This window comes from Aulonocara sp. 'chitande type north' Nkhata Bay, linkage group LG20 (genome assembly GCF_057382095.1).
Source record: "Aulonocara sp. 'chitande type north' Nkhata Bay isolate Kocher_YH1m ecotype deep benthic linkage group LG20, A_spYH_male_GT1.1, whole genome shotgun sequence".
Classification (NCBI taxonomy): domain Eukaryota; kingdom Metazoa; phylum Chordata; class Actinopteri; order Cichliformes; family Cichlidae; genus Aulonocara; species Aulonocara sp. 'chitande type north' Nkhata Bay.
In genome coordinates, this window is record NC_141363.1 from 16,774,623 (window position 1) to 16,897,255 (window position 122,633).

Sequence of the window (122,633 nt, forward strand, 5' to 3'; positions counted from 1 at the left end):
AACTCATCACTTTGCTAGAAAATTGTGTATATAATATCAAAAGTAAAAATAAGAAGAAAAACATTCCTCCACAGCAGGGGGTGGGAGGGTTAAGCTTTAGCTTTCAGCTATTGTTAAAACTCTGATCAATTTTATTTAACTTGGGCAGTTTAGTGGTTTGAGTAAATTTGAACATGTCATAATTAAATTGAGATACTTGAATCTCAATTTAATTAGGACATGGGGATATGCAGTAACATCATGCTAAATTACAAAGCAGCACTAACAAAAAGGATGGGATGAGAATTCTGAAAACAAACAGTTGTTGATTTGCTGTCCTTAGATTAAGTTCTCTCCACATGTAACAGTAACAGAAATGATGCATTTACAGGTAAGAATGCAGCTAGGAAAGATTAGATGGTAATCTGTAGGGTGATTTTGAAAAAGGAAGCACATGAAGGTAGATTCAATGATTAAATGGTGGGAAATGAAGAAGGAAGAATGTTGCACAGAGTACAGGGAGGACTTGAAACACGCTCTGGGTTGTATAAAAAGTATAACTGGGAGAGCACAAATGAAGTGCTGAGGGAAACTACCAAGGAGGAAAGAGGACAAGGAGATTTGGTGGTGCAATAAGGAAGTACAGGAGAGTATTCAAATGAAGAGGTTAGCAAAGAAAAAAGTGGAATAGTCACTAGATGAAGAAAGTAGACAGGAGTACTGGGTGGCTTGTCCTTGTCCTTGAAAACACAACAAGTTTCGATCACGAAAGTTAATGAATTTCCAGCGCAGTACAATGCTCCCTCTCTCTCTCTTTCTTTTGCTTGTTTTGTAATACTAGCTGAGTTCTTTTATAGACTCAAAGTTGGCACCTTAATCTGAGTGCAACTGTTCTGGACATCCAGTTGGCTGAATAATTTGTTTCAACAACATCTTAGCTTTAGTTGAAGCAGTCTGATCCCTGATATTGCCTAAGCATATTTAGTAAACATATCAGTATCAACCAAAATATACTGATATGAGTCTACAGGTCTACTTAATATAAGGAAGTCTTATAGATCTTCCTTATAGGTCAACTAAATATAATGTCTACTTAATATAAGGAAATATAAGGAAGTGGGTAGGGATAGCACAGTAGGTAAAGTGTAGAAAATAGAGAAAAAAAGAAAAGAAAGAAAAAGAAGAGAATAAAATAAAAAAGAAAGAAAAGAATAGAGGAAAAAAAAGAAGAAAAAAAGAAAAGAAAAAAAAGAAAAGAATGAGGCTTAATCTAACACATGAGATCAAACAGCAGCCAGTGTTGCTGTTGCTAAATGGCAAAAGCTAGAGCCTTTAAGGACAATAATGTCTGTCTTTAATTTATTGAATATTAATGGCATTATTTAAATAGAAGCTTCACCTGTAGTTGTTGATCACAGCATTTGCGGAGGTAGCATCTCTGTGGGCACAGCGGCATACCTATTCACTTGCTTTTTTGGTTGAATTTAAATTTCTTGATTTCTTTTCAACACAATACATTTCCTTTTTTTGATGTGAAGACAACAATTTCTATTACTATTGGCTGATTGGTTGATTTCATTTTTTTATAATTCTGATCTGGTATGGCTCCCCTACAGGCTAACTGATTTGAGGTGAGAAGGTGGACTAAGAATGATACGGCAGGAGGGAATACAGAAGTTAAACCTTACGCGATGATGCAAGGCTGAGTAAAACAGAGAAACTAGTGGAGGATTTCATGAGAGCACGTTGACAAGAGACAGGAACTGGCAACACCCGACCCTGTTGAAGGGTGTTTTTTAATGTCTTGATTTCAGAATCACACACACACACATATGTCTACTGAGCAAAAAGCATGAAGGAGACAGAGGAAGCAGTTTTTTCTCTAAAATCTTCCCTAACTTTGCATCTGCAAACCCACTATGATTACCCTGTCAGCTAAACATGTAAATATAATACAACAATAATTATTATTTCAACTTATAAACACCCCTAAAAATCAGAAAATTTATATTCTTCAACGTAAACGTTGGTTATATTTTATTTTACAAAGTGAGGGAATGTTTTCAAGCGGAGTTTGATGTTTCCTTATACATGAAAGAATGAGTTCCAGTCACTTCCTTAAAGTAAGGAATACAGATTATTAATTTAACACTGGTATAAGATTGGTAGTCAGTATTGGCAGAAACCCACAGCCAAGGTATCTGCAAAAATGGAAATACTAGTTGAACCAGTGTCATCCACAGAGAGTTCTTCCTTCCTACCATCCCCAAGCGCATCCTCCTTCCTAGGTGATATTCAGTCTTGTAGTTCTCTCTCTCATGTATATGTTGCATCCTTACACTACAATGTCATTAAAAATGTCTGTAACAAATACACACAGCAGCAAGAACAAACCAAGCTGCTGTAACAGACAATCAAAAAGCCAGATGAGAAAAATGTGAAATGTTTTTCCTGCCAATTTGAACTTCATTGTGTGTCTCTCTGTTGGCAAACTCAAGCAAAATTGCCTCAGCATCAATTCCAATATCAGGATAGCTGTTCATCACTCCAATTCCACTCAGTGCTTTTGTGAGTCATCATATTTCTGAGATATGTATTACAAATATCATAAAACAGCTGAGCATTGCTTGAATGCCAGATGTCACTAATGTCACTCTGCATTGTTCAAGCTCCATAGCAGCATTAATGTTTGCAGACTCTGAATCTTCACTTCACAGAACAGTTTGTGTCTCATCTTCCGTTTTCAAAAGCTTTAAATTTTTGTTATTTATTCATTTCTGTCCTGCTCCTTTGCTAGATAGGTGAGCGAAATCCAACAATGCTAAAGTGGTAATTCATCCCAGAAACATTGACTGTGTAATGATACAGTGAAATAGTCTTTGTGTGTGTTCCTGAACACAAACTGGTTCATATACTATAAAATGGCTTTACAAGTGTATTCTTCACCCCTCCATTTGGCATCTGTCTGTTTTTCTTTTTTTTTTCTATCAACATCTTCAATTTATGTTATGTCGTTTAGTGTCTCATGTAAAGTGAGAAAATGCAAGCACAGATTTGATATTGACTGGGTGTCAGATTACCAAAAGATATGGTGACAGCTTTGATTTCTACTGTGTTAAAAACAAAATTCAATCCCACTGACGTCATGACTCTCTACATTGACAGGCAATGACTGATTGGATTGCAAATAATTAGCCCTACTTGTGCTGATGGATTGGACCTGCCTTGATAACTACTGTGGCAGCCTCAGTTCTGGTCTCCTACACTTCCCTTTCTCTTTTTATTATTAAACTTGATTAATTTAGACAATGGATTTCAGAAGATGCTGCTTTGTTAATTAAAAGTTTTATGAGAAGCAGCCAGTGATGTCCAAATGTCCTGTTGGGAATATTGTTTCACTGCCATTACCATATAATTAGTTCTTACTAAATGTGTAATCACTACAGCCCACACTCTGTTCCTTTCTGCCTCTCTTTCTCTCTGACTCTTTAGTTGTTTTGGTACCCATTTGATTTTAAGTAGTGTTTTGGTGTGCAAGCTGCACTCCAGAGAAAAATAACATCTGTTTTTTGTTAATGATTCCTTCAGCCTAAATAACAAGTGGTCCAAATATATCTGATAAATTTGTAACTTTTGAGGACTGCTAAAATAGATAATAATAATACATAGTACAAATATTATGACTTATAGCATGATAATATAATGCCAAAATGTAAGAACAGATGAGAAACAAATTCACTGACATAATCAGTTTGAAAAGGATTGCAAATCCTTTTTTTTTGGGATCATAATAAGAAATAGATGGGGCAAAAATGGCATCCAAGGAAGAGTTCCAAGGTGATGAGACAAAAATTTGAAGGGTTTGTGTGCCCTGAAGCTCAAGCACATTCGGGTTATGTAGCAGGACAATGATTTGAACCCCACCCACAAACACACAAACAAATAAACAAACAAATGTAGGTTTGGGAGTGGCCTAGTCCAGACTTAAATCAGACTGAGTTGCTTTGTGTGTATTAGATGCCATTCCTTCAAGACTGCTTTAACAAGTCCTACCATTAATTAATGCTTCAATCTTAAATATGGTCAGTATATCTCTATTAATGGGCTACGTACCACAGTTCTTTAAGTGGGCAGTAATTAAACTATTACTTAAAAAGCCATCACTTGTCTTAGCTCATTATAGGCCAGTATCAAACCTTCACTGTATCGCAAAAATTCTTGAACGAGTAGATGTAAAACAGTTAACTGATCATCTGCAGACGATTGTGCTAGGACCAATTCTTTTTACATTATATGTGGTTCCCTGAGGCAGTATCATTCAAAATATCAAATGGGTATTATATGATACCCAGCTCAATCTGTCAATGTCACACACACCAGGACTATCTTAAAGGTAAAGACCTGGATGACCTCTGTCCTACTTCTAAATTTAGATCAAACTGAGGTTGGTTTAAAAATCTTAGAAACCGGTGTCTAACCAGATACTTACTCCGGACAGCATTACTTTGGCCTCCGCTGAGAGGACTCTTTGAGTTGTTTGACCAGGATATGTCAACAAACATGTAGGACTGCTTTCTTGCATTAAACTCTAAAATGAGTTTAGTGATGCTGAAAAATGAGTTGATGGATTTAATACTTCTAGGCTCAACTATGGTAATTTATGATTATCTGGCTGTCCTAAAGTTGATAAGTGAGGGTACTGACAGGGACTAGAAAGAGAGCATATTTGTCTGATATTGGCATCCTTTAATTGGCTCCCTGTTAAATCCAGAATAGAATTTAAAACCCTTCTTCTCCAGTGTTGGTCAAGTTACTTGAAAAAAGTAATCAGTAACTAATTACTGATTACTTCCCCAAAAAAGTAATCCCGTTACTTTACTGATTACTTATTTTCAAAAGTAATTAATTAGTTACTTAGTTACTTTTTAAAAACACGATTTACAACCTGAAGAGGTGATAAAGCGATAGATCTTTCAGCCCAGTTCTACTTTTTCTGCATAATCCATCATACAAAATGTAATCAAATGAAAAAGTCTCTTTTTAAAACTTGTTTTATTAGTTTTAATCTTTTAACTTTATGCATCAAGCAAAAAATTAATTATATGCAACATTCTCTGAGTTGAATAAATTAGTTTAACATTTAAACCTATTTTCTGCACATTCCAGCACATAAAATAAAATATTTTTTGTGTTTACACTCACTCTTTCAAATAGATGCAAGTAAAACACAGCAGAAAACAAATAAAGTCAAAGACTCAGCGGTCCTGTTGCTCTATTTTCACCTGTAAAGCAGGACTGGGGGTAGGCGGAGGTTTACCCTGGTGCAGGTGTGCCGCAGCGGTCAGTGGAAGAATCCGCGAGTTTCTCTGTGAATTTCCCATTACGTCGTTGCGCACTCGGTGCTTGCTCGGAAGTTTAGGGGTTTTTTTCGCTGTAAAAAGTTTTCTTCCCACGCACAACGGACGCTAATGTTTTTGTCACTTTTTATGGAATCAAACTCAAAGTAAGGTCAGTACTTCCACGCTTTAAACGCTGCACACTCATACTCTCTCCCACAATCGATATGTGATCCATTGTTGATCTGCACACAGCTGTTGTCATCAACGGCGCACTTGCTTACATCACTGTCATGAGACATTCTTGCAAAAAAAATCACGGTTTCAGTAACGCAGCGTTCCTATGGGAAAGTAACGGTAATCTAATTACCGATTTTGCAATAGTAATCCCTTACTTTACTCGTTACTTGAAAAAAGTAATCAGATTACAGTAACACGTTACAAGTAACTCGTTACTGCCCATCTCTGTTCTTCTCACATACAAGGTCTTGAATAATCAGGCTCCATCTTATCTGAAAGACCTCATAGTAACATATCAATATAGCACTTAATTGCTGGTTCCCAGTTCCTAGGATATTTAAAAGTTGACAGCTTTCAGGGCTCTTTTCTGTGGAAACAACTCCCAGTTTGGATGTGGGAGACAAACACCCTCTCTACTACCAAGATTAAGCTTAAAACTTTCCTTTTTGACAAAGCTATAGTTAAGGCTAGATCAGGTAAACCTGGATCCTCCCTTAGTTATGCCTCAGTCCAATAGGCTTAGGTTGCTGGGGTCTGATTCGTGTTCACTCACCTTTTTCACTCACTATTTGTATATACACACACTCACCACTCTGCGTTTAAGCATTAGTTATTATTAAATGTGTGTTTTATCTTTTCGTCTTCTTATAAACATCAACCAGATGACAGATGGCCGCCCTTCCCTTAGCTGGGTTCTGCTGGAGGTTTCTTCCTGTTAAAAATGAGTTTTTTCCTTCCAATTGTAGCCAAATGTTTGCTCAAAGGGGGTTATTTTGTAACACACACAAAAAGATTCTAGGTCTGACCAACCATCTCAGCTGTGGGCAAAAAGATGACAATCAATAAAATTCTAAAAGGTAATTTATTAACACAATAATCAAAAGGTAAAAGCTAAAACAGTCCAGTGTCCCATTTGTGGATTAAGTAAAAACACACAGTCCAAGGCCAGAGCCAGCTATGCCACAACGCCAGTTGCACTCAATATGTTGACTTCAGCAGGGTTAGTGGTTGTCCTCTGAGACCCACCACCCTGTCACTAGATAGCCAGTGGTCACTCCAGCCTCTGCAACTCAGCTGCCTTTAGGATGTGGCATATAATAGGCCCTGGCCTGCACAGAGAGACGAAATAACACCTTCACTATACAATTTACAGCGCACAACCCAGCCATCCCAAACATATCAGGTTTCACCTGTACAGAGAGACAAAATAACATAGCAGTGTTTGTAGTGTGGGCTATAAGTAGACTAGCGTTTCACTGAAATCAATTACACCTGCCTCTAATTAGTCCAACCCCATTACAGCCAATGGCTCACCAGAAATGGGACACACACACACACGACCACTCCCAACCCAGTGCAACTTCACACAATAATATGGCGATGAACTAATACAGGCAATTTGATTGTTCAGGACTTCACTCTATTATTGCAAGTATCTTTAATGTACAATACAAAGGACCTTGAGGTGACTGTTGTTGTGATTTTGTGCTATATAAATAAAACTGAACTGATTTGAATTGAATCTGTTTATGTTCAACCCCCCACCCTCTAAATAGCATTCATAAAAAGAATTTCAGTTTGCCACTGTGTTATTGTCTTCAGGCGATATTGATGAAAAAATTACCATCTAATCCTCTGATACACAGACACTGTGAAGGTAAGATTCTGAACAGTAAACCTAAACACAATCTCCCCTGAATTGCCCTCTGCAACATTTTCAGCAAGATTAGGTAGAGGGGTGTCATTAGACACACTACACTGAGCTACTGCACAATTACAGGAATGCTTGTGCTTTTACAGTGTAGGAAGCCTCCATTTGAATATTTGTTTGTGTGTGTGTTATATCAAGTTCTTACTGAGCAGTGTGAGCAGTGTTTAACATGTGTAGCAGAAATATCAAGGAAAAAACACCACCATTAGTCCTCACTGATGAGCTTCCTGTATCTTGGATTGTTGCGCCTTGATTTCCTGAAGCCTCCAGGCAATATAATGGCCTCTTGCTAAGACTCTCTCCTTAGTGACATTCATTTACAGTACACATATTAATTATTGTAGGTCCTTTACCCTACAATATACGGTGACTCTTGTTGTAAATTGGCACTATACAAATAAAACTAAATTGAACTGAACTGCTAATATTGTTCTGTTATAACTGCAGAGAAATGACATTTCAGCACCCTGTTGGTTTATGTTCACTGATGTATTGTTTGTCCTAAACTAAATGTCCTGTGCCAAATGGTTTGAAAGTAATACATATAGCATTATAACTCAGCCTAAGGCAAATATGCTGTGGGGCCTTTGTTGGTTCATTGTGTTCCAACAAAACAACTCTTGCCTGCTGAGATTTGGACTCTGCGAGACCTCTCAAGGTGTATTGTTGTATTTGTCACTAATACAATTTTTGTACTCAGCACATCCTCTACATCTGCTTCATGGTTTGTTGTTTCCTGGGTTTATGTCACAGTTGTCCAAAAGGTCTTAACACCTTCAACTTCTCCAGGTTTCAGGAAAACAAGAACTGAATGTGCACTCTTTTTATAAAAGCGTCTCTATTTCAGCTGGTGTGACTGGAGAAACACCACTGTAAAAGAGTAAACGAATGTCTTACTTTCTGATTCAGAGAAAGTCACATTTTATGAACTGCTGTAGTTCACCAAGGTTATTCCCTACTCTTCTCAGCTGACTGTCTCCAGCTAACTCTTTGACGATAAACTTCATCTGTCAGCTTATAGTGTAAAGACCATGCTACATCTGCACTGTATCCATACTATCAAAAAATGTTTTATGCTGTAGTAATATTTCTAGGTTTCATTTCAGTTTTATATATTTTAATGTTATATATTTTGGAGAATATTTTGCTTTTTGTCTTTAGAAAGATACTTTTAAATTTGGAATTGGTGCAAAAGGAGCATATTAATATTGCTTTCTAGGGATTAAACTTTGCTTCAGAAGTGCATTTGTGAGGTCAGACATGATGCCTGGCAGTATCTACTCTAATTCCACATCAAACTCACTCATCCATGTTTATCCACTTAATATCCACTGTATATTCCACTTAATGTATATAATGTTCTCTCTTTTTGCACAGTCCGGGAGCGTGTCAGGATACATTTCACTGTGTGTTCTACTCATATAACTATTCATGTGACAAATAAAGTATCTTGAATCTTGTGTGATGTAGTCACCCCGTCATGGTCCCTGTGCCTCACCAGCTGATCCTGTATTAGGCAACATGTTTTTTTCTCTCTTTCTCTCTCTCTCTCACCTGCCGGGGCGGTGCTCATTATGGGCTCCCGCCCCTGGCCCACGCACCTGCTGCCCATCGGGATGATCACAAGGCCGATTTAAGACAGCAGCACTGTGTCACTCGTCGCTGGATCGTTGAGCTATCAGCGTCAGTCGCTCAGTAGTTTGAGAATCAGAATCTGTGAGTTCTTTCCGTCTGTTCGCCTCTAACTAAAGTTTCTGTGTACAGATCTTTCCTGGACCTTTCCCTGCCTGCCTGTCATCCCGTGGACGAGTGAGTGGATTTGTGTTTCCCCAGTGTGGGGAGTGAAGAGAGAGAGCCTTTGGAGTGCGTCTGATTCCCGTCTTTCCCCTCACATACCCCGGAACCCTGGACCCCCCTCCCCTCCCTCCAGCACGTTGTAAATAGCATCACCTGGTGTCGTTGTGTCAATAAACTGATTGTTAACTCTGTAAAGATTCCCGGTCTGCGCCTGAGTCCGTTAACTAAAACGTGACAGACCCCAGTGGTTTGTGGTATACTGTCCCGTTCAATGACAGGACTGAATGACTATTGGCCTGTAGCCCTCACCCTGATAGTTATGAAGTGCTTTCTAAGGCTGGTTATGGTCCACATAAAGGACTCTATTGATGTCACAACAATGAAAAAAATGGGACCAATAAGACAGTAGTAAACAGGAGTCTGTGAATCACCCTGTCACACAGGTTGAGGGATTGGAAATATCATTCAAGCAGGAGATTTTATAGATTGTTCCATGAATATAAGTAACTGCATATAGGGTATAATGTAATATGCTGCGAGCACAAATTACGAATATATCATACAAGAATTACAAAAACAAGATGTAGGAGAGAGTTTTATGTGTGTGTGTGTGTGTGTGTGTGTGTGTGTATGTGTGTGTGTGTGTGTGTGTGTGTGTGTGTGTGTGTATGTGTGTGTGTGTGTGTGTGTGTGTGTGAGAGAGACAGAGAGAGAGGGAGAGAGAGACAGAGACAGAGGTCACTTTGGTGGATTTATTAAAGTGCAAAAAGAAAAAAAGACTGAATGAAGAAAAAAAAGTCAAACTTCAGACGATAGTACTGATTAATTGTACCTTCCAGTAATATAATTTTCTTTGCACTTTTATGTTTGACATTCTTAATTTTAACAAGGCATTAGGCAGGGACTGAGTGGTTTGCTTGTAATGGAACCATGATCCAAGTGAGGATGTTGCAGTGTGGTGTTTTTGTCGTAGTCTCAGTAGAATTTAGGCTCTTTAAAGAGTGACTTGACCAACAGGGCTACAGCAACCTGTGCCAATCCAACACAGATGTACTCCAGGCTACAGATCTTCAAAGAAGTTGCTTCCAGAGCAGACTCCCAGGTTAAAATCAAAAAAGAAAATGTTTGCAAGTAAGTTTAATACCTGGTTTAAGTTGTCACATGTTGCTCAGTCAGTAATACCAATAAACACTGGGTATGTGACAGTTAGATTTAGATGCAATAGTATTGTTTTTGCTGCTCTCATAGCCTTTTGACAATATAACAAGGAATCTCATAGTATGTCAGAAGAAAACTAAAGTTTATCCTTTTTCAATAGTCTTTCAGCTCACCTACAGACCTGAGTGCCTGGGTAGCATTACTTAGCCAAGGCTAGATTCAAGAATACTTGAACAGTTGGAATTAAACAGAGAGACTAAGGTTATGTTCACACTACAGGCGAAAGCGCATCAAATCCGACTTTTTTGACCCTATGCGACCCATATCTGATAATGGGCTCTCTTTTTCCTCAGTGTCCTTCTTTCTCTAATTAATTTGTCAAAATTCTGTTGGTTACGACTGTACAGAAATTGATAGACTGCTGCAACAACACCTACTAGCTCTGTAGCCACCATTTTTAGTTCTGTAAACAGAGCGTGTGTGTGACATCTTCTTTTACGCATGCGGGCCGCTTTGAGGGCCGTGAACAGTTCACACTAGAGCGCGTTTGCTGTCACATTTTATTTGTAGTGTGAACAACCAGACAAAAAAATTGGATTTGATCAAAAATCGGAATTGAGCATTAAGACCTGCAGTGTGGACGTAGCCTTAGTGGTCAGCAGCCAAATGAGGAGAAGACCTGTGAAAAATGAGGGCATGATTACTATTTTGATAAGCAGAAAAACATCCAGCAGTACTCAAGATAATCATGCACAATTGATTTACAGGCAATGAGGTTTGACAGGCTGACATGAAAGAGATTTTGCAAATATCACAGTGTTGTGACTGAAAATTTGCCATCACAAATTTAAGTTTCAGACAGGGACCGGCCACTGGACAACAGTAAGTCCACGTCTAGGTTCATGTAAGTACACACAGCACAAGAGTAGACAAGTTGATTTAAAACACTTGCAGTTGAAAGCTGACGGAAACATCAGATGTTAGCTGCTGGCAGTTGAAAATGTCTTTAAAGACTAACCCTCTGCCTAAGCTGGTGTTCTGTAACAATAATTACAGTCTGAAGGGGCAAGTTCAGAAAAAGGGGTCAACTTATCCATGTTTAGCCAAGTTTCTGTCAAAGGAAGCCAATCCAGCATTAACAGGCCCTAAATCTGATTAAAAGCAAGTTGCTGATTGACCGGGATGCATGACCCAGTTGGTGAAGTAAAACTCTTCCACCTCTGCGAAGAGGAGGCAAGTGATGCATTGGAAGCTAAACAGGGAGATGTGGAGCCACATGTAGGATCTACTGATAAGAAGGTAATGTTGACAGATACACTTTCTCTATGCTCCTTGTGTAAGATGGATGTGAAACAGTCCAGGTATTGTATTTTATACAATACACAATTTTTACAATGCACAATTTCACAGGTAGTACTGTATGGCATACACTTAACTTTTGTTTTGTACCTTTTGATTTGACTGCATTACCCTTTCTTTACAAAATTTCTTAACAAGAAAATTGCTAAATACAGTGTTCATTAAGCATTAGTGAGTTTAGACCTTTTTCGGGGGTGCTCAGGCCCCCCTAAATTTTATCAGAGCCCACTCTAAACATTGGACAGTGGATAGATGTGCAGACGATGTCTTGGGTTCGTCAATCAATGACCAATTCTGGACATCTGTATGACGTCCAACCATGACCTAACCTGGACATCAATCCAGTTCAACATTTGAACTTTGGACTGCCTAATTTTATGGACATCATATGAACATCTATGACAGGTGCAGGACATTTATATGATTAATACATGTAATATTTTTATTTATTTATTCACTGTTCTATTGTGAAGAGCTTTGTAAGAGGAAGTGAATGGTGTTGTGATCGGTAGCCTGCCATGGAAAGTAGGAGAAGTGTGGATGTATGAACCCAACTATCGACTCGACAGTCTTTGTTTGTACGCACATTTTGGCCTGTGAGAAGATGACATTTCTGCTCCAAATCCACCACACAGCTGCTCATTTTTGTCTTAGCTCAAGAGTCTCCACCATCTAGCAGATGTCTGCTAATCACGCTGCATTCCTTCACACATAACTGTTTCTGGAAACATGAGCCTATACATGTAGAAGCATTATAAAAATGACGCCTAAAATAAGTTTGACATTGAAAAGATGTCAACCATATTTGAACAGCCTGTATACGGTGGTCCTACGGACAATAACACTAGAAGTTTAATAGACGTCAAAAAGAAGATGTCGCCTGAAGTTACAAAACAACCCCCTCAGTGGACCAAAATTGTACATCCAAAAATGACTATTAAAACACGTCATTCTGAAAACAAATTTGCACAGTGGGCCCCTAAAAATAACTAATAGCATATTTTAGTATTATTTTCTGGAATTTGTTGTTGCTGCTTGTCATGGATTGTCATCAGTAATAAGACTTTCATTGCTGTGGGAGAAAGACGACAAAGAGGGAATTCCATGACACACATCAGTGATCCAGATTTAAAACACACTTTAACTGAAATACAGCAAAAGTTTAAACTGCTCTGATTGTGCGGGGACGTTACTGTGACTTCTAAAGTATCTGCTTATTTTTGTTTGTTCTCTAAATAGTGTCCAAAGCGCTAGCGAATGTAGTTTGAACCTTCTGATTCACTAGTCTGCTGGTATGCCAAAGAGTCGATGTGCATTATTATTTTAGCTAAAAAATTGTTATTGCTGTTCTGATTGAATTGAGCTTCACTCTTTAAAGCTCTAGATCCAGGTGACAAAACATCAGAATGATGTTACCTGTCTATGTCCCGCAGCAGTTTGTATTCAGTGTGATATTGCAATAAACTGATATGGATCAGTTCGTTTTTTTATTCACTGTAACACTTAAATTTAACAAAAATGATAAAGCTGTAGTTTCTGCTTTACCCACATTCATTGATAATGATTTTACATAGCTAAGCAGTCTGTTGTACTATTGCTGATTGTGGATCCCCCACTTACTCTTATAATAATTATTATAAGATTATATTTCTGTCATTTTCCAGTTTCTAGTTGAGTGAGGAGGGTGGAAACACAGAGTAAGAGGACAGGGAGATTGTACAAGAACAGGGAGAACAAGGGAGCAAATAATGAAGTTAGTTGGAAAAACAGAAGTAATTTTTAATGTAGTTGATGGATGATTTGAGTGCTTTCCAGTACGACACTTAAAAATGTCTGTGGACATTCTAAAGAGAACATAATGATATGAAGTGTGGCAATTTGCAGGATCCATACCACTCTAAACATGGCTCGAACAGGATGCTTGCCACTATATTGATGTTCTTTAACTTTAACTTTGCCTCATTTTTGATAACTGAACACACTGCTAAAAATGGTGGATTAGATTAAAATCTCTGATTATTGACTCTAAATTATTCTTAGAAATTACAGTAGGCCCATCCAATTAATTAGGTTGCTTTTGGAGGTAATATTTGCAATGTCTATCCAATTGAATTGAGATTTGCAAATGTAAAAAGGGTTGATTACATTTGGAAACAGCATATTCCATCAAAAGTAATTAGAAGACACCGCATGCATGACATTATGATTGGGAGCTAAGCTCCCCAAACTAAGTATAGTTGTAAATTACTTTTCAGCTTTTAGTTTTGGCATCATTGTACCAACATAAAGTGAAGTAAAAGAAAGGGAGAACAGTGAGGAATGTTGCCTGTGACCCGGCCATTTCTAAGTGACTGGTCTCCTTTTCTGTCAGACTGCAGCTAATGAGAGTGACGTCTCCCTCATAAAAACCTGTGGGAAAGCCATCTCTAAGCTCCTGTGTTGGCTCTGAAAACTATTTACTGTGCAAATTCCCAGAGATTGGATTTGAGTACCTCCTGTGTTGGTTTACCTACCTCCAATGACTGGGCAGTAACATGCTGTTCATACGCTTGACCAAACTTCTCTCCCTGTCTGTCCTCTTGGTTCTCTTGCTTAATTTATACATCCAGGTTTCTCTTTGTCCATATAATTTTTTGTTTCTCTCTCGCTCTTCTTTCTCTCAACTTTCAATTATTTTTCCAGTCTTCCTTTGACATTTTTCTCTGTACATCTGCGTCCATCTGCGTTAGCGTAATGTAACCGGGAGAATGAACAGGAGAAAGACCATTCAGCAAGTGATGTAAATAAAAAAGAAACCATGTGACATGTAGCTGTTTACTCTCACACACTCTCCAACCCCATTTGAAGTTGGATCAATAATTAGACGGCTTTTAGTGTTCTCGACACTAAACACGGCATTAATTAATGAAATTAATTTGTGATGCGTGCTTGAAGAAAGTTAGAACCCCAAACAGCTCTGTTCAAAAAAAGAAAGCAGTTCACTGGAGCCCATTTAAAGGGGCCCAAACATAAACCCAACTGAACACCTCTGGAGAGATCTAAAAATGACACTCCACTGACATTCCCTCCCTGGATCCTCACCCTCTATCTCACCTGATGGTCATTCTGGTTGATTGCCCCTGACGCCATTTAAGGCCTCTTTGGAGTGTTGGTCCTTGCTTGTACTATTCTCAGTTAGTGTTGCCCGGCTATCAGTTGTTTTCTTCCTTGTGCTTCCTAGTTGACCTATCCAAGATGGCGGCGTGCACGGGTGCAGCGGCTCTTAACTCTCCAGTTTGGTGCTCGTTTTTACTTTTAATGTGGATATTTTTCAATGTTTGCAACGCCACCATCTCTTACAGTCGCCAGAACCTAATTGACCTAGGATTTAAATATAGTTTGTCTGTTTCTTGCGAATATCAGCGAACACACAGAAAGAAAGCAGAAGAGGGGATGCCGGTCGGGCTCAGACGCTAGGCTACGCAAACATCCACACCGGCCAGCACTTCCGAGCCTTTTCCTATTGAACGCCAGATCCATCACCCACAAATTGGACGAATTGGAGCTACAGATAGCCACCACGAGCTTTGCACGTAACTGCAGCATTATCCTTATTACGGAGACGTGGCTTCACCCGCTGATTCCCGACGCTGCAGTCGAGTTAGCAGGCCGCACGCTACACCGGCAGGACAGAAACAGCAACTCAGGTAAAAGCAGAGGATGTGTTTACGTGCATAACGAGTGGTGTTGTAACAACAGGATCATTCACACACACTGTTCTCCTGATTTGGAGGTTCTGGCAGTCTCGTGCAGACCTTTTTACATCCCGAGGGAGTTTACAGTAGTTATTGTGATAGCTATTTATATACCGCCGGATGCTAACGTTGGCACGGCTCTCAGCCTCTTGCTCAACACCATAAACAAACAACAGCTTGCCCACCCCGATGGGGTTTTTATTGTCGCCGGTGACTTTAACAAAGCGTGCCTAAAGACTGTGCTTCGAGAGGAGAACACACTTTGGACCATGTCTATTCAAACATCAGGCATGCTTTCAGAGCGACACCCCTCCCCCACCTGGCTGGATCTGACCACCTCTGCATGTCCCTCACCCCCACCTACACCCCCCTGCTGAGAAAAACAAAGCCCCAGACAAAGACAATAAAAACCTGGCCTGAAGGAGCCCTCTCTCAACTGCAGGACTGCTTCTCAACAACTGTATGGGATTTATTCTCCAGCCACAACCTCCAGGAGTACACGGACACTGTACTCTCGTACATCAGGAACTGTGTTGACAATGTCACCGTCAACAAAAGGGTCAGGGTGTTTCCAAATCAAAAACCCTGGATGAATAGCGAAGTGCAATCCCTCCTAAAAAGCTGCAACACTGCCTTCAAGTCAGGGGACAGGGCTGCGTATAGGGCGGCCAGGGCAGACCTGAGTAGAGGCATCAGGAAAGCTAAGGCTGCCTATAGGAGGAGGATTGAAGATCACTTTGCTGACAACGACCCCAGAAAAAATGTGGCAGGGGATCAATCACATTACCAATTACAGAAGCAATAACCAGGCGACATCTAGGACTGATGTCTCGCTGGCTGAGGATCTAAACTGTTTCTTCGCCCACTTTGAGACGACCAGGCCCTCAGCTGTCACACCACTTCCACCCGCCCCCAGCACTGGCACACTAACACTTAGGGAGCACCAAGTGAGGTGTGTTCTAAGGTCAGTGAATCCCAGGAAGGCGGCAGGTCCTGATGGAATACATGGAAAGGTTCTCAGAGCATGTGCTGACGAACTGACCGGAGTCTTCACTAAAATCTTCAACCTTTCCTTGTCATCAAACACCGTCCCGCCCTGCCTCAAAACCTCCACCATCATCCCCATCGCCAAGAAGACAGCTGTGGCCAGCCCAAATGACTACAGGCCTGTTGCACTTACGCCTGTAGTGATGAAGTGCTTTGAGAGACTGGTCTGTCAGCACATCAGGGCCGGTCTGCCTCCCACTCTGGACCCCCACCAATTTGCCTAAAGGACAAATCGATCCACCGAGGACGCCATCACCATAGCGCTCCACACTGCGCTGAGTCACCTGGAGCACCGAGGAAGCTATGTGAGAATGCTCTTTCTGGACTTTAGCTCAGCATTCAATCATATCATTCCAGAGATCCTGGTCCAGAAACTGTCTCACCTGGGACTCTCCACCCCCATCTGCCTCTGGATCAAGGACTTCCTGACAAATAGACCACAGTCTGTCATACTCGGCCCCCACCTGTCCAGCACCATCACACTCAGCACTGGGTCTCCACAAGGATGTGTTTTGAGTCCCCTCCTGTTTATGCTCTACACATCCGACTGCTCCCCTACCCATCTCTCAAACACCATCATAAAGTTCGCGGATGACACCAATTCAATTCAATTCAATTCAATTTTATTTATATAGCGCCAAATCACAACAAAAGTCTCCTCAAGGCGCTTCATAGATACAGAGAAAAACCCAACAATCATATGACCCCCTATGAGCAAGCACTTTGGCGACAGTGGGAAGGAAAAACTCCCACAGTGGTTGGACTCATCTCAAGGGGGGATGAGTCGGACTACAGAGATGAGGTCAACAGACTGACTGAGTGGTGTTCAGTTAACAACCCCCAACTGAACACCACGAAAACTAAAGAACTTATCTTGGACTTCAGGAAGGGCAGAGCAGACCCGGCCCCACTTTACATTCACGGGAACTGTGTGGAGAGGGTACTCTCCATGAGGTTTCTGGGCGTGCAGATCTCTGATGACCTCTCCTGGACTGCAAATACTACGGCGGTCATACTGTCATTATATTAATGCTGCTATCCTGTATATATTGTACTTACTATTGTTTGAGTACTTGCGATTGTTTTATTGTACTTTTTATATTTTACATTTAGATTTATTATTGAATCTTGCACCAAGGGAGTGGCACTCCAATTTCGTTGTACTCTGTACAATGACAATAAAGGCTATTCTATTCTAGTTCTCTGGTTAATTGTTGTTCTCTGTTTTCCCTACACAGGCCTCCCTGGACCCCAGCCAGTTTTCCCTGGTATCTACTTGATGGAGAGTGTGAGGCGCGGCGGGGATTTCTGGACTGACTGTGTTTCCTTTCTCAAACGGAGCCAAGAGCCCTGGACATACCCTCGGAACCCCTGGACCCCTCTTCCCCTGTCTCACTGTACGGTAGATTTTTATTGTTAAGATATTATTCAGTGGCAGCATCAGTTGGGTTAATCTTTGAGTATAAACTTTCTTCTTTAAAAGATTTTTTTTTATTTTTTTTATTTTGAGCATAAATAATTTCAATGAAACCACTCTTTCATTGGCTAATGACTTGTCAATCACAAGTCACTTATTATTCTCAATATTCTGACCATACACAGAATAGTTCTCCTTTTTTGAAGCATTATGAGGAAGATTTACAAAACAGACTAAACTTTTATACATTATAACCCAAAATGAGTGACCTCCTCACCACCTCACTCAGCATTCCACTAGCATTTCTCTCCCTCTTTTTCAGCGACCTCTGTCCACAACCCACGATTGCTTCTGACTCACGTTTAGATGCTTGTCCCATGTTTTCTGAACTTAAGTATTTAACTTGTGTTTCTGTAAATAAAGTCTCACTGAAAATCCAGCAGTTTTGCCTCTGCCTAAATCTGCATTTGGGTCCTTTTTCATGCACTGGCCCTTGCTGGCGTAACAGAAACCCCCGAACCAGATGGTGGACATTGAAGATGAGGGGAACCATCACCCTGAAGAAGGAGTCCTGTTGGACTTGGTTAGTCTGTGGGAATTCGGAGGCAGCCGATAAGTACCAACAGTCCAAGCTGAATCGGTTCCAGCAGTAATAATAATAATAATAATAATAATAATGGATTGGATTTATATAGCGCTTTTCAAGGCACCCAAAGCGCTTTACAATGCCAATATTTATTCACTCTCACATTCACACACTGGTGGAGGCAAGCTACAGTGACTAAAGCAAATATTTGGGTGCGGGAGGAATTTAGAGAGGCCATGGAAAAAGCCTTTTAGACTGCCTCGAAGAGATTCTGGAGAACCATCAGGCGACGCAGAAGGGCAAAGCAGTGCTCTACCTGCACTGTGTATAATGTGTGTGGAGAGCTCACTGTAAAGACTCACCTTTCAGCACACTCACTTCACCAGATGCTGCAACTTCTTCTTCTACATTTTTATTGGCGGTTGGCAAAAAACTGAAAGGTGCATTACCGCCACCAACTGATATGGAGTGTGGTCTGGAACGTCGCTCAAAAAAAGTTTTTAAAACAGTTTCCCCTCTTTTAAAAACTGAAATAAGGCCTGATAACATTTACTTTTTTAATCAATAAGGTCCAGTTTGATTTTTATGTTATTTAGGTTTTGGATCAATTGTCTCCTCTCAACCTGATACTTCTGACAGTGCAATATGACATGTTCTATAGTTTCGTCTGTGAAGGTTCTCAGTCATCCAGGTCATCGTAGTCAAAGGAGCTTGCAAAGTAAAGCATCTGGACTTCTTTAAGTTACTTGAAGACGTTTCACCTCTCATCCGAGAAGCTTCTTCAGTTCTACGGTCAAATGGTGGAGAGTCCCAGATATAAACCTAGTGGGAGTATCCCCCCACAGAGGGACAAAAAGACCCCCTGATGATCCTCTAATCGCCTGAGCCAAGGTGTGAAACTCGGTGTGGGTCCCAATCAGCCAGAGTTTCAGGTGTGTTCATTGTGAAACCTGGCCCCACCGTCTTCCATCTTATGAATATAACCAAAATCACTTCTTGCTGTGAAGCAACAGTGCTAACCACACCAGCACCTTCTGCTCTGTTTATTTTTAATTTATTTTTTATATGTTGCTTATCTACATATACATATATTTTATACATTGAAACTGTAAAATATATATAAAATATATTAAAAAAAATTGTGAATAAAATGAAATGAAATAATGAAAATATTTTCATCAAACTCTGTAGATAAACTCTTAACAACAATAAATATAAAATTGAAGTTAGAGATAAAAAATTTAGAGATAAAAAAGAGATTTAGAGATAAAATAGATTTGTTCTAAGGAATCTATGAAATTTGTTAGCAAAATTATCTGTTAGATAATACAAATTTAGCTCCCTTAACTAGAACTAAAAATCATACAACTAAATTAGGATTTAAATGTACAACTTCCATCTATTTCAACAGAAATAGTTTTTTATTCTATTTAAAATCTGTGGGTCAGAAAAAAATAATGTAACTCTTCAATCTTATATTTTTATATCCTCCTGAAGCAGAGGAAAAATAAATCTTCCCGTTTACCTTTTTTTTGGTAATTTCCTTCCTTTTTGGAGCTAAAAGAGGCCACCCAAATGCATGAGGTATTAATGGTATGCCAGGACTTATTAGGATAGCTCAAATAAGTCAAAAGAAAAAAGAGCAAAACACAAATGTCCATTACAGAGGACATAAATAAACAGGGTGGTTCTCAGGAGAATATTACCAGGCTGTACAGCTGCTGGCAAAGTGAAACTTTCTTTATCTGTTGCTTGTCGATTTCTGCAGCAATAACAGCGTAAAATCTCACTTGTTTCTTGTCAGACCAGCATTATGGAGAGGATGTGCTCTGTAGTGAGTGTTCAGAACAGCTGAACCTCTGCTAATCATGTGTAATGATTAATTAGAGAAATAAAAGCTTAACTTTAAACAAGGGTAAACAGAGTGTGGTACTTTACTCGAATGAGGATCCAACTTTAAGACAAAGGACGAGTGTCGACCAAAGAGCTTTAAGCTGATTAAAATGAAGAAGTCAACTAAGAAGTCAGACTAGGAAAACTGGTGAGTTTAAAAATGATATAGTTTACGAAAGTATGTATTGTAATTACAAGTTTCTTCATGGTTGAACTCTGTATCTTATTCTGTTCTGGAAAATTAGTAAAGGTGTTCACTTTAGATAGTGGAGGAGCTGCAGTGTTGAGGTTCTGAAAACTGAATCAAACAGGAGGCTCAGACCAGAGGCTTCTGTAGAGTTTCATTACCTGCTTCACAGATAAACATGTGCTAATACCTCATGTTATCCCAGAAAATCCCAGACAGTTTGACAGGAATAAGACAGACACAAACTGTAATCTGCATCTCTCCATTCTTTATTATTTCTTTTTATATAGAAACAAAAGCACATTCTGAGAGAAATGTTATACACATCTGCAGAACAGAATCATATAGTAAAAAAACAAAATACATTGTTAATTTTAACAGCAAGTTGAAAATGTACAACATTAAAAAAACCAAAAAAAACAACATATTATATGTATAAACTTAGTGATGTTTATCATTTATATTTATTTATTTAAGTACTATATGCTCACTTTTAATTTGATGGATCTACATGTTTTTGTTGTTTTTTTTTTTAAACTGAGACTTGGGCAATAAAAGACTGAAATTTTAACTGTTACAAATATAAGTGGTGGATCTCACTAGCTAAATTAGCAAGAGCCAAAACATTGGGTGTGAAAAAAAATCCCCCTAATGTAAAGATGGGAAGATCTACTCTGTGACAGAAATAGTTGTAATTGTTTTTCAGTGTAAAATGACAGAGAATAGGTTTAATCCCTCATCTGCTGTAAGTTATCTAATTAAAAGATTAAGGAAATTGTGGAATTGGTTCATAATTCCAATAATAATTCTCAAAAGTGTTTTAAACTCCACCATGCACTCTTCCAGCTAATGAATAGGGAGCCCATTTAGCTTTAAACTTTAAATAATAATAGTGCACATAAGTAATTTGCACATATATGTTGCATGCGGAAGAATGTCCAATTCAGTTCAATTCATTTTCATATATATATATATATATATATATATATATATATATATATATATATATATATATATATATATATATATTTCATATTGTAAGATAACAATATTAGAAAGAAATCCCAACCACACAACTCCCTATGAGCAAGCACTTGACGACAGTGGGAAGGACAAACTCCCTCTGGCAGAAGAAACCTCCAGCAGAACCAAGCTCACATCTGTCCACCATGACTGGGGGATAAGAGGAGAGAGCAAAAAGAGATAGGACAAAAGGCAAACTTTAGGAGAGAGAGAGAGAGAGAGAAGGAACGGCCATTTCTTTTATTCAGCAAGACAATGTCAAAATATTCTGTGCATATTTCATCAGCATGGAATCAGTAAAAGAGTCTAGGTACTAAACTGACCTGCCTGCTCTCCACACCTGTCACCCGCTGGAAGCAGTTGACACATCAGGAAAGGACAATACAAAAAATGTCATGTTTAGTCTTTTCTGATGCACGTAGGAATCAAATTCAAAATGAGCATATGTTTTTTTGCTTTAAATAAAGCAGCCACAGTTTTAACATTTGATATCATCTAAAAAAAAAATCTCACCTTCACCATGTCACAAGATAATTGTCTGATTGGGTTTCATTATAGCTACTTGCTAAATAGACACATTCTCATAAGCTGTGTGTTTGCCAACTCTTATTCGAATGTTCACAAAAGACAAAAAATATTCTACAAAAACATAAGTAATTAAGGTTTATTGATAATGTGTTTTTTTTAGAACAAAATTCACAAAGTGCTTTACAATACAGAATAAGATACAACAATTAAAACTGTATAAATAGATCAAACTAAATGAAAGCAAAAAGCCTGAACAGGCTTAAGTTTCTTTTTAAGGGTATCAACAGTGTCCACTGATCTTTGGTCTAATGGAAGTGAGCTCCACAACTTCCACTGGATATAAGATCTACATAGCTCAAATATGTAAGTCTCTAATAGACACTGGCTGCCAATCACTTGTTGGATGGGCATTTCACGCAGTGTTCCACTTACAGTGGGGCAAAAAAGTATTTAGTCAGCCACCGATTGTGCAAGTTCCCCCACTTAAAATGATGACAGAGGTCAGTAATTTGCACCAGAGGTACACTTCAACTGTGAGAGACAGAATGTGAAAAAAAAAATCCATGAATCCACATGGTAGGATTTGTAAAGAATTTATTCGTAAATTAGGGTGGAAAATAAGTATTTGGTCACCTCAAACAAGGAAAATCTCTGGCTCTCACAGACCTGTAACGTCTTCTGTAAGAAGCTTTTCTGTCCCCCACTCGTTACCTGTATGAATGGCACCTGTTTGAACTCATAATCTGTATAAAAGACACCTGTCCACAGCCTCAAACAGTCAGACTCCAAACTCCGCCATGGCCAAGACCAAAGAGCTTTCGAAGGACACCAGGAAAAGTATTGTAGACCTGCACCAGACTGGGAAGAGTGAATCTACAATAGGCAAGCAGCTTGGTGTGAAAAAATCAACTGTGGGAGCAATCATCAGAAAATGGAAGACATACAAGACCACTGATAATCTCCCTCGATCTGGGGCTCCACGCAAGATCTCATCCCGTGGGGTCAAAATGATCATGAGAACGGTGAGCAAAGATCCCAGAACCACACAGGGGGACCTGGTGAATGACCTGCAGAGAGCTGGGACCAAAGTAACAAAGGTCACCATCAGTAACACACTACAACGGCAGGGAATCAAATCCCGCAGTGCCAGACGTGTTCCGCTGCTGAAGCCAGTGCATGTCCAGGCCCGTCTGAAGTTTGCCAGAGAGCACATGGATGATACAGCAGAGGATTGGGAGAATGTCATGTGGTCAGATGAAACCAAATTAGAACTTTTTGGTATAAACTCAACTCGTCGTGTTTGGAGGAAGAAGAATACTGAGTTGCATCCCAAGAACACCATACCTACTGTGAAGCATGGGGGTGGAAACATCATGCTATGGGGCTGTTTTTCTGCCAAGGGGACAGGACGACTGATCCGTGTTAAGGACAGAATGAATGGGGCCATGTATCGTGAGATTTTGAGCCAAAACCTCCTTCCATCAGTGAGAACTTTGAAGATGAAACGAGGCTGGGTCTTCCAACATGACAATGATCCAAAACACACCGCCCGGGCAACAAAGGAGTGGCTCCGTAAGAAGCATTCGAAAGTCCTGGAGTGACCTAGCCAGTCTCCAGACCTCAACCCCATAGAAAATCTGTGGCGGGAGTTGAAAGTCCGTGTTGCTCAGCGACAGCCCCAAAACATCACTGCTCTCGAGAAGATCTGCATGGAGGAATGGGCCAAAATACCAGCTACTGTGTGTGCAAACCTGGTAAAGACCTATAGTAAACGTTTGACCTCTGTTATTGCCAACAAAGGTTATGTTACAAAGTATTGAGTTGTATTTTTGTTATTGACCAAATACTTATTTTCCACCCTGATTTACGAATAAATTCTTTACAAATCCTACCATGTGGATTCATGGTTTTTTTTTTCACATTCTGTCTCTCACAGTTGAAGTGTACCTCTGGTGCAAACTACTGACCTCTGTCATCATTTTAGGTGGGGGAACTTGCACAATCGGTGGCTGACTAAATACTTTTTTGCCCCACTGTAATTTGCTGTAGCAGAGGTATTACAATTATTTCTGGACTAGGAAAAATAACAATTAGAAAACATCTATGTAAAGGTTCTTACCGTATAGTTTACAAAACAACAAGTACATGTGCATTGTATTAATTTGTAAATTTTTTGTGTATTTTTGATTTAGGGTCAATTGATTTTGGGTCAATTTCTGTTTTAGGAAATCTATTGTCTGGCTGAAGTTCCAATGAGGCACATGCAAAAGAATATACAAACACAAACACATAGGAACACATTTCAAGTCGTATTACAACAAACAGCATATAACTGTCACCAATAATAATAAAAAAGGGTCAGTTTTTTAAAAGGAACAAACAAGACACAGAGGTTAAACCTTTTTGAAAACACTGACAACCTTTTTCTATATATGAAACAACACCATGTAGTTCACAAAGTTGTTGTTATGTGGAGAAAAAAAGGATTAACAACTATGAAATTGATATCCCAGAATATTCTGTGCATATTTTGCATATTTCGGCCCCAAAGTGTAGCCTTGATTTGTTTTTTTGTATTTATGGAGGGGCGGTGATGTGAGCTGTTTTTGTTTATTTTTTCCCTCTGGGAAAAATTGCAATCATCTGGGGGTTATCACTTTATTTTTCCATCATAAGGTCAAGGTATTAGTTTGTTCAGTGCTTTGATTTATACCTAAATGTTTGGAAAACCCATGACACACCCATCAGCCACAGCTGCACTTTCTATTTAGCCAGTGCTTGTATGCTACAGGATCCTTTGATGTGTATGCTGGCAAACATAAAAGCAGGCTGCAAAAGTAAAACTCAAAAGTAAGACTTTTGCAATGAGTGATTCTACTTCTGTGATCTTCACCCTTTACCATTACTGCTTTTTTCTATTATGAATATCATTGATATCTCCAGGTAGGTTACATCAGTGCATAGAAGGTTCTGTTATAAATGAATTAAAAGCATGGGCTCTCTTGGTAGTTGCTGAAAATAACATCTTGTGCATCACATGGTTAACTGCTGCTAATTCACTGACACCACCGTATATATTAAATCAGAATAGGTGGTGTTGTATAAATTAGTGCTATAAGTTGTAAATCACTTGCACTACATGCACAACGTATTAACTAAGAGCAGGTGATTAAAGTGTTTCTCTGACTTTACAACATACAACAAACAAGTTTAACATAGCAGGGCTTTTTCAGTATAAGCTGGCTTGACAAAACCTAAAACTCCAGTTAGAGATGCATAATGCGTTATTACAACACTGGTTATCAGCTTTCCTTATTAAACCAGTCTTTGTGCTTCGGGATCTGTGCACGGTATTATGCAGAGTGCTCTCTGCCATTTATTTCTTCAGCATCACAGCTTCAAATTAGAGCTAAAACTTTGACCATGATGTATTCAAACATTAGTGTGTTACCTGAGTACTGCCCCATGGCCTGAAATATCAAGATCAGGAAATCACATTAGGTTTTATTTATGGGGGGATCAAAGTGTTTTAATGTTACTGGGTTTTTTTTATGTTGCTGGGCTTTTTTTATGGTTTTTATTTTACTGTTCACCTCCTCACTGATAAGTAGCCTATAAACAGATCCCCCCCCCCCCCCCCCTTTTTTGTGTCCCTTTTTTGTGTAGATAAAATTCTCATTCAGCAGGTTGCAAGTATAACACTTATTCCATATCAGCAATGAGTCTGCATATCACCAGGAAAAGAATGAAAATTGAAATGAAAAAGAATTTAGCTGAAAAGCTTGTTCTGCAAAAGCCAAATCACACAAGAGAAGTAAATTTTAATGATGCAAGAGATTCTTCCTATACAGCTGTCAATACAACTTAGATTTTAGAGAAATACATGATCCTTGCACTGTTTCTAACATCAAAGCACTGTTTCTAACATCAAAGCTAGGTTTCTCCTCAGATGAATCCATCCGAAAGGAAGGTTACATCATAGCTGTTGTTGTGGTCAAAGTATTTCTACAAGGCGTTGTTTTTGAGAAAATACTTTTAGGAGTTACATAAGCTAAATGTTTAGAAAAACTGAATCAGTGAGGTACACCACCCATTAAATTCATTTCAGTGATTGGTGAAATAAAAACATATATGTACAAACATACAGTATAAATAATTTACATCAGTATCTTTTGTAAAGTCTTGCCTCCCCCCCTCTTCTTCCATCCATCGTATTTTCTTTTTTGATTTAACAATCTCATGTTAAAGGTATGAAACACAATAATCCATGAGAAAATGTGTCTGAAATTAAATCAGAGCATTTAATGAGTGAGAATTTAACCTCACATGACGATGATGGTGACCACATTCTCCAACTCAATGCCATAATTTCCTCTGGGAAAATGTAATCAAGATGTGGCAATGTATGAATTTATGACAAAGTGAAAGAAGGTGTGTTTATCTGCAGCTTAATCAGTATGCCGTCTCTTTAATGATGTTAGTGGAAAGGGTGTGGCTACTGGAGATGCTAATGGAGTGGCGGTTGAGGGGGTATGGTTGATTCCTGTTTGTGTGACGGCAGGGCATGCAGAAGTACCGCAACGTGGAGAAGAAGATCTGACGGTAGGTGGCTGATACCAGGTTGTACAAGACAGGGTTTATGGCCGAGCTGACGTAGAACAGGACATTGGTCAGCATGTAGAAATAGTGGTAGAAGTCATATAACTCACTGGAAGAAAACACAAGGGAGAAGTATAAGGAAATAGTTATATGTCCAATGTTTAAGTCTAAACATAAATATATTACTTTTAATGCTTTGCATAAAAAAGATACACAGGTGCAGTGTGACTTGTACAGCAAAGTTAGTGCATTTGAACAGCCTCCGGAGCACCACATGGTGTCGAGACTCATCCAAAACTGGAAAAAAAAAATAATCTCAACTACATGTGGTACTTGTACTGCCGAAAAACAATAAAATCAATTAAAAAAAACATGGCAGTTTCAAAATACTAACTTTAATAACTGACATTCAAAATGCAATATCGACATAAAGATAGACTAGTAATGTTGCAGTCTTCATTATTTATTTTTTGCCTGACCCGTTTGGTTCTTTAGCCTTCAGAATTGATGTCTTAAGGCCAACAAAGATACCAAACGGATTTACTTTATCAAGTGGACCACCAGGGCCTTGCCTTGATTGACCTTTGTTGTTATTATTCATTTTATTTTATTTTATTTTATTTTCAGTTGTTACAGACGGGACAGACATGGCTAGGGGATAGGAAAACAATGGGGAGGGGGGGGGGGGGCTCCCCTGTGTGGGTGTGTGTGGTATAGTGGGAAGAGAAGAGGAAGGCAGTCGGGGATGGCAGTCGGGGATGGGAGGAAAGGAAGGGAAGGGAAAGCAGCCCCTCCCTGGGGCCAGCTCCCCCACTGACCCCAATAGGCACCCCCACCATCTGGAACCCACCAAGGCCATCCAGACCGGGGCCCACGGCAGCAGCACCGCCAAGCTCCACAGACCCGGAGCAGCTCACCTGACCCCACCGCAGAGGAAACTGTATCCACCCCATCCCACATAGCAAGAAAGTCTGGCCCAGATCTGGTATCAAGCCGGCACTGCTGGCTGACTTCTGGCATGATAAGACGTATGTCATCCAAATATGGGCCAGGCCTGGCATAGATGGCACTGTCTATGTGATGGCATGCCATATCTGGCTCTATTGTGGTTTGGATTATGTGGTCCAGGCCCATAGAAAACAGATCTGGCCCAGATCTGGCATCAAGCTGGCACTCATGCCCAGCCAGCGGGTGGCTGTAGCTCAGGAGCTAAAGCACGTCACCTACTGATCGGAAGGTTAGTAGTTCGATCACTGGCTCCTCCAGTCTGCAAGTCAAGAGTCTGAATGTGTAACAATGTACACATAACCTCAGCGACACACCAACGAGGACCCAAGGCCCAGCTAGAGCCCCAGCATGGAGGCGGAGCACCCTGAGAACCCCAAGCCCCCACCTTACACCAGCCCTGCTGCATGCAGCCATGAGGAAAACACCATCTAAGAGCCTCCAGAGCCCAGTTGCAGCAGATGGCCGCCCCTCCCTGAGCCTGGTTCTGCCGGAGGTTTCTTCCTGTTAAAAGGGAGGTTTTCCTTCCCACTGTCGCCAAAGTGCTTGCTCATAGGGGGTCATATGATTGTTGGGTTTTTCTCTGTATCTATTATCGTCCGATCTACTGTACAATATAAAGCGCCTTGAGGTGACTGTTTGGCGCTAGTAAAGTAAAAACCATGAGGTTTATATTTATTAGGTATGTGTGTTGTTGAATGAATGCCAAATGCTATCATTTTTCTGTTGAGTAAATTTACCTTACCTACAGGTATGAAGAAAGTTACCTTACCTCACCTTACCTTACCATGTGGACTGTATTCATTTCTTTAGTGACATCATCCAATTTGCCCAACAAGCACACTAAAGGGGAGGTTGGAATTTTACATTTCAGACACTTTGATAAGTCTTCACATATCCTGCGCCAAAACATCTGAACTGGTGGATAGAACCAAAGAGCGTGGATGTAATTGTCCGTGGATGTGTATTGCCTTGACAATGTTGCAGTCTTAAATACAATCTTTAGAACCTGATTACCCGCTGATTTACTGGGAATTTTAAGTTTTTGGTCTCTTACTCTTAATATCTTTAACTTGCAGACTTCAATTCATTAATTGTACTTACAGTGAAATTGTGATTTAAACAAATGACATAACAGAAAACGAGTAGTTTTGCAGTAAACAGTGCTAACTACTTTTCCTGAAAGTAGACTTAAATTCACCTCACCCCCCGCTATGTGCCAATTGTGAGGTGGGAACCTGTGACCACCAGGACTGTTAGGAGGTGGTCAGAGGAGGCAATAGCGGAACTACAGGGCTGTTTCGAGGTGACCGACTGGGAAACACTCTGCGAGCCTCACGCCGAGGACATCAATGGGCTTACTGAGTGTATCACAGACTACATAACTTTCTGCACCGACTCCATTGTTCCAGCTCAGACTGTTCATTGTTACCCAAATAACAAGCCGTGGGTGACTAAGGACATCAAAGCCCTCCTCAACAACAAGAAGAGGGCTTTCAGAGGGGGCAACAAAGAGGAGGTGAGGAAGATCCAGGTGTTACTAAAGGACAAGATCAGAGAGGCTAAGGACAATTACAGGAGGAAGCTGGAGTGGAAACTCCAGCAGAACAGCATGAGAGAGGTGTGGAGGGGCATGAAGACCATCACTGGATTCAGGCCAACCAACAGCAGGGGAGCTGAGGGAGGTGAGAATAGAGCCAACGAGTTGAATCTGTTTTTCAATAGATTCGACACCACAGTGTCTGCTCCCACCCCCACAACCTCACCTGTAGTCAGCCTGGAATCCAGAGCCACACCACTGTGCCAGCCTCTCTCTTCACATGTTGCCTCCTGTGAGATTCCTGACACCCCTCCCCCACCCATCACCTTCACTCAATACCAGGTTGAGATGCAAATGAGGAGACTTCACTCAGGCAAGTCTGCTGGACCAGACGGAGTGAGTCCCCTTGTCCTCAAGACCTGTGCCCCCCAGCTGTGTGGAGTCTTTCATAAACTGTTTATGCTGAGTCGGAGTCTGCAGAGGGTCCCGGTGATGTGGAAGACATCATGCCTCGTCCCTGTACCAAAGACGCCACGTCCCAGTGGCCCCCAGGATTACAGGCCCGTGGCACTGACCTCTCACATCATGAAGACCCTGGAAAGGCTCATCCTGGACCAGCTGCGACCCATAGTAAGACCACATCTGGATCCCCTTCAGTTCGCTTATCAGCCTTGTCTCGGAACTGAGGACGCCATCATCTACCTGCTCAATCGTGTCTACACCCATCTGGACCAGCCGGCGAGCACTGTGAGGGTCATGTTTTTTGACTTTTCCAGTGCTTTCAACACCATCAGGCCGACCCTCCTGGGTGATAAGTTAGCAGCGATGCAGGTGGATGCTTCTCTGGTGTCCTGGATTGTTGATTACCTGACAGGAAGACCACAATATGTACGTCTCCCACAGTGTGTGTCTGACAAGGTAATCAGCAACACAGGGGCACCACAGGGGACTGTCCTCTCCCCCTTCCTCTTCACCCTCTACACCACAGACTTCAGCCACTGCACAGAGACCTGCCATCTTCAGAAGTTTTCTGATGACTCTGCGGTGGTTGGATGCACCAGCAGGGATGATGAGACAGAGTACCGGGCTGTGGTTGACTCCTTTGTCACGTGGTGTGAGCAGAATCATCTGCAGCTCAACGTAGCAAAGACCAAGGAACTGATCGTGGACTTCAGGAAGACCAGGAAACACTTGACCCCTGTTTCAATCCAGGGGGTCAGTGTTGACATTGTGGAGGACTATAAATACCTTGGAGTATACATTGACAATAAACTGGACTGGGCTAAAAACACCACAGCACTTTACAGGAAGGGTCAGAGTCGTCTCTATTTTTTGAGGCGACTGAGGTCCTTCAACATATGCCGGAAAATGCTGAAGATTTTCTATGAGTCTGTTGTGGCCAGTGCGATCCTCTATGCAGTTGCATGCTGGGGGAGCAGGCTGAGGGTCGCAGATGCCAACAGACTCAATAAACTAATCCGTAAGGCCAGCAATGTTGTGGGGATGGAGCTGGACTCCCTCAAGGTGGTGTCGGAGAGGCGGATGCTGTCCAAGATAAAGACATTGTTGGATAACACCTCCCACCCACTCCATGACATGCTGGTCAGTCACAGGAGCACGTTCAGTGAGAGACTGAGATTACTGAAAAGCACCACTGAACGACACAGGAAATCATTCCTGCCTGTGGCCATCTCCCTGTACAACGCATCCACTTAACACACTGTTTGCTGCTATAACTACACATGTTTCTTTTTCAGCTATTTATTTATGAGTGACTTATGTATGTATGTATGTATATATATGTATATATTGTACTATTCTTAGTTAGTGTATTGTCTGTCTTGTCTTAATGTTGGTTTATAATGGAGCACTGTAACAAAAAATTATTTCCCCCAGGGATCAATAAAGTATTCTGATTCTGATTAAATAAAAACAGCTGCAAGGTGATGAACATTTATTTTAAACGTTATATTACAAAATTACAAAGATAATCATGACCATTAATATTTTGTAATGAAATGGTGTATTTTAAAGTTAACTAAGCTTCTTTAAATACAAAAATTACAAAAAATGGTGACATAGTAACGCAGGTTCTCTGAGTGGCGGGACTATATCACCGTACTACATATTTCATATGTATGTGTGGACTGATCTCGAACAGTATAACTCACATGGATTGTGTTTAAGACACACCACCTGTGGTGGCAGTGCAGTAATAGACACTTCTTTGGTAGATCAGACCTTAATAGGAATGTCTTTCTAAGCGACTTGTAGCTAGACTACATATTTCATATATAAGGGGACTTGAAAACGAGATTTACGAGATTCAGCTCATGTTACAGATTTACAGATTAAAGAAATAACACAATATATGCAAATCACTCAACAATAAATATCAAGGATTGAAAGAGGTGAGTAGAAATAAATATCAAGAAAACTGACAGCAACATTACCGAGTAAGAAAAGAGTGTATGCAAAAAGGATGTAACTATTGCAGTGTTTACAGTGTATGGAGGAGTTATACAGGGAGATGGCCACAGGCAGGAATGATTTCCTGTGCCGTTCAGTGGTGCTTTTTGGTAATCACAGTCTCTCACTGAATGTGCTATCCTGTGGCTAGCCAGCACGTCATGGAGTGGGCGGGAGGTACTATCCTACATTGTCTTTATCTTGGACAACATCCACCTCTCCGGGAAGGAGTCCACCACGATCCCCACAATATTACTGGCCTCTGTTGGCATCTGTGACCCTCAATCTGCTGCTCCAACATGCAACAGCATACAGGATAGCACTGGCCACAACAGAATAATATAAAATCCAGAGCATTGTCCAGATGTTGAAGGACCTCAGCCGCCTCAGAAAATGGAGAGGACTCTTGCCTTTCCTGTAAAGTGCAGTGATGTTTTTAACCCAGTCCAGTATACTCCAAAGAATTTATAGGTATTTATAGTTTGAGAGTCGCACACAGGCTACATTCACTACACTTAACTCCAAAACAACAACTGAAGGAATAGAAGAGGTTACACACTTGTACTGCTTATATACACTGCAAATCCAGCATGTCCAAATTAACACTGTCGGATTTGATTTCAACACTATTAAAGTGTCTATATGGGTCCACACCAGAGAGTGTTAATTTAACTCTTTTTGGAGAGTTGGTACGTTAACTCTGATTTAGTGTTAAACACCAAATCTGTCTGGAGTTGATAATTTAACACTTGGTGTTAAGAGTTTATATATTAACTCTCAAAGAGTATTTTAGTTTAACTACGTAAGAGTTATCTTCTAATTCATTCTAAAAAGTGGGAATTTTACTGTTCTGAACTTCTAGAAATTTCTTTTGGAAATAAACATTTACTAAAAAGACGCAATGGTTTTTGAAAAACATTTATTCTGAACTGTGCACCACAATTTCAAAACATTTTCTGAAAGATGTAACAGTGTACATGTTCTCACTTTCATTAGAATTTTGTTTATCAAAAGGTCTGACATGGTAAATGCAAATAACAGCATTCTCATCACTTATTTCTTCAATACAATATGCATGTCCTTCATTCATCCCTTTGTGGAACTTCAACGCACTTCTGCTCTCCCCCATATTCCATCTTCACAAGCATATCCTGTGCGGAGATTGAATAAAAATTAGTTGACACTAATTAATGGCACAAATAATCCAGTAAACAATTGCAGCACAGTAAAAAAAAAAAGGAATCCTCTTTGAGCCATTACTTGTGTAAAGTATTTTCCCAAAAGACAAGGACACAGGCAACAGGTAATACTGAACTAAATGTGAAACCTCAACCTTTTTCATTTTTACCTAAACCGTGTGCACAAAACTCTGGAGGGATCTAAATGCTACCGTAGAATCCAGTCAGGACGTCTGCTACTGCTGTTTGCTCGTGTTTTTTTGTTTTTTTTTATGGGCGATCGTTTTGAGGCTTCAAGTAGCACCATTATACCAACATTTCACATTCTAGACATTGTTTTAGGTGTATTTGACCAAAAGTTTGACTGAAAATTCACATGCAAGCTTTTTTTCAAGGCTGTGGTATTTGCCCGCAAACAATACCTTTCAGCTAGCTAAAACAGAATATTATGCTATCACCGAGCAACATGGCTAATGCCTTTCACACAGCTTTGTCTCAACTCCAAAGAGCCACAGAAGTAAAAGCTCATAATAATAATTGAAACAATCTTTGAAAAAATGACTTACCAAGCATGGCAAACAACTCAAATATGTAGAGCAAAATGTTCTGAAACGGCTTCACTTCAGCTTCGATTGGAGCCGTGCTGGGGGCGGAGTCTGTGAATTTACTCTGTTGGTGTCATAGCCCCTGTAGGAGTTCAGAGTTAAGAGGTCAAGAGTTAATGTTTCCATTGTAACACCTCCAGATTTGAAATAGAAACACTCATTTTTAACACTCGATTTTAACTACTATCATTTTACACCTCGGAGTTACATTAAAAGAATGTGACTCTGCTTAGAGTAAAATTAACTCTACTTTTGCAAGAAGACTATTAACACCAAAACATTTAACACTTTTGAATTTGCTGTGTACCCATGGCAGCAATTAGTGTGTGTGTGTGTGTGTGTGTGTGTGTGTGTGTGTGTGTGTGTGTATGTGTGTGTATAGACACTTTTTCCTCTTAATAAATAATAATATAAAAGCTACATTTTGTATTTTTCTCTGTGTAACATAAAAAAGTAGTAAGGGGTCAAATACTTTTCACAGCACTGTGTTGCACTGAACCTATAATGCTGATTTTAATCCTTGTTGGTCCACTACCAGAAACCCTTCCAACATCATTATCAGATCAACTTTTGAGGAAATTTGTAATCTAGGCTGCCCGCCAGTCTACAGATTTATTAATGATGTCAAAGCCCCTGCACGAAAAAGGGAAGAAAAACAATTTCCTACAAACGCTAGAATGTCCAAGTGGTACAAACTTAATCTTCAGTTGGCTGGAAAAAACACAGTATTTCTGATTCCTGTCTGGATGGATAGCCACAGAGAGAGTGCTACTGCAAGTGGAAATTAATCCTAAATAAAAGGAGCATTTATATTTCATATGAAAAGCTGAATATCACACTCCTTTCACAAATATTGCACTACTGTGGTGCAACAAAAAATGCATAAATTCAGACATAATTACATATTTCAGAAAAAAAAAATCAATTCAGAAAAAAAGTTTTTAATTTACAAGAACATTTTTTTTTGCGAGGGACAACAGGGACACCATTGAACACGACCTTTTTGTTAAATATGCACTCAGGTAATTCTGTATACAACGTTTATTTAAGGAAGGTTGACATGGACTATAAGTGAGTCTCTGACAGAATTTTGAATCTCTCAGGTTTATTTTACACTAGTTTCCTGAGTTTTTGTACAAAACCAAACATATTTACCAGCTTACTCAAGAAATACTTCCCTCTGCCTTCACTCACTTCTTCTTGTTGATTTACAGTCATTTACAGACAATCTGATGTTGGCTCTCTTACATTGAATGGCTTTGATGCATGCTCTTTAATAGTGTAGCCTTTAAGTGTTTGAAAAAATGTTTAACTTAAGTTTATATTTCAAATACCAAAAATATTTTAGGTTTACGTTTCTACAAAAACCATCCCTGTTTATCATTTCAAGTGTCTTAACTTTTAATGACGTATACATATATTGTATATAGCATACGCTTTAAATGCAAACATTATAACAACTTTGCTCATTCCAGAGGAGTTTAACATCATTATATACAAAAGAACCCTGCGGTGAAGGACTTTGTTAATATAAGGCAGAATGTTGACCTGCACTTTAAGTCCATAAAATTGTGTATGAAAGCAAATTGTATCAGATTCCATTAGCAATGTTGACAAATTAAATAACACAACCCTCTGACAGACAAGTTGCAACCATAGGGCAAAAGAAATGGAAAAGTCTTAATTTCTCCCCTTCTATGACTAGTATCCTTATGGTGATGTTTTCACTAATTTTGAAAAAGCATAGAAAACATTATGGAAACAAATATGATGCTCAACCAATACATAAATTTTTTTTCATTATCATTGTGCAAAAGGTTATTTTGCTAAAAAGCTGTATGCTTTTATGATTGCCTGTTCAAAGAGGCCAAGATGACATTCAAAGCTCGTTACCCAGCGTGTAAGGCTGACATCCAGCTGTGTCTTCTGTATATTCTAGTATTTCAAGTAAACACATTTTGACAGTAGATTCACTAGCTTTTGAAGACGAGCTTTCCCAGTGATACGCAACTGCAAACTGTTTCTGTTACTGTCAAGCTCTTAAAATTCTTCACACAGTCTCTGAAAAATTGATGTTTTGCTATAAATCTCATTATCCAAATATGAATGAGTGGTCCAATTTTTAGAATTCACCTAGATTAGTGGACGATGAAATGATGTTTCAGATAAAGTTTTTTGATGGGTAGAGTTCTTTGAGGCTTCGGTCGTGTTGCATAATAATGGGCTTTAAATACTCTGTCATTGGTGACTGAGTATGAGAACACAATGTTTATAAAGTTCAAGAGCAACAAAATCAAGCTCCAGAGCAAATCCTCTGGTACAAGTCACCAAATATTAAAGGTATGTTTGTGTTGACATCAGATCTATCCCATGTCCAGGTAGACATAGCTAAAAAATATATTCTATTTAAAAAGCTTTCTTTAGACAAAGACCTGAAGACCAAAATAGTTCTGGCCAGATCTGAATGAGGGTGGGGGAGGTTCAATTTGTCATGTTGCAACGAGCTTAGCTTCTGTCTTGCTAGCTTGTGCTGCGCTCAGTGGATCTGCGCTCGACAGTGCAGCCTAGGCGGAGTAGTCGAACGCAGATCCACTGAGATCTCAACACAGACAGCATCGTCAGAAGAAAAGTTGATAAAAAAATTTAAAATTTTGTATTGTTCGATACATATTCATACCGAACCGAAAGCACTGTATCGAACGGTTCAATATCGATACGAGTATCGTTGCACCCCTAATGTATATATATATATATATATATATATATATATATATATATATATATATATATATATACTTAACACCCAGCACGCCCCTGCGGGCGGTTTATCCTTCAAGCTTGGGTCCTCTACCAGAGGCCTGGGAGCTTGAGGGTCCTGCGCAGTATCTTAGCTGTTCCCAGGATTGCGCTCTTCTGGACAGAGATCTCCGATGTTGTTCCCGGGATCTGCTGGGGCCACTCGCCTAGCTTGGGAGTCACCGCACCTAGTGCTCCGATTACCACTGGGACCACTGTTACCTTCACCCTCCACATCCTCTCGAGCTCTTCTCTGAGCCCTTGGTATTTCTCCAGCTTCTCGTGTTCCTTCTTCCTGATATTGCTGTCATTCGGAACCGCTACATCGATCACTACGGCCGTCTTCTTCTGTTTGTCTACCACCACTATGTCCGGTTGGTTAGCCACCACCATTTTGTCCGTCTGTATCTGGAAGTCCCACAGGATCTTACCTCGGTCATTCTCCACCACCCTTGGGGGCATCTCCCATTTTGACCTTGGGACTTCCAGGTTATACTCGGCACAGATGTTCCTGTACACTATGCCGGCCACTTGGTTATGGCGTTCCATGTATGCCTTGCCTGCTAACATCTTGCACCCTGCTGTTATGTGCTGGATTGTCTCTGGGGCATCTTTACACAGCCTGCACCTGGGGTCTTGCCTGGTGTGATAGACCCCAGCCTCTATGGATCTTGTACTCAGAGCTTGTTCTTGTGCTGCCATGATTAGTGCCTCTGTGCTGTCTTTCAGTCCAGCTTTGTCCAGCCACTGGTAGGATTTCTGGATATCAGCCACCTCCTCTATCTGCCAGTGGTACATACCATGCAGGGCCCTATCCTTCCATGATGGTTCCTCATCTTCCTCCTCTTTCTTGGGTTTCTGCTGCCTGAGGTATTCACTGAGCACTCGGTCAGTTGGGGCCATCTTCCCAATGTATTCTTGGATGTTCCTTGTCTCATCCTGGACTGTGGTGCTGACACTCACCAGTCCCCGGCCCCCTTCCTTCCGCTTAGCGTATAGCCTCAGGGTGCTGGACTTGGGGTGAAACTCTCCATGCATGGTAAGGAGCTTTCTTGTCTTTATGTCAGTGGCTTCTATCTCCTCCTTTGGCCAGCCTATTACCCCAGCAGGGTACCTGATCACGGGCAGGGCGTAAGTGTTGATGGCCCGGATCTTGTTCTTACCGTTCAGCTGACTCCTCAGGACTTGCCTGACCCTCTGCAGGTACTTGGTGGTTGCAGCCTTTCTAGCGGCCTCTTCATGGTTCCCATTCGCCTGCGGGATCGATATTGAACCGTTCGATACAGTGCTTTTGGTTCGGTACGCATATGTATCAAACAATACAAAATTTGTCATTTATTTTATCAACTTTCCTTCTGACGATGCTGTCTGTGTTGAGCGCTCAGTGAATCTGCATTCGACTACTCCGCCTAGGCTGCACTGTCGAGCGCAGATCCACTGAGCGCTCAACACAGACAGCATCGTCATAAGGAAGAGCGCAGGGCAAGCTAGCGAGACAGAAGTGAAGCTCTCCTTGCAACATGGCAAATTGAACCTCCCCCACCCTCATTCAGATCTGGCATTTGGAATTATTTTGGTTTTCAAGTGACGTATGACCCTGAAGGTAAGCGCGTCATGGACTAAAGTAAAACAGTATGTTGGATGTGCCACGCAATGCTCAATTACATGGGTGGGAACTAGTGTGTTAGCGCAGTTAGCTCGTTAATGTGTTGGCCGTCTAGCCCCATGCACGAGGCGATCAGGGGTAGCTCATTAACGGAGATTTGCCGTGTTGTGGCGTTAAGGTCATTTCAACGAGATTAACGCTGACATCACTAGTGGGAACACAACAAATATGACTGCACATTTACGCTGACATCATCCTAGTGCAAAGACAAGTGGAAGCAGACAAAACAACAAGCATGCATGCTACAAACTTTACCCGAGTCATTTAGACAGCCGTTAGCACATGATTCTCCTTAGGGGACCTGATATGTTTAATATCCTGCTGAGAATATAGCCCAGAAGAAGCGTATAGTATAGCTTTTATTTTGGAAAGAGCCATTTCTCTGTAATAAACTCTCTTGTCCAAAGATGAGGGATTCTTCAATCAGATACAGGGCTCGCAATATCGCTAGCCCCAGGACGTCGGGCTAGCGATTTTTCCAGTCGGGCTACCAAAATCTATCTCTGCCCTGCCCATCGGGCTATTGTAGGAAGGAAAAATATATGTCAATGCTTTTGCATTCTTTCGGAAATGTAGCTGGGTAATTATGCCATTGGCATCGGTGAGCCACTGTCAATATGTGACATGTGACATATTGAAATCGCGTTTGAATTTGCGCTTGTTCTTTTGCTTTCACTTTGCAATCGCGCGAACTGTGTATAGAGAGCGACAGTACTGATTGGTGAGTGATGATAATTTGTGCACCAATTCCTCTGACATCGTCTTATTAATCGTTAGCTTACTACGCAAACATGACAAGTGAAATCTCCCGCAGCAAGCTTAAACATGTGAGAGGTTGATCACGCAGAGAATCGCTGAGCTTATGTGAGTGTGTGTGTAAAAGCAGCAGGATATATATTTTAGTTCTGCTGAGCCAAATAAGACAGGTCAGGGTGAAGAAGTGACAGCCAAAGAAAAGCTTACCACAAAACGGAGAAGTTATGACAAATCAGACTATAAGGCAAAAAGAAAGTGCAGCTTTATGGTTTCATGGACAAAATAATTTCTGTGGCTGCGATATGATGAGCTATATAACCAGGGGTGCACATAAGTGGTCCGCAGGTGCGCATTCGCTGTCAAAATAAAAAACACGCACAAGGGTTAGGGTTAAATTTAAAAACTGTATTTTTGAGTTAAAATATATATTAATAATTTTAAGAAATGACAAATTAAAAAGGCATGAACATTTTTTTTTGTATCGAAAAAATATCGAACCGTGACACCAAAGTATCGAACCGAACTGTGAATTTTGTGTATCGTTGCACCCCTAATATATATATATATATATATATATATATATATATATATATATATATATATATATTCAAATAATTTGTGTACACAAGCAATAGACATATGCTTTCAACTGTGTAATTTAAGTGATCTAGGTAGCTCTGTTTTGGAAGTTCAGTTAATGTTAGCAATTTCTTTGGGAGTTTATATGTGCTTTGTGTCTGGGGCCCCCGTATATAAATAAAACCATGTTTTTTTTTACATTAGTAATTCCTATTGTGCATAATTTTATATTGTTTTTGATAATAAATTAATTAAAGCAACAAAACAACCTGAAAAGCCGGTTGGGAGCTGAAAGACCTGGCTCTTTTTAGTGAGCCGAGCCGGCTCTTTTTAGAGAACCGGCTCTTTTGGTTCAGCTCACTAAAAAGAGCTTGAATTCCCATCACTACTCTCCATAATACCTCCCCTGGAGGCATAGCGCAGGCACACCAAACAGATCACACCACTCTAGTGTTGACACTTATTTTAACCTTCATTTTATGTTCATTTCATGTTAAACAATTTTGTGTTCTCAGTCAAAAATGGCCATTACATTAAGACTCATGATACAAACTATAAATATATATTATCATTAGTTGTTGTGTTAGATTTTTTTCTTCAACCTAAAGCCTTGTTCTTCTTCTATTTGTTATTTATGGCCTGTAAGTTTCATTGATCTGAGGTTATATGCCTTGAATTAGAATTCTAAAAAACATCATATCTGGAATATTTTGTCTCTAGGAAATAATCAGATGAAACATAATAGAAAGTTACCAAGAACATTTGATTTCAATCCATTTAAAAATGTTTATACAGTCAAATAAAGTAACACCTGTTGTCTTCCCAGTCAAAAGTGACTGGGAACATTTTATTAATGAACAAAAGAAATTATCACAAAATTACATTTGTGTCAGAGACAGCTCACGTTATCTTATGCTTGGCTCTTTTCAGGAACACCATCTGCAGGTTTATCCATATAAACCTGCGTGTTCCAGGCATAACATTCTGGTATCATGGTTGCCCATATCTTTATGTCATATTTAAACTGGTTGCTTGGCATATACTATTTGAAAGGAGAGTGCTTCCTACAAACAGAGAAATGGTCATTAACTGTGACGTTTCGACTTTGGATATATATGAGTGGCTGGCGCTCCACACACTTCTCCCAGACTTCTCTGATCACTGCCATTTGTCTTGTTGACGGCGACCTGGTCGTGTATCATGATTGTCAAAGCGAATCACCCATAACAACATGTTAAACTTCTTGAATGACATGGTGGCCTGAAAAATTGTCTGACCATACTCTACATCCCATAAACTGCTGGTAGAATCCATTCTGGATCTGTGCACACCACTCAAAATCAAAAGACTCATGTATGCTTTCACATCATTCTGGATTATTTCCTTTCAAATGTCTTTGTAAGTTTGTTTTTTCCCTTCCAGGTTGGTTACGTTTATCACTGTGGTTTTGATGGACTGTCATAAACAACTCAAAGCAGGATTTGTCATCAGTCCAGGATGCGGCATATTTTCTAGGTCCTGAGACATTTTCAGCTGAAAGCCTAACTTGATTCTCAGGTGGGGATCATTTCCAATTCTTTGATTTAATTGTGACCATTATCACTGAATTCCTCCTCATCAGTCATTTCTTGGTCTGTGCCATCTTCCGCTCCTGACACTTCCTCCTCTAATCCATCCTCACTGTGAGTTTCCTGGTCTCTGTCTTCCTCATTAGTGTGTTGATCAAATATGTAATCAAGAGCCTCACTTAGGATCTATCGACATGCCACGATGCCATCACACAGTTGTGAGCAAGGCATCAAAAAAGCATTAAACACTACAGCTAGAAAAAAAGTTCAACGCTACTGAAACAATGTAGCCACTAAATCGGCCAAATTTGACCAAAACACAACATAACATTTAAAGATTACATTTTTATTTTAAAGTATGAGTAAAGAGTTCATTTCACTTTTTTAAACATGCATTACATGACTTACCATTTGATTTAATTTCTTACAAAAAGAAATACAGTGAACAATATTGATATACATATTTTTTGATGTCATGACCACATCGTTCAGTAACAAAGACAACTGAATATGATTGGAAACCTGGAAATGAAACAGAAAGGCAAGACATATGTTTTGATTGCATGTTGGGGAGAGGGCATGGATGTGGCCAGGGGGTTATTCCCTGCAATATTCTGAGCAGACAGACACTTCATTTCCTGCAGTCTGGTGATTATTTTATACACCAGTGCACATTCATTTCTTGGCGTAGTTTTATTTATTTATGCAAAGGAAAATACAAAATTAAGCAATAATGCAATTATCTTAAATCAGTTAAGCAATAATCGTAAAGCTCTTAGGCTATATGTGTTGTTTTCAGAGGTTCATTGTCCCTTAGAGCTTCCTGCTGAATCAACACATAAGCATGATTTACTATACTCTTCTCTTTTTTTTCTTTTTGTTGCCTCACAGCATGAAGGATCTAGGTTTCCTTGTGGAACTTGCATGTGCTCCCTGTCCAATCCAAAGTCATGCATATTATATTGATTAGTGATTCTAAATTGTCTACAGATGTATGTCTATAGATAGATGGATGTAGATGTAGTTGCTTTTTAGCTCAAAGTGAACCATGAGTGTTAAAAAGAAAAACTGCCATTTTTTGGGTTAGGGAACTGGGAGATCTACAGGTTAATATAGACAGGGATACAGTGTGGTCTAATCTGAGTTTGACTTCTAGGAACCTGGCGCATCAACTAATTCATTTCAAAACCATACACAGAACATATACAGTGGGGCAAAAAAGTATTTAGTCAGCCACCGATTGTGCAAGTTCCCCCACCTAAAATGATGACAGAGGTCAGTAGTTTGCACCAGAGGTACACTTCAACTGTGAGAGACAGAATGTGAAAAAAAAAACCATGAATCCACATGGTAGGATTTGTAAAGAATTTATTCGTAAATCAGGGTGGAAAATAAGTATTTGGTCAATAACAAAAATACAACTCAATACTTTGTAACATAACCTTTGTTGGCAATAACAGAGGTCAAACGTTTACTATAGGTCTTTACCAGGTTTGCACACACAGTAGCTGGTATTTTGGCCCATTCCTCCATGCAGATCTTCTCGAGAGCAGTGATGTTTTGGGGCTGTGCAACACGGACTTTCAACTCCCGCCACAGATTTTCTATGGGGTTGAGGTCTGGAGACTGGCTAGGTCACTCCAGGACTTTCGAATGCTTCTTACGGAGCCACTCCTTTGTTGCCCGGGCGGTGTGTTTTGGATCATTGTCATGTTGGAAGACCCAGCCTCGTTTCATCTTTAAAGTTCTCACTGATGGAAGGAGGTTTTGGCTCAAAATCTCACGATACATGGCCCCATTCATACTGTCCTTAACACGGATCAGTCGTCCTGTCCCCTTGGCAGAAAAACAGCCCCATAGCATGATGTTTCCACCCCCATGCTTCACAGTAGGTATGGTGTTCTTGGGATGCAACTCAGTATTCTTCTTCCTCCAAACACGACGAGTTGAGTTTATACCAAAAAGTTCTACTTTGGTTTCATCTGACCATCTGACATTCTCCCAATCCTCTGCTGTATCATCCATGTGCTCTCTGGCAAACTTCAGAGGGGCCTGGACATGCACTGGCTTCAGCAGCGGAACACGTCTGGCACTGCGGGATTTGATTCCCTGCCGTTGTAGTGTGTTACTGATGGTGACCTTTGTTACTTTGGTCCCAGCTCTCTGCAGGTCATTCACCAGGTTCCCCCGTGTGGTTCTGGGATCTTTGCTCACCGTTCTCATGATCATTTTGACCCCACGGGATGAGATCTTGCGTGGAGCCCCAGATCGAGGGAGATTATCATTGGTCTTGTATGTCTTCCATTTTCTGATGATTGCTCCCACAGTTGATTTTTTCACACCAAGCTGCTTGCCTATTGTAGATTCACTCTTCCCAGTCTGGTGCAGGTCTACAATACTTTTCCTGGTGTCCTTCGAAAGCTCTTTGGTCTTGGCCATGGCGGAGTTTGGAGTCTGACTGTTTGAGGCTGTGGACAGGTGTCTTTTATACAGATTATGAGTTCAAACAGGTGCCATTCATACAGGTAACGAGTGGGGGACAGAAAAGCTTCTTACAGAAGACGTTACAGGTCTGTGAGAGCCAGAGATTTTCCTTGTTTGAGGTGACCAAATACTTATTTTCCACCCTAATTTACGAATAAATTCTTTACAAATCCTACCATGTGGATTCATGGATTTTTTTTTTTCACATTCTGTCTCTCACAGTTGAAGTGTACCTCTGGTGCAAATTACTGACCTCTGTCATCATTTTAAGTGGGGGAACTTGCACAATCGGTGGCTGACTAAATACTTTTTTGCCCCACTGTATTACATCCCTTAAGAGATTCCAGATGAAACTACAGGCTACATATCACTGTCACATATGCAATGATTCGTCACCAGGCACGTTCTTACACATTTTTTGGGACGGTCCAGTTAGATCCGACTTTTGGGTCTTGGTAAACTCTGTGCTATCGAGGTGCTGGAAGTCTTTTATATCCCCGATCCTGGTCTTTGTCTCCATAATGATACCTCTGAAATCTCCTAAAAAAAATACAATGCAAAATATTGTTCGCCGGATTCACATCCGCAAGGAAGACAATTACAAATGTCAGTCCTGACATTTGTCATCCGTATCATTAATCTTGAACATACCACAGCAAAATTAAATATTTTAGACATACTCGGGAGAAAAGAAAAATCTATTTTGTTGTTCTGAAAATAAAGCCAACATAGTAGTGCTTTAAACCCGCATCTTTTAACAGTCGCCTGGGGCAACCCTCTGCCCTGACCTCTGTAAAAACTCTCCTGAGACTCAATCACTCATTTCGAGTTATATTGAATAAAACATTTTTATAAATTCTCAGTCCATTTTGTAAATGTTTTTTTTGAGTGTCAGAAAGAAAGATAATATCCCTCACTTGTCATATCCAGTTTTAAAATACCAAGATGATAGCAAAAACACTTGGGTATCAACAGTGGCTTTTATACTGTACACAGCAAAATCTCCAGTGTTAAATTAACACTTTTGACAGTGTTATATGTTTAAAAGTAACCTAGTCAGTTTTGAAGATTAACAATGGCTAACACTGAGCAGTGCTGATTTTCTAACACTGGAATATTTCTAACATTTTGAGTTATTTTCCAGTGTTAGAAAATCAGCACTGCTCAGTGTTAGCCATTGTTAATCTTCAAAACTGACTAGGTTACTTTTAAACATATAACACTGTCAAAAGTGTTAATTTAACACTCAACAGTGTTGTATTTAACACTCAGAGGTGTGGACCCATATAGACACTCTCCAGTGTTAATTTAACACTGGAGATTTTGCTGTGTACGATTTCAGACACTAATAAAAGGAAACCGAGGTCCTACCCTGCACTAGTGCTGTCACAATATCAGAATTTTACTTTACCTGTAATCTATATATAATTATGGTCAAAACTATTCACCACTGTGCAATTTGTATTTAAAATATAATTAAGCTGAAATAGGGCCCCAAACTGCAATGCAGTAACACTTGTGAATAAAGGAGCTAGGTGAAGTAGAACAGTCACACCAACAAAAAGACAATAAAGAGTAATTAAATTAGGTATTAATTACTCATTATTCAGCTCAACCTAACAAAGTTACAGCAGCTTACCTGCTAACTGTGCAAGTGACTCAGTCTTACTTAACAGGTTTAATGCGAAAAGTGTGTGAAGTGATCGAAATTTCAAGAGTCTTCCTTTCCTCTATAAACTGCAATATGAGTCATGAGTATGAGTATAACTGTGGTGTCACTAAACTGATTATGATTTTATTATATTTAGGGGATAAAGTAGGCTGGAAGGATGTGGAACAGCATTTCAGGACCTTCATGACTAGATAGGCTTGTAGCTATCAGCCCTGCTGCTGGGTTAATGCCCTTCCGATCCAGCTCTTCTCATGTAATGACCTTTCTTGTGGCACCTCATCAGCATTCTTGAGACTCTTCTTGGGGGAGACTGCAAACGTGTTTGCGACTGCACATATGGATGTGCCGGATGTGAAAAAGCTGTAGGTGCTCTAGGTCTGTAGATCACATGCTAGTGACAAAGCCATTAGCAAAATCCAAAAATGGAGAAAAAAATCAGTTAAGAGGAATAATCTGTGGCCACAGCCTGAGAAATGTTATTCAAATTCATGTAAATAAATTGTTATTTAGCATATAATTCCTCTACTGTTATGTTCAGTGCCACGTGATATGACAGTGCAGAGCAACTACCTAAACTTTATTCCTAGTGTCAAATCTTCACTGCCTATGACCCTGACTCCTCTGCAAAAGGAAGACCCAAATCAGTCAAAGTTCTTATCTCCCTGGTATGACTGACAAACATGCACCCTAAAGCAGATAATCTGTAAGCTGGACACGAAATGGTGTCTCACTAATTTAGAGGATCTTCATTTTGCCTGGAAAAAGGCAAAAAGATGTTACTCTGTAAGAAAAAAAAAAAAAAAAAAAAAAAAAGACAACAAAGCCCTACATAAATTCATCACAGAACAGAAACAACATTGGTGAAAGTTACAAATGATCTTCTCTCTGACAGTGGACTCTTCTTCATGTTTCTCCTGCTAAACCTCAGTGCAGCTTTTGATACTGTTGACACAGTGTTATACTTATCACCATTACAGAGATAAGAACATGCTGTTGATAAAAAAGGTACTGCTTACCCTAACTTACATAAAACTGAGGTTGTTGTACTCAGCCCTTACAAATCTTAGAAACTGTCAATTCAATTCTGTTTTATTTATATAGTGCTAAATCACAACAGCAGTCACCTCAAGGTGCTTTATACTGTAAGGTAGAGACCCTACAATAATTCAAACATAATGTTGAACCAGATACTCTGGATGGCGTTAAGAGGGCAACACTTATAGTACTGCTTTCTTGCATGTGTGCAATGTCTCTAAAATCAGACAGATTGGGTCTCAGAGTGATGTTGACAAAACAATTCAAGCATTTTTTACTTTTAGTAACAAAGTCAGTAAGAAGGGAAACTCAACTTCAATTATATATACATTCAATTTTGTGTTTACTAGATTCTTTTTAATTAGAGATACTTGTACTTATTAGAACAGTTTTGTGACTTTGTAATATATTGTATTTTTTAATTTAGTTTAGTTAATTGCTATGTTTACTGTCTTAGAGCCACTGTGACCACATCCTTTTCTCTTGGATTAATAAAGTATTCTGAATGTGAAGGGGTTGACTATTGTATGTCATTATACACTCAACAAAAATATAAACGCAACACTTTTGTTTTTGCTCCCATTCCCCATGGGATGGACGTAGAGACCTAAAATTCATTCCAGATACACAATATAACCATCCCTCCCAAACAGTGGTCACAAATCAGTCCAAATGTGTGGTAGTGGGCACATCTGCTATATTGAGATAATCCATCCCACCTCACAGGTGTGCCACATCAGGTTACTGATCTGACATCATGAGTAGTGCACAGGTGTACCTCAGACTGCCCACAACAAAAGGCAACCCTGGAATTTGCAGTTTTTTACGCTATTGGGGGTCTGGGGACCCAGAACCGGTCAGTATCTGGTGTGACCACCATTTGCCTCATGCAGTGCAACACATCGTCGCATGGAGTCTATCAGATTGTCAATTGTGGCCTGTGGAATGTTGGTCCACTCCACTTCAATGGCTGTGCGAGGTTGTTGGATATTCGTGGGAACTGGTACACGCTGTCGTATATGCCGGTCAAGCACATCCCGAACATGCTCAATGGGTGACATGTCCGGTGAGTATGCTGGCCATGCAAGAACTGGGACATTCTCAGCTGCCATCTGCCCTGAACAATGTGAACCATGATTCATCCGTGAAGCGCACACCTCTCCAACGTGCCAGACGCCATCGAATGTGAGCATTTGCCCACACAAGTCTGTTACGGCGACGAGCTGGAGTCAGGTCAAGACCCCGATGAGGACGACGGGCATGCAGTTGAGCGTCCCTGAGATGGTTTCTGGCAGTTTGTGCAGAAATTGTTTGGTTGTGCAAACCAATTGTTCCAGCAGCTGTCTGGGTGGCTGGTCTCAGACGATCTTGGAGGTGAACCTGCTGGATGTGGAGGTCCTGGGCTGGTGTGGTTACACGAGGTCTGCGGTTGTGAGGCCGGTTGGATGTGCTGCCATATTCTCTGAAACGCCTGTGGAGACGGCTTATGGTTGAGAAATGAACATTCAATGCACGGGCGTCAGATCTGGTTGACATTCCTGCTGTCAGCATGCCAATTGCACGCTCCCTCATTGCTTGTGGCATCTGTGGCATTTTGCTGTGAGACAAAACTGCACATTCCAGGGTGGCCTTTTGTTGTGGGCAGTCTGAGGTACACCTGTGCACTACTCATGATGTCAGATCAGCATCCTGATGTGGCACACCTGTGAGGTGGGATGGATTATCTCAATATAGCAGATGTGCCCACTACCACACATTTGGACTGATTTGTGACCACTGTTTGGGAGGGATGGTTATATTGTGTATCTGGAATGAATATTAGGTCTCTACGTCCATCCCATGGGGAATGGGAGCAAAAACAAAAGTGTTGCGTTTATATTTTTGTTCAGTGTATATCAGGTCATTCTAAAAAATCCCTGAAAAGCCTTCAGTTGATCCTAAATCCAGCAGCGAGAGTACTGACAGGGACTAGAGAGAGCGCATATTTCTCCGATGTTAGCTTTTCTTCATTGGCTACTTGTTAAATCCATAATTTAAAATTCTTCTCATTACACACAAGGCCCTGAATAATTAGGCATCATCTTGAAGAGTTCATAGTAGATTACCACATGAATAGAGTACTCTCTCTTACAGCAGGCTTACTTGTGGTTCCTAAGAGCCCCTCTTCTATGTAATCAGCTCCCAGTCTGGATTCAGGAACAAACAGCATCTTGACTTTAAATATTAGTCTTAAAATTTTCCTTTTTGATAATTTAAAGTAAGGGCTTGATCAAGTGACTCTGAACCCTTAACTTACTTATCATGTAAGAGGCCAAGCCTTCTGGGTGCTTCCCATGATGTATGGAACTCCGTCACTCACCTCTTTTCACTCTCTCTGTGTTCATATGATATTTTGCATTTAATCATTAGTTATTATTAATAACTAATGATTATGATAAAGAGCCTGGGACAGTGGTATAATGCCAATCTCAATGATACCTGGCAACTTGAACAACTACAGCAGAATATGGCTAATGACCTCAGGCGGATTAACAACACTGCACTCCCAGGGAAACTGAAGCTCTGTTGCTTCCAGTTTGGGTTGTTACCCAGACTACCGTGGCCGTTGACAAAGGTCTCACTCAATCATGCCAATCAATTGGAGAGGCTAGTGAGCTCCTACGTTAAGAAGTGGTTCGGACTTCCCAAATGACTCAGCAGTGTTGGGATACTATCATTGCCTATCCCTAGCCTGGTAGAGGAGTTTAAATGTGCAAAAGTGAGGCTTGAGATGTCACTCATGGACTCCCGGGTCTCACCTGTTTCAGAGAACTTTGTGCATATTTTGTTAGTTTCAACTGAAGGGTAAGACCTCTGCTGTAGAAACTTCACTGCATGCCAATGTTCAAGATTTTTTCCCCATTTGCATGCAGATATTGAAGCTAATGTCTACATGGAAATGAGATGTCAGACATCAAATGAGACAGAAATCAGCTATGGCATGAAGTGGCAGACTCGACTCAGAAAAATACATGAATGATGTATTTTATTTGGAAAGTCTTCTGAACAGTTCAAGTCATATTAAAGAACCCTGTAACATAGTCAGTTTTGCATCTCTAATGAATAACTAAATGTTAAACTATCTGCTTGATGTTAACTCATAATGAGTAATTGCATTTCAGAATAAATGTAACACTGACCCCCGCATGAATGCGTCAAAAAGAGTTCGATCACATCATTATATTCTTTATTTACATATTCATGTTGTTGTTTATTATGACAAATATGTTTTTGTGGAATACAGTTTGACAGTTGAACATATTTAAATTCAGAGGTCCTAATTGAGCTGTATGTGATTTTCTGGTGTTTTTACTGAGGTTGAATACTGCAAACTTATTTGTTAAAGTAAAGCTTTCTCACAGTTTCCCTGACAAAATGACAGTTATGCTACATGATCAAGATAGCTGCCAATACATTCTTTTAGACTTCATTCATATTTTTATCATCATAAAATATGTGTTACTGTATCCAAAGAGATTAATTAAGAGTTTCTTTCAGCTACAAGCAAATCAGGTTCACAGCTTAATATTTGGCCCTGTTGTATAAGGGCCATTCTGTCATGGTCCTGGGTCTATAACCCAGTGTTTTGTGTTTTTGAATTATTTATAGTTATTTATCCGGTTGTTCAGTGATGACGCGACGAATCCTACTTCCGGGCCTAAAGTAGTCTGCGTTTAATATGGCTTTTGGGTTGTTAACATGTTTAATGTTTTGTATTTTCTTCTATTTGATCTCAAAAAGCTCCTAAAACAGTCAGTGATCACTGTTGACTTCCCTCGGCCTTTATTACCGCTAATCATTTATTTAAGCTCAGTTTTTAAAACCTTAGGATGTAACTACAGCCCAGCCCATGCAGCAGTATATGAATGACTAACCTCGTATTGTGGATGGATTATCTCAGTTGTTCTCCTGGCTGAAGTTTGGTCCTTTTACAGCATCCTGCCATGCGATTACATTTGTTCCTGACCACCGAGAACACTCACGTTAACTTTTATCGAGTGGAAAAAAAGTTAGCTTGTTTATATTATGCTAACATAGCTGTGTCGCTAGCGGTCACGTAGCACATCATTATATACCAGCTAGCCCAACTTCAGTAACCCTACAAACGTCACTGCTGTTTAGTTTTCTGTCTTCATTTATGCTGGAAGTGATAGTAGAGCTGTACGATTTAATTTGTTTCCAAACCGCCGCAGTCAGGACGTGTTATATTGTATTTAGATAGAAGCTAGCGAGCTAACTCCCTGACTTCTAACTCCGTTAAATGTCATAAATTCCGTTTTCATGGATGCCTGGACGTCAAACTCAATTGTTACACCTGGTAGAGCAGAACGCTGATCATTTTATTAAAGATGAAAGACTTTAGACAGTTTTTCAACTCTCAGTAATGCCATAGTGATCGTTTGATATATGGACCTGCAGCGGAGTTTAGACCCAGACGTCAGACTGAACAACCGGATAGTTTCTAGTCTGTTGGGTTCCGTCTCTGTGTCTCCCCTGTGTTCCTTGTGTCATGTCTAGTCAACTTCAGTTTTCATGTCCGTTCTTCCCCGGTTCTCATTCTGTGTCTCATGTTTCCTGTTCTATTTTGACAGTTCCTTGTCTGGTGTGTGCAGCGTGTTCAGTTTTGCTTCTCCCCAGTCTCGTTGTGTGTGATTACTCCCAGCTGTGCTATCGTCCTGTGTCTCATTCCCCCGTTATCTCTCTGTGTATTTAAGCCCTGTGTTTCCCTCTGCCTGTTGTCACGTCGTCCCTCATGTTCCTGTGTGTCTCTCCCATGTTCCTTGTTTCCCCGAGTGGTTACTAGTTAGCTCCTGGCTCCTAGTTTTTCTGTTTATTGTTTTCCTAGCTCCCTAGTTTAGTTTCTTGTTTAGTTTACGTTTTATGTTTGCTATGCTCAGATGTTCACATCCATGTCCAATCCTGCCAGCCACACAATGCAATCTTCACAGAACAATGCGACCACACCATAGACCCAGCAGATTCTGCTCACCTCGAGAGGGAAAGGGATCTCACTCGCTGTGAGCCCAGGAGCTGGCCAATCTCATCAGTTCATACAGACTGTTTTTCTTTGAAGCTCGAAAACTTTGATTTTGTTTCTAAATCTGAAGAAGCAGAAGTTTCTGTTTCTGTTTGTGTTGAACCCAAACTGGGCCCCAAATAAACTGGACTGTGTGTTTCCCAGCTCTCAGAAGCTGTGTTTTCTTTTCCTAGGGTCACCCATTCAAAAACTGTGTATAGTGTTTTGTGCCACTCGGTCGGTACTCTGAGACTGTCTCCACTCTTAGCTGTCCCCAACTGTTCCTTGGGTGGGAACAGCTGGTGTCCAACCGTTACCTGTTCCCCAGGTGAAGGCAGCCGTGACTCAGTCTTCCTCTGCACCTGTATATGTCCCTCGGGTAGAGGCAACTTGGCCTGTTCATGAGTCTGTACTCGTTCCTAGGGTAAGGGCAGCTGGGACCCTGCCTGTCCTTGCACCCGTCCATGCTCCTTGGGTGGGGAGGGCTGGTAATTGGAAGGAAGGAAACAGGTTCTGGCTGTTGTGAGGCCAGCCCCTCACAATAACTTCAGCTGCTGCCGTTAGAGCATCCTGATCAGGCTTTGTAATTTGCTCCAACCCAGCTTCCTTTGCAGTCAGCTGGTGGCTCAGGTGAGCTGTCTCAGTTTTCTGTATCACCAACTGGGAGCTCAGATGAGTCGACCCAGCCTTCACCTGTTTCAGCTGGGAGCTCAGGTAAGCTTATCCAGCCAACTAGATACTCCACATTGCTGTTGATGCCAGTGGAGCCATTTGAACAGACTGCGTACACTGCACAGCCCCAGCCATAGCATCCTGGGCTGGCTGTGTGTCCTGCACAGCTCCACCTCACTCTGTCTCTGCCAGAGGTTTCTACACTGTCTGATTCAGGTCCTGTTTCTGATCTGCTAGAGGTTTCCACACCGTCTGGTCCTGTCCCTGTGTAAGGGGCTGCTAGCCCCGTTATGTAAGGGTATAGAAGTGCACAAGCTGCCTTGAACGACTAGGGGGTAGTGGGATCTGGGTCCGTGACCTCCCCTAGTACAGTTGACCTGGATACTTACTACTGTAAGAATGGTTTTAGCTGTTGCTAGCGCAGAAGGGGGGGGGGGGGGGGCTCCAGGGCTCAAACCTGCGAACAACGGCTGCCCGGAGTGCACTACGCTGTCGAGCATTAACTCAGCCTAGCCCCACATACCTGTACCCAACCAGATAACCCAGGTGCCCCTATTCCAAGACAACCTGGTTTGACAGAAACATACTACAGTCACTTTTAAATCACGTGTAACCCTTTTATTTGTTCAACTGGCCCTCATGAACCTACACCGTACACCAATGTTAACGGGGCCCTGAAGAACACAAGTAACAGAAAGAAAAACCCCAAAACACTCAAAAAAATAAAGAAATCCAATAAAACAAATAAAACAGGCCGTTATTCCCCAAAGTGGTGAGTTCTCACCCCCCTACCGAAAAAGGGCCCAACCATCACAATTCAGAAAACCAATGAAAGGTTAACACAGAAACTCTCTTATTTAGGATGGTTAACACAGCTTTACTTCTTTAAAGTAAAAGTCTGATCCAGTGTCAGCACCTGCAAATCTGAGGCCATGATCCTCAGCTGGAAAAGTGGGGGAACTCCACTAGATGGGAGAAAAGGATTCTTTTGAATGACACATATCTGGATAACCTAGGCAACTAGAGCAATGTTGGTACATGTTGGTATTGTGAGAGATGGAATGTACGTTATCATCTACCCATTTTCTTAACCATTTAAAATAACATTCATGTGCTTTTTGGGAGGAATCCAGAATAGAAAGGCTCAGGAGATTTAAATCTGAGAGTTTGTCTTTCTTGCTGTGAGGGGACTGTGCATACAACTATAAAGTTCTATACTAAAATACAAAAACGGAGTAGTTGTAATTGTATTAAAAATTTAAAACTTATGGGGCAGTACTTTTTAAATTCATTATTTATCTGAGAACATTAGTTACTTTTATGTCAATAATATAAATTGTAGATTATACAGAAGCAGAACAGAAGACCTTGGTTAATTCACCAAACATATATTATAAACTATTTTGATAATTATTCATTATTCATAATTATTATGCACATCATCTAAAGTGTTTTGTTTTTTGTTTTGTTTTTTTGCAACAAGCAAACATGCTCTGCAACTTGTGTTGCTCTAATGGGGCGCCAGCCACAGAAGCCGTGTGGTTACTGTGTTTCATTGAATAGGAAGTACATTTAATTACTCTGGATGTATGATTTTTCAGCTGCCACATTTACCAGCTGGTTATCCATTATTCATATGGAACAGAAGAAAGAGACTTTTTGAGTAGGACCATTCAGCTGCTGAGATGTTGTTTGTTTGATTTGATTAATGAAACAATGCAAAGGTTAATTGTGGGGGGGGGGCAAGAACGAGAGGTTGAGATTTTTAAATGAAGTCAGTCCAATTAGGATGAGATATATATAGACACTGGATAGATAGATAGATAGATAGATAGATAGATAGATAGATAGATAGATAGATAGATAGATAGATAGATAGCTCCGTCTTGTCAGGCATTGCTAACATCTGGTCCTATAATGACCCCATGTAGGCCAATTATGGATCTTCGGGTCAACATTATGTCAGCAGCTGTTCTCCACCGTGAACTATGTTTAAAAACAAACATCGCTCACACCTCACAGATGACAGCTTACAGTCCTGCGTAAAGATGAAAGTGACTTCGTACCACGGCAGACCCGCTGCTTTTCAGCATCTCTTTATTGACCACTTTTCACACACGGTTGCTGTACGCATACAGCCGGCTGTAGCTTTTCAGCTCACAGCCCGACACATACCAACACAACAGCATAGATGGCACAGACGTTAAGGCAGCGAGGCGTGATTGCGGGTGCTGCTCAGGTGCGTCCGCCTCCCCTGCAGCGGCGCAGCAGGCCACAACCCGCCACACACATTAAAAAGGTAAAATACATATTTAGGCAGAATTTTGCAAATATATATTTTTCACTTTCTAGCAGCATAGTGCTTTTTTTCCAATTACTTTTTGAAAGTCAGGTCAAGGCTCCAAAAGCCCAAAGGCGATATAAGGTTGGCGGCTCACAACAGTTTATGTTTGCCGGGTCATTTTAGTTCGGCTGGGTGTCTTTCCTTTTGTTATATTTCTTTAAGAGTTCAAATTTATGTGTTAATTACATAAATTAAATGTAATTTTCTCTGTAGCACTTCATGGATTTTATAAGCAACAAACCTTAGTTGCTCTGTGGATTTTTTTTAAAAGCAGTTAAAAACTTTTCTGTTCAAACAAGCCTTTTGTTGATCTACATATTTTATATTCTTTACATTATTTACATTTGATCTTTTAAATTGTGTATAATTCCTATTGATTATATTGTTTATTTTAATATTTGTGTACAGCGCTTTGTGACTGTCTGTCTGTGAAAAGCACTTAATAAATAAACTTTACTTATTCACACAAAGCATAAAGGTAAAAAAAAACAATGTATACAGTGTTATCTTCATTTTAGATTTCAAAAAGTATTTTCGGCTCCCAGTGTTTTCTTTTGCGTGGAAACCGAGTCCAAGTGGCTCTTTGGGTGTTAAAGGTTGCTGACCCGTGGACTAAACCAAGTAGTGAATGTTCCCTTGCATGAAAGACTGAGAGGAATCGTTACTCACTCTGACCACTCAGTCACGTAGCAAAACATGAGACGGCGAGCGTGATAGGGCAGCCAGCAGACCACAAAGGCTATTACCACAGCTCCTGAACACAAGGAAGAGGGGAAGTGTTAGACACCAGTAACTAGGCAAACAGACACAGAAAAACAGAAAATTGATTTGTTAATGGAAAATACTCATTTGCACACTGTGCAGGATGTTGACACAAGTAATTAGGAATCAGGCTTAAACAAATGCTTTGATTGTTGATTTATACCAAGGACATCAGAACAAAGAAACCAGTGAATTTTTGATTTAAAAGATCAACAGAACAGTATTGTGACAGTGTCAATAAATTTCCTGTACACATCACTGAAATTATTTTTCAGTTGAATTTTTGAAATCAAAAACCACATGGATTGAATCCAGTATCTCCTGTCATAATTTGTTAACAACCAGATGATTTATTTTGTAATAAAAGAGAGACCTTTTTTATGGATATTGGAAATTCCCTGTACTGATTATTTATCATGTTCATGATGACGCACTATGTCAACCAGCTGGCAAATATTTCAGTTTCACTTAAAACAGAGTAGATAATGCTGTAGGAGTCTTTCTGATCCAAAAGGGACTCGTACACTGTCAAAAATATTCAGGTAGAATATTCATTTTTAATAACTGGACAGGATCATAAATGTTCTGCTCAAACCAACACAGAGAGACTGAGACAATAAACACTATTATCAGCACTATGTGCTTAATTTATTTGATTAATTTACCCCTTTTTCCTGCAGATCTTTGCAGCTCGACCAGTCTGTTTCTGTTTTTATGGAACCTCCGTAATTGCTATAGTAATTACTATACTACCGAAGTATAGTATTTGAGTAGCCCTTAGCTCATGCAAATGTTTAACTTATGTGGACCTTGTGGTTAAGTTTGTATAATTCAATACTTGAAAAATGTATGTAAAAGTCAGACAGAACAAAAGAACCATTAATATTAGGTATATTTAAATTAGTTGTACATCATCAGTTGCATTATATATGACTAAAATCCATGTAAGAAAATTGATGAAATAAACTCAATAAATAGCCTTCAGAGACTGAGAGAATGATACAAACATTTATTGATAAAAGTTGAGCAAGGGAATTTACATATAGAAAAAAAGTGCAATGAACCCCAAGATTACTACTTTGCTGGATTCCATCCAACAGATTACATAAATACCCTCAGAACTCATCACCACACAAGGGTATTTGATTTGGAGTAACACAGGAGGGAAGAAAGACTCCTAGTTCAGTATTCTTTGGTCACTGGATACAGCATACTGGGGACCACTGTATTTGACCATATGGAAAAACTGCTTTGACGACCTCTTAAATCTTGCAAAATGCTGTCAGTGTCAGTGTCACATAAACTCATTTTTTCCAAAAGAGTAAAGTACCTAGAGTAGTAGTAAAGAGAGTTGACAGTTTGTCTTGCAACCGGAAGATTGCCGGTTCGAGCCCCGGCTCGGACAGTCTCGGTCGTTGTGTCTTTGGGCAAGACACTTTACCTACCGCCTACTGGTGATGGCCAGAGGGGCCGATGGTGCGATATGGCAGCCTCACTTCTGTCAGTCTGCCCCAGAGCAGCTGTGGCTACAACTGTAGCTTGCCTCCACCAGTGTGTGAATGTGAGAGTGAACGAATAGTGGAACTGTACAGCGCTTTGAGGGCCCAAAAAGCGCTATATAAGCGCTATATATATGATCGGAAGGTCGGCGGTTCGAATCCACTTAACGGCTACCCTGAGGTACCCCTGAGCAAGGTACCATCCCTACACACTGCTCCCCGGGCGCCTGCTTAGTGGGCTGCCCACTGCTTCACTGAGTGAATGGGTCAAATGCAGAGAAAAACAAGTAATTTCCCCATGGGGATCAATAAAGTATCCATTATTATTATTATTATTATAAATGCAATCCATTATTACCTAGATATGGCTGACGATTAAAGTTGAAAGCATAAATGTGAAACTCGCATTGGATCTCAGCTATAGCTAGGCATTATCCCCAAATAGCAGATTACTGTATACCTAACATGTAAGTTCACATCTCAGACAACCTCACCTGGACCACCAACACCACCTCCATCACCAAAAAGGCCCAGCAGCGCCTCCACTTCCTCTCTCTCTCCTCCCAACATCACTATGTTCTACAGAGGGACAATAGAGAGTGTTCTGACCAGCTGCATCTCCGTGTGGTTTGGAAACTGCAATGTTGATGATCTCAGCAAACTACAACGGATTGTTAAAGCAGCTACCAAGATCATTGGAACATCTCTCCCTCTGCTACAGTCATCTTTCAAATCGCTGCATCAGTAAGGCCTCAGGTATCGTGCTCGACCCGTCACACCCCTCACATGGACTCTTTTCTCTCCTCTCATCAGGCAGACGCTACCGCAGCATCGAGGCCAGATCCATCAGACTCCTGAACTCACTACCAGCCCTCCCTTCCCCCCCCACCACACACACCCACACAATCTGTTAACTGACTTTTTTTGCACTTTGCACACCACTACCTCTGTAAGACACGCTACTCTATGTGTAGCATCCCTGGCTGAATGATGGTCTCTTATACTGATGCTTCACAGAGGTTTTATTGGAAAAGTTTTTATTGAAACATTCAGTGAAGACACCGTAAGAGCTAGGAGCAAAACAAAACCAGCAATATTAATACCATAACATCAAAGGAAACAAATTTCTCCTGCTCACATATAGCATTTACATCAAATTTACATCACTCAATTCATTATATCACCTCACTAACTTACAACTACACATAAAGGTCAAGGTCAAGGTTAACAACATAAACTCTATTAAACGACATTTTGATTGCATGTAACTTATTCCGTTAAAGGAAACATTAACAAACCTTGTGCCACTGTCAGCCAGGTACTAATTGGCAAAGTAAACGTACATATTTTTCACTTTAAGGCACACTATTTACCATATCCTAAAAGAAACGTTACTAACAGCCCTTTAGCGGTTTTGTGCCAGTTTCCTGTTTCAAAATAAAAGCACGGATTTCAAAAATAAAACCAAAGTGCCTTTCAAACAAATGTAAAAAATATTTACCAAATTTAAAGGTCATTTACACTATGGGCAATTTATGCTGCCCTATGAACAATCTTATTCACTCTGGGTTGAACTGGGTTTACAAGCTGCTACACTGGTCACTTTAAACCACACCAACTGTAAATTCTAATTGTAACTCTCAAGCGGATATTTATTTATTTTCTTCTCATTTTTATATCTATTTATTAGCTTGCTTTGCACTGATGAAACCAGAGCCTCATCATCTCAAATCTCTGTATGCTGGACTGGATATAGCAGAGATGACAATAAAGTTTACTTTAACTTTGACTTAATGAATGAATGAATGAATGATTGTCTGTGAAGGTTCTCAGTCATCCAGGTCATCGTAGTCAAAGGAGCTTGCAAAGAAAAGCGTCTGGACTTCTTTAAGTTGCTTGAAGACGTTTCACCTCTCATCCGAGAAGCTTCTTCAGTTCTAAGGTCAAATGGTGGAGAGTCCCAGATATAAACCTAGTGGGAGTGACCCCCCACAGAGGGACAAAAGGACCCCCTGATGATCCTCTAATCGCCTGAGCCAAGGTGGGAAACTGGGCGTGGGTCCCAATCAGCCAGAGTTTCGGGTGTGTTCATTGTGAAACCTGGCCCCACCTTATCATGCGAATTCCTGAGGTCAGATGGCCCAGGATGTGAGTGGGCGTTAAGGCGTCTGGGAAGGGATCTCAAAACTGGATTATCGATGGCAGAGAGTTGGTGTCGTAAACCCCCGCCTCTGTTCAAAGATGGTCGCTCACAGTGGACATAGATGGCTTCTTTCACTCCTCTTTCAAACCATCTGTCCTCTCTGTCCAAAATGTGAACATTGGCATCCTCGAAAGAGTGTCCTTTATCCTTAAGATGCAGATGGACTGCTGAGTCTTGTCCTGTGTTGTGCCATGCGCTTGTGAAGTGGCTGTTTGGTCTCTCCAATGTAGAGGTCTGAGCATTCCTCGCTGCACTGTACAGCATACACCACATTGTTAAGTTTGTGTTTTGGCGTTTTGTCTTTCGGGTGAACCAGTTTCTGTCTGAGCGTGTTGCTGGGTCTGAAATACACTGGGATGTCATGCTTGGAGAAAACTCTCCTGAGTTTCTCTGATACGCCGGCTACATAGGGGATGACAATGTTGTTGCGTCTGTCCTCCCTCGCTGGTGTCTGATCTTCTTTTCTGTGCCTCTTTGCTGACTTTAAGAACGCCCATTTAGGATAGCCGCACGTTTTGAGTGCTTCCTTTACATGTGTGTGTTCCTTCTTTTTCCCTTCAGGCTTAGAGGGAACATGTTCTGCCCGGTGGTGTAGGGTCCTAATTACTCCAAGTTTGTGTTCCAAAGGGTGATGGGAGTCAAAGAGGAGGTACTGGTCCGTGTGTGTGGGCTTCCGGTAAACTTCGATGTTGAGTTTGCCGTTCTCTTCAATGTGCACAGCGCAGTCCAGGAATGAATGATTGTTTTTACTTTTACTGTAAAGATCAGTGAAAGTGTAAGTTTCTTGAAAAGTATAGACATGTGTGTACTTAGTGATGAAACATTAATGTAACATTAAATGTGTGAAGATTGTTATTTTGGTCTTCGGGTCAGGCCATTTTGAAGTTGTAGAGCTTGTTAGCGTTGTGTTATGGTAAGCTGTCAACAGATTTTGGACCCATTGTGCAGGACTCAGGAAATGGGCAAAGTGAAAACACCTGGGAAGCACAGCTGAACAGCTATTCCACAGTCACCTACTCCACAGGTGAGGGCAGCCATGGCCAAGTCCTCCTCTGCACCGGAATCTGTTCCTTGAGTGGAGGCAACTGGTATCTGGCCTGTTCCTGCGCCTGTCCCTGTTCCTAGGGTGGGGACAGCTGACACTCAGCCTGTCATTGCACCCACTGGGAGGGGGTGGCTGGTGTTCGGCAAGCACCAGCACTGTATCCATTCCCATGAGGAAAATGGCCAGCACTTCACAGTAGCCTTAGCTGTGGAGTTGTGTGCAGGGGGTGTGATCTGCACAACTTGAGCCAACTCCGCCTCCACCTGTCTCAGCTGGGAGCTCAGCTGAGCAGTCTCATTGTTCTGTCTCTGCTGAGAGCTTGAGCGAGCCGACCCAGCCGCCTGCGTCATCTGCTGGGAACTCAGGCAAGCTTATCCAGCCAGATATGATCTCCACATCTCCACATCACCATCTGGTTCTGCTCCAACAGAGCTCTCCGCACCGTCTGGTTCTCATCCTGTTCCACTAGAGGTTTCTGTGCAGTCTGGTCCAGCCATGTTTCCACCAGAGGTCGTTGCGCTGTCTGGTCTGCACACCTGCCAGATCACATCCTGCGCGGAATGCATGTCCACATCCTGCTCAGCCACAGCCTGCACGTACTCCTTCTCCTCCTCGGCCATCAACCAACCACACCATCACAGGCCACCTTCCAGGCCACCTGAAGTTTTATTTGGCGCCGCCATCGTCCTCCAGATCTGTGGGCTAAGGAGCCTCACCATCAAGGACAAACCCCAGACCTGCCCTGGAGTTGCCGCCGCTTCCCATGTGATCGGCCTCCTGAATCATCTCATCGCTGCTGCTTCTTATAAGGCTTTTATATTTTTAAAATGTTTTAATGCTTTGTATCTTGTTCTATTTAATCTCAACAAGCCCCTTAAACAGTCTGTGATCACTGATGGCCTCTCAGTTTTTATTACCACTAATCATTTTAAAGTTTAGTTTAGATTGCATTTGTCCCTGACCATCGGGAACCGTTAACATTAACTTTTATCGAGTGGAAAAAAGTTAGCGTTCATCCTCCAGCTTCACTGTTTATATTATGCTAACATAGCTATGTCGCTAGTGATCACGTAGCACATTGTTATATACCAGCTAGCCAAACTTCAGTAACCCTATGAATGCCACTGCTGTTTAGTTCTGTTTTCATTTATGTCGGAAGTGATAGCAGAGCTGTAAGTTTTAAATGTTTCAGAAATCCCTCAGTCTGAACATGGTATATTATATTTAGATGGAAACTAGCAAGCTAACTCCCTGCTAACTTCCAATTCCATTAAATTGAATAAAATCTGTTTTCATGGATGCCTGGATGTTAAACTTAATTATTACACCCGGTAGAGCAGCCACACTGATCATTTTATTACAGTTGAAAGAATTTAGACAGTTTTTCAACTCTCAGTGATGCTGCAGTGATTGTTTTACTTAGGGACCTGCAGCAGAGTTTGGGCCCAGACACAGCTAATGTCGTCAGACTTAAAGACCTGATAGTTATAACTTGGTATTTTAAAGATTGGTGGTTCAATTCCTGGCTCCTCCAGTCCACATGCCAAGCATGCAAGACACTGAACCCCAAGTTACTTTCTGATACATTCATCAGAGTGTGACTGTTAGAAGGAAGGCACTAACGTATAGAAAAAGTGCTTGTGTGAATAAAGCACTTTGAGTGCTCAAGTAGACTGAAGTGCTTTATAAGAACCAGTCCATTTACTTGTGTGACACAGACTTGACATCAGGCTGAACTCATTGATTTCACCACAAAACATTTTTATTCAGATTTCATTGTTTTGGAGTAACCTGTAAGAATGAATAGTTAGTGATAGAGCAAAGTTTGTGATCTCCCTAGGTTAATTATCTATTACCTCAAAATCCCAGTGTGGCTGAATAATTGGTGGCAGTTGCTGCTGATAATGCCTACTGTTGTCATTTATGTCTGCTGGTTTCCTAGCAGCTTCTTAAAGATCCCCGCTGTCATATCCAGAATGCAACATAACGCATGTAGTTAAAGAAACCTCTCTAAACAGTGTTTATTGTTCTCTGTTATTTCCTATCACTGCATGATAGGCAGGCAGCAGAACATAGACCCCAAAGATATTCAAGTGCTGATTTTTATGTCTGTGAGTAGAGATTATTACTGGGTCAAACATACATTTACTCTTTTATATCTCTGGGTATGAGATTCTGTCTACAGCAGGTGATTGATAGTCCTTTGTTTTCCATCCTTTTGTGCCCTGTTAAGAAATACTTGTCTCACAATATCCCACAAAGTTGGCAACACTTAACATTGATATTTTTGTTGTTGATTCCTCAGTGGGTGTAATAACATCCGCTGTTTGTTGAGACAAGCCTCAACAGGGCAATTTCCTGTCTTTCCATAACCTTAAGTACATAAACAAACTGAAGAAGTAAAAACAGTGTGCATTTGTGTGTGCATGAGTTGTTGTCCCCACAACATGAACAATACCTTACCACATTAGTTATGGTTGTGTTCTAAATTAGTCTCCAGAAAATGAATTTAAATTAATGTAACGTCCTGCTATCATGCATACATGAACATGTTTATTTATGCGTGTTTGCATTACACCCATATAGTCAATCAATAAGTCAGAGGCAGATCTTTTTTCTCTGTAGTCTCTAGCACAAAGACAACGTAGTCCTCAGCATTCTGCTCATTACTATTTGTCACTGTCAATACGTCTGTTCAGCAATTCTGAAATCATGGTACCTTCCTCGGTCATGGCCTTTTTATTCATATTGCTAAGTAGAACTTAACCATAGCACTATGGTGAAGAGTAAGCGCAAATATTTGGAGCCGTACTTGTCTAATAAGGTCGTCTGCAACCTTCCACCCCCACCCCCAACTCTGGCTCACCAATCCCTGGGGCCCAATGTGTAAATTCCTAACTACCACTGTACAAATACACAAACAAAAGAAAAGTGTACTCACTCTTTTGGACAGATTTATCAGAGTGTCGATAAAATTTAGTACCCACTAAATTATCTGGAGGGGCATTTGTGAATAATTCATTGTACATTATAAATAGAGGTAGGCATGTTGGTAAACATAAAATACATTTATGATTTTATATATATATATAAAAAACCCATAACCTGTGAAACAGTTCTGGTGTGTGTAAAAGTCTTTCTCATCTTATCCCTACCTTTTTGGACTTCACTTGAAAGCATGTTTCCCTTATAAATAAAAAGTTATGTTGTTTTTATAATTATATAAGGTTAATGTCATGGTCCTGGGTCGGTGACCCAGCATTTTGAGTTTATTGTTATTATTTTCTAGTTTCTTCTGCTTTTATATTAGTTCTTAGGGTTTGGTTCTGGTGTTCAGTCCGGCAGCCTCGCCTCTGTCAGTGCGCCCCAGGGCAGCTGTGGCTACAATGTAGCTTGCTATCGCCAGTGTGTGAATGTGTGTGTGAATGGGGTCCTATGGACTAGAAAAGCGCTATAAAAATGCAGGCCATTTACCATTTACCTGTGTCTTCCCCTTGTGCTCTGTTCGTTTGTGTTGTAAAACAGTCTGTGAGTTTCCCGTTTTACTTTGAAGGTTTGTGTCTCGTCGTGTCTAATTAGGTTCAGCTGTGTTCCCCTCTGGTGTGTCATTCCCTCATTTCCTTGTGTGTATTTATAGTGTGTGTGTCTGCCTGTGCTCCTCGTGGGTTTGTCTGTGTTATTCTGTGTTAATCAGTGTTTCTCCGCGTCTCTCTGCCCTGCTTTCTCCGTATCATCCCGTGTCCTTAGGTTTGTTTATTAGTTTTTCCCAGTTTAGGTTTACGTTTGGTTCAGCCCTCGCTTTTGTTATGTATTATGCACTGTAAATAAACTCACTCACATCATTGCCGCTGTCTGCTACTTGGATCCTCCTTCTCATCACCACAAGACTGCTGCCCCAGCCGTGAAAGTTAACTTATGAAACTTATAAGTATTCATGAATACTTCCTCACTGTGTTTATGTACTTGTAAGCTTGAGCTGATCAACCTGTAAAGTCAAAGAATATGACCGTTAGAGCTTGTTCCGGTCAGTGATAGGTACATCCTTCCTGTCCCCTTGGTATTTTCCCAACACGTTCTCATCCCAAAGCGTAACATATTATGCCATGTGAGAAATCGTCGGTATGTTACGTTTTTGGCCACCCAACACGTCTCTATGTTACATGTTTGGAAACGTCAGGAAACATGAGAACCATTTGGAATGAATCTACATGTACATTTCGTTTTACTTTATCATCATTAATTACTTTGGAAAACACTATCTAATATGATCAAGTCTGTGGTTAAGATTAGGGTTAGGGCTGGAATACACTGCTGGAACAAATGTTACCGCCGGGAGCGTCATTCTATTGGATTCTATCCACAATCCAGCGCATATCATAGGGAAGCAGAAGGTTACCTTTCGCGTTCCTATGGGACGCCTCGGGATGTGACAAATCGTTGCTATGTTACGCGTCGGATTGAGAATGGTCTGAGTTTTATTTTATTTTATTTTATTTTTTTTTACATTTTATTCTTTGTTTATGTGAATAGGTCTCTTTATTTTATTCCATCTATGCCTTTAAAATGAAGTGAGAGCTACAGCTTTCCTCATAGTGCTCTGGCCGAGCCCATTAGATTTGCAGATGTTTAGATTTGGTTCTTGTTTTCTGACAAATGATCAATTTCTGGAAAACCTCGATTGCAGGCTGGTGAATTGTTATTAACTTGAGTGAGCCATGTTTTGTTCTGCTACTGTGCTAAGTACACACACACACACACACACACACACACACACACACACACACACAGGCGTAGAGTGATATCTGATTAACATATGAGAGAAGGCAGTATGACCATAAAGAACTGAAAATTGCAGTAGAGTGTCACTCTATACTGAAATAGAATGAGTTGGGGGAGTATTTGCTCTGTATGGCTGTTTATCCTGCATTAAAATTAGAACAACACTTGCAAGACCCCTACAATTCTAAAAGCTTCAAAATGTAAAGCTATATATATGTATATATTTCAAAAAGCATTGTAAATTGTAGGTTGTTAGATGTTAAATACATAAATGTGAGCATTAAAAAAGCCAATTACAGCTAAACCAAACAAACCAAATTTATTTGAAGAAAAATAAGATCAAAAATTGAAATTCAAGTACTGAACAAGTCTCTGACCACCAATATTAATAATGACCCAATTCAAAGTTCTACCAAAAGCAAGCACAGATAATGTACTGGCAATGCTGGGAAGGCAACTGAAATCTTCTGGGTGATGGGTGATAAAGGCAGAAACATCAGTGACAAAACCCTGGGGGCAGATTTCATGAATCTTTACTAGATTTGTGTTTTTTGTAGTAAAAGCTTTTTTTGAATTGTCAATGATGAAACAAAGACAGGTTATGTTTTGACTGGGTTCAGAATTTGGACCTATTCAACTGTAATTATCGCACACACATATGAAGAATAATTCTAATTAAGTAAAGGACATGGAGTGGGAGTAAAAGGAAGGGAGGGACTGGTCTGTTCTCATAACCCAAGACCACATTATATGTGAGACATATTACAACTAAGATTTGCCTGTCTCTGTATGATAATGATAGCACTCTAAGTCAGAACAGTACGAGAAATCATTACAAAATGTATTTTTTCTGTATTTAATTTGCCTGACATTATCCAGCTAATTGGATTGTCACTAAAGTGCGACATTACTTTGAGTACAGCAGGACAGATCACAGCAACTACTGCTATAATTGGGAATATTAGAAAAAATGGAACCCATTTGAATACAACGTTCCCCCTTGATCCAGTTAAGTTTGAAAGTCATTCTGTGATTTGACAAATGGGTCCGAAGAATGAAAATTGAATTATTATAGAAAGACATTATATGTTTTATTACACAGTGAATTTTTCATGAAATGCCAGAGATCAGGTATCATGTGTCGTTTCATCAAACAGGGGACGAAAGATATTTTCAATGACTCTCAAATAAATGGAAATATATATTCCAGGGTTTTTTGCCAGTGTCATACGAGCCAGGTATTACAGTTTTTTACAGCCGCTAGGACACATTTCACAATACTTAGGTCACTTTTGCAAAACTCTTCACACAATTCTCCTAACTGACCTTCAGCTTGGCAAAGCCGTTCATTTCACATTCAAAATGCACTACAACTACCAAAGCACTTTATTCAGGTCTCAAATAAACTCATTCTTCCAGAACACTAGCAAAGGTTGACAGCCGACAAACACACTTTGTCACCCACAAAACAATGACCTAAAAAACACTAACAACATGTAGCATTACACAGTGTTTTCTTGTGTAAAACAAGGACACATCTCTGTTTATAATTTCAATATATGTTACTGGAATGAATCAGACATCATGCAGAATTCGTTAATATTTGTTTATGTATTTTTTTTTTTTTTGCACTAAGTAATCCCAAAATACAAGAATTTGTATACACACCATCCACTGATACACATACAATAGTAATGCTAATCTACTCGGTCTTCTCCATTTGGCCGCAGGTTCTCATCCACATCACATCTTATGTCATCTAGGGCAATACACCTAGGAAATAATCTTCTGGCATGCCAAAATTGAAGGAGTAACACCTGTGTAGTTGTTCATCTACAATGAGAATCAGCTATGGCTGGTTAAACTGCATTTTTAGATTTAAAATATGTTTCAATAAAATATTGCTGTTTAATTTTGCTGTCTTTTTAAGTTTTGCATTGTGTTATTGTTTTGGCCATAAGTTTAACAGTTTTGAAAACAGTATGTAAGCACATGCAAAATGTCCTGTACGTACAAAGATTTTTGGCAGTTGTTGTGTCTGAGTGAGAAAATAATTCATGAAATTTGAGAGATGTAGTCATTAAATGCATTTTGTGCCAAAACAATGATAACTGGTCCTCAGTTTAGCCCACATAGACCTCTGTTGTGCTCACTGTGTGAGGAGTTTTGCAAAAGTGACCTAAGTATTGAGAAATGTGTCCTAGCGTCTGTAAAAAACTGTAAGTGAACCAGGCCCAGTCAGTTAAACCACTGCACCCTTCCTGAGCTACGGGTAGAGGAGGTAGAGCAGGTCATCTGCCAATTGCAAAGTTGGTCGTTTGATCCCTAGCTACTCCAGTCTGCATGCCAAATATCCTTATGCAAGATACTAACCCCACGTTGCTCTCTGATGCATTCATCAGAGTATAAATATGGGTGAATGATAGAAAGTAATGACATAGAAAAAAAAGCATAGAAAAAAGTGCTTGTATGACTGAGGCAAGTTGTGTAAACTGCTCTGAGTGCTAAGACAGAGTAGAAAACTGCCATGTAAGAACCAGTTCTTTTAGAAAATGTGTGTATGAAGTAGCTGGCTATGGTAGTTGAATATGACTCCTATCAGGAAAAATGCTTCTGGAAATTCTGCTGTTTCTTTTAATGGGTGAAATCAAAATATCCTTTTTTTTTTTTTTTACAATTTCTCTGAGCAGTGTATGGTCTGACCTTGGGGAGAATTTCTTGGGACTTCCACTCCTGGGAAGATTAGCAACTTCCATTTGTGAATAATCTTTCTCATTGTAGAATGAGAGACTTGAAATTATTTGGAAAGAAGCTTCAAACCATTCCCAGATTGATGGGTGGCAAAGACCTGAATGCTTCAGAACAGCAAACTGCAAAAACTTCTGCTTTATATTTACAGATGATCAGTTAATCAAGTGCACCTGATTAGCAGTACCTGGTTGCTAGTTACCCTTGTAATTTCTATGGAAGCAATAAAGTCTACTTAGTTTTTCACACAGTGCTTCTTTGCTTCGGCTTGTGTGTGCCCAATTGCTGAGGATTTTATTTTTAATTATGTCCGGATGTGTAAAGCTTTAATAAAGAAAGAAGGTGTACTTTTTTTTTTCATACAGCTGCATTTTATTGACCACAACTATTGACAACATGGTAAATAATTATCAGAAGAACAATTGTTACCACACAGAAATTACATTTTTGGACTAGAGCTGTAAAGGGTGGATTATCTCAAAATATTACAGATAGGCCACTTCAGAATCTGGACTCTAATAAATTTTTTTAACAGTTTTTCATTTTGCCTCTGGCCTCTGGCCAGGAGAAGACAGCAACATTTCTGGAAGATGCTTTTTTATCAGAGCTTAAACCTGCATTTGTGGATGGCACAGAGAGCTGTGTTCATAAACAGTGTTTTCTAGAAGTCTGACCCCATGTAATGATTTACATGCCAGAATCGTGCTGCATGAGGGCCCAACTATAACAGGCATCCAGTATTTATTTTCAGACTTGTCCCTTGCACGTAGAGATGTGACATTCATAGTTTTCTTGAGGAACATTATTCTGAAATGGATTCATAATCTGTAGGTGCGTTTTTTTTTTGTAGATTGGTGAACGGCTGCCTATTTTTCTTGGAGAAACTCTGAGATGTCCTTTTTATACCTGATCGTGTTGCCAATTAACCTAATTAGGAGCAAAATCTGATTCCAGCGGTTTTTATCAAACTCAAAATATGGCAACAGTTTTTATGATTATGCTTAAACATTTGGGTTTTTTTTTTGTTGTATTTTGAATAGAATATGGGTTTAAGATAACCACTGTTTTTATTTACATTTACATGTCCTCTCACCACTACTGTTCTCCCTCTACACTAACGACTGCACCTCCAAGAACTCGGCTGTCAAACTCCTAAAGTTTGCAGATGACACCACTGTCATTGGCCTCATTCAAGATGGTGATGAGTCTGCATACCGGCAGGAAGTTGAGCGGCTGGTACTCTGGTGCAGTCAGCACAATCTGGAGCTGAACACTCTTAAGACTGTAGAGATGACAGTGGACTTCAGGAGACATCCCTCAACTCTGCTCCCCCTCACCATATCAGACAGCCCTGTGTCAACTGTGAAGACCTTGAAGTTCCTGGGTACAACCATCTCCCAGGATCTGAAGTGGGAGACCAACATCAACTCCATCCTCAAAAAGACCCAGCAGAGGATGTACTTCCTGAGACAACTGGGGAAGTACAGTCTTCCACAGGAGCTGCTGATCCAGTTCTACACTGCGGTCATTGAGTCTGTCCTGTGCTCCTCCATCACAGTCTGGTATGGAGCAGCCACTAAACAGGATAGGAGCAGACTGCAGCGGACTGCACGGGCAGCAGAAAGGATCATCGGCATGCCCCTGCCCTCCATCCAGGATCTGTACCTCTCAAGAACCAGGAAACGGGCAGGGAAAATCATCACAGACCCCTCACACCCTGGACACAGACTTTTTGATCTGCTGCCCTCTGGCAGACGGTACAGAAGCCTGCAGACCAGGACCACCCGACACAGGAACAGTTTCTTTCCCCTCGCCATCTCCCTTCTTAACAGTTGACCTGTCACACTGCTCCCACTGCCAGACTGCAGCTGCACCTTATGTACATTTTGTAGTATTCATTCCACCTCATTCATTTCTGTATTATATGTATATAAGTTTAGATTCGTTATTTATAGTTGGTTTACACAGCTTTGTGTATGTATGTGTAATGTGTATATATAGACACGTGTGTGTGTGTGTGTGTGTGTGTGTGTGTGTGTGTGTGTGTGTGTGTGTGTGTGTGTGTGTGTGTGTGTGTGTGTGTGTGTGTGTGTGTTTTACATTGCTGTGCTTGAGAGCCACCATCTACCGGAACCAAATTCCCTGTATGTGTCTGCACATATACTTGGCCAATAAACACGATTCTGATTCTGATTCTGATTTTACAGTGTCCCAACTTTTTCACAAGTTTTGTCACTGTGGGAAAAAAAGTTAAATGTAGTAATGCTGCATTGAATCAGTTAAGGCTTCTCTCAGCTGTGAATCTCAAAAGCTTTGTACACATCAGTGGAATTGCTTGTGCCAAAAGTAAAATGACTGCAGACAACAATACAAATAACCATTAGTTTTAAATATAGATATAAATTAAACTTTACTAGATTATTTGACAGGCTAGTGGTGGGTAAGTGATGCACTCCCTTAATTTTAAGTTTAACTAATCATTTTTAAATATATTTGGTTGTTCTAAGACAGTATTAAATGGAAATAATCCATTCTCTGTTTTACTTTATGATGGGGAAAGAAAAGGGGCAGTTAAGCGAAACTGAAGGCTAATGAAAATACGTTAACAAACATTTGTAGCTTTTGTCTAACAAAAAAGTTGCTCATGCTTAGGACCAGTCTTGTGTACAGCCAAGATCACCCTGAAATAACATCATTAGATTGCATGTAGTTTGCTGTGAGACTGTCACTGTTGAAGTTTAGCATTTTGTAATGATGAAAATCGAGGAAATTTTAACAGCAGGAATCCACCGGGAAATTTTAGGTGTAGGTGTAGTCATAAAAAGATGTTGGAAGACATGTTTAAAAGGGTTGTTTCTTCGGGTCTCCGATGATGACTATTTGCAGCTCATAATTTATCCACATTTGATTAAAAGGATATGTCTAAGGATAAGCCTCCTTTGAATCATTTGCAGGGCTGGAGTGATGGGTGTGTGGATCACTGATAGACTGATGAAGCTGCTGAGTTAATGCAGGTGGATATCGATAAAGTGCACATGCTTGCGTGCATGGAAGCTTAGTGAGTTTTATGCCTCTCATAGTGGGTGATGGAGTGTACCCAAGCACAAAAGGTTGAGGACAGCTTAACAGGCTATTAATATCCTCCAAAGCTTGAAGTCTGTTAACACCAGTATCTAAAATTCAAGGCTATATCACAACATTTTGTGAACATTTCTCATTTATTTAAAAAATGGTGGTCTTCATAGTGATAACCTTGTCATATAAGTAAATCTCTATCATTTAATTTTCAAGCTGAACATTGGCTATGATAAAAGAACACCACTGCACTAAAAACCTCTGCAAATGGTGTCAAATAAATCCTGGTAATTTGTAATTCAATCTTTTTTTTTTTTTTTAAATCAGGGAGTGAACCATGTGTCACGGCGGGTGAGGAGAGCCGTGTGAAAATAATAAATGAGGATCCAATCGCAGGCAGTAGTGGAGAAGTGAAGGTGGTTTATTGAACACGAAATAAATATGGACAAACAGCAAATGGAGCACGAACTAAACTAGACTGGAAACAACTAAACTACAGAGCACAAACCTGGACAAGAATGAGAATGAGAACGAGCAGAGGAGCTGGACAGCAGGGAGAACACACGGGTGAGACATGGTGGATACACAGACCAGCAACTACAATGACAGAGGACACGACTTAAATACACAGAGAAACACAGGGGAATTACACACAGGTGGTGGACACAGCTGGGAATAATCAACAAGACGAGACAGAGGTAAAACTGAACACACTCACATGAGACGCAGACCTTCACAATAAAACAGGAACAAGAAACCATCACACTAAGACGCAGACTCTACACTGAGAGACAGACAGAAAATGACACATGGAACTAAACTAAACCTGCAAAAACATGACAACTCAAAATACTGGGTTAAACTGACCCAGAACCGTGACACCATGACTGGTAATTGCTTAAAGCTTTTTAAAAATTAGATTTATGAAAATGTATTTTTGCTCATTTAAATAAACTATAATAAATAAATGATATGCATTTTCAAAATGTCAGAATTTACAGAATTCTAGTGTTTTACAGAAACATCAATAACTCTCAAGAAATGAATAAAAGAGGATATAAAACATGTTTTTACCTTTTGTATTACCTAATAGATCCCTAGGATCCGCTATATACGTTTGTCTCTATACACTGAACATACTTTGTACAAATTTGATATAATTATAAGATATCACTATTTTTACTCTCACATTTACATGCTATGCTATGAATAGAGCCATGTTTTGTAGGGGCAGGGATAGCTCAGTAGGTAAAGTGGTCGCCCCATGATCGGAAGGTCGGCAGTTCGAATCCACTTAACGGCTACCCTGAGGTACCCCTGAGCAAGGTACCATCCCTACACACTGCTCCCCGGGCGCCTGCTTAGTGGGCTGCCCACTGCTTCACTGAGTGAATGGGTCAAATGCAGAGAAAAACAAGTAATTTCCCCATGGGGATCAATAAAGTATCCATTATTATTATGTTTAGTTGCATGTTCAATGACAGCAGAAAATGTCTTGATGCCTCAAGTCAAAGGAGAATGACCAAACTGCTTTGAGCCGTTAGCAAAGCAACAGAAAACTAATAACCATTTGCTACAATTCAGGTATGCAAAAAAATGCACAACCTGCTAACCCTTGAACAGCAGCAGAAGACCACACCAGATCCCATTCCTGTCAGAAAAGTGTTGGAGTGTTTACTTACGGAGAACAAGAACTCCATGGCGTAGCGACTGAGCACGGTTGGACTCCACAGTGAAATTCAGCATGGTGGGATTTGCACCAATCATGCAGACACGGTTGTCTTGCTCAGCCTCACGGAACATCCGCAACAGCTGATTGGCAATGACCCCATTCAGAACAGATATGGCCACCATCGGTATGACAAAGGACAGGAATGCATTTACCTGTTCAAAAAGAGAGAAGGCTGTAAACACTGGAGATTAGTGCTGACAGAAAAACTATGTATCTGCTTCACTAAGATAAAATGTATATATGTTATTTAAAAAGCAAACAAATAGAACAAAACCCCCCAAAACAAAACAAAAACCCAGTGTCCCTCGAGGCTGATGATTGGCCCTACCGCCATAATAGGTTGGAGATTAAAGATGGCTCCCGTGTTTCTTCTGTTTGCATCTATTCAATTCAATTCAATTCAATTTTATTTATATAGCGCCAAATCACAACAAAAGTCGCCTCAAGGCGCTTCATAGATACAGAGAAAAACCCAACAATCATATGACCCCCTATGAGCAAGCACTTTGGCGACAGTGGGAAGGAAAAACTCCCTTTTAACAGGAAGAAACCTCCGGCAGAACCAGGCTCAGGGAGGGGCGGCCATCTGCTGCGACCGGTTGGGGTGAGAGAAGGAAGACAGGATAAAGACATGCTGTGGAAGAGAGACAGAGGTTAATAACAGATATGATTCAATGCAGAGAGGTCTATTAATACATAGTGAGTGAGAAAGGTGACTGGAAAGGAAAAACTCAATGCATCATGGGAATCCCCCGGCAGCCTACATCTATTGCAGCATAACAAAGGGAGGATTCAGGGTCACCTGGTCCAGCCCTAACTATATGCTTTAGAAAAAAGGAAAGTTTTAAGCCTAATCTTAAAAGTAGAGATAGTGTCTGTTTCCCGAATCCAAACTGGAAGCTGGTTCCACAGAAGAGGGGCCTGAAAACTGAAGGCTCTCCCTCCCATTCTACTTTTAAATACTCTAGGAACAACAAGTAGGCCTGCAGAGCGAGAGCGGAGCGCTCTAATAGGGTGATATGGTACTACAAGGTCATTAAGATAAGATGGGGCCTGATTATTTAAGACCTTGTATGTGAGGAGCAGGATTTTGAATTCAATTCTGGATTTAACAGGAAGCCAATGAAGGGAAGCCAAAACAGGAGAAATATGCTCTCTCTTTCTAGTCCCTGTCAGGACTCTTGCTGCAGCATTTTGGATTAGCTGAAGGCTTTTCAGTGAGTTTTTTGGACATCCTGATAATAATGAATTACAGTAGTCCAGCCTGGAAGTAATAAATGCATGAACTAGTTTTTCAGCGTCACTCTGAGACAGGATATTTCTAATTTTAGAGATGTTGCGCAAATGGAAGAAAGCAGTCTTACATATTTGTTTAATATGTGCGTTGAAGGACATGTCCTGGTCAAAAATGACTCCAAGGTTCCTCACCGCGTTACTGGAGGCCAAGGTAATGCCATCCAGAGTAAGAATCTGATTAGATACCATATTTCTAAGATTTTCAGGGCCGAGTACAATAACCTCAGTTTTATCTGAATTAAGAAGCAGAAAGTTAGCGGCCATCCAGGTCTTTATGTCTTTAAGACATTCCTGCAGTTTAACTAATTGGTGTGTGTTATCTGGCTTCATGGACAGATAGAGCTGGGTGTCATCTGCATAGCAGTGAAAATGTATGCTATGTCTTCTAATGATACTGCCTAAGGGAAGCATGTATAATGTAAACAGAATTGGTCCTAGCACTGAACCCTGTGGAACTCCATAATTAACCTCAGTGTGTGAAGAGGACTCTCCATTTACATGCACGAATTGGAGTCTATTAGATAGATATGATACAAACCACTGCAGCGCAGTACTTGTAATACCTACAGCATGTTCTAATCGCTCTAATAGGATATTATGGTCGACAGTATCGAACGCTGCACTGAGGTCTAGCAGGACAAGCACAGAGATGAGTCCACTGTCAGAGGCCATAAGAAGATCATTTGTAACCTTCACTAAAGCTGTTTCTGTGCTGTGCTGAGCTCTGAAACCTGACTGAAACTCTTCAAATAAACCATTCCTCTGCAGATGATCTGTTAGCTGTTTGACAACTACTCTTTCAAGGATTTTTGATATGAAAGGAAGGTTGGAGATTGGCCTATAATTAGCTAAGACTGCTGGGTCTAGAGATGGCTTTTTGAGTAAAGGTTTAACTACAGCCAGCTTGAAGGCCTGTGGTACATAGCCGATTATTAGAGATAGGTTGATCATATTTAAGATCGAAGAATTAATTAATGGCAGGACTTCTTTGAGCAGTTTTGTAGGAATGGGGTCTAAAAGACACGTTGATGGTTTGGAGGAAGTAATTATTGAAGTTAACTCAGAAAGATCAATTGGAGAAAAAGAGTCTAACTTAATATCAATGGTACTAAGAGTAGCTGTAGATAATATTACATCTGTGGGATGATTATTGGTAATTTTTTCTCTAATGATAAAAATTTTATTTGTGAAGAAGTTCATGAAGTCATTACTAGTTAACGTTAAAGGGATGGTTGGCTCAAAAGAGCTCTGACTTTTTGTCAGCCTGGCTACAGTGCTGAAGAGAAACCTGGGGTTGTTCTTATTTTCTTCAATCAGTGATGAATAGTAAGATGTTCTGGCTTTGCGGAGGGCTTTCTTATAAAGCAGCAAACTATTTCTCCAGGCTAAATGATGATCCTCTAGATTTGTGACACGCCATTTCCTCTCCAGATTACGAGTCATCTGCTTTAGGGTACGTGTTTCAGAATTATACCACGGAGTCAGGTACTTCTGATTTGAGGCCTTAGTTTTCACAGGAGCTACAGTATCCAGAGTCGTACGTAGTGAGGAGGTGAAATTATTAACAAGATAATCGACCTCTGTTGGGGTAGCGTTCAGATAGCTGCTTTGCTCTGTGTTGGTACAGGGCATTGGAGATGATAACAGTGGGTGGATTATATTCTTAAACTTAGTTACAGTGCTTTCAGAAAGACATCTACTTTGATAAAGTCTACTCTTCACCGCTGTGTAATCAATTATTGTAAAAGTAAATGTTATCAGGAAATGATCAGACAGGAGAGGGTTTTCAGGAAACACTGTTAAATGTTCAGTTTCTATGCCATATGTTAAAACAAGATCTAGAGTGTGATTAAAGTGGTGGGTGGGTTCTTTTACATTTTGAGAGAAACCAATTGAGTCTAATAACAGATTAAATGCCATGTTGAGGCTGTCATTTTTAGCATCTACATGGATGTTAAAATCACCCACAATAATTATTTTATCTGAGCTCAGAACTAAATCAGATAAAAACTCTGAGAAATCAGACAGAAACTCTGTGTAAGGCCCAGGTGGACGATAGATGATAACAAGTAAGACTGGTTTCTGAGTTTCACAGCTGGGGTGGACAATGTTAAGCATCAGGCTTTCAAATGAATTAAAAGTCTGTCTTGGTCTTTCATTAATTAATAGGCTGGTGTGAAAAATTGCTGCCACACCGCCCCCTCGGCCTGTGCTTCGAGATTTCTGGTAGTTAGAATGGCTCGGGGGTGTTGATTCATTTAAACTAACATAATCATCCTGCTGCAACCAGGTTTCTGTAAGGCAGAGTAAATCAATTTGTTGATCAATTATTAAGTCATGTACTAACAGAGACTTGGAGGAGAGAGACCTAATATTTAATAATCCACATTTCACTGTTTTACTCTTTGGTTCAGATGTGGATACTGTATTGTTCTTTCTTTGTGATTGTTTATGTTTAAGTTGTTTGTTGCTGGTTTTTAGTTTGTTTTTTGTCTTTTTGGAAGCTGACACAGTCTCTATGGAGATGGGTTTTTGGGGGGGTAGCAGGAGGAGAGAAGCTGCAGAGAAGCGTGTAAGACTGCAACTCTGCTTCCTGGTCCCAACTCTGGATAGTCATATTTTGGGGGGTTTAATAAATTTGTCCATATTTCTAGAAATGAGAGCTGCTCCATCCAAAGTGGGATGGATGCCGTCTCTCCTAACAAGACCAGGTTTCCTCCAGAAGGTTTGCCAATTATCTATGAAGCCCACATCGTTTCTGGGACACCACTCAGACAGCCAGCAATTTAAGGAGAACATGCGGCTAAACATGTCACTCCTGGTCTGATTGGGGAGGGGACCAGAGAAAACTACAGAGTCCGACATTGTTTTGGCAAAGTTGCACACCGATTCAATATTGATTTTAGTGACCTCCGATTGGCGTAACCGGGTGTCATTACTGCCGACGTGAATTATGATTTTACTGAATTTACGTTTACCCTTAGCCAGCAGTTTTAAATTTCCTTCAATGTCGCCTGCTCTGGCCCCTGGAAGACAATTGACTATGGTTGCTGGTGTCTCTAGCTTCACATGTCTGAGAACAGAATCGCCAATTACCAGAGTTTGACCCCCGGCGGGTGTGTCGCCGAGTGGGGAAAAACGGTTAGACACATGAACGGGTTGGTGGTGTACCTGGGGCTTCTGTTTAGGACTATGCTTCCTCCTCACCGTGACCCAGCCGCCCTGATTCCCCAGCTGCTTGGGACCTGCCGGGGAACAGCTAGCGGGGCCTACGCTATTTTCGGCTGCACCAGCTACAGGGGCCTGGCTAGCTGCGGGTGAATGAAGGGTGCGAAGCCGAGTCTCCAATTCAGTAATCCTGGCCTCCAGAGCTGCAAATATGCTACATTTGTTACAGATATCATTACTGCTAAAGGAGGCCGAGGAGTAACTAAACATCTGACACAATGAGCAAGAAAGTGCAGGAGGGAGAGGTGAAGTAGCCATGGTGCTAATGAGTCGGCTACGAGCTAAGCTAGGCTAGCGAGACAGTACAGAGACAGTGAGTGAATACTTTGGCTATAAATTAGGTAGTGAGTACACAGAAAGTGTGCTTCGGAGGAAGCACGTGAAGATTATACTATGAAAGAAGAATGTATTTAAAAGTTGTTAATTAAATCGCTAAGCAAATAAGCTACTCAGAAACACCACTGTGTTTGAGCAGGAAGAGGAAGTGATACTCTACCACAGAGCGAGCGAACACCAAGTGACAGCGCCACCAAGAGTCAAATTATACTATATCTATATCTATATAATATATGTTTGGCCCATCTTTCAGTTTACTTCTTGTTTTATGTCAAGATTACCTGTATGGAAAATATAAATATCTATATATCTATATATATCTATATATATATCTATATATATATATATCTATATATATATATATATATATATATATATATATATATGGCTCTTCCAAACTCACATTTAGTCAGATTTACAGTGAGTGATGCTTCCTCGAAACGCTTAAAAACAGTTAAGAGGGTTTGGAGATGACTGCTCCAGGAAGCAGCCAAAACCTTAGCCATCAGGCGCTGAAATGTCACTGCCGCATTATGCAAACCAAAGGGCATCACGGTATACTGAAGGAAGTGATCGGGGGTAACGAATGCAGAGATCTCAGACGCTCTTGCAGTTAAAGGAACCTGCCAATATCCCTTTAATAAATCCAATTTGGTCACATAAGTAGCGGATCCCATCCGATCAACACAGTCATCCATCCTAGGTAATGGGAAAGAGTCTGCTTTAGTGGCCGCATTCACCTTTCGATAATCCGTGCAGAATCGAGGAGTATTGTCAGATTTGGGCACTAACACACATGGGGAGCTCCATGCGCTAGCACTTGGAACGGCTAAGCCATGCTCAAGGAGGTAATTGACTTCTCTCTGCATTATTTCCCTTTTTACTGGATTCACCCGGTACGCATGTTGTTTAATTGGCTTATGCCCCTCCACATCAATGTCATGACTTAAGACAGTCGTTTGACGCTGGTGATCAGAGAAAAGTTATTTTTTGTCAGAGTAATGATATCAGTTTGAGCAGTTTCAGGTAAATCGGCAACAAATGATTCAAGATCATTTAAAATTACTGCATTTTTCAGCCCACTTCCTAATGCAGCATCATCCCTCCCAGATAATCCGTCATCCGACAGTTTGTAGGCGGGGAGGATGGCAACAGCGCACACCGGGGCGCTGTTGTATTTTGCTTACGGGGATAGAACAGTTTCTTTTTTTTCTTTTTTTTGCCTGTCCCATTTGGTTCTTTAGCCATCAGAATTGTTGTCTGAAGACCAACAAGGATACCCAATGGATTTACTTTGCCAAATGGATCATCGTGGCATTGCCGTATTGGTCCATTTGATTGACCTTTGTTTTTATTGTTTATTATATTTTATTTTCAGATGTTACAGACGGGACAGACATGAGTGAGGGATAGGAAAGGGAGAAAGAAAGAGGAAGGAAAAGAAAAACAGAAGGGGAGAGGGACAGTGAGAAAGGGGGGGAGAAAAAAAAATCTCCTGGATCACCTGTTGAGAGAAGAAGAATAGAAAACAAGCAAAAAAACCCCCAAAGCAACATACTAAACACAACACCATCGCATTAATCTAGCTAAGTGTAAACAGCAGTAAATGTAAACATATACAAACACTCAGCACTCACCCAACGGAAGGATTGACATAAATGGACATGTACACACAATCACACTCCCCAAACATACTCTATACCCCGGGTCCAGGTACCCTCGCCCCCAGAGGGGGAAACAGAACCCAGACCCAAGAGATGTTACCCTTCCCCCCGGGGTGGAGGCAAGCAGACCGTCCCAGGCTCCGCAGCAGCAGGGAGGCCAATCGGACAGCTAACATCTCCTCCCAGCCCCCCCGCTCCAATGACTAGCAGAGAACGGGGGTGTGTGAAGACCCCATACCTCCCTCCTCCCGCTCATGTGTAGTGTTGCTGCGTGTTGTTCTAAAGTGCATTTAAAACAAGGGAGAGCATGGCCATACCACCCTGAGCAAGCCCGACCTCGTCTGATCTCGGAAGCTAAGCAGGGATGGGCTTGGTTAGTACTTGGAGGGATAGAACAGTTTCAACGTATTCACATGACAAACCCTGGTTTTTCGCCGCCGATCTGGAGTGCGAATCACATAATGGTTATTGTCGAGTTTACATTCAACACTGTAAGGACCAGCAAACTGTGTTAGTAAACTGGACCCTACCACAGGCAGTAACATCAACACCTTCTCCCCTGGTTGAAAACTTCTATCTACAGCTTTTTTGTCAAAACGAGCCTTCATTTTAGTTTGCACTTGCTTTAAGTTTTCCCCGGCTATTTTCCACGCTAGGTGAAGCCTATCTCGAAGCTGACTCACATAGTCAGGTACACTACACGGCCAGGCCAAAAGAAATTGCCCAGCACTCGGTAATAAGTTTTATTTATTCCGAGGTGCCCAGCCATGCCGACGTCATGTGCTAAGTTTAGCACCTGATCACGATGCTGAGATGGTACCACCACCTGTGTAACACCTGATGTTCCACTCTGATCAGAAGACCACCGCCTCATTAACACGCCATCCTGCAGGAAAAAACGGGGAAGGGTGCTTTCCCCAGCCGTGACAACGGCTGCAAAACAGGAACTCAAAGACTTGTCATTTTCCTGAGCGCTTACCAAAGCTTCTTTATTCACATCGCCGCTCAATGCCGGTATTAATTTTAGCACACTGCATTTATCCCCCACACTGTCTTTCTCCCGTACAGGAGGTTTTTGCTCCCCAGCCACAAACGTATCTGCGATACTAACCACATCAGCAAATTTGTGCGCTTCCGCCCGCGTAACAGCGCAAACGGGAAAAAACTGTCGCTTTTGGATCAGCAGCAACAGGTGTATCCATCACTTCAGGCGGTGGAAACACTTCCCCCCCGGCCAAATCGTTGCCCAAGATAAAGGACACACCTTTAAACAGCAACTGTCGTCTTATGGCGACCTTCACAGGTCCAGTTGTGATAGGTGAGTGTAGATATACTCTGTGAAGGGGCGCCCGAAGAACAATTCCCCACACCAACACATCCGTGTGGCAGGCGGTTTTATCCGACAGTGGCAACACATCATCTAACATAAAAGATTGATGTGCCCCGGTGTCTCGGAGAATGGTGATAGGAACCCTGTCCTTCTCTTCTCCTGCCACCGAAACGAAGCCTTGGGAAAGGAAGGGTTTAAAACGTGACTCTACCTCCATTTCTGGGTCACACCCCTGCATCTGATCAGGACCGATAGGTGGGGAAACTACTTTAATGAGCCCCACGGGTCCCTTAGACCATCTGCGCTGCTCTTTCTTCTGCAGCGCAGGACAACTGGCGATCAGGTGACCAGACTCAAGGCAATAAAAACATTCCCGCTTTTCAGTTTCCTCCTGTCTCGCCCTTCGGGTCTGTTTAGGAGATTTTTGTCTCTTTTCCTGCCCTCCCCTCACTTCTCGTCCTGCCCCGGTTGGAAAAATGACTTTATGTGTGAGGGTGAATTCATCTGCTAAAACTGCTGCTTTTGCCAGGAACATCACCTTCTGCTCATTTAGATAAACTACCAACTGATCCGGGAGACACTTTTTAAATTCTTCTAAAAGAACCAACTCCTTCAATGCCTCAATATCCTTCACTTTGCTGGCTTGCATCCAGCGTTCAAACAAGCGATGTTTCTCACGGGCAAACTCCACAAAGGTTTGTTCAGCGGTCTTTTCACTTTTACGAAATTTCTGACGGTAAGCTTCAGGAACTAATTCATATGCGTGCAGAATTGATTTTTTTACAATATCATATTGGAGGCTGTCGTTAATGGAAAGGCTAGTACATACTTCCTGAGCCTTGCCGATTAACTTACGCTGGAGTAGCAGCGCCCAAAACTCCTTAGGCCAACTCAATGCAGCTGCTATACGCTCAAAAACGTTAAAATAGGAATCAACCTCAGCCTCCCGAAACGGAGGTACTAGTTTAACATGTTTGGTGATGTCAAAACTTGGTGAAGTAACTGTGGATGTGTCAGGGCGACTCGAGACAGGTGTGGAGGCAGCGGAAGCAGGTGTCTAGACAGCGGCGGGCTTACACAACTCCAACGCTCTGACCCGGAGGTGCATAGCTTGCACCTCAAGCTCTTTAGCGCGAACCTCTACCTCGCTAATACGGAGGGTCAAACGGAGGTCCTCCATAGACCCTACTGCCTGAGGCTCCTCAGCCGCCCCAGACCCCACCTCTGCCGCATCCGACCCCGCCTCATCCGCATCAGTCTCCACCTCAGCCGGAGACACGCCAACGGGTCCTTTGGCATCTGGCTCCGGCTCAGCCTCCGGAGCCACCTCCACGCCGCCCCTACCAGGCCGCTTTACAGCGGCCTTCGGGGAAGGGAGAATGCCCCGCTCCACCAAGCCTGCACACAAAGCATCCTTCACCTCCGGTTTACGGGCATTATAGGACACTTTACAGGGAGTGCAGAATTATTAGGCAAATGAATATTTTGTCCACATCATCCTCTTCATGCATGTTGTCTTACTCCAAGCTGTATAGGCTCGAAAGCCTACTACCAATTAAGCATATTAGGTGATGTGCATCTCTGTAATGAGAAGGGGTGTGGTCTAATGACATCAACACCCTATATCAGGTGTGCAGAATTATTAGGCAACGTCCTTTCCTTTGGCAAAATGGGTCAAAAGAAGGACTTGACAGGCTCAGAAAAGTCAAAAATAGTGAGATATCTTGCAGAGGGATGCAGCAGTCTCAAAATTGCAAAGCTTCTGAAGCGTGATCATCGAACAATCAAGCGTTTCATTCAAAATAGTCAACAGGGTCGCAAGAAGCGTGTGGAAAACCAAGGCGCAAAATAACTGCCCATGAACTGAGAAAAGTCAAGCGTGCAGCTGCCAAGATGCCACTTGCCACCAGTTTGGCCATATTTCAGAGCTGCAACATCACTGGAGTGCCCAAAAGCACAAGGTGTGCAATACTCAGAGACATGGCCAAGGTAAGAAAGGCTGAAAGACGACCACCACTGAACAAGACACACAAGCTGAAACGTCAAGACTGGGCCAAGAAATATCTCAAGACTGATTTTTCTAAGGTTTTATGGACTAATGAAATGAGAGTAAGTCTTGATGGGCCAGATGGATGGGCCCGTGGCTGGATTGGTAAAGGGCAGAGAGCTCCAGTCCGACTCAGACGCCAGCAAGGTGGAGTACTGGTTTGGGCTGGTATCATCAAAGATGAGCTTGTGGGGCCTTTTCGGGTTGAGGATGGAGTCAAGCTCAACTCCCAGTCCTACTGCCAGTTTCTGGAAGACACCTTCTTCAAGCAGTGGTACAGGAAGAAGTCTGCATCCTTCAAGAAAAACATGATTTTCATGCAGGACAATGCTCCATCACACACGTCCAAGTACTCCACAGCATGGCTGGTAAGAAATGGTATAAAAGAAGAAAAACTAATGACATGGCCACCTTGTTCACCTGATCTGAACCCCATTGAGAACCTGTGGTCCATCATCAAATGTGAGATTTACAAGGAGGGAAAACAGTACACCTCTCTGAACAGTGTCTGGGAGGCTGTGGTTGCTGCTGCATGCAATGTTGATGGTGAACAGATCAAAACACTAACAGAATCCATGGATGGCAGGCTTTTGAGTGTCCTTGCAAAGAAAGGTGGCTATATTGGTCTAAAAACACAGAAGAAAAGAAGGCTTCCCAAAATAATGGGCAGCTCACCCCTACTTGCTCCGCACTTCACACACATGCCCGACCTTTTAACCAAATAGCTATTGCTACGGCTGCTCCGTCTGGACCTGAGGCAAGTGCAAGGGAAGTCTGCCACACACCCCACACCGCAGCTCTTCGGTCGCCCTTTTATAGTTCAGGTCGACAGCAGGAACCAGTTACATCAGGCCGTTCCTTAGGTCCACCAATCACAGCCGGGCCCCTGCACAGGTGAATTTGCATACACATGCATACACACATTAAGAAACAGATAACCCACCAACACAGGCACTTAACAGGCCAGTACTGCTCAACCTAATGCATTAGCTCTGGCTCCTTCCCCACCATGACATTTCCATGTCCCAGTTGCTAGTCTTAGGAGCTGGGGATTGTTCCGTGAGGGTCTCCGCACTTGCTTGTGGTGCCAGGGTGGGCCATGTCCCTACTTTGAGCTAGGCCTTCAAGCAGCCTCACCAGGACTGGCTCCAAGTCCGGGCCCCTGTAACCCTATGCCTATAGCCCCTGGGATCCCTGGGACACACAAAACCCTATACCACAACAAGGTAGTGATTCGCGGAGGGGGTTATGATTTTGAACTATATAAATAAAATTGAACTCAATTGAAAGACTGCACATAAACATTAATCATGGCAGCATGGGAACATGCACTAACCACAAGATCCATAGAGGCTGGGGTCTATCACAGCTGGCAAGCTCGAGAAACACCAAGGCCTGAGAGAAGAGCTCAAGGAGATGTGGTAATCATTGCACTCTGGGCAGTGACCCAGAAACTGAGTGAGTGGCTCCAGCTCATCTGGGAAACGATGCCTGAGATCTCTGTCCAGAAGAGCACAGTGCCTCAAGATACTGCGTAGGACCCTGGTAGAGGACCCTCATGATAATTTTTGGTTTATTGTATGGCTAATATATCATAAGCTTCCAAAATTTATCATTGCTATGTATCATTAGTTTCATTAATTAGCATTACCCTGTTGTTCAAATACGGTCACTTCTGGTTCCAAAATAAACAAGCAAACATAAAGAACACCAAAAACAAACAAATACAAATAAAAAATGGAACATATAAAAATGCTAATTTTTTTTGGGCTTAAAAATTCAAACACAAGAAAGTCTACAGTTTCATATTTTTGATACAGCACAATACCTGAAAGGTGCCACTGTATATGGCAATAATAATAACAATAAAATGAATATATTTTAATAATAATAATAATGCAATAATATTTGTTATACTTTATGATGGTGGGTTGGCAGTATTTATTGACTTCTGTCAATCATATGTGCATCATTAATAAATAAAAGGGAATTGTACCAGGGGCTAAAAGTGACACGATGGTTTGTAAACTAGTGTCAGGATTTGTGTGAGCTAAATGCTATACAGAGAGCTTGTGAGTGTGAATGCGCTGCCACAAACAAGCAACATGCAACTCTAATAAAAACAGACACATGGAATATGCAAATTGCAGCACAGGCTTGAGGGCTTTAAAGACAACATGTTTTCCTGCCACTGGACAAAAATCCATGATAACCTTTTGGCATGTTGTAATTGAAGCGATCTGAGGGAGAATGGAACTCTTATTCCTCATGGGATCTGTTTTTCAGGCTTTAGACAGGAGGTCATTCTCAGTTTTTCTTTCTTTTTTTTTTCAGAGCACACCCGTTAATAGCATAAAAACTATATTAGAAGTAAATTGTGCTGGTTCGATGGATTTAGAAGGGACCACAATGAGGCATCTTTAATAGAACAGAATGGAATTGATCTTTATTGTCATTGTTGTAAAAACAATGAAATGCAGTTTGGCATCTCTCCGTGTGTGAAGTACACAATATCGTAAGTATTTACACAGACAATAACACAGACAAATTTACATTTACAAAAGAAAGATATGTCCAATTTATACATACACCTGCATACATATGGATACACCCATAAATACACACACGCACATAAATGCATATATATACAGTGGCTTGCAAAAGTATTCGGCCCCCTTGAACTTTCCCACATTTTGTCACAGCCACAAACATGAATCAATTTTATTGGAATTCCACATTAAAGACCAATACAAAGTGGAACGAAAATCATCAATGATTCCAAACATTTTTCCCAAATAAATAACTGCAAAGTGGGGTGTGCGTAATTATTCAGCCTCCTTTGGTCTGAGTGCAGTCAGTTGTCCATAGACATTGCCTGATGAGTGCTAATGACTAAATGTCAGTACAAATACAGCTGCCCTGTGACGGCCTCAGAGGTTGTCTAAGCGAATATTGGGAGCAACAACACCATGAAGTCCAAAGAACACACCAGACAGGTCAGGGATAAAGTTATTGAGAAATTTAAAGCAGGCTTAGGCTACAAAAAGATTTCCCAAGCCTTGAACATCCCATGGAGCACTGTTCAAGCAATCATTCAGAAATGGAAGGAGTATGGCACAACTGTAAACCTACCAAGACAAGGCCGTCCACCTAAACTCACAGGCCGAACAAGGAGAGCACTGATCAGAAATGCAGCCAAGAGGCCCATGGTGACTCTGGACGAGCTGCAGATGGGGGAATCGTGCACTGCACAAAGTTGGCCTTTACGGAAGAGTGGCAAGAAGAAAGCCAGCGTTGACAGAAAACCATAAGAAGTCCGTTTGCAGTTTGCACCAAGCCATGTGGGGGACACAGCAAACATGTGGAAGAAGGTGCTCTGGTCAGATGAGACCAAGATGGAACTTTTTGGCCAAAATGCAAAACGCTATGTGTGGCGGAAAACTAACACTGCACGTCACTCTGAACACACCATCCCCACTGTCAAATATGGTGGTGGCAGCATCAGGCCAGGGCAACAATGGAATGGTTTAAAACAAAACATATCCATGTGTTAGAATGGCCCAGTCAAAGTCCAGATCTAAATCCAATCAAGAATCTGTGGCAAGATCTGAAAACTGCTGTTCACAAACGCCGTCCATCTGACTGAGCTGGAGCTGTTTTGCAAAGAAGAATGGGCAAGGACTTCAGTCTCTAGATGTGCAAAGCTGGTAGAGACAGACCCTAAAAGACTGGCAGCTGTAATTGCAGCAAAGGTGGTTCTACAAAGTATTGACCCAGGGGGCTGAATAATTACGCACACTCCACACTTTTCAGTTATTTATTTGTAAAAAGTGTTTGGAATCATGTCTGATTTTCATTCCACTTCTCTCGTGTACACCACTTTGTATTGGTCTTTCACGTGGAATTCCAATAAAATTGATTCATGTTTGTGGCTGTAATGTGACAAAATGTGGAAAAGTTCAAAGGGGGCCCGAATACTTTTGCAAGCCACTGTGTGTGTGTGTGTATATATATATATATATATATATATATATATATATATATGCATGCGAACATACTTACACACACATATTTCCACCTACACTCCTACATATATATACATATATATGTAGTGGGTGGAGTTGGGGGGCTGTTGCAACTATAATAAATAGTGTTATAATAAATACAGTTTGAAGAGATAGGAATTTTGGTTGCATTAAAGTACACATAGAAATACGGTTGATAAATAAGGTGTAATGTCCATGAGTGTTGGCAGTGCAGTTATCCTCCAATCAGGGTGGAGGTAGGGCATGTTTGACAGCCTATGGGTAAAAACTCCTATTGAGTCTATTTTTCTTTGACCTGATGGACCTGAAGCGTTTATCAGAGGGAGGGGGGGGGGGGGGGTGTCCAGGGTGTGAGGGGTCTTTGATGATGATGCTGGTTTTCTGCTGAAGTCTGCCAGTATAAATGTCTTGGTTAGTGCCAATTGCCCGCTCTGCTGCCTTCACCACCTGCTGCAGTTTCCTCTTGTCCTCCGCGGTGCAGCAGTTGAACCAGAGTGTGCAGCAGTAAGTCAGAAGGCTCTGGTGGTGGAACGGAAGCAGTTTCTTGTCTCAGGCCCAGTACAGTCTTTGATGTGCTTTCCCTACCTGGTGGGAAATGTTTGTTGACCAGGTAAGGTTGGCCGAGATGTGGACTCTCGGCCGCTTTCTACCCTTTCTACCTCCTTAAAGCTTTCTACCCTTTTGTACCTTCTCCCCATCAATGTAGAGGGTGGAGTGCTTAGATCGCTTTGTTCTCTATAGTATATTATACGTATATTACACTTGTGTCACATCACTTGGAGTTATTTCTTTATTCATTAATATTTCAGTTTTCTTGCTCTAGACCACTTCAACATGTGAAATGGTGGAGCCAGTCCTTAGCTTTGGTAGACTACATTTGAAGATGAACAGGTGCTATGAAAAAAAGCTTGGATGAGATATTTGAGATGCATTATTCATCTTTTTGAGATGGCTCTATGACACAGACTGGGCTCTATATACCCTGATGGCTGACGACTGAAGTGAAGTTGCTGGAAATTTTGCACAAATCAAGCCGAACAGGCTTTCCTTAAAACAAACTTTTATCAGATTAATTTTCAACTGACCTTAAGCAGATTCCAGTGGTGTGATTTCATTACAGATAAAAACCCTCACTTCACAGATGAGAAAATCTTTAGGGGTGAGGAGAAAGATTCAGAATGACACAAAGCTGATCCTTTCTATCACATTAGGTTATGTATTTTCTGCTGCAAGCACTAGTATATGCAAAATGAGCTGAACTGGAAACTACAACACAGATTATATGTGAATCACTGGATAAGGCTAGGTGTAAAACATCCCTGTGGCCTGACAAAATGACAAAAGGATTATAATGCCTGTGTTTTACAGTCTAGCACAAAGACAGTTTTGGCCTCAATGACTTTCCACCTAGACAACTGTTTATTGCTTTTTGAAACTCATCCACTGGAGTTAGAGGAGTTACTCAGTGAGTCAGCTGTCGTCAGCAGGTAACTGCTATTCTTCATCCAGTAATTGGAGTTACTGAACTTTGTCTTTTGACTGTGTTTGTGCTCTTTTGTGGCTTTTGGAACATTTTTATTGCACTAGCAAAGTACATGGCCCACTGTTGCGCCACAGACAGAAATTTAGTGCTTGGGCTAGAGTTAATAACATCATATTATAGTATTAGTATGATACCTACTGCTTTGTTACTTTGTTGCCCTGCACATACATGCTTTGTTACTAGCAGGTATTTGTAGGGCATACTTTGGTCTTCACTTACGGCGTTACCCTAGACCATTTGTACTTAAATTAAATTGGGTTGAGTAACCTTGCAGTGTCTCTTAGAATGATTTTTTTTTAACTTGTTTTTATTATTGATTCTGTTTTGTTGTTGACTCTGTTCTTTCTTCTCTCTTTCAATTTTCATCTTTCTCTAATGATAATATTTGTAAATTCTTTATTTTTGCTCATTCTTTATTAATTCTTTTAGTGCACATTATCTTGTAATTATAGACCAGGTCTCTCCTTACAAAACCACGTATCACTATTTTGTTTCTAGCTCACTCTGACGCTCCCGTCAAAAAGCATTATGGACAACCACTGGTTTGATTGTCCATAGAGAATATTTTAAAGAATTTTTCCATTCTCATAATGAGGCAGTGAAAGAATCCAGATCTTCTTATTTCACTAATCTCATAAATTGTAACAGAAAAAAACTAGGGTATTATTTGAGCCTATTAACAGCATTGTTTTGTCCCCACCTGAGCAGGCTGTCATACTCTGTGATGATGGCTGTAATACATTCCTTAATCAGTTCGTTAATAAGGTGATGGACTTGAGATCTAAAAGTTCTTCCCCTTATGAAGAGGGCCCTCAGCATCCTGAGTCAATTACCTTATTAGCTCCAATTCCACTAAATGACTTCACTACAATAATGGGTAAAATTAAGCCTTCGTCTTTCTCATTAGAGAACAATTTGGAAGTCTTATGGTACAAGCACTTGGCCTTCATTGCTAACCATTATTAACAGTTCAGCTGTGTTCCTTTCGTACTGTACGCATGCTGAGGTAACTCCTATACTTAAAAAAATCTTCATGCCATCTTATTAGTCTTTAAATTAAATTGCCATTTATCAGCAAATTATTAGAAACAGTTGTGGAAAGATCCTTATTATTTTGATTACAGATCTCTGAATGTATTTCTGCTGCAGAGGCAAACTGCACAGAAAGAGTCTGTTTGACGATATCTGTTAAGCTGTTTGCAAAAAAATGCATCTACTTGTTTAAGACACCTGCACCAAATTTGACACATTCACCATTGGAAAGGGATGTAAAAAAGGTTTAGGTGGTTCATGGGATGTTCAGTACTAAGCAATTATTTTTTCGCCATTAGCTGGAATAAACCGCAGCACAGTTTTTAATCTGTTAATTTAAGATTTAAATACTGATTTGCTGAAAGTGCTGAATGGTGTTCCAAGTTGTTCCGGCCTACATTGAACCTTGGCTTCAAGTGTGTATTTTCTTTTTGCATTGTTACTAGACCACGATAATTAAATGTTTGACATTTTGAAGTTTAAAATAAATAAATAAATAAGTAGATAAATGAAATCTGTTTCTTGCTTGTTGAGCCCAACAATTTTAAATTTTAGGAAGCCAATTTTGGACTTGGTTTTTACATGCTGCATCACAGTAGACATGAGGTCCCAAATTAAATGATATTACATGACCTCCTCCTTAGCAGTTGCCAGACACTTATCATGACTGCTACAGACAATAGTACAAATACTTCCACAGTGTAACAGGGGTCTTTCTCTGCCATCAGGCTTGTGGTTACAACAATAAGACCGACTGAGTGCCACAGAGTCGGCAACAGAAAGAAACACAAAAAATATATCAGATATTTTTGTTAATTTTTTAATAAAACAGGGAAATTTGCTTATTGCTACTAAACACACACTATATGCTAGTCTTGTGTTTGACAATAGAACTGAAACAAAGAAATGAAAAATTGTCATATGCTCTGATTCAAAGGTATTTCAGCATCTTTTGTGATTTGCCATTCAATGAAACTTGAAATAAAGCCAAACATCACCCTGTATGGCATCACTCTCACTGGAACCTTTTCTGTCTTGTCTGAACATTTTGATGAAGTCAGTGAAAATATATATTGCCATCTCAATGCAAACATATATTTCTATGGAACTATCTCGGATTATTCTTCTAAAGCAACTACTGCGTTGACTGGTGGAAAAGCAATAAGATTGGAAGCCTATTAATAGAGATAATGTGAGAGATAGTGATGAAACAAAGTAACTAAAAAGAATGCTGAAAACAGAAGGTATTAAAAGCACATTCAGAGAAAAATTAGAGAGATGGAGCACAACAAAAGTGAGTGGGTGAGATTTGGTGCTGTTGAAAACCTTTTGCAACAAATGCGATGTTGTGCATCTTTTATTTAATCAATTTGGCAAATGCATGAAGCAGTAGTTTGAAGTTCTTGTTTACTGTTACCGAAGAATGATGAAAACATCAACAGTTCCACTGAGAAATTATTTAAAATCCTCAATAAAATTACATTTTAGTGCCAACTTTGATTTTTGGCCAAATAATTTTCATCCAACTGTGCTACCTTTGCTGTACACAAAATGGAGAATAAAGTCAGCATTAAAGATTAATGAGGGAAAATAATGAAAGGGTAAAAAAGAAGAAAGGGAGAGGAGGGGCTGTTTGACATCTTGCTGCAGCTGCTGTGGAGCTGCCTGTATGGTGAAAACGTGCGCTGATGTCTGACTTGTTAATTTGTGTGGATATTCGCTTAATCAATGTATGTGTAACAGCTTTAGCATCACTCCTTCCCAAAGGCATTCACTCTCCACCCACCACATACTCGCACAGAGGCACACAGCGATGCAGTGCTGTTGTTTTTCAAAGGGATAATCATGAATGAAAAATGTTAATGGTTTTAATGAACAGGCTGGCTGACTTCTGAGGTTCCCCCTGCCTCCTAGACAAGAATGACTGATTAAAGCTGATAAGGAGAACAGCAGAAGCGGTGCAGCAAAACAAACCCTTAGCCTTAGAGTGAGACCAAACTCCAGCTTTAGTGCGAAATTCTGGAAAGCCAAAAAATGGGGGCGAGCTAATGTGGATAATTGGGAGTAAAGTGCAAGAAAACTGAAATATTAGACATTTAATTATGGTGAAACCTTGTTCTGACATTTGACACATGCAGAAGAAATATTAAACCTATCTGTCTACATACACTTTTTTTTTCAACTGTATTTCTTTCTCGTGACTTTTTAATATGTTTTTATTTGTCTTCCTGTTTCAGTGCTGTTCACCGTGCCAAACCTAGTCTTACAAGATGAACTTTTACACATTTTCCATTTTGGCGTACATGAAATAAAATAAAATATATGACAAGGAGGGGCAGGTTGTAATCCAAGTCAAACTGTGGAAGTCACTATAGTCATGAGTAGCTCTCTTTATGGCCATGGAATGATTATTTTAGTGTCAAATGCTGCATTAGGAGCAGATGTCCATGCTCCTATATTTCTTCAGGGTTATTAAGCAAATTATCATTATATCTTCTATTGCCTTTACAAATCATTCCGTTCATGAAATTTAATTTATTTCCTGGTGTTCATCGTGCTTCTTTCTCTTTAACCCAGTAACGCCAAGTGTATCATATTTGATGAGCTTTTGTGATTTTTTTATGTCCTGAAAAACCTGAATAAATTACACAATAAATATTTAAGCAATTAACTGCACAAAAATGTTGGATGTAGCAAAAATGAACTATTTGATTTCTTCTTCTATTTTTAACTTGTCAGAGGGTTCAATAAAGACTCCAGTTTAAAAAAAAACAGAACTGAAATTTGTGGCAATTAGTTCATGTTTACAGTTAAAAAATAGTTTTTTGTCTTGAATCAGTTTTACACCAAGAAAATAACCATTTGTTTACAGTTTTGTATTTCTGCAATTTCATCGTCCCAGAAACCCAGAATCAGCTTTGTAGACCACGTCATCTCAAACACTAGCTAAGGCTCCTTGCTTACCTGAGAATTCACATCACACAAAAACGAGTCTGCATCACCAGTGGTGAACATTTTCAGGTTCCTGTATTCACCTGCTATCCAGCTCACACAACAGTCGATTCTAGTGCATATGTCTATATGTGGTGGGTCAACAAAGCAGGGGCTGCATGTCATTTTTTTGGACTATGGCTGGATGAGTCTCAGTGGTTAAGGCTCATAAGATGCTCAATTCAGTGCTTCACTCACATGTCTGGCTTCATGTTTGGACCATGGTTTTCCTTTCCCAGTCAAGGTAGTGACCTCCTACTGAACCATTTCACAAAGCTTTTTTCAAAACATGGATTTTTGCTATAGAAAATTGTAGCAAAAACTCAGTCAGCTGAGGCTCAATCAAGACTGCAAGAAGTTCTCTCTTTAAAAAGTTAGTATTTTCAAGACATCTTGCTGTTACTCAAAGGGACAAAGTGAAGTGCCAAAATACATCAGATGTGGCATTTTTTCCTTCTGCTTGATAAGTGAGCTGGTCTGCTTCCTCCAATAGCTTTCAGCAGTTTTCTCTGTTCATTGGCCACCTTATGTGACAATAAATTACATCAGTGGTTAGAGATTATTTTGGCTTTGAGGTTTTACGTTTCAAAAGTGTCAGTGTTCAAAAGTTTAAAGATGCAAAACTTCTCTTTCTCTTACAAATTCATCCCTATGAGCAAATCCATTCCAATTAAGATATTGCTGTGAATTTTAAATGCTTGTGCGACTGAGCACACAAAATAATGTGTTATCACCAGAGCAGCAGATATACTGTAGTGTGCTTAGCTCAGATTTAAATGTGTGGGTGTAAACCCATAGTGTCTGCAAATGGAAACGTGATCTGACTGCTGAACGAGTGTGAAGGGGTTCCAGCTTGTGACAAACAAGAGGACTAATGCTTTTTTAATTCACATGTAGAACAGCCAACGTTGTATGCCTCATGGAAAAAAATTTCACCTGGAATACCCATTAATATTCCATTAAAGCAGGAAATTGAAAATCAAAGGAACCTCTGCTAGATTTCACATAATAACTGCAAAGTGAGCCAGAAATGGAAACAATGGAAGCATCAGCTATTATTCTCATTTTTTTGTCTCTCGACGCCATCACCTTAGTCACAAGACCCTTTACACTATTAGGCAAATATACTGACAGGCATGTATATTTGGCTGCACAGCTCGGGGAATTTTGCCTTAATAATGAATGATGGCCAGTGGGACAGAGAACACTCAGCCTCATTAGTTCTTAGTTCTGTTCTTAGACACGGACTAATGGTGAAGCCCTGACTTTAGCATTTTAACTATCACCATTCACCATTAATGGATTTACCCAAGAAGGCACCAACTGCAGACCATTAGAAAGAAGAAAAAGTTGATGTACTGCCACAGTGGCTTCAGATTTCTTGGGGAAAATGAGAATCAGAGTGAGCAGCAACATTTAGTAACGTTTGAAATTAAATTCAAGTATGTCCAGAAGATGAAAAATCACTGTGGTTTGTTGTCTGGACTTTTGTAGGCTTTCTTCTTCCTGAGTCTAACTCACTCGTGGTGATGATGATCCAGTTTGTGCAATCTTAGTTGCCATAATTTCTCACAAAATTGACCATTTTTAGAAACTAAGTATAATCTTTGAAATCTGTCACATGTATTTTAGCTTTTACCTTGTCTGCAGCATATTTCTATTTCTTGTCATCATCTGGTCCTTTTGCACATTGCCACAGATCAGCAGCTTATTGTATCATACTACAGCATTTTAGCTCCTTAATACTATTATACAAATATATTCAGGTTTATACATTATATTCTGTTGAATTTAGATTGTATTTAGATGTTTATTTAACAGTTTTATATTACTGAGCTATGTTTAATGTTTTGGTTTCTGTAACAAAGAAATTTCTCAAGTTTTTGGCATAAATGATCTTATCTTATTAAAATAAACACAGACACCTTGGCACAAACATCATGCAGCCAAAGCCACACAGCTGCCCCTTGATACAGCTGAGTTTTGATCACTGTTCTTAACAGCCTCTTTAGATATTGGCCCTGTGCAGCTCAGCTTTCAGCTTGGATCAGCTAGACAAAGCTCATGAGAGATGGCAGATGCTCGATTGGTGTTAACAGACTTGCTTTCATGTCTGTGAGCTGCCCCTATGGATAAAGCCGCATTAATATTTATCTCTCTGGTGAGGTTTCGCATTCGTGCTACAGCTTGATTTATCCAGCACAAATATGGTGGTCACTAAAGTCATATACCAAAAACTAATTGATATCTATTATCACACCACCATTTTAAAAAAGCTTTTAGTATTCTTTCTGGAACGTGTCATTTACTACATGGTCATAACAAATTTATGCAGAATGCAATCATGGTATGATTAGTGCATAAAAAACAGACTGAACAAAATGTCCAGTCTATCCCAGGTACTAGGTAAATAAGCTGGCAATGTCTTCAGTCATTTGATAAATAATTACAACTTAAAAAGGACAGTTTTATCAGTATGTTAGTAGCACAGGCTGAACAAAAACTGGTTTAGGAACCTCCATTTCTGCTGCGGCTGCAGATTGTACTTCAGCACCAGTAGCACAAATCATGAACACAGCCTACTTTAAGTGACTTTATTAATAATGAAATATTTATAGGTTGCAGTAGATACAGAACTTCCCTAATATGGAAAGGCTTTAGCGAAGCTACACTGAAGTGCCAGACAACCGTATAAACCAAACACACTGTAGAAAAGATGGAAAGCGCAACCATAATGTCACCCATTGTTTTCTGGTACCTGTTTGAAGAGAACATAACTAACCTGTTACTGTGTAAATGTACATTTTGTTAGAAAACAATAAAACAATTAGAGAAAAGGGATTTACAGATCAGTTCCAGAAACATAATAAAGTAATGACGATAGAGATCAAATTCAAATTCAAATTCAAATTTTATTTGTCACGTACACAGTCATACACAGTACGATATGTAGTGAAATGCTTGGACAACTGCTCGTGACCTAAAGAAAGTTTCACTGTCCTCAGTTATAATCAGATACTCGCTGTGTTTTCAACTGAACTGATAAACAAGGGATGCACTGCCAGCTAGGACTGAGAAAAAGTTGCCAATACATTTTAATGCTCCCACAAACTGTTATTGTCAACGACTGTTATATTTTGTGAAATGGTAGAAATTTTATTTTTTTCTCTACCTCTCAGGGTCTCACATGATGAATGCTGTTTACCAGAACCAAATGCTGTATGCGGTGTGCTCAGTAAACATGCACTTTATCATTCTGGTTTCTGGACCCAGTGCATTCACACAGTAATATACTGCAAGTGATAGCAGTCATTTGGCCAAAAGGACACACAGCGTGGTCAGTAATCGTTTATAACACACAATGGTAAATATACAATATCTCAATCTCAACCTCTTTTCTTTTTTTTAAAATCTTTAGTTGGAATGGGCACGCTGCATCATGGAACCAGCTGTACGTCTTACCTTTCTATCACACAAAGCTAGTTTATCCCCACAGGGTAGTGTAACAGCATAATTCAAAACCTTTGTTGCTTTCTCAATGGAAGCATGTACAGGACTGCAGTGCTGTTGAAGAACAGAAGTTAATACAACTTTCATGTCTTTAGAACTACTGCATCCATTGTGTTATGCATCTGTCGTTTTCTAAGGAAACACAATGCATATTTAAAAGTGTTATCAGTCACACTATGCCAGGGTTTTACACAGAGAATAAAGTAATCATGGAGACAATAATTATCTCTGAGCTTTTCAGTCTCTCACCCTCACAAAGACTTTTTATTGTTTACCAAAGAGTCTCTAATCGTACAAATAGAATATTTTTTCTGTAGTCAGTTAGTGGGCAGTGAGTTATGGCAAGAACACATAATGCATGGCAGTTTTGTTTGGTTCAACAACATCAAGGATGTGGGGATTTATTTACTTAAGCATTCTCGGACTCTTATTACAGACAAAAGCAAAACACATAAGTGTCACAGAGAAGATGGTCAGTTTTCAAAATAAAACACCCCAAGCAGATTAAATGCCCTGAAATGTTCCCAGTGTGATTAAAAGGTACAACCAGTCCATTTCCAGGGAAATTAGATTGGATGTTTCTATAGTCAATCACATACCTTGATGCTGGGAACATGCAGACATATAATATTAATATCTTTAATAGGATAACCGTTCATTTTGTTGTGTTTTATGTACATATAAACTTCCCTAGCAATAGGAAGTAGCAAGTAACCATTAGCAACTGGTGTAAGCTAGTTAGCAACTTAGCAACTGGTTGACTTCAAAGCCAAATAGTAGGCATTTTAATACATTTTTCAAATGCTTTTTCCTTTTTTTCAGGAAGATAAGATGACGATGAATTTCCTGAATGCTTTTGGAGTTGAATAAAAAGTGGACATTAGATTCAAATTAAGTTACATTTTTGTGCATCTCAGTTTTGATGAACTGCAAAATTTGGCACTTGTCTTGGTGGAGGATATGATTGCTGAGTGACCTTCTGATTAGCGATGGTAATCAACAAACAAAATGCTTCAAAATGGGTTTGCTTATACTTTTAGTTTATTATTTTTGCTCTAAAACCAGTGAAATTAGATAATTTGCAAGGTGTTGGAAAATAGCTCCTGCTGATATCTATAACCCAGATGTGGTGAGTAAAGAAATCAATCTAGTTTTGAGGAGCTCAGTAGCAACATTTTGAATTTATGTGCATTTCTATCAACTTCTGCTAGTCAGTAAATCTTTGGTGAGTCAAAGCAGAGTTAATCAGGCTAATTCTCAACATGGAGGCCATTAAACCAAATGAAGTATGACAATATCAAGGTCATATTTAAAAAAGTAAAATATAAACAGCTGGATTGAGATACATTTACAAAATTTGCATTAAAGAAAGCCTGTTTTGAGAGTTTAGAAAGCTGAAGTTTTTATTGAGGAAAATTAAAGATCAGATTTAGACCTCTCTGCACTGAAACATACATCGTCTCTCTTCCACAGCATGTCTTTATCCTGTTTTTCTTCTCTCACCCCAACCGGTCGCAGCAGATGGCCCCGCCCCTCCCTTCCTGTCCGATTATTAAGTGATGACGTGACAAATCCTACTTCCGGGACTAAAGTAGTCTGCATTTAATATGGCTTTTGTGTTGTTAACATGTTTAATGCTTTGTATTTTCTTCTACTTAATCTCAAAAAGCTCCTAAAAAAGTCAGTGATCACCGTTGACCTCCCTCGGCTTTTATTACCGCTAATCATTTATTTAAGCTCAGTTTTTAAAACCTTACGATGTAACTACAGCACAGCCCATGCAGCAGTATATGAATGACTAACCTCGTATTGTGGATGGATTATCTCAGTTGTTCTCCTGGCTGAAGTTTGGTCCTTTTACAGCATCCTGCCATGCGATTACATTTGTTCCTGACTACTGAGAACCCTCACGTTAACTTTTATCGAGTGGAAAAAAAGTTAGCTTGTTTATATTATGCTAATATAGCTGTGTTGCTAGCGGTCACGTAGCACATCATTATATACCAGCTAGCCCAACTTCAGTAACCCTACAAACGTCACTGCTGTTTAGTTTTCTGTCTTCATTTATGTTGGAAGTGATAAGAAAGCTGTACGTTTTAATTCGTTTCCAAAACCCCGCAGTCAGGACATGCTATATTGTATTTAGATTGAAGCTAGCAAGCTAACTCCCTGCTAACTTCTAACTCCGTTAAATGTCATAAATTCCGTTTTCATGGATGCCTGGATGTTAAACTCAGTTGTTACACCTGGTAGAGCAGAATGCTGATAATTTTATTAAAGATGAAAGACTTAAGACAGTGTTTTAACTCTCAGTAATGCCACAGTGATCATTTGATATATGGACCTGCAGCAGAGTTTAGGCCCAGACACGGCTAGTGACGTCAGACTGAACAATCGGATTAAAATGGAGTTTTTCCTTCCCACTGTCGCCAAAGTGCTTGCTCATAGGGGGTCATATGATTGCTGGGTTTTTCTCTGTATCTATTATTGTATGATCTACTGTACAATATAAAGCGCCTTGAGGTGACTGTTGTTGTGATTTGGTGCTATATAAATAAAATTGAATTGAATTGAATAGATCAGCCTGACTTAGATTAGGTCAGGGGTGTCCAACTCCAGTCCTCAGGGGTGTCCTGTCCTGCAGGTTTTAGATGTGTCCTTGATCCAACACAGCTGATTTAAAGACTAAATGACCTCCTCAACATGTCTTGAAGTTCTCCAGAGGCCTGTTAATGAACTAATCATTTCATTCAGGTGCGTTGACCTAGGGTGATATCTAGAACCTGCAGAACACCAGCCCTCGAGGGCTGGAGTTGGACACCCCTGGATTAGGTGCTAAAAACATCTTAATTTGACACAACTGCTTCACTTTTGAATCTATAATGTACACTCGCCTTAAAAGAACTGATCTGAAGATGATGGTTATTTTGAGAATTTCTCATTTCACAAAATGTTTTGGGTTTTTTACCCCCGTTGGTAAGCCCTTCTTTACATCGGTCTCCTTTTCCTTTCTCATATCTAAAACTGGGAGCAATTGGTACAGTAACGAATATGAGAGGAATACAAAATGATAAACGAAGAGGGAAACAACATGTGACAAGAAGAAAACACAAGTAATGCAAAGTCTGTTAACTACAGCTGTTTCTTTCACTTTTGCCTATCTCCTACTGAGAAGCCAAAAAGACACAAAGAAAACGTCATCATTGGAGGCCAGCTCATGCTCTGCTTTGCACATATATTGTAAATTTTCATGAAATTTACAAAATTAAGTTTTAAAGTTTAAATTTAAGAAACTGTATGTATCACTTGACTGGGCCATCTGTTCTGTACCAATTTTATATCTGCAACTCTCTCATGGATGATCTGAGTTATGACCTTCTTCAATTCTTTTCAGTTTACTTAATCCCCTGGCATTCAAACTTGCAATTTTTTATATTCTCCCACCCCCAGCAAAAACTCTACTCTACCATGCTGGGGGAGTCTGAGGACATTAAGTCCAAAGGGACCATACTATTGACGCTGCTCCAAGGAGCTGTGGCTGCAAAATGGTTGGTGCCTGTTGTGATGGTAATGCCCAAAATCAGATGATGGACACCAGAATGAACGGAGCCATCAAGCTGAAGAACGAGTAATATCAGGCTAGGAAGCAGCTGATGAGCACATTTTACATTTTGTTTGTAAGCCTTTTTTTCTTAAAAGTTCTGTTAATGGTATGGTATCCAAGTTCAACAAGCCAGTACTATTTTTTATATGAATTCCTTCAGTATTTACCAGCTAACATACATTTCTTCTTTGGCTCAGATTTGTTTAATTGCTGAGGGCATGGTCCTCAGCCGGAAAAAGGTGGAGTATCTTGGTGTCTTGTTCATAAGTGATAGAAGGGAATGGGAGATTGACAGACAGATTGGTGCTGCAGACGCAGTGATGCGAATGCTGTACTGGTCCATCGTGGTGAAGAGAGAGCTGAGTGTAAAAGCAAAGCTCTTGATTTACTGGTTGATCTACGTCCCTACCCTCACCTATGGTCACGAGCTGTTGGTAGTGACCTAAAGAAGAAGATTGCGGATAAAATATGAGCTTCCTCCAAAGAGTGGCTGGCCTCTCCCTTAGAGATAGGGTGAGAGGTTCAGCCATCCAGGAGGGACTCAGAGTAGAGCCGCTGCTCCTCGACATAGAAAGGAGGCAGTTGAGGTGGTTTGGGCATCTGACAAGGATGCCTCCTGGGTGCCTCCTGGGTGAGGTGTTCCGTCATGTCCCACCGAGAGGAGGCCCTGGGGCAGACCCAGGACATGCTGGAGAGATTATATCTCTCGGCTGGCCTGTAAACAACTTGGTGTTCCCCCGGACAAGCTGGAGGAGGTGGCTGGGGAGAGGGAGGTCTGGGCTTCTCTGCTTAGGCTGCTGCCCCCGCAACCTGGCCCCAGATAAGCGGAAGAAGATGGATGGATGGATGTTTAATTGCTTTGGTAATTCAGGACTATACTATATACTATAAAATGTTACTGAATTTTCAGTCACTGTTTTACCACAGTCACTGTGGTATGGCAATCAACTTTTTGTTTCGTCTCTGTCATGTTACTGGCAATGGTTGTGACAGCGTTGCAATTCCTAACGAAGTGGTCATCGATACTGTCAAGTTTAGATCAAAGCTCTAAATGTCTTTAGTTCCATTAGCCACGCTTTCAGATCTGCCATGTTACTCAGAGCTTCCTTGTAATGTTCTGGCAGAGAAGTGTTGGTTTTTGAATTTTTTGAGTTGCAGGTGAAAATATCATAGTTTTTGATTACATGGCTTGTAGTCCAAAGCCCTTTGAACGGTCAACAACACTAGAACAGCATTACAAAAATATGAGCACATTGTATAATTCAACTGGCAATAGCTTAAAATGAGGTAGAAGTGAAGCCTTTTTTTAAAAGCCTAAAGAAAAAAAAAACTTGTCATCTTTTTGTCCATCCATCCATCCATCCATTCGCTTCTGCTTATCCTTCTCAGGGTCACAGGGGGCGCTGGACCCGATCCAAGCTGTCATAGGGCGAGAGGCAGGGTTTTTGTTAGATATAAAAATCAAACTTAGATATAGAATAGGACATTTTCCAGGGGAAAGATTAGCCAACCATGGATATCTGGATCTGGTGTTGAGACAACAAGTTTTTGAGCATAACAGTATCATCTACTATAGCAGTGAGGCTTTAAAAACCAGTGCAATCACAATCCATTACCTATATAACTCATTTGACAAAACGTCAGACTCTGCTGCACTGTTTGTATATTTCTCTTGACAATTTGTGAAATAATAATAGGGCTAGGATGTCTGATACAACCAGCTTTAATCAAATATCTTATATAACTGTGATAGAGTTCAAATTATGGTTGCTTATAATCAAGTAAGTATTGAGGTTCAATAGCAGGTCCACTATTTTTCACTTTGTATATAAATTATGCTTTTCTGTTGTACAGATCTTTCTGAGTAGGGCTTGATAATATCCAGACTGGAAAGGCTACAATGAAACTGAATGTTCATTGTTCATTGAATGTTCATTAATAGAAAACCTAAATATTGATCTTTGAACACTATTATCAGTTTGCTCACATAATAGTATTCAAACTTTTGGATGGTTTTCCTTCTTTTAGAATGTAGAAGGGTTTTTATTGGCAAAAAACCTTAGAACAGGGATATTGTTTATATCTATGTTGCCTCCTCTTCAGTTCACAGTCAACTGTGTATCATAGCTTTTTCTTTTCATATTAAATGCACAATCTCACTTCTCCCCAAAAATCAGTAAAAATCTCATAAACACATATTTTATTCACAATAAAAGAGAGTGCATATTAAATGTTTAAATTTAGACATTTTGCGAAAAAAATATTGGGACAGGATTTGATGGCAGCAACATGTCTCAGAAAAGTTTGGAAGAGGACAACAAAGGGCTAGAAAAGTAAGTGATACTAAAAAAGCACTCACATAAAAAGCTTGCATCTCTGGTGGTATGGGGATGTATCAGTGCCTATGGAATTGTCATTTTACAGATCTGGAAGGGCACCGTCATTGCCAAACGTTATAATGGTTGCCTGGATGGGAGGAACATATGCTTTACCACCATCATATGCTGTATGTTGGTACAGCCATCTTCTGTTTTGAACCGTGGTTATGAAATAACACTGTCTATGAAGACCACACAAAGGTTTAAAGATTTCTCAATCCCTAACATGCACCTGGAGCTATAATTGAGGATGCAAGTGTGTCCTTTGTGTCTTTTTACTCCTTCTAAATCCAGTATTCAAGTATTGTTACTATGTTTTAGTTATTTAAGACTGTCAATATAACTGGCCTTCATGTATGAATATGTACTATATTGCCAAAAGTCTTTGCTCTTGTCTGCTTTTACATGCATATGAACTTAAGTGAGAGTCCATTCTTAATCCATAGTGTTTAATAAGATGTCGGCCAACCCCTTCCACAGGTTTTTTGTCCAAAATGTCTTGGTATGCTGAAGCATCAAGAGACCTTTTACTGGAACTGAGGGCCAAGCCCCAAACCCTGAAAAACAACCACTCACTATATACCCCATCCATCAAACTTTACACTTGGCACAGTGCAGTCAGACATGTACCATTCTCATGGCAGCCACCAAACCCAGACTTGTCTATCAGCTTGCCAGACGGAGAATCATGATTCGTTGCTCCTGAAAACACGTCATCACTGTATCTGACACTTAGCATTGTGCTTGGTGATGTAAGGCTTGGATGCAGCAGCGATGGAAACCCATTCCATAAAACTCTCTGCACACACTGTTCTTGAGCTGAACTGAAGGCCACATGAAGTTTAGAGGTCTATAGCGATTGACTAGCTTAGTTGCTGTCATTCCCAATAGCTCCCGCTCTGTTATAATACTATATTATAATATTATAAGCTAACTGTGGAATATTTAATAGTGAGGAAATTCACGTATGGACGTGTTACACAGGTGGCATCCAATCACGTAACCATCCTGGAACTCACTGAGCTCCTGAGAGCGACCCCTTCTTTCACAAATGTGTATAAAAGCATAGGATGCATAGGTGCCTGATTTATACACCTGTTGCCATGGAAGTGATTGTAACACTTGAATTCAATGATTTGAATGTGTAAGTGAATACTTTTGTCAATGCAGTGTGTTAAAATTTGTAGCTATTTTATCTATTTTGTGAATTTCATGAAGAGAAGCAGTAAACACAATAGATCAGAATCTAGTAGACCACAATAGAAAACGGGCAGTGGCGGTGGTGGCATGCTGTTTACAACCAATTGAGAGGCCGTTTATCTGTTCTACGAGCACAGTGTTCCCATAATGGCCAGTTTGAGGCCATTATGGGAACACTGTGCTCGTAAAACTAGGAGATTGTAATAGTTCTCTGTCACTCTCAGCAGGGAATAATCCAAATATTTGTATCAATGTTGACATAGTTTAAACAAAACACTCTGCAGAGGCTACATGCCACATGTCATGTGCTGTTTTATAATTGTATGCAGACCCAATCCCTGACGTAAACAAATCTGTTTTTTTGTCTGGTGTTATGTCTAACATCCTTAAAGCAGAACCCAGAGAAATACAAATATGCTTTTACACTATTTCAAATATTATAAAATTTACAATGCAAATTGAGAGATTTGCTCTCTCTCTTTTTTTTTCACAATAAATGTTCAGTACCAAATAACTTGTCATAATTTTTAATTCTTATGGGGAGGTATCTGAGAAAACAAAACAAAAACAAAAGCCCTGAGCTCCAATAGAAGAATATACTTTTAAGTCACTACACAATATGAGAAGGTAAGGCTGACTTTTTAAACTGTAGACCAAATCAAAGTACCTGGTCTTCAGAACTTGGTGGCACACAAATGTATATAATGTATATAATATAATGTCACCAAAACATTTTTTCTGTGAAGCGGTCTTTGGACTCAGTACTTTCTGTCAGCTCTGTGGTTAAAGTCATAGTCAGTGACACTATAATAATTTAGCAAATTCTCAGTTGTTGATTCATCCCAAGACTTGTTTCAAGTTAAGAGAGCTTATGCTTATAATTTGTAAGTGGTTCGAAATTACACATTTTAAACTTAACTATATATTAATGAACTCCTCAAAAATAAAACCAGTATCAGTTTTTCACATATGCAAGAAGACACATGAAGAAATCAGTCATCAACATTTTCACCTAAAAAAGTTTAATCAATAAAAGTTCCTGCATCAATGCGACCTAGCTAACTTTGAAGTTGGCAATGGGAAACAAAGTTTTTCTGCCTTATCTTTTTCGATGACATAGGTGTGTCTGTTTCTCTATTGCAATGATTTTACTTCAAGACTCTGCTGCAGTTCTTTATTCTCCATCATGCACATGGCGTGGAGCAGATACGTGCAGAGAGATGGAGAGGTGATGTAATATGAAGAGCACAACTGTTCCCTCTAAATTATTTTTTGTTAAGGAGATAAAAGAAGACAGGCAGATGGTGGTGGATTTTTACAATGATGGAGGATGGAAATGGCTGTCGTGAACATGTAATTTAAGAAAAGGGAGAAACAGAGTAACAAAAGAGTAGAGGAAGGTGCAAACAGGTGGACTTCATCTTATGCAGAAGGCAAAATCTGCAAGAGACAGAAGAAAGTGGACAAGGAGAATTGATGGTGGAATGAGGAAGTACAAGAAAGCACTCAAAGAAAGAGGTTAGCAAAGAAAAAGAAATGAGAAATGACCCATTAGGCCTCTGGAATGACCTTCTGAAAGCCCTGATATCAACCTTACTGTGGCCTATACTACCAGGAAATTAACTAATTTAATTCTACCAATTATGTCCAAGAAAAGGATTCTAATATTCAGCCAGAGTTATGTCAGAAGCTTGTTTATGTTCATATCAAAATTGCCTAATTGAGTTGCAAATTGCTAATGGACATTTAACCAAATATTAGTGAGAGTGTTTGTGTACTATGACCCTGTGTGGATTCCAACTTGTGCACCCAAATCTTGTTTTTTTTTTCAAGTTATTAAATATGTATGCTGTGCAATTCATCAATCATTAAAAATGTAAAATAACACAACATTCATGCCTATGATGAGTGTGTGCAAACCTCTGACCACGACTGCATATCTTCTGTAGTGATTTAATACTAGCCACAAATAGGATTTGAAGTGAGTTTGATTATGCGAACATTTTACAAATAGAAATCAGTTAAATATTTCTCACATGCAGTACAGACAACGCAAGACATTGGTGATGAATCTCCATCTGATCCTGAAAATTCCTATTGTGGGAGGAAGGAATTACTAGGAAAATAATCGTCAACCCTACACAGCTTGCTTCTTCCAAGCCAAAAATAACTATAACAAGTGAGAAGCAACAAGACACACTAGTAACGCACACACACTAGTAAAACAGATCTAAAAGATCTGTCGAGAGTTGTCATAAAGTAGCCTCTGTATGGAGCTAGAAAATCAAATGTCAAATACCAGCAGGGGCTTCAAAGCAGCACAGCACTTGAGTGAATACACTCTGTTGCTTTCAATGAGGCTGGTAGAGAGGCCAAATTTTATTATGTCATTTAGATTTCAACTACCACTGCTATGAGAATGTAAACATAACCAAGGCTCTGTTTTTCTTGCAGTCCATTAAGGTCTTGACCAATTCCTGTGAAGAGGAAGACCAGGCACGAGAGGCGGGATATACTATAGTCGGAGAAGGGATGTTTAAAACACGGGTTCTTACTTCATGAAGACACACAGGACAATAGTGAGATTCAGACTTAATTCTGCAGTACAAAGGCCATTCAATCAACCAGCTGACTCTTGGGTGTTCAGCTGATCAACCATACTTTTGGTCACAAAGCAGATGCTATGTAACTTTGTAAAATCATTTTTGAGACTATGTTGTAGCCAGTGTTGGGAAGGTTACTTTTAAAATGTATTCCATTACAGAATACAGAATACATGCCCCAAAATGTATTCTGTAACGTATTCCGTTACGTTACTCAATGACAGTAACGTATTCTGAATACTTTGGATTACTTAATATATTATCATGCTTTTTACAACAACGTGAATGTACTATTGCTGTGTGATTTATTACTATTACTGAAGGTCCGCGACTCCGAACTGTAGTAAAGGGACCTCTGACTAATACGGCGGGGTCCCTGTCGGCTCGTAGCCGAAAAATAGCTTTACTTTGTTGTCTGGGTCAACTTTTATTGCGAGAGACAGAGAGAGGCGTTGAAAGACTGCTCCAACGGAACTTATTGTTTCGGAGGAAAACACGAACACGGTGTACAGTCGAGCCTTAATAGCTTACTTACAACTGGGCTCGTCAGGCACTCTTCTTGGCTGAAGTGGTTATTATTATATTTACATGCTTCCAGCTCCCGTTTTTGCTCGATGACAACTCGTAGTTTTCCACTCCCCTTTTTCTCCCTCCTCGCGCTCACAGACCCATAACGTGTATGACAGTCCATTCTCCCTGCAACACGGACTACACTGCCCATGATGCTACATTCTTTAGAGCTATGCTTGTAGCATTCTGCCTGTTAGCTTAGCACAACAACAACAACAACAACGAAAAGGCGCTCTCTCACCCAGGAAACACACAGTCGCAGAGAGAGAGAGAGCGTCGCCCTGTAACCATGGCAACCGTAACGCTGCCGCCTGGAACAAGGGAACGTAGCTGTCAAACAAAACCCAAACAGTCCTGACCCGCGACAAAATGAAACAGGAAAGTACCGCAGTGTAATCCATTTATTTCAACAAAGTAACTGTATTCTAAATACCACCTTTTTACAGGTTTTATTCTATGTTCATCTCATTTCAGTTCAATTCAATTTTGGTTATATAGCACCAAATCACAATCTTATTGCACTTTCTATTGCAAGGTAAAGATGCTACAATCATAGAACGAAAGCCACAACAATCAGACCTTGAGAAAGAAAAACTCCCTTTTGATAGGACGAAACCTCTTGCACAAACAGAGGAAGGAATGACAGCCATTTGCTGTGACTGGTTGGCAGTGAGGGGAGCGAGACAGAGCAAAAGAAACACGGTGGAAGAAAGCCAGAAATTAATAATAACTAATGATTAAATGCATAGTGGTGTATAAACACATACGCCAATGAAGACGAAGCACTCAGTGCATCTTGGGAAGGCCCAGCAGCCTAGGACTATTGCAGCATAACTAACGGAGGGTTCAGGGTCACGTGATCCAAGCCAAACTATAAAATTTATCAAAAGGAAAGTTTTAAGCCAAATCTTAAAAGAAGAGAGGGTTTCTGTCTCTTGAAGCCAAAATGGGAGTTGGTAAAAGGCAATTTGGATTTGAACTCTATACAGATTAATTTTATTTAAGCAGCAACACACAGTAAATGGTTCAGCAGCGGGGAACTTGTCCACAAGTCACAAAGTTTTAGAAATGTAGATAGCCTATTTGATTTTTAGCTGAAAATAAATCGGCATTGTCCAGCGACCATTCATGACTGTTTAATTATAAATACTCTCATGTGAAATATAACACCAAACAAATACCTAACTGTGACTTTGTGTAAGAGAAAACCTGGAGTTTTTTAGGCTTGACATAGTCATTTTTTCATGTTTTTCTAAATCTGCTTTCTGAAATAGGGCCCTGTAACGTATAGAATTAAATGTTCTTTTTGTAACTAAAAAGACTAAAACCTTCAATTTGAATGATCATGAAGTGTTAAACATTTTGTTTTTGTTTTTTTTGCATTTTTTATGCATTTGAAAGTGTTATTTCACACTCAAGATCTATTTAAAGAAACAGCATGTGTACTGAACTTTGAAAGCCCATAAAAATGTGTACAGTGGCCAGACATTACTAATGCAAGTAATATTGCGAGGCACAGTTATTGGAAAGGAAAAATAAAACTACACCCCGATTAACAATGCAGGAAAAAACACACAGTGAAAGGAACATTTCAGTCAAGCAGAAAAAAAATGTAAACATCCTTCTCCCTCCATGAATTGGTCAGGTTAAAGTCAATGTCCTGCACTAACAATGAGACCCTGAGTAACCCACTCCCTCACAGCTTGAGACCACTCAGTGCAATAGCAGTAAACATGCTCACAGGTATACCAGCCCAGGAGCAGTTCACACAGCAGTACTGCACTACAATACTGCATATAGATGAATCCCTGCTACACTGGAATGTCTTCTTTACTTTCAGGCTCCTCACGCTCTGCAACAATTAAGAAATAAAAAAAACAAAAACAAATTCACATCCTTGCACATTTAGATTTCTCTCCCCATCTTACATTTACCTTGCATATTTTACACACATACACACACATTTTACAGTTCTTTTTCCTCTATGATGGAAGGAAACCAACTAAACATCAAGAACATTCTGGAAATCTTTTGTGTTTTCTTCCATTTACTTATATTAATGGTAAATGTCCAAATATTGTGGCTGTTATCTTTTTAAAATCCACTTTGTTCAGGTGCAGGAAGTTTAATTATACATGTTGCCACGGTGCTTTTTCACATATGAAATCTGCCAGTTCTACAGGGGGCAATAATTCTCTTGTCATCTGTATGTAACTTTGATCTAGCGGAGTACTATTAGTTTACCCAGCAAATATTTGTTTCTCGGGTAGCTTTTTCAAGTAATTGATAAAAGGTCAAATTGACTGATTGATAAAATATAATTACTCTATTGGATTCTAGCCTTGCACACCTGTTGCTTTTTTTAGTTGGCAGTCAAGGTACAGGGTAGGGGCCCTTTCATACTAGGACCCAGTATTACAAAGAACGTTCAGTATAGCCAAAACTTTGGATCCTCCCACTGTCCGTGCACACAGATCCGAAATTCTTCCAAGAATGGTGACTTTGTTTTCTGGAGAATTGACTGGTCAGTATGCACTGATATTATACCAGTTCATGTCTTATCCGCTCTGGAACAGGTCAATTCCTTCAGCATAGGTTAGACCTGAACTGCCTTTGTAGTACTAAAATGTTAACACCAAAAGTAGCTAGATAAGCCCACATCCCATTTTGAAGTAAACGCCTCAAGTGTCCTTTGCTTTAGTCCATCTCCACAACACCTTACATACCCAAACTACAGCCTCACTAGATCATGACTGGTGCTTCCCCCAGTGCATTCCCTTTTTTATTTTTATTTTCTTAATTTTTAAATTGTAGAAATGATACAGAGCCTCTGTTGCTTTAAATGCTTTCATAACCAACCCAAAGTTCTTTTAGAATTAAACTTTGCTACACGGCAGAAATTGCTGTGTTTATTTTGACATGGCAAAACTGAGATGAGACAATAAATTATTTTAAACAGTCACCAGAACAGAATAGAATAGAATCTTCAGCCATTTCTGTTATAAAAAAGACAAAAAAAAGTGCATTTTAAATGGCACTGAGAGGAAGTCCTCATGTTAGAGATGTGAAAAGGCCGCATAAGAACGTTGCAATGGTGGCTGTGGAATAAAGTAAAAATAATAAAGTCTCCTTTTCATGTGTTTTGCACTTGGTTTTACTGTCTTTTTCACTCTCACTCGCTGCTTAGGTTTAGGAACTAAGAACTACTTGGTGAGGAAGTTCAGTAAAAATACATGCACCTTCACAGCAGCTACCCTTTGCACTTTCTCACTAATGCACTGCTGCTAAATGACACCTGGTGTGTCTAGAACATACCAGCATTTACTAAATGATTTGTTTTTAATGCTTTGTTGAAATTGATCCTTTAACAGTGTAAGCCATGTGGGAAAGCCATGAAGGAAAATCATTTTCCCAGTCCTGATGCAACTTGATTGGTCAGTTGGAATGACATTAATTATGATGTTGTAGGAAAAACACCATATACTGTCACGGTATGCAGAGACAGGCCGTGCGATGGTGTGTGTAATGGACCCAGGTGCGTACACAAGTGAGTAGACGGGAGTGAACTTAACAGAAAGCGAGCCTTTATTATGGCTGGAGACAAAGCAAGGATAGCGTGGCTAGGCTATAACTAAACTGGGAAAACTAATACTGTGACAAACTAAGGAAACTCAGAGACTATGATGTTCGCTGCAAAGACTGACCGGGAAAACATGGAGGTGAGAACACAGACGACGCGACACGGACTGTATGAAACACAGAGACTAAATACACATGAGGGATGATCAGGGGAAGTGGCCACACATGGGAGCACAGCTGACACACATGAACCTAACGACAGGACAGGAGAGGTGAAACTAAATACACTGACATTGAATACAGACTTTCAAAGTAAAACAGGAAACATGGAGATTAGACATGACATGAACTAAACATAACCATGCAGACATGACTCATGACAGGTAAACGCACGAACCAGGGAGACTGAGTACAGTGGAAGATGACAGAAGCAACAGCATGAACTTGACAACACAAGACACACAGACATAAACACATGAAGGGCAAGGGAGGCTTAATACAAGGGTAATATAATTACAAATGAGCTGGAATAACTTAATGAACCTAAACAAACAATAAACATCAAAATAGACTAAACACAAAACACTGGGTCGCACGACCCAGGACCATGACATATTCAACACATTTGTAAGCTGTTGTTAGCTCTAGTGAGAGAACAATGCCAACAAGGACTAACATCTTAGTTAAATATTAGTATAGAAAATATTTAACATTTTTGAGAGATTTTGTTTGACAGTTTTAAGAAGCAGATCCAGGAGTCCTGCATTATTTATATTTGCCATTTAAAGTACAGTTTAACTCACTGTGCTGCAGTTTTAAGAGGACTGAACTCCTAACCCAAGCAGAGTTAGAGCCATGCTCCTCTTATTAATCACCCTTCTGGCTTCCTCCTCACTCTCTAACCACTTCATCATTCTCCTTCTCTTCAATTTTCTCATGCAAGCGCGCGCGCGCACACACACACACACACACACACACACACGCACACCCTTTCTTTCCCTTCAGAGTATTGCACTGTTGTCCAAACAGACCGAGCGTGCGGTGACCCTCTACTGCAGCAGTGCAGCACGGTGCCTCCTGAACCGCTTACATCGAATCTATCATAGATGGACAAAAGAGAATATGTACACAAACACTCAAAATGTTATTGTAGCAATTCGACTGTGTGATACCATCTGCTGCCAGACCCCACCACCCCAACTTATATTTCTACAGAGAACTGTGTGGAAAATGTGGACTTTTTAATGCAGCCTGGCTCACTTATAGCCTGAATGAAAGCAATGCTAGATAATCTATCCTTGGCACAGTTTCAGTTAGTCATGCAGGAGTGATGAAAACAGAAAAAACAAAAAATGAGACATTGAAGGACATCAAAAGAGCAGAAAAACAGATATGGAAAAATATATTCAGCATGATGCAGAGAAGCAGGGGGCACTAACCATGATGATCGCTGATGATTACACTGGAACCAAAATCGCTTTTCTCCACAACCTCAAGTTTTCAGTCAATGTGAAGTATGTGGACTGTCAAGCAAAGGGAGACTGGCCTAATCACTTACACAACCTCTAAGCTTGTTGCTCTGTGGGAAGGCCTGGAGACAGTTTTGAGAAATATCTTTTCATTAGATGTGGGTGCCGCGCTCTCAGTAAAAGCTCATTGTCTTGACTTCTATCAGTCACCTACACATCCAGAGCTCAAAGGACAACTGCCATAAGGCACTTGTAGATTATTCCTAGGGTAACTACTGTCAGACACAGATCCGCCTACAACGCACATAGTCCATGGACTGAGGCACTTAAGGCTCTCTTCTCTGGCATTTCAGACAGTTGCTCGAGAAAACAGAACCATGATATTTAGCCCTAATTTGTGTCCCTGTCCATTACCATTAATTTCACAGAGTTTAAAGCTATGATTCTCAAAGTTTTGGTGGTTGAGAGCCAATTTAATGGGGACACATTGGATTGAGGGATGCATGGGTTAAATGCGACACAGTGGTGGTAATGTCATGTTTTGAGGCCAGACAGCTGGCCATCATTGATAAGTTTCACATTATGCATGTCAAATTTCACATTTGACATTGTGACATTTCACATGTAATAAGGGTCAAAATCATTAATTCAATGGTATGATTGAATTGAATTATTGAGACTGACATATAGAGCTGCAGAGTGACTCTGCAAACATGCTTACACATCATATGTAGAGTTAGAGTCTAGCTGATATTTTTCCGGGCCAAGGGAGTCCGAACAGAATGTCTTAGATAATACGTAGAATCAGTAGGCTGAGAATTGTTAGATAATATTAATGCAGTAAGGTTAGGTTAGGGAGGTGTTTTTCTTTCTCTATCTTTTTCCAGAAAAGGAGCAGATGGTAGATGAGGTCAGACGTGGACAGAGTGGAGGAGAAGATCCGCAGAGGAGAAGACAGTTTCCCAGAAGAAGATAGTCATAACAATACTTGTTTTTGTTGTGGTATAAAACTGTAATGCCCGCTTACAGGCCCATTCTTTTTGTGAAGCAGACCACCGATTCACATTGAGGTCCCGCATGCTGTAACTTATAATTTCAACTGCTGTACTTCCTTAAAGAAAGAAAAACGAACAGCAACACCCTATTTGAATTATATTTATAACTGGTCTGGTCAGGGGGTTGTGTATAGGATTGTGCTTTATGTTGTTTTATGCTGTCATTTTGCTCTATTTTATAGTTCTCTAGCAATTTGGGAAGTGGCTATTTCTTTTCTTATTCCTTGGCAGTACCTGTAGTTCCTGGTGTTAAGATATTTAGTCTGCTGTGATGATGAGTTGAATTTCAAAAAGAATACTCCCTTAGTGTCCTCCTGTGCTTTTATATCATATCGTATAACATGGACTGTATGAATGAATGTAAAGTGACATATTCTTCTCTTGTCACCATCAAAGAGTGCATAATGTATTACTAAGATGGCTAGTTCCCTACATGAAAGCAACCTACAGCAGTTCTGTGGGTGCTTCCACCCTCAAAATATTCAGTTTGCCAATATTCAGTGTCAAGGTCTGATATTGTTTCTACAAGAAGCATTTCAAGAAATAGAATATCTTTGGAACCTGATCTTTTTCATTTTCACAGCTTGCCTAAGCTGTAATGGTCAAATCTCTGGTGCTCTGTGTGAAAAAATATAGCTATAACCTGCCTTTCAAGTGTCTTTATGAATGAATCTCTAATCATTCGAACTCTACCAGCTTAAAAACAAAGAAGAAAGTGAGCCAACACAGACAATGACATCTGTAGCAGCATACATGCTGTGCTTTCTTCACATGTGAAGATGATTTAGGCTTTAGTGAATTTGCTCACCAAATGTTTATTTTCAACAGATATATATAAATATAAAAAAAAAAATGAGGACTCGATAGTTTAAATAATTTGACTAAAAGAATTATTTGCTGATTTGCAGATCATTTGCTTGCAGTAGGAAAACACTGTTTTTGACAGACTTCGTTGACCCTACACGGTTTAATAACTAAAATGTTTTCATGAGTAGGCCACCATTTAGTTTTTTTTTCTCGAAGAAACAACAACAACAACAACATGTATAGGTGGGCACAGACGATAATGGTAAAGGCGAAGTTGCGCGTAAAGCCCTGTTCTTTAAAGCGCTACAGCACACACTCCCACATGTTTAGAACGATCCCTCGCAGCCGTCTCACCTACTACTTGTGGCTCAAGTACTACTTGTACTGTAGATTTTTACTTTGTCTCGATGCGTAAAGAAACCACAGTGGGGACCGATAATTGCGATAATAAAAGCTTTCCAGACACCCACCTGCAGCACGGTCTTCACCGTGACCGGCGAGACCACAGTGGTGCATATCATCTCGCCGTTACGCATCCTTTGGCCCATGATGAAGGGCATCGGTGTCGCGAGAGCGAAGGAAGCGAGCCACATGGCGCTGATGAGTTTCTTGGTGCGGCTGCGGGACATGATGCTCTTGGCTTTGAACGGGTGGCAGATGGCCATGTAGCGCTCCACGCTCAGGCTGGCGATGTTAAGCGCGGTGGCATAAGAGCAACTGTCCCGGAGGAAGTAGTAACCCCTGCACACGGCGTCCCCGAACACCCATGGGTAATGGAACCAGATAAAGTTGTAGAGCTCAATGGGCATGGAGAGGATCAGAATGAGCAGGTCGGACACGGCGAGACTGGCCAGGTGATAGTGTACGGTGCTCTGGAGGTTCTGCAGCGTCTTTCTGGTAATCAGGGTATAAATAGTGATGGAGTTGCCCAGGGAGCCTATGGCGAACAGAGCCAAGTAAATGATAGTGACAATGACTTTTGCGTACACATTCGTATTAACTTCCAGTTCCTCCTCATTACTTGTGGGACCGACGGTGCTGTTATCAAATGGAGGCAGTGAGTTATTCGCAAAAAGTTTCTGCGCCAACGAGCCAAAGCCGATCAAGTCGCTCCCCGAGAGCGTGAAGTTTAAATCCATTCTGCTTTTCTTCATGAAGGTATGGAACGAAAAGGTACAACTGAGCAAGCCGAGTGGATATGTGCCGACGCGACTCGCTCTGGTTTAAGTCAGAGGAGACCACCCTTTATAATTTGGCACGACAGAAGGCGTGCTCGCTTATTGGTGCTGCTGCGATGACGCACGACCATTCACTTTGTCCGTTAGTTCCATCTTGTCCGTTTATGGTTCACCTTGGAAACAAACAGTGCGATGCAACAACGCATCAAGAATTAAAGGAATTTAATTTCAAGTATGGTTTCTAATATAATTTTTTTCTTCTTTGCTGTTTTTCTCTGTTATTTTATTTTGAACCCTTAACTTTCTCTCCAAGAAGCTTTTGTCCTCTTTCTTCTCTCAGTCAGCCTTACAAGTAGAAAGAAATGATGTTATGTGTAAGTCGGAGACTCCACAACAGGGTACCAGACTTTACTCTGGGCCCCAGATAATGATTATGCTCATGATCCACTCCTAGTGTGAACTCCTTTGGACAAGAAGGAGAAAATGATTCTAATGGTTATTTCACAGCAGTAGGCTCACCTCTTTTTGACATTTTTCCCACATTGTTTATCACAAAGTTGTACATCTAAATATTTTAATGTTCTTCTATGCATATCATTTCAGTTTTCCCTCACGCCTGGGTGCTCACTATTATTCATGTTTTGCTCATACATTATATAAGGCTTTAAAGCATTGTTTATGTGTTGCAAGATAATTTCTGTTGTGTGACTCTGCTGAGCATCAACAACCTGTCCATGACACCCTCCAAACTCTGATGAAACAGAACATAGCTTTCTGGTTGCTGCCCTGGGTCCCCTACAAAGCAATACAAATGTATAGAATAGAAATAGAACCAGTGGATTATTTAACAGTGGCTATTGTTTTAGTTATATGATTAAGATTTGTGGGATTCATAAAATAATATTTCTCTAAAAAGATAATTTCATAGTCATTTGTCTAAAAAAGGGGGAAAGGAAAAATCCCAACATGCAACATTCAGCATGGTGCAAAAGTCTGAGCCACTTATGATTTCTGTATATTTTGATAGGAAAACAATCATATATTTTTACAGTTGCAACAGGCTTGAAAGTCAACATTGGGTATGATCACCTTTATGCTTCAACACTCTCTTAGGCAGCTTTCCTGTAATTTCTTTAAGGAGGCTTCAGGAATAGTTCTTCAGGCTCAAGGAAATGTTGGCTGCCTTTTGTTCTGCTCTCTGTCAGGATGATCCCACACTGCTTCAATAATGTTATGTTGGTCTAGGATCTGGGAGGCCAGCTCATGATTGATGTATGCTTTTGTATCCAGACCTGCTTTTTCCGCACTGACAGTTTGTTTTGGGTCACCATTGAACTGACAATTGAAACTGTTGCCAATCAGATGCTTTCCAGATGAAATTGCATAGTCAATCAAAATCTGATGTTACGCACTATAGAAACGCACTGTGATACCATTCTCCTCACCTCATCCTTAATGATAATTTGAACCAAAAATTTCAAATTTTGTTTAATCACTTCATAAGACATGTTGCTTCTGACTTGCTACTGGCTTCTTAACAGCCATGTTTCTACTGAGACCATTTTTGATAAGGCTTCAGCAAACAGTAGGTGGATCAAATGAGGGGCTAGGTTTAGATGCATGTCTCCAGTGCTGTGTCAGGTCTTTTGCGCCTTATTTCATACTGCATACTACATACCAAAATGACTGCTCTCCGGGGGTCTAAGTGTTTTAATAACACGACTTTTAGATACTGTTCACCGCTTATCCTTTTGACCTCCACTTGTCCAGTTTCCTCAAATTTATATGGACATACTGTACAGCATGCTTTCAGGCAAATCTTCAGGTATTAGCTCTTTGGGAATCACCTTGCTGATACTAAGGTGCCTAATGATGCAATTTAAAGTGGACATGAAAAACATGAAACATGTATAAAGGCTAATTTACGCCGTGGAGGAGAGCAAAACATGAGGGGTGGTTCAAGACTTTTTCACATTTCTGTATGTGTTTTCTTTTTCCAAATTCACCAAATTAAAGAATAATATTGATTGATTGAATATTGAACTGTTTGTGGAAAAAATATATTTTTCTTCTTCTCCTATTTTTCTAAAACACATTTTATTGGTGTGATATAAGATAACAATCCAATAGTAATAGCAGGCAAAAATACTAATAGTGCTAACTCCTTTTTATAATGTTTAGTAACAGAGTTAACTTAAACAGATTTGAATCATGTACAATTTCTAGGCAGTCACTTACCCTAGGTTTGTTTTAAAGGAAAAACAGTGTGTCAACATTAAATTGTAAGGAGAAGCTTCTTAGTTTTAATAATGAAAAGACAATTTAAGCACTTATTCAAACTTCATGACTGAATTAGTTGTTGTTAAAAATGTGGGGAATTTGAAAAGTCATTTATAAGCACTACCTGCTTTTAGGTATAGCATAAAATGTTTAGAAAGTCTTTATAATTAAAATATAAGATCTAAAATATAAGCTTTTAAAAGAAATGTCATGTCTCTGACTGTCCGCTGTTGACCCTTTTAGCAGTGCCCCTGTGACTTATATTGTAAGTATCTTATGTTGCTGTCTCTCAGTAAAATTTTGGCACAATAAAACTGGTGTGAAAGCCACCCCAATTTTTTGTCAGACATATGTATATTTTATCCACAGCTACAGTTAACAAAAAATGAAGCAAATATGTTCTGCTAGAGAGTATTGCAGGGAAACGTTTTAAAATCTGACAGTCTTCCATGGCATCCCCATTCTTAGTTCACAGGCAGAAAGGAATGAAAAAGAAAATAGAACCTTAGAGAAAACGAAAGTTAAGGTGCCATAATGGTAGCGATGTGTCGTTTGTGAATGAGCTGGTTCTAAGAGTCGATTCTTTCTAGCGAATGACAAGAGCTGACTCCAGCCAGGGAGAGCCACATCTTTAGCCTACCCTACTGAGACCTCATGCATGTAGGGATGGGATATTGTTTTGATTGCCATACCATGTGGCCAATCACATGCAAAGACAGACCATTATGTGAAAGAAGGAAGGTGGGCAGCGATTTCAGAGACAGCATGTTGGGAAAATAACAATATTTTCAACGTTACTTTCACTAAAAAGTGATGAAATGAGTAAAACATGAAAAGAAGCATCTGACTGCATTTCACTGGTATTGGAAAATGCAAAGATAAAATTACATTTATTTTTTCAACCATTTGCCATTTTGGAGGACAATAGATTTAAAACTTTTTTTCCAGGCCTTAAACTCCATGTATTTTCTACCTAACAGTTGCATATGCATAAAATTTAAGTTTTTATGAAAACACTGAAGAAAAAATTGCTTCAAAAAACACAAACCATTCATAATTGTGAAATTAGGAGAAGGCTCTGAAGAGGGAAACAAGCCAAAAGAGCACAATCTTTGAAAAGAGCCAGATCTCATCACTACATCATTGATACAGCATATTCTTACAAAAGCTACAGAAAGCTGCAAGCAAACCTAAATTTGCACATCATCTTTCAGGAGCTCCCTTTAGGGGTGACTACAGCAGAACATCTGCCTCCACCTCACTGTATCCATACCATCCTATTCTGTCAAACCAACCAGCCATCCCTCTTTATCTTTATGTCTGACAGCTCCATATTCAACATCCTTTGCCCATTATATCCACTCTCTGTCTTCTTTAGCCTTCTCAGCTTTGTCTCTTTAACTTTGTCTTATCCTCTGTTACCTTTAGCTGTGCGTCTTGTCTTTTTGTCAGTGTCACTGTTTCCAAACCATACATCATGGTAGGTCTCACTACTATCTTGCTGCTATTCCTGTGTCATAAATCACCCCTGGCACTCTCAACCTGCTGGATCATTTGTGCAACTTCATTAGGCGATGGGAATAGGTAAGAATTTAGCTATTCCGATTCCATTATAGATATTAATTAGCGATTCGATTCCTCATCAATTCTCTTATTGATTGTGATTGGATTCCTAGTGGCTCTGTTTTCTGAGTAACTGCCATTGCTAAGCAGCAATAAAGAAATTACATTCATGCAAATTAATTGCATGCTGTGTATCAAATGTTTCTGCATGTTTGTTGAGGTATTTTCCCTATTTGTTGTGATCAATGTAGGAGTCATTGCTTAAAAAAGTAATTATTACACATATTATGCAGAACATGTTTCTTAACAGTAATCCAGTACCCTACTTAACTACTACAGGAAAAAGTAATTTATTATATTACTCATTACATTACTTTCATGTTACTCTGTAAAATAGCGGAAACACACTGTCTCATAATCACCATTCAACAAACATAAATCTGTAGCTACAACCCCGCAAACCAACACAAATCCCTAATAAGGACAAACATCTTTAAGATCTTTCTTTTAGTAGACTACAAAGCTGACCGCACAAAGCAAAGATGAAAACCAGAACACACACACACACACACACACACACACACACACACACACACACACACACACACACACACGATTGCCACAGAGATTCTGATTTGTAAACATGAACAGGTAGAAAGGGAGGCTTCAGCCTGACTGTTCATCTCTTTGTTACTTGTTGAAGTAAAGGGTCCAGCTGCTAGGGTTGGCATTCACCCAGCTTTCACTCTGGGTTCTTGGCTAGCTTAGTATTAGCATGCTGTGGTTGTTTCTTTACTAGATTGCCATGTATCTTGTCTTTTTGTGCAATAAATATAAATGTCCATATTCACACTCTAGACTGCGTGGCTATTTCTTCCTCTGACTGTGAACTGAAATCAGCTGATTGTAGCGCGCAGGCATACTAACCGTTCTAAGGAATGGGCTACTGGGAACTGATTTTCTACAAGAAAATTTCCATTCCTAATCTTAAGTTTCTTCCTGCATCAGGAACTCAAGCCTTGTTCATTAAGGACAAACCTGCTGCTGAACCATGCAGCACCTCTGTATGGGTGCACTATAACATCATGATATCAAGATACTGGACATCAGACCTGGTTTTGTTCAAACCTAAAGATATGCCCCAACACCTTTTGGCAGTTCCCCTCACTATGACAGCTGTACTTTCCTAGTCATCTGGTAACTTCCATGCCACCTAGAGCCAGTCTTATCTCCTTCCTAAACTCTGCAGAACATCCTTTCTTGTTCTACTTCCACTGTTTAATCCTTGCCTCTACTGTCACTTGTTTCCCTGTCTTCATGTCAAAAGTCATCCTGTAGACTACAATTCAATGTGTGCTACATTGTCTCCTACCACCATCTTGCCTTCTTTTATCTTTTTCATATTAAACCTTTTGCATAAGATGCTGTACATTGTCATGTTATGTCCCTCTTTCTTCCTGAAATATCTCTTCACAACAGCCATTTAAATCCTTTTTTTGTTTAAATCCACTACCATCTGGCCTTCTGCATTTCTCTCCTTAATTGGAAAATGACATCATAACGAGTTGCTTTCTTAGTCCCCCACTGTTCTTGGACTTTTATTGCCCACTGAAGATAACATCATATAAATATTTGTAGTGTCTCGGTGACTGTTCAGGGGGTAGTCTCCAGAACAGTGAGAAGGGCTCCTAAAGAAGTCAGTGGCTTCCTAACTTAGCTGCTAGCATAAACCAAACATTTAGCTATCACAGAAAATGTAGTAGTTATTTAATGTTAAAGTTGTTATGGCTTCAGCTGAACTAAGGATATCAATAGTCGTCTTACTTGGAAAACCAAAATCAAACCTGGCCTATTTTAGAGCAACCCGTTCTCACTCCCAAAGCGTAACATTTTACGCTAGGTGACAAATCGTCACCATATTACGCTTTCGGCTACCCACCACGTTCCTAAATGACGACCTCGGAAAAAAGAGGAAATATGAGTCTGGACTGAATCTACACATGTTCGCTCTTTTTCTTCAAATCGCTTAGAAACACGCTATTTAACATCATTACAGTCCTGGTTAAGGTCAGGAATAAGGTTATGGTCAGGGCTAGGGATAAGGTTAGGTTTAGGGCTGGAATACAGGGCTGGAACGTCTATTACCGCGGGAGCGTCATTGCACTGGATTCCAGCCATAACCCGCCGCGTACCATAAGAACGCCGAAGGTCTCCTTTCGCGTTCCTCAGGAACGCCGCGGGACGTGACAAAACGTCGACATGTTACGCCTCGGGAGTGAGAACGCTCTGTTTAGAGAAGTGCTGGATCAAAACTAAAGGCTGTAAAACCATGTTAGGTCGAACATACAAGGTAGATGCAAGGTGTATTTTAGTGGAGCTTAATCCAAAGACAAATTTTGCAGGTAGATCCAGATGCTGCAAAAGTATTCTACCTTGACAATACCATTAAGAACTAGCAACTTGGTTATGATATAGAGGCTATTTTACACAGAATAAAATAGAACAGAACAAAATAGCCCTTAATTGTGGCTGCTCCACACCAAATGTGCATGGTATAAAAATATACAGGTGTGTCTTAAAATATTTCCTATCACCTCTGTGTGTCTTGGACACAAAATGCTTGAAAACTACTGCTTGTTAGCCTGATAGTAAATGAGATAGAAATTGTCTTAGCCTGAAACAAAGTGCGTGATCGTTAAATACCAAGCATATATGCTTCACTTAATTTTGTCAATACATGAATAAGTGTCATGGTAGCATCTACATAGAGCCATGCAAAGATTATCTGTCACACTGTTGTCAAGAGGACTAGTAAAACTCTCAGTGTCACTCAAATTGATCCATACAGAGCCTTCATTCTGTGTTGGTCATTAATAGATACAACCACAGAGCAATAATGTGACTTTTTTGAAAAAATGACTTTTTGTGAAACAGGGATATCTTCTTCACCTTCTTCTTTTTTTTTTTTTTTTTTTTTTTTTTTTTTTTTGCCTGTCCCGTTTGGCTCTTTTGCCATCAGAATTGTTGTCTAAAGGCAAAGAAAGATGCCCAACGGATTTACTTTACCAAATTGACCATCCCAGCCTTGCCGTAATGGTCCATTTGATTCACCTTTTATTGTTTCTTTTATTTTCACTTACTGAATACGGGACAGACTTGACTGGGGGAAAGAAGGGGAGAAAGAAAGAGGGAAAGAGAAACAGCTGAGAAGAGGGACGGGGGAGAAGGGCAAAAGACAAAAACCAACAGAACGGGCAGAGAAGAAAAAAATGCATATATCAATCACCTGGGTCACCTGCTGAGAAAGAAAAAAGAAAACAAGCAATAGAGAACAAGAGCAACAGAACAAACAACACCACAATGATACATGGGAATACGACAGCAAATACCAAACACTAAACACCACTGTGCAGCACACAAGACCAACAGAACACAGTGTGCCCTGAGGTAGGAGCCAAAAAGGGTGCAGTTTGTGGGTGTGATCACCCGTGTGTACACCTGTGAGCATGGACGCGCTTGTTTTTTGTTTTTTAAAAGGTTCCTTCTTGTAATAATCTGCTAGAGGGTGTGGGGGGGCCACAGCCCCGTCCTCCAGGGCATGAAGCAGGTATGGAGGAGATCAAAACTCCAGACATCCAGAGGCCCCCAGAACACAAGAGACCAAGGAAGACCAACAGAGGGGCAGCCGCGCCACTGTCCCAGAAAGAGCTGAGGAGAGTCCCAGATGAGGGCTCACTCAGCAGCCGCGAGCAGAAGCCAGGGGGAGTTGCAGTGACGCGCCCGTGAGCTCCGCCGGCAGCCAGCCGCGCCTGAGTGACCGAGCCCCAGGGGGCACCCCACCTCCGAAGTGGCCCAAGCGAGCCCCAGGCTCCAGGCCCCGATAAGCGGCCGCCAAGGAGTGAGCCGGTGTGTACCTGGACGCCCATCCCCGGACACAGAGAACCACCAACGCACAGATGTCTGAGGGGGTCCGCCACTGGCAGGGGAAGTGGTGGTAGGGGGAGATAGGCCTCCAAACCTTGGAGGGCCTGAGATGTCCCCAGAGAGGTGGCGCCTGACACCCAACCTGACATATAGACACAGACATACAGGCACACACAGATACAAACATCCATTCCCACCCTCATGCTCTCATATGCACTTACTCCACACTCAACCAACGTGGAGACAGACATAAAGAGACGCTGTACACACGATCACACTCCCCAAGCGTACTCTACAAACCGGGTCTAGGTACCCTTGCCCCTGGAGGGGGGAACTGCACCCAGACCCAGGTGGTGTTACCCTTTTCCCTGCGGTGGGGGGAGGCAGACCGCCCCGACTCCGCAGCAGCAGGAAGGCCCCACACTCCAGACCGCAGTCGGACGGCCAACTCCTCCTCCTAGCCCCCCCGCTCCAGCAGGTCGCAGAGAACGGGGGTGAGAGAAGACTCCAAACCTCCCTCCACCCGCTCATTGTAGTGTTGATGCATTTGTGTTCTAAGGTGCATTTAAAACCCAGGAGGGCATGGAGCTACCTGCCAGAGAGCAGCAGGTAAGCGCATGGTCCCTCCAGCTAGCCCTCAATGTCTACGTGTATTTAAAATTGAGAGGTGGGCAACGACGCCAGGGGTGGGGTGTACACCCTGATGGTACTTTGGATTCCGTGTATCGTGCCCACCCCCAAGATCCTATATGTATGTGTAATGAGAGTGTGAGTAATGTGAATGTCTAAGTTGTGGGATAAAATTGAGGCAGAGGCAGCCAGAAGGGGACAGAGAGGGGGGGGGGGGGGGGGGTAGCCTCCTCTGCACCCTGGTGACATACCCCTACTCCAAGGTCCTGCATGTGTGGGTGGTTGTGGTGGAGCGGGAAGAGGGAGGCAGCTGGAGATGGGGAGGGAAGGAAGGGAGGGGCAAGTGACCCCTCCCTGGGGCCAGCTCCCCCGCTGACCCCAGTAGGCACCCCCATACTCCGCGACCCGCCAGGGAAAGGGGGCCCAGGCCCATCCAGACCGGGGCCCAGTGCAGCAGCGCCTCCCGGCCCCACAGAGCCCGGGACAGTTCACCCAACCCCACCACAGAGAAAACTGCACCCACCCCATCATCCACTCATCTTCCAGACTACATAAGACAATAAACACCCAGGCTGAGATCTTCCTCCACCTCTCCTGTATCTCCCCCTCCTGCAGAGGGAGCTCCTGAGGAGAGGAAAGCTCCTGCAAGATGTGACAATCTCCCCCACCAGTTGAAGAGCCCCCCAGGTGGCTCGATGCACCGGCGGCACCCTGCTCCAGGGCTGGGCCCCCATGCACCCACCCGCCCACAACCCCTGCAACACACCAACCAGGACCCAAGCCCCCGAGGCCCGGTCCGGGTCCCAGCCCAGAGACGGAGCACCCCCAGAATAGAGCTGGGCGATATAAGATCTTTTCATATCACGATATGTTTTTTTCATTTCAGTCGATAACGATATCTATCACGA

General features: G+C 40.6%; 1 protein-coding gene across 1 annotated transcript; it reads right to left on the minus strand.

Annotated features, from left to right (window-relative positions):
• Window positions 1-25,639: 25,639 nt before the first annotated feature.
• Window positions 25,640-113,347, minus strand: ntsr1 (neurotensin receptor 1 (high affinity)). The gene is made up of 4 exons (XM_086278382.1): window positions 112,621-113,347; window positions 71,813-72,014; window positions 54,689-54,773; window positions 25,640-26,703 (listed from the first exon to the last, which is right to left on the minus strand). The coding sequence occupies exons 1-4, from the start codon at window positions 113,302-113,304 to the stop codon at window positions 26,448-26,450; spliced, it is 1,227 nt and encodes a 408-aa protein (XP_086134508.1). The 5' UTR covers window positions 113,305-113,347; the 3' UTR covers window positions 25,640-26,447.
• Window positions 113,348-122,633: the final 9,286 nt, after the last annotated feature.

What these genes read in the sequence shown, in the direction of transcription:
- ntsr1 (XM_086278382.1), bottom strand. Translation starts at nt 113,304, where the DNA reads ATGAAGAAAAGCAGAATGGATTTAAACTTCACGCTCTCGGGGAGCGAC. An exon ending in CGGTGAAGACCGTGCTGCAG is followed by an intron (nt 72,015 to 112,620) that starts GTGGGTGTCTGG and finishes CTTTTTGAACAG; the next exon opens with GTAAATGCATTCCTGTCCTT. An exon ending in TACGTGACTGAGTGGTCAGA is followed by an intron (nt 26,704 to 54,688) that starts GTGAGTAACGAT and finishes GTTTTCTTCCAG; the next exon opens with TGAGTTATATGACTTCTACC.